The sequence below is a fragment of the Copidosoma floridanum genome, unplaced genomic scaffold (assembly GCF_036245765.1).
Source record: "Copidosoma floridanum isolate Cflo_tuat_1 unplaced genomic scaffold, Cflo_Japanese_pri ptg000007l, whole genome shotgun sequence".
In the NCBI taxonomy this organism is placed as follows: Eukaryota; Metazoa; Arthropoda; class Insecta; order Hymenoptera; family Encyrtidae; genus Copidosoma; species Copidosoma floridanum.
The window spans coordinates 1,450,848-1,573,895 of NW_028321884.1; the positions used below are offsets into that span (position 1 = coordinate 1,450,848).

A 123,048-nucleotide genomic window follows, 5' to 3' on the forward strand; every position below is an offset into this window, starting at 1 on the left:
CGTTTTGCATACGTGCTCCGTCCCACCCTCAATGGCCTGCTGCAGCAACGCGTTATCTTTTTCTTTTTTTTTTTTATCGTCCAACGATTTGGTTTTGTAAAGGAAAAGAAAATCGTTTCTCGTAAATCTCGAGCCGTTGGGGTAATTTTGCGCCGAGCTGAAGCGCGTTCAAAAATAAAACAAAAAAAAAAACAAAAAAGGGAGAGAAACGCTTGACGGAAATAGCAGCGGGACGGAGGATGGGAGGGAAAAAAAAAAGGAGTGTATAAAAGTAAGCAGCCGTGACCACGGCGAGTGAACGGGCGAGTGGAGCCGCACTTTCCCGAAGGGAAATCGGCAGCGCGCGTGCGACGGGTGACACTGCCCACCCCCTCCAGCTGCAATTTATTTTCTCTCTGCTTACAAACACTCGCCCTCCCCCTTTTATACTTTGCGTCCGCGCTTGGGCTCTCTTTTGGCCCAGATGGATGTATATACATCACGGGTGTATATGTAGCGTATATATAGCTGCATAGTAGCGACTCGCGGGGCAATAGTTCTCGCATCAAAGGCGAGTCCTCGGTTTATGGTCCGCGCCGTGATTTATAGGACCTGCACGCGCGGAGCTGGCTCTCGATCTCTGTGCTCTGCCTCGCCACGCCGGGTTGGGGGGAAATTAATTTTCCAAAGGCCCTGCAGCAGAGAGTCGCGTCGGCGTCGTCGCTTCTGCACCAGCTCGCGTGCAGTGCAAGGGGGGAGTAGTGGCCCTTGAAATACGAGCCACCTCCTTCCTTCCGCTCCTTTTTCCTATATTTCTGCGGCAGCGCTGGTCCTCTGCATTATACACCTTGTACGCCCTATATATACGTGCTCGTGGCTCCACACGTATACGCAAGCGTGGCGCTCCTATAGGACAAACTTTTTTAATCTTATCCCTCGGCTCTAGGTATATTTCTTGCAGCACCTCGGCGCCCCTCATCCAAAAGTGTACTGTAGGTATACACATCGGACTGTTTTTTTTTTTTTTTTTCAACTGCATACGTATACCTATAACTTATACCTACCTTGATTTTTCGAGCTAAAATTTATGACTATTGGACGGAGAAAATTAAATTACCATCATGTTTCTTGTATGTCTTATGAACAAAAACAAAGAAAAAAAGAAAATGTAGGTAATGTACCTCCACAAATCGGTTACACGTAATAGGTAATGGTGCAAGTGTCACATGTGTGGCTCTACTTTGCAAGCTCGTCGCGCGTTGGCGTTTTTTCGCATACATATAGTTAGCAGCTCTAAGCAGCAGAACATAAAACATAAACATGTACATACATGTGCGGAGTAAACAAAGACTTGGGTGCCTTTTTTTTATCGATCAAGCTCAACCCGAGCAGTCAATTCTTCGTTGACCCCTGAGTGGCGTGCTGACGTCAAATATACGCGTAGACGTATTGTATTTATATTATTATTTTTTTTTTTTTGTGCTCCGTACTTCCGATGTGACTCTGATGGATGTTTTTTTTTTTTTTTATCTATTCGTGTGCGTGGCGAACAAGACATCACTGCATGCGCTCGTCATTGCACGTGATTGCCACGAATATACCTACACAATAAATAAATTTAAAAAAAACCACAACAGAGACACGTCAAGTAGAAATTTTTTGTTCCTCAGAGTGCAGATAATGGCAGCACTCCAGAAGTGAATGTATATATGTATAACTCATCGATCACGTCACCTGAGTATTGGAAGCATCAAGAGCAGCAAATAATAATAGCATCAGCAGCCGAACAACGGCGACCGTCGCAGGAGCGTCGCGTGTCACATGTATATATACCCTGACGCATCGGCTCGCGGGACCGAGTAATCAAAACGAGTCGGAAGCAAGTGATCAATCAGGACCCCCCACCCCCCACCCCCGAGGACCGATGATAAATAATCATCAAGCGCTAAACGTCCACGCGAGAAGACATTCCCTTATATGCTCGAACCTGCCGCGAGTACATGTATTTTGCACGGACCATCCCCGGTCTTTTTTCATCCCTCATCGTTTCTCCGTACAGTGACCAATACGCAATCACCTCACCTCGGCCCTATACACGGATATATTACATTTATGTACTTGTACATGGTCCTCCAATACTTTGATTTTTACTGCCCCAGTGGCAATAAGTGTCATATCATTGAGCGACCCAATTCTTTGAATCAAAGAAAATTTCTTTACCCTCATTCCGTTAAATATTTTCTCATGAGTAAAAAAATATAATTTAATTGAAAATAATATTTTATTAAATTAAAATTTTCTTTTTTTCATTACGAATTTCTCATTTAGTTGTACGAAATTTGTTTTTTTGGATCGACTAAATTTGTTTCAATTAAAAGAAAATATTTAACGGAATGAGAATAAAGAAATTTTCTTTGATTCAAAGAATTGGGTTGCTCAGCGTATATACACGAATGCGCGCGAGAAGTAGAAAAGAGAGACAGATCTCTATACTTATCCTTTAAACGTCAGATGAGGACAAAGATGTAGTTTAGCTGCTGAGATGAGTCGTGGATTTTATTCGCGGACTCTGGGGTGGGGACATACCATCAGCTGCGCGCGTGTATATATACGTAATAAGCTGTTGGTGGGGCGGGCCAGGGGAGGGAATGAGCCACGGTTGGGAGGGAGGGGGGAAACGTGCACACGCAGCGGGAGCCACAGGGGCGGGCTCGAGAGAACACCGGCCACGCCCACTCGACTGCGATAGCTGCTCCCCCCTCTCTCCGCCATCCACGGCTCGCTCGTGCGATACACTCGCTCTCTCTGGCTGCAGCTTATCGAATGTATTCCGTCGCAGATTATGACGCGGTCTGTGCGATTATGACCGCGAGCGGGATCCTCGGATTTTTCTCTCCTGCGCGGGGATCCCCCTTTCCCCCCCATCCCCCCCACTGCTTTTGCTCTTTTCCTCTCTCTGCGTTGACTCGCGCGGGTGTACGTGCATTTTTTTTCTCGTTGAACCCTCGCGCGTCTCTTCTCGCTCGCGAAGCTCACCCCTCGTTCTCTTCTTATTTTCTCGCCCCTGCCTCGAGTCGTAACCCCCGCGACGCCAGCTATATATACGCTCTACATCGCTTCCGTTTCATCTACTATCCTGGCTCTCTTTGTATACACATACATACGCGCGGGTTTACCGTGAAAAAGGTTTTCCTTCGTCAATTTATAATTTGTACCTACGTGTTTGTTGCTCACGCGCCCAAGGTTGATTGTACTACACGGGGCAATTGTGTCTCGATGTTTTTTTTTTTTTTCTTTCGGACCACATCAGTTGCATGATTTTTTTTTTTATATTTCATAATTGCAATACATCGATTCGTTTTAATAAGTGACACTTGTGATACAAGAGTTTCGATTGTACACGTGAAAAATAAAAATCGCCGTGGAATGAAAAGTACAACATAGTTTTTCGCGCAAGTCTCTTTTATGTAAAGTTGATAGTATTCCGGTTTTGTATAGCGTTTTAAAACAATGTATGTTTTTATAAAATTTACATTTGTTGTTTTAGTTGTAAAAGTGTTATTTACTTTTCAAATTTCAAAGAAACTTACAACTTTTAATAACTCGCCATACATTTTTGAAGAAATGAAAATGATCAACACTAAATTGTTACTGTATAAGCGAGTAATCTACATTTTTTGGCAGTAAAAAATAAGGCGGGGGGAAAAAAAAAGGAGAGATCTCGCCTACAGCTCCAACTTGAGTGCCCTTGGAACGCGCACTTGGGACGGTCGCCTCGACAAAATAGCCTTACTTACGTGTGTGAAATTTCCACCCCCAAAGTCTTCCGCTGAAAAACTTTTGGCCTCCCCCCTCCCCCCGTTGTCACTCTTATTTGTTGTATCCGTGCCTCGGGAATCGTCAACACTGGGGTGAACAGCATCGGCGTATAGGGCCACGGACGCCAGGGTGTCGCGCACTGCAACACACCGATGCTCGAGGGACGACGAGGGTGACGGCTCGGGAAATATGGCTCTGATGGTCGGCGCGTTCGAGGAGCGCAGCAAATGACGAGAGCCGAGGAGGGAGAGGAGCGGGGCGCGCCCCCGAGGACCGTGAAACGCGTGGAGGGGGATAATCGCGGCCCTCCCTGCGCCTCTCCTCCCGCTTTCCCCACCCGAGCGCGCTCGGGGCGTCCTTGTCTCGAGAAAAAATGTACAGCCCGTAGAAGATCGTGCGCTGGTTCTTCTGCGGCTATCGCATGAGTATTATTATTTTGGGCTGCTGTTGCTCGAGTAGCGCGAGGAGCCGAAACTACAGTATACTTAGAAAAGGCAGCGACGGCCGAGAGAACCAGGCGCGGGCTAATTTTACGCCAGCAAAGTTTGGCTACGTGACGTGTATTATGCCGCATCAGTTGAGAAAAAATAATTTTGTTTAGAAGACTTTTTTTTATTGTCTTCTGAGTTGAGCAATGCTTTCTGTACGTGCGCAACTTGAATTTGCAGTGCATTACATGGGAAAATTTTCTGCTTTTTGTCGATTTGCATTGGCATTAAAAACAAAGATATGTTTCAATTTTTTTGAAAGCGTATACATTCTTGACAACAAACTCTTCGATTTTTCAGGACTGTCAACTTTAGTTACTCGCAAAAATAGGAACATATACATTTAAAACTTGATTGTTACTAACATAAATCCATTAATTTTACATGAGTATTAATGGAAATATACATGAAAAAATATTATGTCCTCCTACTCTTTCGATATCTTCAAATCTTACACACACAACAATTTATTGATTCAAAATTGTTAATTCCTTCTCAAATTGAATAGTGTACCAATTTTCTTGAGTTAGTATATATAATTAGTAACAATTACTGAAGACTCCTTCAACTTGTTTACCTAAAAAATTGATGTACAATTATATTTTAAATATAACTTTCAATATCCAACCACATTTTTCGATTCTTATAATAAAAAAATTACACCTGAACTGAGAAATTTATAATTGTGCTGTTAAAAATATTACACTCAAAATACTTACTAATAATAAAAATTACTTTTTTGAAGAGTAAAATTATAGTGCTAACATCATTTCATGTTCAAATTTTTAATCAAATTCCCTATTATAACTCGTCAATTGCCTTTCACACAATAAACATTTTAGTTATCAACGTTATTAGTATAAATTAAATATCTTAAAACACATTAAATTGGATTTTTGTGAATTTTGATTAAATTAATGACGCTACTAAACTCGACACATGGTAACTTTTTTAAAAAATCATAAAATACCAATATGTATGAGAATTTCAGAATTAACTCAATAAAGTAGTTACTATTAAAAAACAAAATTCTTACCATGAGCCATTGTGCATAAATATTTTGCATTTCTTGATTGACGTAAACATTTTTATTCATAAATTTAACAGTCCAAGAGGAAAATAATTCACTAATATGATAAGTACCCGTACGTAATAGCAGCCTAATAGTTCGGGAAACACTCCTGTGTTGCGATACCTTCTCGTTAAACTTTTTTTTTTTTTCTATCTCCTTACTAGCAGCAGCTAAGCTTCTCCTGTACTCACTCTTGACTCTTGACTTTGCTTGTGTATACACTGTGTAGTATACAGCCGCTCCATCCGACAAGAAACCTCGAAAGAAGTTGCTCGAAGGAACCGCGTCAAAAGTTGGCCGGCTCGCGCGCCTTTGGCTTGCATATATCCACATCTCTGAGGCAACTCAGGCAACTCTTCACCCTCCCACCCTCTCAGTCTACTTACCTGAGAAAGTGATTTCGAGAACGAGAGAGAAAATAAAGTGAGGAGGGCAAAAAGTCTCGAGAGCCAAGTAGGTACGTATATAAATATAATGTGTACGTATTGGATATAACACCAGCGGAGAGAAGTAGCAGTGAGCGTCGGAGCGAAGGTGCCAGGGAGGGGCAGAGGGGCGGGAAAGCTAGTGTTAATGGGCGTACTCGCGGTTAAACACCCTCAAAGTCGCTCTCGCTCCCTCTGACCGAGGAGCACCACAATGCCACGATATCCGCGAAGAGCGGGGGCCAGGGGACGTCTTCCGTAACGTCGTCGAGATTTCCTCGGGGGTTCAAACTATCTCACTCCGCGTTGGTCCCCCTGGGGCGTTGGGGAGGGGGAGGGGGGAGGAGAGGGGTCACCGAGTATACACAAGTATGGAGCAGCTGCACGCGTCGACAAAGGCGTCGCAGGCAACGCCGCGCCGATTGGTGTTCAGGCGCCAATCCGCTAGGCGCGCGCTCATTATCGCCCAACTAGAGGTAACTCCCCACCCCCCACCCCACCTATAACTTTGCTCTCCCACCACCGCGGCCGGTCAGCGGGGAAAGGGGGGACCAGGAGGAGCTGCGGGCCGGCCGGCGGCTCAGTCAGTTCGCGTCGCTCGCCTCCGGCATTCACGCCTCCCGTGCGGATTGTTACATCGCGCTGGCATCTGCCCCACGCACACATACGCGCCCTATTACTCGCTTCTGCCAAGCCTGCATCGCCGGTGTTGTTTGTGTGTATGTATATATATATACATCGGCAGTCTTGTCCGTGGTGGGGCGAGCGGAGGGGCAGAGGCGACCGGTTTGACGCGTCCGACTGTGCCACGGAACGCCGCCTAGTGGGGGCAGTGGAGGGGAAGCGACGCCCCCCCCCTACCTCGCTGACAAGCGAGACTCTGTCGGGCGTGCTTGGGCTAGCGGCGTCCTCGTCGGCTATCCGTGTGCTCTCTCTGGGAGCAGAAAGCGAGACAGAGCAGCGCGCGCGCGCGCGAGAAAGAGCGAGAGGTGCGCTTCCCCGGGACTTGGCGCACTAACACCTTCCCTCCGCCACCGGCGGAGGTGTGGGGGTGAGGCCTCGGAGAAGGTGTCAATCCTAGCGCTGCTCAGTGACCATCGCGGCACCACCCAAGTAACACCTTCGATTCTCGCGTCACCGGCGCCGTTGCACCTCGTTTCCGGAGGCGCTTGCAGCAACAAACCAAACGCGCCACCACCGCAGTATCACATTGTATACCTCGGGGTGCGCGTCTGTTATCACTGGCAATTATCGTATACACATTATTATTTACATGCACCAGGCACGCAAGCTCGTCGCTGTTCTTGTGGACATTCTCGTCACTTGGTGCATACGTTTACAATAAAGTAACAAATACGGTGTGTAATTAAAAGTGCGTGGGTGGATGAGTTTAGTTTAACGCACATAACCTCAAAGAGGCCAGCGTCCCAGCCGTGGGGTTGAATTGTGTGGCCCAGGTTGATGCTGTGACAGTGTACACCGTGCATGAGACGCAGAATAGAGTACACAAGCCAGGCCGTTGTACCGTGGTCGTCTGTCGGGAGGTGGTTCGCCGGCCGTCGGAAGCGTCAACCGGCGTTGCCTAGAATATTTTTGTTTCGCGCGCGACGCACACTAAATCTGCAAAGAGAAATAAAAAGGGGGAGGGTTGCATGCACGCACGCTCACCCTAACCGTTTCTCCGGCGAGCCTTGTTAAAAAAATGCGGTGCTCCCACAGTCGTCAACCTTCGTTTCACTCAGGGTGTCCGTCTCCCCGTTGTGATGAACTGTCGGTGTGACAAGTTGAGTTTTCAGTGTCAGTTGCGGTGCGTGCAGCTAATGGAGCAACGCAACGTCAACGAAAATGACGACGACGATGGAACTGGAAATCACCAGGACAAAGTGCTTTTGCTGTCACAGTTTTGTGGGAGGCACCACACGGCTTCGCGATAAGAGCGACCAAGGGGCATCATCTCTGGTCTTCTCTTGAAGAGAATACGCTAAAAATTTGTTTTATTCAACGCTGGACACGAGATACAACATTTGCCGGATATAAATAAAGAGTGAGTGAAAGTGCGTGTGTGTACGTAATTATGTGCGTGATACATATCAATTGACAGTGTTCCTGAGAATTATTCGGAGCACCCGTGTGGCTGCCAAGACAAAGTTAACTGACTCTGACAAATTTGGCTGTCTGGCCAATGTTGGTACAGAGCATAATAAATATAATAAAAAAAAAAAAAAAAAAATTACAATAGACTTTAGATTGGCGTAACAAAAGTATTAAAAAGCGTATCGAGGGTGTTTTTTGTAAGAACAAGTGGAAGAAGAAGAGTAGTTAATCGGAGGGCCCTGGACAGTTGAGTCACTCGAAGAGTTAAATCTCGCGCGACTCGCAGGGCAGCGCTGCACCGATTCTCGATGAGATTCGAACAGGATACAGCGTGCAGGGGTACCCACTGCGCCAGCACTCCGCTCCCACCGGCCGCCTCTCTGCAGCAGCATCAACAGACCCACGATTATCACAATCACCATAATCATCACCACTACCTGTCCCACCAGCTTCACCACCTCCATCAGAACTACAGCAGCCACTTCCAGCAAGTCCTTGCCCAGCAGCACCAGCGCCTCGCCGAGCTGAGCCACCCGCAGCTGCTACCGCGCGCCCGGCAGTCCCGGAGCCCCGCCGGCGACACGGCCGCCGTGGTCGCAGCAGCAGCCACAGCTACCATCATACCTGTCCGCGAAGACAACGACTACGAGGAAAACAACAACAACAACAACAACAACAACGAAGACAGCAGCAGCAGCAGCAAGGACGACGACGACGAGGAAGAGGAGGAGGGGGATAAAAATCGTGACGGACCGTCCCCGGCCAAGAGAAAGCGCCACGAGCAGCATCAGGAACGAAGCAGTCCGGCCGCTGTCGCGCCTGCACCAGCCACGCAGGAGCCAGAAATTCCCGAGGACGCCTCCCCAGCCGGCAAGACGGTGCTCAAAACGGAGCAGGCCGGCCCCGGCATGGCGTACCCAGCCCCGGCCGCCGCGAGCCTCAGCAGCAGCCGGCACTCGCCCTTCGGGGCAGCGGCGGCCGCGGCGACGTCGTCGTCGTCCAGCGGTAGCCTGATGGTCGGCGCCTCGCAGCCCGCGGCCAACGGCAGCCCGAGCAACGGGCGACTCTTGCTGCCGGCCCCGGCTGCCCCCAGGCCCACCGACTTTAGCGTCTCGTCGCTATTGACGGCCGCTACCAGTCATGCCCCGCACTCGGGCGGCGGTGGCGGCTCCTCCTCTCAGGACAGCGCCTCGCCACCACCCGGGGCCGGGGGTCCGAGTAGTCCGGCTGCCGTGCCCGAGAGCCCACCACCGCCCCAGCGCTCGGCGAGCGATCCACTGTCGTCGGCCCACCACCCGACGAGCGCCTCGGTGGCCGCGGCCAACTACTTTGGGGCGGCGGCCCTCGCTGCGGCGGGCTTTTACAGTCCGGGGCCCCACCTACCCCCGGCCCCGGGCTCGCCCACCTCGGTGGCTGCCGTGGCTGCTGCCCACCACCTACAGAGCAAGGCCATGCTCGCGGGCACGCACCACCACCCGGCCTTCAGTCCCCATGGCATTGGGCCCTCAGGTCAGTCTTGCCCCCTCAAGATCCTTATATTATCGTATACTCTTTGCACCCTTGTAACGTCAATACATTTACAATCGTGGCTACGCTCGTCCGTTTTTTCGATTTTCATCTCATTGTTAAAAGCATTCCGTGGGTGGATTTCCAGGCGGTATGGCGTTGTTGAGGAGGGGGGGGGATTCGGGCGCGCAGCCATAAAAATCGCCATTAGGCTGGTAGTGGTTTTATTTTTGTACGGCCCATCTTTGAGTGTAATATTATTCCCTAGGCTTTATTTTTTTCCCCTCCTTTTCGAGGCTGCAAAGTGCCCAGCTCTCTTTCGTAGTCGAGGCACGGACCGATCGGTGGTCCGTGAGGAGCGGCTACCGTTTGTAGCAGCTAACAATGATCGTTAGAAAAGTGGACACTGCTGCTGTACTTTTTCTTTTTTTTTTTTTTTTTTGTTTTAGAAGCGCGTGCTTTAAAATTCCGAGGAGCCAACACCCTTTTTTTTTTTCTCTTTCGATAGGCTCGACGCGCGATTTTCGCGCAAGCTATGCCCGCGGAATGCCCAATCGGCGCTGCTTGGCCCCCTCGTCGTGCTGGTGTGTACACACATTTCGCGGCTTCCAAAATTTATATCCGTGTGAATTGACGCGCGAGAGGAGAACGAGCCTTACTTCGCTCCGTCCCTCTTTCGGGATGGGTACACGTGTCACCTCTCTGCGGTCTGCCTTGGCTGATTTTTGCACGGCAGCTCACCTTCGTATGTCAATCCATTTTGTTTCTCCGACCTTTTTCTTTTATTTTCGTTTCGAGATATCCTTAACGTTATATTAACTCGCAGACGCGGCTGTTTTCATTTGTTTCAGAGCACCGCAATTTCCTTTTTTTTTATTTCTCTTATTTCTTTCTTTTTTATTTTAGCAAACGAGAGAACCTGTTTTTTCAAACATGCTTCCAATATAAATGTCAATCATTGAACTCTTCTTCCATTGGCTCTGAAGCTGGAAAAAAATTCTAGAGCGACAAATTGTTTGTACATCATCACTTTCATAGCCATAGTTTCTAATTTTCTTAAATTCTTGTAATTTTTTTCACCCTTCTATTAGTACAAAATTCCCAAACAAGATTTTTAGAGGAATCCTTCCAAACAATTATCATATTTGATAACCAGTGCGGGCTATGAAAAATTGCAAATGATTGGCGATTGGATAAAATTGAATGAAAGTAAAAGAATAAAGCGTTTCGGTGAAAGCAAGTGAAAAAATGTTGTTTCTCAGTATACGTACAGATGAAAAATAAATCTCAATAACGCCTTCCTCTCCGAGCTAACGCTGCACTTTCTCATAGTCACGAGGCAACGTAAGAAATGTAAAAAAAAAAAAAAAAATCCATGCGGTAGCACGACAGAAGAAAGCAAGAGATGAGGTACGGACGGACGTGTCCACGAAAATTTCGCGAAATTTTTCCAAGAAGCGGCGATAAAAAAGGAGAGATAAAACCCCGGAATGGTGTCTTCGGCGTGCCGCGGGCTCGGCGATTAATCTTACCAAGGGCAGCATCAACAGCACCACGCACGCATGTGCATACGCGCTCTCCCGAGCCTAGAGAAAGAGCGAAAACGCTCCGCGCATTCGGAATGCGCTCCCGTACGCGTAATTCTGCCGGGCTCTCGCTTACTTACGGCCGCTATAAACAAAAGCGAGAGAAAAAAAATCGGCGCGACGAATAAGGCACCGCGCAATTCTCGGGGCTTCGCGTTGCACATTCACAATCGCGCGTCACCATTCGTATTCCCGGATATATCTCTCTCTCTCTCTCTCTCAAACTATGTATGCCCTCCGCTCTCGAGCGATCCCGGCCGATTTCCCCTTTCGCTATTAGCATCGGACAGCTCGAGAGGAATGCACCGAGCCTTCGATTGAAAATTAAAAGTGGAGCTGCCGTCATCCCCATCCACCCGAGCGATCGACGGTAACGACTTTGACAGAGAAGAGGACGCTCCCAGCGCCTAATACGCGATGATTGCCCGTCGGGCTCGAAAGGCGATTTTTACGCCACGAGGCGCTTTCGCGGAATAAGTATTTGCGGTCTCGCTCCGGGGATTCGTTTTCTTTCGCAAAAACGTGAACGTGAAAGCCAAAATGTGCGGTGCGCGAGGAGCCTCGAAGATATACGTACGAATCGCATAGGGGGCGGGGGTAAGGCAATATATACGTGAAATGGCGCAACGCGCGAGACCGTCGAATAATTTCCATCCACATTTTCGTCAAAACAATGGAAATTTTTATGTTTTCGTCGGCAAAGGATCAAAGGCCACGCAACGAGGCTCGGTTACTCCTCGCTATATATATATAATTATATACACACGCGCGCACTTGCAAATATACAGACAGTCGCCGTAGCGAGGGGCATCATCGCGGATTGAGAAATGTGATTCCTCGGACGTGCTTCCCCGTATGTATACGCGTACCATGTGAATCACTCTCTCACGATTTTATTCCGATGCGACGACGACGAGCGTGGCGCAGCGCGAATAAATTTACCAGGGGCATTGTGTGTAGCCTTGCCGCTCGTTCTGTATGGGGATTTTCGATTCATAATGGCAATTATTCATCCGAGCCGGCACTGTCTGGCCGTTACGTGTTTTCTCGGCCGAGCCTCGAATTAATCTTCCGGACACTTTGCCATTATTGCGTCGGACGTGCAGTCGCCGATACTGTAATTTTCCTACCGTGTTATTTTTCCGCGTGGACGATGCTAAACTACACGGATTATCGTCGCGCGGATCCCATTACAAGCGCCGTGTATGGTTAAACGGTAATAGCTGTAGTTTCAGTAGCTGTCAACGAGTTAGGCCCAAAGTAAAAATCAGATTACATTTTAGCTTATTACGTTTACTCGATGCCTCATTATACGTTTGAATCGAAAGCTGCGTACTCGTTTCATAGTTTGACAAATTACGTTGCAGATTTCGTGACTTGACAAAAATTGTAAAATGCCGAGAGGTGCAGAATTTTTACAGGACTTGGTGCACTTAATTTGTAGTACGACTCTGAGAGTTATATTTTTTTAGATTAAAAGTTTGGTTCATCCTTCAAGAATTTTTGTATGTAGAGACAATACCATTAATAATTATCTGGTGTCAGTTTCATCTCTCGCTAAAACTATTTTAAATCTGCAATAAGTAAAATGTTAGCTTCGAAATTCGATTAAACTGAATAACAAACGTTTTAAATTTTTTCATAATTTAAATGTATCTCTTGCTTCTTAAAAACACAGATACGATGAATAAGTAGTTAAACATAGGTATAATATTCCTAAAATTCTTATGTTGACCATCGCCATTATCATAGCGGTCACTTAATTTTTATTAGTCTCGAAAACTTGATAAACTGTAACATTTTACGTGACTTACTTAACTGCAACTGAAATTTTCAAAGAATAAATATATTTCGATGTGGATACAGGCTGACTGTCTATTGCTTTTTAGTTTTCATTTCATGTAGAAACAAAAGTTAAAATAGATATTTTTTGTAATTCAAGGCATTGCTGCGAAAAAAGTACAAAGTTACGTTTGCAAAATATTAATAACAAATTTTAATATTTCTTTCACAAAAGTGGTATGACATAAAAAGAACTGCCCAGAGCTCGAAACTTTGAACTAACTTTTATAGTAACAAGTAGGTATTCAGTGAGAACAACAATGGCTCAAATAAAAAATAGTCACTCGCACCGATACCTGCGTGTATATTATTACGTATGCGCCGTTCGATCGTCGAGGTCACAACTGCGTCGTGAGACCATTGCCGAATATATCGTTCAAGCGTGTCATGTGACACAGCCTTGCTGTGCTTCATCAATTATTTTTCACGACACAATTGTTTTTTTTTTCCCTCGGTATTGCACAATTTTTCAAATTCATTTGCCGATCACAAAATATTCCACCAAGCCATTTAGTCTCTTGGTACTTAGCTGTAGGCTTCTTTTTCTTCCTTTAATAACCAACGTGTTATTTTTAGTTATTTTTTTTTGTTCTAAAATCATTTTTTAATTTTACCGTTTCATATCAAAGTTATGCAGCAGCCAGTAATTATCGCTCGAATCATAGCAATTGTACGTATTCCTAGTTTGAGCTGATTTATTGTACGTTTTTCCCATACACGGATGAGATGAGATCTGTTAAGTATAATATCTGACAACGGTATAGAGCAATTAAAACTACAGTTTAGTTATTTTGAAAAATTTTTTCAACTACAACGCACTTGGACCCATATTCTTAAGTCTCATTGAAAAGCGTTGAAGAATTTTTTTTTGATCTGAAATAAAATGGCCAATCATCGCCCAAACGTCCCTATATGCTCTGCGCTATGGTATCTTAGCGGAAAGATGACCTAAAAAAAATCTGGAAGCGACAGAGAAGGACACTCCGGAATTCCGATGACTTCAAATACACCTATATTAATCTGCATGGTTTTACCACCACGCGTGAGCGTAAAGCTGTCCCGTCGCGCTTTTTTCCTGCTCCCCGATGGCTGAATACACCAAATTATGTAACACGCACAAGTATACGTATAGGGTCGCCGAGTGGCGGGTATATATAGGTATGCGCTTTCGTGCACACGGGCAAGTAAATGAGGGCCGCCTAGCGCGAGGGAGCGAGTCGCGGTAAGTCTTTTCAACGCGATAATTATAAATTATCGGGCAAGCGAATCGTTTCGCTCGACTGGCTTTCGTTTTCTTTTTTTCTCTCTCCTCTACTTTTATGCTCGCTCCTGCGGGGCATGCAATCCTCTGGCTCCTTGGATCCGAGAAAGTGGGGGGGAGGGCTGCTATCCGCGAGCAGCCGAGTGGTTAAGCGCCTCCATTGATCTTAATTAAAACCAACTCTTATAATGTTATGTACATCATTTTTCGTTTCCTCGTTTTTGCCGCGCCAGTTTAGTTGCACTGGCGCCGTGTGTTATCTATACGTGTATACATGTAGTTACCCAATGCTTTGGGCACGTACAATGTATAAAGGGATGCAACGACACAGTTGCAAGGTGTCGACGCGTTTTTTCAATCAATTAAGTACAAACTTGATTTTACTTTCTCCCTTTTTTTTTTTTTTTTTCTTCTACATATGTCTTCCGATACTTGTCACTGTATCGCCGTGATTCTTGCTGCTGCCATATGGTAATCTCGTTCGAATGTATTTTAGTGTTTTTTTTTTTTGTTATAATATATCCTAGTCATTGACCGGAAATCGCCAACGCAAGCCCACGTGAAAATTCCAGTCAACGTTGATCTCGGGCGTTCGTAATGAGAAACGTCGCGTTATTCATCCACCGATCGATCGACGAACAGAAACCAGTGTAACACCGACTAACGAGTTCAACGATGATTTCGAAATCGGCGTATGTCGCCGCGTATCGTTACACGCGAGCTACATACGCCTTAACACGTAAAAAGCGCGTAAATAAATACCTACTTATTCCCGACTCTCGAGCGGCGATGTACTGTGTACACATAGAGCCAAACGTGTTGGCGGCTGTGCGCACTTGGCGATGCAACACACACACACACATGTTGGGATATATACGTACATCCCTCTTGAATCGTCGGGCAAGGCTATATAAATATACATGTTGTTGCTGAGACTCTGAGTGATTGGTGTACATGTTACAATATACCTTTAACGTGCGCTTCTGTTTGCGCCAAAGACAATTGTTACCGATGTCATGCATTGGTCTATCGATCCGCGCGAGTTCGTCAATTCTATTTTTATAAGCTCTAACTCGCACCCCTTTTGGCATATCAACCTTATTCGCTATGTGTATGACCACCTCGAACCTCGCTCTCCATTGGTATGTGTATTGTTCCGATTGCAAGCTCGCGGGTAATTGCCTCCTCCCCAAAAGACGCGCTCTCGTGCTTGTGTTCACCTCGCGTCGTTGGGTATATTATAGAGCGCGCGTGTTGTATGGGCCAAATTGTGCTGTTACAGTTTGCGCATGCGAGTGTGGTGAGTGAACAAATGGGCGGGGAAAAGAGAAAAAACACGAGATAGCTACTCACCTCCTCCTCCTCCTCCTCCTCCGGTTCGCGGTCCGAGGACCCCGGCTGCCGGTCTTGAAACAATAAAAATCTCGGGCCCCGTGTTCCCCTGGGCAGGAGCAAGGGCCCGCTCCCTCATTCAACGCGCGTAAGTATTATTCTTTGGCCGTTCCGTTTGATCCGCTCTATTCGTGCCGCCGCGGCTCAACCCTCGACGCACGTAACCGCATTTACTTTCAGGCTCTTTGAGGCACGTCGCGGTGCGCTCTCGGGCCCATTAGGAGAGAGCCCGAGGGGGGGGGAGAGAGAGAGAGACGTCAGAGACAAAGGAGATTTTTCGGCGACGTTTCATTCATGCGCTCCTCCTCCTTCCTTCCTTCCTCCCTTCGCTTCTGGGCGCGTTATTCTTTTTTTTCGCATCTTCCGAGCCGCAGTCGCGACGAGCGTACGTAGCTTTTCTAGCCACAGATAGGCATCTTGATGGGCTACGTGACGCGAGATCTCTCGGGCCTTTGGCTGAAACGACGCCTTCTTCTTCCTCTCGAGGCGAATTAAAAAGTCGAGGCACGCATGAGACACTTTTGGGCCGGTAAAACACGTGTAGGGGGGTGCACCAGTATAAGAGTTGTATTTCACGATTACGATTATTATTATTATTATTATTTTACGTTTCGCCGGGGCGCCCCATTCATGCGCCGGAACCTGATTGCAGCACCCATCCTCCTCCGCTTGTTTTCATTCACTTTTCACTTGGCCAAGCGGAGCACGATCCGAAAAACGAGTCTCACTCGCCCCGAGAAAGAGATGTAAGGGCCTCCCGAAACCGGACGATGATTTTTGGCCGCTGCTATGAATGGACGCGCAGCTACGCTTCCGGAATTTTTAAGTGGCCCCTCCGAGATGACGAGCGTTTGTTTAACTAGCTACTGTGCCGCCGTTGTTGTTGTTATATTTGATCATACATTTCTTGAGCCTCTTCCTCTCTCGTTGATAGTAGCAGCAACAACAATGGTACTGGTCTGACTTCTTCTTTTTTTCCTCCGCGTCCACACTCGAAGCGTCCGAGGAATTTCAATTTTTCGGGGACTCGGGCGAATCGCCGCTCATCCCGGGCTCGGAACATCTTACTTGCGTCGGGCCCAGCTATACCAGAATGGAAATTTTAAGGTGTATATTTTTTTTTTTTTTTTTTTTTTTTTTTTTTTTTAATAAATTTATTCCGCTCGCGAGTCAAGCAGAGATGCTGCATCGAAACGAGGCGGCTCTGGTTTGAATAAAAAATGTCGGCTGCGCACCTGTAACTCGAACGAATTAATATGCCCACGGGGAAAGATATAGTCTATATTATATAGTACAAGAAACGAAACTCGTTAGTCAAAGAAAGTGTCCGTGTTATTTTACAGGACTGGGCCTCGGGCCTCAGACGACGGAGGAGGCCCACGCGGTGCTGGCGGCCGCTGCGGCTGCGGCCCTTCACCATCACCATCACCAGGGAGCCGGAGCGGCGGGGCCGGGTGGCATGAGGCCCCTGAGGCCACCCCTGCCCCATGGCATGCTACCCTCGCCCCACCCGCTCGCTGGCCACCATCCGCTCGCGGGGCCGCACCCGCACCTGGTACCACCACCGCCGCCCGAGGAGGACGGGGTCGTCGACGATCCCAAGGTCACCCTCGAGGGCAAGGAGCTCTGGGAGAAGTTTCACAAACTCGGCACCGAGATGGTCATCACGAAGAGTGGCCGGTGAGTATAGCTAAATGTTCACACTCTTCCCTTGTACGTATAATCAATCAACCTGTGACCTCAAATATTTTGTACACATATAAATATACATGATGATATGGATGTATATAGCTGCAAGTACCGAGAAGGCGTAATATTACGATCCTAAATGAATGTCGAAGACGGGATCCACACCAATTTATAGGCGTCCACAGTCTGATGGTGGCTATACGCGTGCACGGTGGGCCGTGGAATAATATCTGTTGGCTCGATCTTGCCAAGCGAGCTCTCGACCGCGGGTGACGATTTTCGAAAATAATATCATCCTCCGGGCATCTGTCGCGCCAGGCCTCGGGTTTTTATCGGGTTTCAAAATCACGAGCGTCAACTCTTGCCAACACCCCTCCAATTTACACGCGCGGCGAGGCTGCAGGCGCGACTTTTCTCGAATAATCGCATCTATTTTAGCCGCGCCGGCCTGATCTCTATCTCGTACGCGCGCTCGCGTCAGTTTCGTCTCCCTCGCGCTGCTCGTTCTTGTACTTTATCTCGGGGATTTTTTTCCGTGATTGATGCGCGGGGTATACTTGAATCAAGCGATGCTTTTGGTCTTGAATTGAAAAATAATAATAATAAATGAGTATCGATTCAATTGCACGAGCTCTTGGCAATTGAATTTTTATTTCGCAGGGCTTTCGTGAAAAAACTTTAATTCCATGCACTATCCCAAGTGGATTACACTCTAGTACCTATATACTGAAAAGCACCGGAGCTTTTAAAGTTTTACGCGGATTTAAAACTGTACTGAAATGCCGCGTTATTGGCAGGCGCGTATTAACAACATGTTATATTATCTCCGCGTATACTGCACGTATACACATATAGGTACTGCACGGTTAATCCCGCGATTAACGAAACGTTCGTCCCATCATGGTTATTTCGACATTTATTTTTACACGCTCACCCGCAGCGAGGGGATACATGTATTATACATACGTTTATTTATCACTATTATTTTGTGCTCTTATGAAACAAAAACAAAAAAAAGAAAAAAGAAATCTCTGCCGGGGATTTTCGGACGGAATCGCGATCTGTTGCCGATAATCCGTTTATCCGTCCGACAGAGCTGAGGAGCTCGAGTATACCCACTGACAATAAATTTCTAAAATCAAAATCTCCCTCTCTGGCCCCTCCACCAACGGTATCAGCTACCACACGGTATAAGTAGGTACATAATATACAACAGCTGCACGTGTATGTGGTGTAGGCACGTGTGTACGTGTACAGAGAGAGAGAGATTGGCGCACACACTCTCTTGAGAGGGAGAGAGAGTTGCAGCTTGTACACACGTAGTAGGTACTATGGTATATATATACACGGAGTCAGGCAGGGGTCGATAAGCTCCGCTCTCCCATATCGAAATCGCGCCTTATCCCTCCCTCCCATCGACACATGCAGCGATGAAAAGTTCTCAAGCCCTGGCTAGCGAGCACATAGCAAGCTCTGGAGGGCACTCCCCCGCTGCTTTTGCGCGCGCACATGGGCTCTTTCTCTCTCATCCTTCTTGTTCCTCCAACCGCCAATACACTCAATGCTACCTATATACCCATGTGCATGTATTATATTTTTTTTATATGTATATATATACCCCTTCTCGTATGGCAAAAGAAGAACCTATAGCGCCGATAAGCCTCGAACGCGGCCTTCGTGGATTTTCATCCGCGAGTGTCATCGCGCCCTTACGTGTGTGTGTAGAGGAAGAGTATCGAGGAAGCCCGTGCAGCGCGATTTCTTCTCTCTTTTTTTCTCCTCTCTCTCTCTCTTCTGCTCTTCTCCTTTCCCCTAGTTGTTTTCTCTCCCCCCTCCACCCTTCCGAGTCGCGAAAGTTTATCGCGAAAGCGATCGGGTACTTTTGTACCTGCTCGGGGCGTGCCCGCGAACGCTTAGGTCTTTTTCTTTTGCTTTTAACCCCCTCTGCACGGACGAGAGCACTGAATGACGAAAAAATGATTAACCGCGGTGTGGATCAGCATTCGCTGCTCCTGTATTGTCCAAATTGGAGCGCGAGAGAGCCATTAACGAGACAACGGGCAAGCACGTGCGTTTCCGATGATTACCGTGTACACATTTTGCGCTTGTCCCGCTCGATCGGGGCCCCGCGTCCCGGCGTCGCCTCCGTTGAAACGATATCGCCCGCATGCAGTGTGCAGGCGTTGTTCAAACCGTTGGCGTTGCTCGGCTAAAGCTCAACTTGCTTGGAAAGAAAAACATGGCAACGCTGCCGATCCGCTGCTGAGTAGAGCACGCATGTCAGCGGTTGTTACTGCACCTCGTTAGCTCAATGTATACGTAATTTGGAATGATAACGTGTTTTTTTTGTTTTACCTATTGTAACTTGACTCGCGGAAGTGAGCCTCGATTCGATGCAAAACACCATTGCCAGTCGAGCGGGTCGCGTTGGTGTATTTTAAGAAAAGAGCCCAAAGAGAAGCGAATTTGCACGTGTATTGTATCGATGGCCCGAGTGGATATATAGTTCCTGGCACTGATCCATTTGGTCAGAATCGTTCAGTTGTACCAAATTTCATTACGCCTCGGAGACTTTGTTGTACAGTGCGGGGACACTAGGAGTACTTATTTTGCCCACAGACTGTGGCTTTTCATCAGAAAAATGGCAAACAAGTCATCATTTTATAAATAGCAAACGCTCTTTCGGAAAAACTTTTGTTTACAAGTACACCGCTCGTGTCGTTTATTCAAAAAACTGATAAAAATAACTCCCGGGCGAATCAATAATTTGCTGATCTGCCGACTACATAATGTCGGCATAAACATCAGAAACACCCTGTTATTAAAAACAAAATGTCAAAGAAAAACCTTGTCACGCATCATTTTCGGTTTTCCCCCGGATCGAGGAGGGGAGGACTCGTTAGTTGCTTCAAGTATTCACGATACGTATTGTACCTATACCACTAATGTGGCACCAAAGCTCACCCCCTTTTATATTAAACAGAGAAGAAAAAAAAAGGAAAGGAGGGATGGAGGAAAAGTTCTAGCAGCACAAAAAAAAAAGAAGAAGGGTTGGCGGTGGTGTACATGCACACCCACACACATCTTTCATATTTAATGCGCAACGCGTGCACGTACGCTGTACCTATATGTATATATACTTGATGGTACGGTGTGTATGGTAGGTTGCTGTCGGCAGTGCGTGCCGATCAAACTTTTTCCGAGCCTCTGGCGCTAAAACGCTCTCGCGTGTGCACGCGTGTGTACCTATAGGTGTCGCAGCTCACCTGAACACACAGCTGCCACCCCCTTGACGCCGGGGCTTCGATCACTCTGCTCAAAGCTTCTCGCCATGACTGTCGGCGCCGTAATATATAGTATGGATTTTGCCCGCGCGTGTACGTGCCCCCCCCCCCTCTCTGTGTTTGTTCAAGCTGTTTTTCGGCTTGTTGTTTTTGGTCAAGTTGCATGTTTGTATAATCCGTTGGAACCATAAGTTTCCACCGTCCCATGGATGGCGTTATTTTTTTCACTCCTTTGACCAATATTTAGCTAGCTTTGGTTTTGCTTTTCTGCACATTTGTTAACAATTTTCAACTCCGGCCTATGCTTGGGAATTTTCAATCCCTATAAGTCACGATTGGTATAAACGTAATAAAAAATGTACATTTTCCAAAGTCATCGATTTTTTTTACAGCTGCAGATAATAAAAAATAAAAAAAAAAAAGGGAATAACGACGATACAGTGGAATGAAAAATAAAATTTTATGAAAGCTGCGGATGTCGAAGCATGTGTGCAAGGAAGTATATAGATGCTTATCGTGTATTTTAGCTCGTGCCTCTCTATGTACACAAACCCACGCTCGTACTTGTTTGATGCGGCATTAAAAAAAAAATACTGCGTGTGTTTACTACACGGGATTCTAATGTCGGATTGTATCAGCCCACTACGAATTCGCCGGTGCAGTGTATTTTTCATGCGGATATATGCGTGTATAGCCTAGTTGATGGGGAGGTCGAGAGCTTTGCTCGAAACATGCGCATATTATACATATAGCTCTAAAAGCGAGACACGAGAAATCAGACTCGAGCCAATGATGTGAAAAATAAAATTATAATTTGATTTCGATGTACTTATATATTTTACGAGGATGATATATCAAAAAAAAAAAAATTGTATCCACGTTATGGTGGTGTGCCATCTCTCAAAAGTGGTGGTTTATCTTCTCTTGTTTTCTACCATAACAATTGTCACCTGGATGCCGATCAAAAGCTTCGGAATCCCAAAAAGCTCTCTTTTGCATGAAGCTTTTTTCAAGACTCCATTATTATCGTGATGCCCTTTTTTTCTGATAACGTTTCATTGATAATCACTCAATTCGATGGAAACCTCAAATTAAAGTGCAGTCGTTTCGAGCATAATCACGATTCGCGAGCTCATCCATATCCTTCAGTCGAGAAATTGGGAAAAAAAAATCGTGCGTCGGGGGCTCGAGTTAACCACCCGCGTACTTATGACGGGGAGGAGAGAGTACACAATCACTCGAGAGTAATGAATTTATGTAGCAGCGTCGTCGAGGCGCGCAACCTGCACCAGCTCTCCCGGGAACTTCTCGGGAGGGAGTAAATCAAAACGGGGGCCCGCGTGAAAAATGAAAATTCAAGGGTGCCCCGTATTATTTAATCACCCTCGTATTTCCTCTCCCTCGGCCACGCACGGAGATCGTTCTAAATCAATCCGTAAATCGGGCCCCACTCGGACGGGACGACGGGCGCCAAGGCTGCGCGTTATTACCGAGTTTTATATACGTGTACCCGTAAACAGGAAGAGTCTCGAGCCTCCGCCGCGGGCTGGCCCCTTCCAGGGAAGACCCCGGCACCGGAGAAATCACCCATCTCCCGGCGCACACATAACAACAGTGCTCGATAATTATACACGGCTCGAAATTACGAGCGCACGAGGAGGATGAGCCCCTCTCTCCATCCAGCTTTGCTCTCTCCCTCTTGTACTACATATATGTATATATACATTACATACACGTCCGTCCGCTGGCGTCGTCGTGTGGTCTACGTCTCAATATCGCCTCGCTGCTGCCATATACCTCCCTGCTCCCCACGCTCCACCAACTCGCGTCCACCTTCCTGCTCCTCCTTTTTCACCCCCCTTTTTCTTACAGGTATATATAATATACTCACTCCCCCGGTGCGCCCGGCTCATTCAGCTTCCTCTCTCTGCTGCTGCGCGTACACACACACACACACACACCATGTGACGTTGCGTTTGGTAGTGGTGTTATACATGGTATACATATATACGTTCGAAGCTCCAAGCACATGCACACCCCCCCCACTCATATTTTTCATTCACCGCGAGAGTAGCCATGGTATACGTGCATGCACTCTTGGCACGGAATATATGTACATGCACTCGTGCCCTCTCCCCGGCACATCGCATCCACATTGCTAAAAGGGTTAACCCGGCACAGAGAGGGTAGGTATAGGTCTTTGGCAAGATTATAGGTATTTACTTGGAAATTTGCAACGATGAGTGCGTGTACGTGTACTTGTGCGATCAGAAAAAAAAAAAGCAATACATAGTCTGCAGAAACCTCCAAGCTTATACAATTATTATTATGTAGGTGACGTGGGTGAAGAGGCATGCGTATAATTACCTATCTACACGTGTAAAGTGTGGAAGCAGTAGGGGTTGCTGCAGAGAGCGCACTACGATGATATATACGTGCAGTCACACTTGCGGAAAGGAAAGTATAAATGTAATGCATCTGGAGAGCGTGTGTGTGTATATGCATGTACGTATGGAGGAAGTCGGGAAAAAAAAGTGGCGAGCGGGGGAGAGACGAGGAGGACGTGGTGTATATGCGGGGCTGGTTAAGTATGGGGGCCGAGTTAACGATGTTTGTTTTATACATTGGCAGCCCCTTCGAACCTGTAATCTTTCTAAACGAGATATTACCGGTGAAGAAGAACCGAGAGAGGAAGCGCGCGTTGAGTCGAGAGCAGCCGGCCAAAGTGAGAACACGGGGAGAAAAAAGAATCGGACGCGAAACCCCACACTCGCGCACGCACACTCGCGTTAACTCGTATAAGTATATAGCTGCACGCGGAGATGGGAGAGAGACGACGAGCCCGAGGGCCCGAAATTGCAAGCCCCCCCCACCCCTCATCCTCTTCCTTTCCTTCCTCCTCTGCCCATATGTGCATGCTTGGTTGTTCTCCACCTCGTGTGTGCATGTGTGCCGCCTCAGGTACTTAAATTACCAAAGGGCCCCATGTGCATTCGAGCTGCGGGACTTGGGAATATCGCAAAGTTCGCTTGGACCTCTTTGTACGAGAAGGAGAAGAAGGAGAGCGAACGGTACGAGTCGAGGGAAAGAGAGTCAAGAATGCGTTGGATGGAGGTATTTGGACTTCTGTTTTCGTATATCATTCGCCTATTTTCGGTGGGACTCATCGCGCGATAAATTGTTTGTCTTGTTCATCGGCTCAAAGGTGCACCCCACCCCCCTGCTCTACTTATTGCAAAAAAATCGATTGAATCGCCTACTGAATTATGGCTAAGCTGATAAGTATATTGTGATTGGCAAAAAGACGAGACATAATCGTTTATAAATAATAGTAATATCGACACCCTTGACCTGTACCCACATACGTCTGTATAGGTGTACATAATATTATGTAGAATCCAAACTGGTTGGGCCTGCGGGGGTTATTTGCCGAGAAGCAAACGTATGCCTACATAATTACAAGACACGCGAGAGCACGTGGGAAGATTTTGCACGTCGTTAACAAGAGTAGTGCCTCCGTGTACGTATACAAGTTAGCTCCTTGATTCGTATCCGCTTTGTTTTGTGGAATTCCTCGTAAATATATGTATTTTTTTTTTTTTTATGAGCATAAGTACATATGTATTAAAGAAAGTAGTCAGTGCTACATGTAGGGTCAGAGGATCGGAGCGTCAAAGCTTGACCCTTCCCACAGAGCATTAAAGTACATTTATGAAAACGCGGAGGTTGCCCTTTTGTCCCTTTTGAAGCCCCATCCCTATCTGCTCGGGCATCCTGCAGCGGAGGGTATATCCGTAGCAAGGGTAGAAAGTCACTGTGGCAAGCAAACATTCAGGCAGAGTTTGCCGTGGGGTCGACTCTTTTTTTTTTTTTTTTTTTTTTTCCTCCATCCCCCTCTTCATCCCCTCGTTTCCTTGTTCTTACTCGCTTGCTCGTTCCGCCGTAGCTGCAGTCAGCCTCGATAATTAGCCGCGTGTGTGTATAGAGTAGAGTCGTGACGTAGAGTTGAATGAAAGAGAAGAGCGTGGTGAGCGCTGATGGCTGAAAAGTTGCCCCAGAGAGAGGTGACGTTGAAGCTCGAAGCTCAGCGTGTGCGTGCCCCAACTTTCGTTTTCTCCTTTCCTTCCTTCCTTCTTTCTTTCTTTCTTTCTACCTACATTATACTCACCGCAACCCCCCTTCTGTGCAAACCTACGGAGGAACAAAAATTTTTTATTCTTTTTTTTTTTTTTTTTTCATTCCTCATATAGGTTTTCCCGCATTTACAGCAGATTAGATGACACTGTTTTAGTGGAGCAAAAATTTGATGCCGAAAAATATGTATATAGGCAAGCATCGCCCACGTACGTGTCAAATATGCAAAAGTAGGAATGCGAAACACAGCTAATACGGCATATCGGGAGATTGTACTCCCTCGCCTGTAGTCAGGGCGCCTTCTTTTTTCCCTTTTCCCCTCGAGCAAAGGCTGCATATTTAACTTTTTCTCCCCCGGACGCGTGGGTATCGCGAATTCTTCCTCCTTCAGTTCCCTCTCTTCGGGCTGTACAAACTTTTTTCCTCGGGCCGCCTCAAACATTCCCATCCGTTCTAATATTCCTCTTGAAGGCACTTTTTGTGTGTGTATTTATGTACCTGTCTTGTAGGTGCCGTGTGACGAATTCCCTTTTTTGCTCTCTTTGTGCAAATATACCTTTACACACCTACGCAGACCAGATTTCTTACATATCGCATGAATCCGTCTCTCAAGAATTTGCTCGCGGCTATGATACGAGTACATGTATATACCTTATATCCAACCTTTCGACTTGGCTCTTTTATTTCGGTGGTATAGCGCCTCCCTCCCATTCCCCGCAAGTTTTGCGATATTGTCCTTTTCGTTCTTCGCGACTTTTTGTCATGGTGCACTCACCCTCTGAGTGGCGAATTAATCCTGATAAACGATCAATGGTCAATAGCTGTCACCACCAATCACCGCTCACCTATATATATAAAAAAAAAAAAAAATATTCGCGTATAGGTATTCATGTATAAGCTAATGCAAAAATACGTAAGATGCACGTTAACCGCGTCTTCGTTCTCTGGTATGGCGTGTACCAACTACACGGGGGCGTCTTGATTATTTTTCTTCATCCCTCGCGCGCCACCGCTAAGTAGCTGCACTGCAGTGGCACTTGACGCGTCTTGCTTTACTTCTTTATCTCACCAACCAGACAATATGTACCTACACGAAACTACATATATATATACAGGGGTAGCTGTAGCCATGTACACACACCCTGCAGCCTCGCGTCTCGGCGCGCATTTTGTTCCCCTTTAAATGCGCCCGCGTACCTATACATGCTCGTATACATGGATGTAATATACCTCTACAAGCTTTTCCTGTTCTTTTTTCTCCTCTCGTTTCGCACGCGCGCCCCTCCACGACCTTCCCCCCTACCCCGTTTCTTACGCCAGCCGGGCAGGGAAGAAAAGCTCTCTCGCCGCGACAAGACGCAAGAAGTAAGCTACTCCTGCTCTTTATCATTTTTTTTTTCTTTTTTTTTTTTTCCCTTCATGCGCTAATTAAGCTGCTTAGCGCTAGGCGTGACGCGGCGTCTTCACGGAGGGAGCGCGCTTTGCAGATCTCATCCATTCTTCTTTAATGCTTGCACCTCGCTCTTTAGAAAGAACATCGCTTTGGTTGGATAACCATACACACACACATGTATAGACAATAGGGGGTGTAATTAAAATTGAAAAACATAAATGTTGAACAAAGTGTGGCTAATTAGTCAACAAAAAAAGTTCTCTCTCTCTCTAGTCTCGGTGTGTAACCTATACGGGGTGAAGCATCGGCGTGGCGTTTTTTCGGATTCAAGGTTTTTGTGCGCGAGGGGTTACAAGGGCACGCGAACGGATTTTTATTTTTCTTTCACAAAAAACAGCACCAGTATGGTGTAAGTATCTCACATAATAGCCAAGTATACAGTGACGAATGTTCCACGAAGTGCGAGAAATCTTCGCACTCGAGCTCACAGCAGTGGCAGTAGTAGTAGTAGTAGTAGTACTCGTCGCGAAGCCGGAGCAGCGAAAAATGATTTTGCACAGAATTATTGTGGGGAGTCATTGTTCTCGAGGCGTAAAAAGGGACGCTCACTTCGCACTTATTATTTTTCCTTCTCTCTCTCTCGCTTCTCATTGTCTTTCTCTCGGGCACTTTTCTCTTGTTTCACAGCTGAAACACACCCACCCGCAAGGACGATTCTCACACGCACACGTATGAATCCCCAATTCCTGCCTTTTATTCTAATGGCTTATCAACGTTATTTTTTTTCTTTTTGTCCCTTGGACGGGAACTTTCAAGATTAAAATCTTCCACCGCCAACACCGGCGTATGTGTGCCGGGGTGGAAAATGTTTTGCACAAACACGCAAAGCAAACTCACCTGTTTTTCGATACTTGCAAAAATGCCAACAACCGCGTGTTTCGATAAAAATCACTCGATACTTTCTCAATAAAATGAAATCACTTTTACTTTAATAATTTACATACAGAGTATGAATGAAAACATTTCATTGTTTTTACTTGCAAGTCATTAAAGGAACGAAAAGGCATCACTCCGAATGCGTTATTTCATATAATTATAAAAAAAAAAAAAAGGCGTGGATTAAAGTGTTAATTTATCACTTTGAAAATTAAAGTGAAGTATAGTTGCTCGCTCATTACACGATGATCGCGCGAGTGGCAAGTGGCAAACCTCGTGTTCATGCATAATGCGCCTCGTCTGGCTTGATATTATGACATCCTATATACGTTTACTGCTGCAACTTGCGAGCAATAAGTATTAGCCGCTAATGAGACTTGTCATCGACTCTGCGCGAGAATATAATAAATCATTGCCATATAAACGCGTGCATAAATCAAGCTATCCAGTGTTAACGGGTGAATTAAACGAAGTGGAGAACTGCAGTGAGACTGTACAGCAAAAGGTTAATGTTTCAGCCCGAGTTGCTGACCAAGAGGAAAATGAGCAAATACTTGTCCGATCAAAATCTTGGGGGTTAAAAAAAAAACACTCCCTCGTAATACACTATGTATACATAAATAGGTGCAGGTATACGCGCATGGAGGATGGCGTACCGCTCGGACAGGCATCAATAACGAAGGGTCTCGGCGCGCGTGTGCAGCACATCCCGCGCCCGTGCGTGCAGTCCCGTCGCGATAAGGAAGCGCGAACGCGGGGCGCTATAATTATATCTCGCGAAGCGGCTCACAGCATACCGGGCGTGTAGTGCCAACTGCCCGGCATTACACCTATATATGCTATATATTCAAACCTACCCAAGTACCCACTGTGTGTTGTAAATATATATATACACTTCGCACCGCGTGTGTGCACTCTCGCATTCACGGGTAATTAATCGAAAGGGGCTTTTGCGCGAGTGAAGAATAATACATGTACATACATGTATGTATACGCGCTTCCCTCCGGGGACCCTGCACGAACTTATATGTATAACATACACGTATATTATAAGCATGTATGTTTTTATACATATATGGTGTATAAGTACATGGCATGGCATATGGACACGATGCAACGAGACGATAACGCCAACAAGTGCGCGTCGAGCGGGAAAACGAACGCGGCGCGTGGGCTGTATGTATATATATATTATGTGTGTGTTTTCTTGACGCCTCGGGCGATACGAGGTGGAAAACGTGTCTCACGGCTCTGTGCCTACTTGTACGTGTGTGTGGCTAAGGTAGCTCTTATCGCGGGTATATTATATACATATATATCGTACTGGTTTTTCCCCTGCACACGATAGTTGTAACAGGCAAGTGTTATCACTGCAGCGCTATAGGTATGTATAATTATAATGCCTATACTGTTGAAAGAAGGCCGGTAGCCCCCAGGTCGTTGGCGATTTAGTTGTTAAGTGGCGTGGCGAAGCCGCTCGTCGGCCACCTCCTCGACTCTAATACCTATATACACCCACGCCCTCTCTCTCGCCCTCTCTCTTTAAACGTACCAGTATATATATATATATATATATATATATATATATATATATATATATATATATATATATACCTGCAGGCAGGCGTTTATTATGCCTGTGTACGCGAGATGGGCGATTTTTCGCTCTGCAAATTAAACGCGTCTCTGGACGTGCGTGTCTATGTCTTATTGTATACGCCAACCAAAGGTAATTTGCCACAATCGAGTGCTGGAACGTGTACGCGTGCGTGTGTATGTGCACGACGTAGGATATAAATATGCTGTTAGGTATTTTGCAATTCTGAATAAGCGATGTATTTTTTTTTTTCAGTTTAAAATTGGCTGGGTATGCATTTCAAGCCAATTTTTTTGCCAACTTTACCTCGTTACCGTTGTTACATAGATATATATTATAATCGTTATTTATCAGAGCAGAAATCGTCACGGTCCGACAATATTACGTTGCATCTCTTTTAATGGTGTTTGTCAATCTACGACGTTAATTCCGTACATTTTTTGCATGTACCTTATAGTTGACGCTAAAATAAAATAAAAATCATCAATCCATTAGGCGTATACAAATATATATATACTAGCGAGGGGTTGTTTCGCACCAAGTAATTCTTACTCGTGGAGAAATTTTCTTTATTAATATAAAGCGGAATCTTCACGCTTCGCGGAGTACCATCATCAGATAAGTGATTTTCGCAATTAAGAGCTCAAATGCTGGAAAGTGGTATAATTAATTAATAATAAGTAACAATAGAGTTGTAGGCGATAAGTGCGGAAATCGCTTGTGCTGTTGAAAAATTAATTTACAAGGATTGTTAGTACCAATTTATTGTAAATAGGTTGTTTTTTTTTTTTTTTTTCTTCTAAAGTATGTGTGGGGCATGAAATCCATAGTAACCGTAAACGTATAGTAGGTATTTATATTACTTTATCAAACAAACTTGAGTGGATTGATCGGTGTGCACCTAAACATCTCGTGACTGACGTGACGCTCGACTCGGCCCATATTAATTTCGTTTTTTACAAGCAAAGTAATGCATATACCTAGAGACAAGCGTCAACGTGACCAACAGCTCGTTCGACTCGCGTGTTAAAGTAGTAAAACAGCCAGTTCGACACTTAACCTGAAAATAATACACCTACTTCATCCATCCTGACATTGAAACGTGTTATTAGATAATACGATACTGTCATATTTTTGAGCTTGATAGTGATAGGTTTTTACTGACCGCAAGTATCTATTACATGCTTTTTTTTTTTTTTTTTTTTTTTATTGGTGTACACTTGGGCGATAAGATTCATATATCATTGTTAGTCAAAAGAAAAACTTTTCAACTGAAAAACGTAAGTCATACTTGGGGAGCAAAAACACAAATAAAGACGTGGTCATAAATAAAGGTATTCGTACATGTAATGTGACGTGTTGTAGGTACAACAGAAGAATGAGTAGTGCAAAGCAGGGACCCTCCTTGGTCATTTGTGATATTACGTTGCGAGTGCCCATGCGTTGGCCTCTTTGGGTGTCGCGGGAATTTATTAGCCCCTATAGCCCATCACTGCACCCGCGCGTATACCCGTTCTTGCTCCCTTCTTCTGTCGCGGCTTGCATCCTCTTCTGTATACCAGCAGCGCGACGCCCGCGGCGTCATTTGCCTTGTAAATCTCTAGTCAACACCGCCGCTGCGCCGATCGACGCTCCATTAAACACTTGGCGTGCACGGAACGCGGGCTCCCGATGATTAATGATGATTAATTGGTATGGTGGCGCAGTGCACGAGTAAATAATATGTATGTACACGTACACAGACTTTTGCGAGGTCCGTGATTTTCTAAACTTGTCAAAAAAATGGGTTTTACGGGCAAAGAAATTTACATGCTTAGCAGGCATTTCATAGCTATTGTGGCGCCGGTGCTCGATTGCAAAGTTTTTTTTTTTTTTCGATTACCTTTTGCTCTTTTTTTCAATTACAGTGAAAATTTTCCTGGGCTAAAAGTCAGAAGGTAATTTGATCGGGCCTCACAAAGTCATAAAAATGAATACCCACTCATCCAATGACGAAGAGTCGGGGCGTTGAAAAAAAAATCACTTTCACAAACTCATCCGTCGGAGAGTCACGATGACTGGTCGTAAATAACCCGCTGGTATTGGTGTACACGCATATACTCATTGTATAAGGTATACCATGCAGGGGTTAAGCGCCACGTGGTTATTCGGGCGTGTGTACAGGCAGATAGGTATATATAAGTAGGAAGGAATACATAAAAAGCGATTCGGCTAATAAGCGCGCGAACGCGAGCGGGGATCGTTAAATGAGTGCAAGCGGGAAAAGAGAGTGGTATAGGTATTATACGTGTGGGAGGCATCAGCGTAAAAGTATTATATGGAAGCAAGAACACAAGAAGAAGAAGGAGGATGTGTGGAGAGAGAGAGAAAGAGCCCGGGGAGGCAGCTCTCACACATGACGGAGTGTGCGTGCGCGCGATGAAGACGTGACGTGCCACTATTGAACGCAAACACTCGGGCCCGCTCTCCCTCTCTCGCGTATACGCACGCACACATGCGAGCCCAAAAAGGGTTGGGAGCAACCTCGTGCGGTAGCTGCGGCACCGTGTATACGTTCCACTGGCTCTTTTCTTTTCTGCGGCCTCCGCAGCTTCTTCTTCTTGTGCCCTTGCTCTCTACTTCATTATCACGCGACCAGACCTCTCTCTCATTGTCCTTAAATCCCTTTTTTTTTTTTTTTTTTTCTTTAATACCAGAGTAAGTAGCTCGCGTGAGCCCTATACTACGAGGCCAGGTGTAACTGCATACGTCTAATAATGTATTTAGGATGTCGTGCAACCACAGTCTCACGGTGCGGTAATTTCAGAAAAGGAGGGGAAAAGAAAAACATTTTGTTTTTTAATTTCACAAACACACGTATATATGCCAGCACGGTGTCTATATATGCACTCGGGTATACGTGTGCCGTGGGTAATTATTGCGAGAGCGGGCGCAAATTGCGCGAACGTGTAATCATCACCGGTCCAGCGCTGCCGCGGGGGAAATCGTTTACTTAGGCTGGTTTGTAGCCTCCCTCCGTTTTCTCTCCCGTCACCCCTTCGGCCCTGAGAATCTTGACGCCTGGGTCGAGGTTGCTGTCGTGCGCAAAGTTCCGTCGCGCACACACACACACACAGCTACATATTTTTTATACAATTACACGACTGGCATTGGCGTCAATTGGCGAATCGAGGGATGCCTGTATCGTTTTATAAATATGTCGGGGACAAGTGTCTATTCTCTTTTGCTCACGTCAGCTACTAGTTTTTATAAAATGGCATGTACCTCTCGCCGCATGTTACACGGCACTTGTGTCAATATACCTACACTATAGCAATGAATATAGCTGGTACTTTGCTGTTGACAAGGGATAATTTTTTTTTTTTTTTTTTCGTCCCAAAACTTTCCATCATGCGATCAAAGTGCGGATGCGTGGAATAGTGTACCTATTCGTAAAGCACAGCGCCAGCGGTGCGGGGCTCTCGAGGAGTCTCGGTCGTCTGCGTCTGAGCGGTCGCGCACTCACCGGGGCGTCAATACTTCCGCGCTCTCCGCCACCACGCACCGTCGTCGTCGTCGCTGCCAAAGAAGCGGAAGAAGAAGGAGAAGTAAAAAAAAAAAAAATAACGCTTCGACAATTAGTTATTCTCCAACCTCGAGCGTACCACATTTTTCAAGCTTTACCAATCACCATCGGTTAGAAAAACCATTCCGACGATATGGTAAAAAAAGTTGTAGATGTAGCGATGAATGTTTGATTGAATGTCGATATTCGATCGAGCGTCGATGCGTCGCAGCTAAACGGACGCCAATATTACACCGCAAGCATTTAGGTCGACTCGCACCAGCTGATGTAGGAATACATACATGTGTAGACGAGGTATAATCATAAAGTGGAGACTACTCGGTATATATATACACGACTACACGTATGACACATATTAATTTATTTAATAGTGGACGATGAATAGCAGAGATTGTGTTGTTGGGAACCACAGTGATGATACGGTGCACCACAATACATTTAGTAAACTTGTTTCATGGTATACCTATAATATAGATTTGGTCTCCTCGTAGTCCATTCGATTGACGAAGATATATTTTCACGCACCCATACGTAACTCTTAACCGCGTGGGTACAATGTTTACTTTTATAATTGTTAAAAACGTTATGGTAATCGAAGGAGGAAAATCGTTAAAGTATAAGAACAACACGGCTGCAGCTGGTTGAAACCATGGTATTAAAATCGTTACGACGCAGCGAGAGAACGGTGTGGCTGGGGGCCAATTTCTCCATGCAAATAGAGGAGGAGAAGTCGGTGCAAAAGAGGATGGGATATGGGGGTGGTGGTAGCAGCAGGAGCGAAATCGAGGCTGCCTAAAAGGCCCTGCAGGGGGGTGGTGTGTGTATGCAAATAGAAAGCTGTTACTGCCCTCGCTCACTTCTGCTGCTCACGTCGATTCAATGGGCGCGAGTGGGGGGGGGGGGGGTACCGGATGAAAGATCCACGGCTATTCTAACGCCTCCTCGGCTCTATCTCGCTCTCATTCAGCGGATCGCCCGAGTGGTTTTCACGGCTGCGGACGCTTTTCTCTTTCTTTGCCCAAAGAGATGAGCTTTATTCACCGGCCCTGCTTGCTTATTCGCTTTTCTTCCCTCCTCCTCTTCTTCTTCTTCCGTTATTGCTGCAGTTGCTGGTATATAATATATACATGTGGACCGAGAGAAAAAGCAAAAAACCTCTTTTTTTTCAAGCTGTTTTTCGACCGACACGTCTTTGTCACTCCCAGGCGTGAAGAATAATTCAGAGCGCGTCTTGGGGCTGGTTTTTCTTCCCCCCCCCCGTCCCATCCGCGGAGCGCACCAAGAAAGTCACTGTGCTTGGATTCCTGCGTCAGCTCGAAGGTGCCGTGGGACTCGCCGGTAATTTTACCATCCTCGGATCGACGCAAATATGCAAGAGAAAACAAAAACCCGATGACCAAGCACACGCGCGACTCGTGGATACAGCTGCAACATCGGAGGGGGACAGAGACGGGGCGAGTTGCGACGCCCACTAAATTATCATCTCTGTCCGTCTGTCTTCGGGCGAGAGAGCCATAAACGCCCAAATTACAACGGTGCGGGGTGCTACCACTGCGCCGAGGATGCGCTCTTCCCCCTCGAGCTCTTGTGCCACGTATTTATTCGCATGCACCAACGTTATCACGTATACGTACATATTATCGTGTACATTACGATATGTGTGTATAGTTACATGTATGTACAGTCGATAACTGATTGCGACTTGTCTCTACCATACAGATACGTCTTCGTTTGGGGATTTTGGATCAAAAAAAAAAAAAGTCACCGTGTATCAATCAAGTATACATACATATATCGGATAGGAAAAATGACCAGATGTATACGTATATGCTTATACATAGATATACCACGCACATAACAAGTGGCGCCAGGGAGTAAGTATACGAGGGCCGACGGGCTTTAACTGTTGCTCTCGACGTATATAATACGTAACATTATGCACGCAGCGAAATTGCCCGATGTGAAATAGGTGTATATATATATAAGGTACATTGGGGGATGGGGGAGGGGCCTTTTTATTTCTCTTTTCAATTATGCAAACGCAAATGAGCGACGCGCCACCATCACCTGACCGCAACAATTTTCGTCGAGCAAACACACACACGAGCGATCGGCGATCTTCCTCCTCTTGTTCGCTCGGCCAGGGTGGCAAATTATCGGTTCGGCTTTGGCTCTCGGGATGGGTATTTTCGCTGATTGGGCGAGGCGCCGGAGAATCAGCCTTCGTGCGCAACGACTCGAGAGAAGCGCTCGCTGCTGCTTGGGATGTATAATGGGTATATACATGTGTATAAATATTCTCTCTCTTCCTTGCATGCGCTTCATCCTCCTCCTCCTCGTCATCTTTTTTTTCCGGCTGGCGCAGGGCCCCTGGAATTTATCGCCGAAATGCCGGAAAGTCGGATCCCCCCCCCCCTTTAACCGTACTTACCTCGTCCCGCGATTTACAATGCCATGCAAGTGTGTTGGTGGATAGCTACCACTCATTATCTACGATTTTCTCTTTTTTTTTTCATCGATCGCTATTACTTTCCCGAACGAGGGATCCAACGAGCGGTGACTTGCAGAAATCGTTCCTAAATTCATCGAAATGCGAGAAGTTCAGTATATAATATTTTTATTTATTTCATACTCCGTCCTTTTCGAGTTTGGAGGGGAGTACATCATAATTATATGCTAAAAGTAACATTACTCACCATTTTAAAATTAATGAAAAACTTTGTAGGGTGCCTATTATGTTACGAAAATGGTATCACAGAAGGACTGCTTACCACCGTATTAAAATTTTTTGCAACATCCGTATACTTTAGATGGACGCCCGGTGTGCCAGCGTATATATATCTGGCGCCTCGAATTTTTAGTCTTTTTTTCCTCTTTCTCCGGCCGATGCTCCTGGAACATGTATTACACAAACACATGCTAATCGTCTCTCTCTCTTCTTTTTTCACTTTCGCGTTCCTCGTCCATCTAATCTGCGATCTAATCTCTCCCTCTCCTTGGATTTTATTTCGTCATTTTCTGATTCCCGAGAAAGAGTCGACCTATCGAGCTTCATTTGAATACAATTGACTTTTTCGGCTGGTTTCAAGTGCTTTCATACACGTACGCACGTGGAATCGCTCGCTGGTGAATTAAACGGAGACGCAAGCGCCCTTGAATCAAACACGTAGAGCTGAAATGGTTTTTTTTGTTCGTCGACACACATTGTCAAAAATATGCAAGATGTACATTGGAAAAAGTAAAAATTCCCTCGTACACAGGCGTAGCCTATTCTCGCTGTGAGCTTGTACCCAATCGAAAACTAAAATCCGCGACTAAATAATCGAGCCGCATGATGTGTATGGAAGCTATAGGTGGTATAGAGACCAGAGAGGCGACTTTGATATTCAGCGGCTGGGAGGCTCGCTCGCTGCGGGGGTCCGAGAGGAGGAAAAAGAGAAGAAGCGAGAGAGATAAAGAGCGAGCCGGGGAGACAGAGAGAGGAAGGTTTGGTCGCGCGCTTCGCTTATCGGCTCCCCTCATCTCGGCTTTCGGGACTGCCCGGAGAGGAACGGCAAAAGGGGGCCCAGAGGGGAAGAGAGAGAGGCTTCTAACTGCTTTACGACGATCGTTTGTACCGATTTGTTCAACAGGCAAGGAGAGAGAGAGAGAGGAGCCCCTGCGATCGACCCTCTCCCGCTTGCTTCGCCACTTTTGCCACTATATACACGGCGATACAGTTATACGAATGTAATGTTACCGCTAAAAGTGGACCAAATTTCAACTGTGCTCAGCAGCTCGCGTTTTACAGTATCGCGGCTATCATAAACTTACGGAGCCAAGACGAGAAGCCGCTACCAAGTATACATATTTTGTTGCCCGATATGCATTTTATTTTTTTTGTTTTTGTATACTGCAGGTATACGGTCTATACCGCGCAAAGCAGAAAACAGCTCGCTCGTAAAGCTAAACGAAAGTATCGTACGGATGAGTAGTGCTTTTCTCTCTGCGGGCGCAGCTCAAAGCCGAAACGACTCTTTTATATACGTATGTGTGTATGATATGTACCGATGCTGCCTCGCTCTCTGTTTAAAAGAGCGTATCGCTTCTCTAATCCGACGGCTTATCGCTCAATTTCAATGACGACGATAATTATTACTATCGGTGCTTTTGGTATTTCCGCACGAAAATCCCATAAATCTCGCGGCGTCGACGAAATCGTCCGCCCTTATCTTATCGCTTCCATATATATATATACAAATTTATACGCGGTTGTGAATATATATATATATAAAATTTGTATGTATACCGACTACCGACGTTTACTCCTTCCACCACGAAAATATGACGTTTAAGTTGTCGCAGTTAGGGCTCTCGACTCTGTATGCACCGACTTTCATCTAGCTCCAATTAAATGCAACTCTGTTGTCGCTCGATCGGATTAGGCACTCCGGGACAAAAAGCCATTTTTGATTTATCGGGATGAGGGAATGGAAAAAAAAAAAAAATCAGGCACACCGCTGCCATCGACGTTGTAACTCGAGTCATTAGGCCGATGAAGGAGGCTCGGGCAAAAAGTCTTTAATTAACGCGCGCGAAAAAAAAGCTAACGCCATTATCCTCGTTAAAACCCTAAGCGAGACAGCTGGCGATAAATTATGAATAACGTCATTCATTCGCGAGAGAGAGAGATATATATGGTACGTTATATATTATACCGATGGAAGGGGGGGGGGACAATAAAAAAGTGTAACCCACATAACGCGCGTGCGCTTGCGCCACCGCTTGATATCTCGATCGGGGAATCAAAAGTCTCGGGCAGCGCGTGCACCACTCGCCTAATGACGGAGCGTTCAATTTTCCCTCCACCCGGGGAGTGAGGGAAGAATCGCGCGTCCGAGATATCATATCGGCCGGCGTGATCCGCTTGCAAAAACCAGCTTCTCTGCGAGTGAGCACGAGCTAATAACTCGCACTTGCCGAGCGCATTAGGGACGCCATCGAGAAAACGCTCGCCGCGTGTGAGAGAGGGACCGGCTTTTACGACCTTCTCCCGCTTCATCATTAGAATTAATTGAGCGGGCTCGCGCTTTTGCGTCACGCACGCGCGTTCATAGCAAAAATCATCGGCGTCCGCGTCAGATAAGTCGGCTCGAGAATAGCTACCGTTCTTCCGTACATAACGCTTAAGTACTGTGCGCCGTATGCACTTGGGTACAAATGTTTTAGCTGCAGCTGGTGGATTCGCGTATTTTTATTTTTCGCCATGCCTGCAGGAGAAAAGTAAAATAAAAGAGGATGAACTCCCTTTGGTAAAATTTATTTTTCGATAAAGTCACTCCTCGCGTATCTCTTGTTGGCAAAATCTCTGTAACCCCTCCCCCCCACCCTGGCAATGATTTCCCATCGAGCGGTGGATCTACATCCGCTGTTTGGCCTCCCCCCCACTCCCCTCCATGTACACAGAAGCAATCGGACATGAGCGTGTGCAGGGGCCCTCGGCTACTCCCTCAAGCAGCAGTTTATAGCGTTAATCTCGGCGCGACTCGTTCTCTCGATGTAGCACGCAAGTAAAAGTATAGTGTATGTTGTACACTCGCGAGGGATAAATCGTGCGATGGCCGACCACCGCCCCGCCATTTATTAGCTTCGTTGCTTTTAGTATAGGGACAGGAGATTCGTGGTTCTCTTGTTTCCATTCCTCTCGCTGCACAAACTCTAAACGCTCGAAAGATACATCCAGACGCATTGTTTGCTCATCGAGCATCTCGGCTCCCTGCATAACTATATTGTGTACCTACTCATTGGAAAAACCATGACCGAAAAGTGTCGTTTGGTATATATACGACCGGTAGGGAGCGAACGTCTGCCCCAAATCAACTGAAAAGGCGACCAGAAATGAGCGCAGTTCCATAAAAAAGAAAAAAAAAAAAAAAAAAATAGAGGAGACGAGAAGTGGCTATTATACGGCTCATCCTCCGGAGGCTTTGGTCGTCAATTGAGCTGCGACAAGCTTAACAGCTGCAATAATCGTAAAATAATTATATACCTTGCCTCGGGCCACTTCATCGTGTACACGTATATCATCGTAATGTGGAAGGTCGCGAGTAGATGTATATGCGCCCAATAGAGCTGTATACAGGTAATGGAGACGAGAGCTAGAAGATGAGACATCGGGTCATCGACACCCTCCGCCCAAAGCACTCTATGACGCAGGGATGTGACCAGGGAAGTGTGCATCCGATGCATATACTACAATAGCCTTGTTCGGACTATGCACCAAACGTGTATATACATATATACGTATACACCTACTTGACTATAAAAACAGAACTGGCCCTTGGCGTCGTCGTCGGCTCGATCTTTTCATCTCGGGCACATATATATATAACATCTACATCCTTGGCGACAGAGCGGACAGGTATAAACGCGGAGGGATGCGCCGGGGATCTCTTTCAGCGCATCCGGATGATCCGGCTTACGCGATCGCGGCCCGGACACCTCCGCTTCTTTGACGCGCATCGCGCATGGACTGGGGGCCACATCGATACGCGAAAGGGGAGGGTCGTTATAGTCTTGTTTTTGTTGTTCCTCTATATATGTATATACATGTGCTCCTGAAATCATCCCCCCCTCCGAGCTTTGCGGGATACGTATCGCTCTATCGATGATCGCACGCCTCACTAATAAGCAGATGGGCCTCGCGTGCGCGCGTGTTATACTCATACGGTCTTCATTTTTCACCCATTTCACCCCCCCCCCCACTTTCCATTGACGTCCCGGTGTGTATAGTCCAGAGCCGCTTTGTGTTCTCCGTCCGCTCGGTGAAACGAAAATCGCCCCAGTTTCACGGCTCGTGGTGGCTTTTGCTCCGTGCGCGCTTTTATTCGGCGATTTTACTCTTTGAAGCGCGGATATCGAGCCCCGCGCCTTTCAATTGTCGTCCGCCTTGTTGTTGTGGCTGTTTGGAGAGGAAGCGAGGATTTCCGAGGGAACTGTACGTTTTTTTTTTTTTTTGTTTTTTTTTTCCCCTCTTCTGATGCTCTTTCGAGTGTGGGAGTGCGGGCAAATCGATGGGAAAAATATATCTGGAAGCTCACACCGATACTCGTGGGTTTTAACTTTTATCTCGTGGAAACACGTGTTTATACCCAGCGTTGATATGATTACCTCATCTCGAGCGAGCCAAAGTGGGCAGTTTTGTGTCCGAAAGGAAAAAAAGAAAACATAATCTCGACGCTCCGGGGTGCAGGTATCCAAAAATTTGGCCCAAGAGGAGCAGTGGCGCCGGGGCACCTTCGAAGAGCTGACACGAGCCGAGTATAGACGCGCGGCTGGGAATCGCAAGGTTTTACGGAAAGAGAGAAAGCCGGAGACAACGGGAGGAAGGCTCGGAGCGGCTCGGTTTCACGGTCATTGTCGCCGCCGAGAGCTCCGGGCAGGGAGTAATGCGAAAACAATGGCCAAGAGAGGGTACAGCCGAGGGCTCGCGCTCGGTGGAATTTCAAAAATCCCATTATCGCCGTCAGGGCCCATCTTGTCGAGCCGGCCGGCGTTTCGTGTGTCGCGCGGGGGAGGCGCCCTTTGTCTCCTTTCCTTCCTTATCCCCGGGTGCGTTTACAACGCCTAATTACCGTAATTGGCTGACCAACGTCCTCCTCGCCGGCTCCCAAACGACGACTTCCCTTATTGCCTCCTCCCGATCATTTTCCCATTAGCATACCTCTTGATTACGCGCATCCCGAATCCCCCGATTTCTCTCTCCACCTTGGACTTATTGTTACCCTTTGCTGCTTTCATTGTACTGTACATTCTCACCGAATATAATGACCTTTGCTTACGTATATATTCACTCGAGTCAAAATTGACTGATGTTCATATATGGAGATGAGACACTGCTTCCCACGATGTTTTTTTTTTTTTTTCAGCTTCTCACGTTGTACCTACTTCAACTTTGCTAACTCGTCTGACACGAGGCTTATTAGTCTTAACGAGGAATTACCAGTGTCGGTTTACTAAGAAAAGATTTAAGCTTAGCCAGCCGTCACCAATAACCCACACCCTTCGCTTCCACTTCTTTTTTTCTCTTGTATTTTTCTGGCTTCGTGTCTTTGAACACTTTTTTTCCATCGCGTAACTTTCACTAGAAACTATATCCATATTTTGAAAAATCAGCAGCTTAATCCATACAAGGGGCTGTGGCGTTGCATGTGAAGCACGATGTATAATTATGGAACAGAAAAATATAACTTGAGGTTCAAAATATTAGCAAAAAATAAATAAAATCAAAAATGTTTCCCCATTAATGAAAAAAAAAAAAAAAAAAATGTATCGATACTTTAATACAAACTGTTCCTGTATAGCGATTGTAGTACATTCCTGTAGAAATCGTTTTGAAAAATTTCCTTTTCTCCCCAAGTATTTTCGAGGAAATGGAATAAGTGAATCATCAAGCTTCTACCTTCTCGTGTACATTTTAAAAACATTTTAAAAATACGCATGATAATGAGTCGGTGATTTTTTAATTTTAAATAAGCCACGGTGGCGTTTCTATTTACAGTATTGTAAATCGACACTCGACGCAGTTACCGTTCGACCGCATGTTTCCGTCTATACCACTCCGCGCGGACTAAAAGTCCTACACTTATTGATACAGGTATAATATACGCGGGTTTCTCGGTAAAAGTACAAAAATTGTGTTGCTTGTAATGTAAGTGCTCGTGTAGACAGCCACTATACTACTATACTTACACCGCCGCCGGCCGACCGACAGCATCACTAACTTTGCCTCGCGTAAGATTTTCGTGTTACCTCTTTAAGCCTGAAACAATATTTGCGGAGACTAAACACACGATTGGGCACTCGTTGCCTCCAAGTTTGTTCGAAATTATAGCTTACAAATATTTGTCATGTCATACGCGTGAGAAATGAGCGGAGAACACCATTCTCGAAGTATCCAACAAAAAAATTCCCCCCATCACCTGCGATCGCGTAAATCCATTTAAATTCTCATCGGCAAGTAAGTAGAAAATAATATTGAACACGTGGGTCTTTGTGAAAAAAAAAATACTCGGCTGTGAAAATTAAAAATAACAGCGGAGCGACTGATTCGATGAGAGTATACTATGTGGTGGTTGAAATTTCGGGTGACGGTGAAACTCAATTGACGAGCGCGACTCGGGTTAACAAGCACAGGGAGCGTGATAGGCCGACTCGTTCGAGGAATCGTCGCAGAATGTAACACATGGGACCTCACGCGGCACAGCGGCATCCTCTATACCCTATATAATAATAATACACACACACACACTCCCTCGGTTAGCCGAGTGCACGGGCACTATATTATATGCATCACATTGGCGAGAAGAAGCCTCGCGCTGATTTGGGTCGCGCCCGCTGGGTGGTCCACGCGAACGTATATACACCGCCACGCGGGAATCAATGTCAAGTGAACCTCGTCAGCGATACTCGCGCGCGCCCGAGTGTGTGTGTGCGAATTCTCTAATCAAGTTCTCCCCCCCCGACGGCGGTGGCTTCGAAATTTCGCCGCTGATGCCTCCGTTCTTTCGGTTATTCAATTTGTCCGATACTAACTTGATGGACGGAGGATTTCGGGAATCGCCGCGTTCACGGAACGGAGTATGACTCACGAGGATGAATTCATACTTTCGCGTAGCCGCGGTATTAAAACGGGATTATTGAGAAACGGTTGCTCGGATAAGTTAAAAAATTAATTGAATCGGCGGGAAGAGTTTCGCACGAGTGATTATTACCGTTTTCCATGTCGTCGTTGCAAGAGAAAGTAGGTGCTGCGCGGCTAATGCATTTGTTACGCGCATAGGTATACGTGTACGAAGGAAGCAGAATTCGAGTGCCGGTGTGGTTCTTGGAGTTTATATTAATTTATTGTTGTCGTTTGTGTTATTTATGAAACTTTCCACTCAAGATTTTGCAATGCTCTCCACTCGAGGTTCGGCACCAATGGTTTTTACCAGTAAGTGCGTTGTTGCGCTCTCGATGATGATGATGATGATGTAACTTGATCGTAAATAGAATTCTTATTCTCTTCGCAACGAAGGAGCGTAAACGAATAAGTCTCCTTTTTATCCTTTTATTACCATCGGTCGAGTGTTCGTTGGGCTCCCCAAAAAATTAAGAGTAGGTGTGTACCACTTCTGAAGATTATATTATAATTTTAGTGGGCATAAAAAATACATCGACTTTAAATGTTACACTGCTTTGAAATTAAAATTTTGCAACACCTACGAGGAGTACCTATCGTTCGAATGTTACGTAAATAAATTATTTTTTTGTCAATTTCATTAATTTGTTGCACTTTGTTGTATACGTCTTTGAATAAATTTATCATATTGTCAAGAGACATTTTTTCATGAAAGTATCGTTATAAAAGGTGATTTATATCGATTATATATTACAATTGAGAATTTAATCGAGATTTTCTAAAAACAAGTATGGGCATATTGTACGAGACATATCACCAACAGTGAAAATTTCGTAACTCTTTCAACTTTAGTAAATCAGCCGTAAAAAATTAAATTTTTACTACACCAATTAATATGTGAAAAAGTGTACTACTTTATTTTATTCAGCTAAATTTTATTCACTCTAAAACTTGATTCAACATAAATATTATACGAAATGCGAGACGAAATGTTACTTGAGATTTTAGCTATACAAAAAAGTGGCTATAATCCAAAAAAATTAAATTTTGTGTGCAAGGGACGACTTATCTTATCCTCTGATGATGAAACAACCTAAAACTAAAACGGTTTGCAAATGTTTTGTTTTCGTTTATTTTTAACAAAAAAAAAAAATGAAAAAGAAATTTTTTTTTTTTTCAAATCTACCATTTTTCATGACTTTGTCCATACACATGAGTTTGAATCAATGAAATTTTGTAAACATTTGAAATACTGTTTGCCCAACGAAATTTGAAAAAACTTTTCAAACCTATTCTCTGCAAAACAGTAAGTGTATTAGCTGCGAGAAAAGGATTAAAAGTGTTAGCATGGTTCGGTGGTCGAGAAGGAGAAGAAGGCAGTGGGTGGTGAGGTGATGGTGGCGGAGAAAAAAAAAAGTCGTGAGACGAGGTGGTGTGTCGGGCTGTTCGATAACCACCGCAAGATGGCCGCGTGCGCGGGCCACGAGGCTCGGGCGCTTTTTTACGTGTCGCGTATACAATATGCGCGGTGCACTGCACATATAGGATGCATTAGGCCTTGGTTACGCGGCATCGTTTTCTGCTGCTGCGCGCGCGCACAAATGCAAGCAAAACCACATGATTTTTTGTTCATCGTTCCGTTCTTACACAAGTTTTTTTTTTTTTTTTTTTTTTTTTTTAGCTCATCGAATGAGTGGTTAAAAAGCCAATGCTCTTTTTCATCATTGTACTTACTCGAACATTTGGATAGTGCATCCAGAGGGGCTATTGGAACAATATACGTGTACTTGTAATTTCTTTCAAATCCAAACAGTATTTTAACATCCATCCGTTTTTTCTATCATTAATCGTTATTTAAAAATTGAAAAATAGTTATTTAAAATTATGATGACACTTGTTCTCGATTCAAACTATTTATACTGATTAGGTATTCGTGTGTTCGTTCAATAAAAGTATCGTAATCTACGCGAAAAAGTGAAGAAAAAAAAATCATAATCATGAAAGTGGACGAGGTTGTGTCTATAATGGAGGAGGTAACAATCAGCAATAATAAGATGCGGTCACACGCGAAAACACCGAAAATCATCAGCTCGAGTTTCTCTGTTTTCCTCGGCTCGCTTCTGCGCATGTATACACATAAACCTGCATACCACCTACCCATACCTCGCAATATACACCTGAACAAAAACCACGACGACGGAGATGTTGAGAGCAATTTCGTGATTTACGAGTATTCTCGACTGATTGCTCGCTGCACAAAAGTCATCTTGGCATGCACGGCGCTCGACTTTCCCCTCGCGCTCTTTGGAAAAAACCGTTCTCTCTCTCTCCGGTCCCGCGGGCTTGCATAGCTCGAGAGAAAACAAGGAAAAGTAAGGGAGAAAGGGGTATACAATGGTATTACAGATAATCAGTATTGCGCGAAAATGATCGACATCCCGAGCTCCCCGCAATTTTCACCAACTGTATTTTTTTGCACCCGGCAAGCCACCCCGATCTCTTACGGTGCTGCTGCTGCTGCTACTGTCGTCTTGAGTCTACTATATGTGTATATATACGCTCTTGCCCCGCGCGTGTGCTTATTGATTTTTCCCCCGTTGTTGTTTTCGCGCTTACTCGCGCCTCCGCTCATTCGGTCCTCTTTGCTCTTTCCATTAATCCACAAGTTATAGGACTGAGGTGCGTACAAAGGACCTTTTTTTTTCCTTAAAAAATAATCGCACGATTAATTATTGCGCATATTCCAACACCACCTTAGACTTGAATATCTCATTCAAAAAAAATAATAAACTGGTGTGACATGACCTTCATGCAGTTAAACAATAATCGTCCCATCATATAATGATCGTTAAATGAGCAACTTGTAAAAAAAATAATCGTGTAAAATATTTTTGTATGATTACAGACAAATGTTCCCGCAGATGAAGTTCCGAGTATCGGGGCTCGACGCCAAAGCCAAATACATCCTCCTCCTGGACATTGTAGCCGCGGACGACTACAGATACAAATTTCACAATAGGTAAGCCGAGCGATTCACACGAGTCTGTATCTCAAAGACTGGTGCCCTCGAAAGCACAGTCGTAAGGACGTGTATTTGCATGATCGTGGTCGTGGGGTTGTCTGTAAGTTTGATTGAAAGAAATGAAAATTGCTCTGAAGGGGTTTCCGGGGAGCACCTTTCAATTAAACCGACCTCACTGGGAGGGGATTCAATTTCTCGCTCGTTGAAAATAATTCATCATACCACGCCGATTGGGAATAAAAATTGCACCCCAGGGGTCCTGAACTTGATTTAAAAATTGCTACCACCATTAAAAACTTGACGAGAGGAGCTGTTTATTCTCTATTACCCAAACGTAAATGCCAGTGGTAGCGGTGATGATAATAATGAACATTGAAACATGTACAATATGAATGTATAGTTATTGTATGGGGGAGCAAAGTGCGGGGGGGGGGTGGGCTCTATTAAATGTTATTAACGTCTGGTCGTTTAATCGTTTGTTTGGATTGCCACGCCGAGCAGCAGGTGGATGGTGGCGGGCAAAGCGGATCCGGAAATGCCGAAGAGGATGTACATCCATCCGGATTCGCCGAGCAGCGGTGAGCAGTGGATGCAAAAAGTCGTAAGCTTCCACAAGCTCAAACTCACAAACAATATCAGCGACAAGCACGGCTTTGTAAGTACTGTACGTAACGCCAACAATCATGATTTACTTATTTTATTATTACATCTAATAGCTCCTAAGTTTATAATTGTAGCACTGCATCCTTATATATTAATATTGCATATTTTCATTAATTCTCTCTGGTCCCATTGCTTTTTATTCTTTCTTTTCTTTTGCCCTCTGTTCACTTAAAGCAGCAACACACGTAGATGATAATGTCATACACATTCAAGTTGATAAAATGTCTTGGTCACATTGGTCTGGCGATTGGCGTATAGAAATAAAATTCCATCGGTTGGGAGTGACACGATAAGAACAACAATGGCAGCCGTCCGATGATTTAAGCCCGGGCGTGTAATTGTATCAGTTACACCCTTGACGGGTCGAGAGTGTCGATGATGAAAATCCCGGGCAGAGCCATTAGCGGCAACAGACGGCAGCCGAGATCACCTGGGGGGGGGAGGGGTATAGGTGTACGTTGCATTAAGTAGGTACACACCCAGCCGTCGTCGGACGGGGAGACATGTGCGCGCAGGGGACGCATCCGTGTGAAAGAGGAAGCGTCTGCCGCACATTCAGAGCAGGCAACGGCCCGTGAAACGTTTCAAAGCGAGGAAGACTCCCGACACCAAGTAATCCCAGATTAAGTTATCGCGGTTGGGACTTGGTCGTCAAGTAGCGAGACAAGTAGAAAAAGAGGGACGCTTTCCTCCGCTCTTCCCCCATTTTTAATCCCACTTTTCCTCCCCCCACCCCACCCGTGGTCCCATAATCGATGGAAGCTGCGTGCCCTCCTCTCTATGTACGCACTCGCGTCCCTTTTCCTTTTTTTTCCCGTATGAATCCTTTTTGCGGTGTAACGTCGGCGGCGGCGCCTTTTGAAGGATCCTACATCGCTGGCTCGTGAAATCTAGTCCTCGCTCCTTGCCCGACCTTCGACGTCAATGGCGCTACTAGGTGTGTACCGCCGCCCTACCTCGTATTCATATATATATACCTACAATACAAGTTGTTGATGCCGTTCCGCAACCCATAGGGGATCTCTTACTCTCTTTTTTCGACATATACATAGGTACACGCGAGCTCTGTTCTCTATAGCCATTTTTCTCTCTCTTCAATCGACTCTTTTGTGCTCACTCCTTCAGAATTTTTTTATACTTTTTCCCTTAATTGTTCCCTGTTTTCTTACAAAGTAATTGTTTCTCCAATTTTATGTAAGTGCTTCGATTACTCCACAGTGAACTCGTCCATCCAGCATTTTTTACTTCTTCTGGAATATCGTTCGCTACTCAACCTCCTTTTTTTTCGTAATTTAGAGTAGTAAAATTGACGTCCCACGAGTTTACCTGTCACTAGCTCGGGCAAACTCATACAATAAGTATAGGTACGTGTGAGAGAAAAAACAATACCGCGTGCTCGCCAGAGTTTATTTTTTCTCCGCTGGTGCTCTTGAAAATTAGATGTTGGGCGGTGCGCGTTCATTCGTATGTAATATAAAAGGTATCCCGCATGTCGCCGAATAATAAAAGATAGAGCCTCCTCGGGTGTGCCGTGTGACGTGCGTGAGAGTATATATATAGGTATGGTAACAAAGGGCCGTTTGCGGGCGGCGTCGGCGGCGACAGAAAAACAAACCGGTGTCCGCCCGCGGATCGAAAAATAAAAGACATCCATACATATATATAGAGCCGTACAGAAGAGGAGGAGGAGAAAGATGCGGAGACGAGCGGCCACTTGCAGCGTGCCGCAAAAGGATTTTTTTTTTTGTCTGCCTATAATACAATCGTGTTACATAAGGTAGCCACATCTAGGCGGTAATTTACGCATCCGCGAAGCCTAAGTGGCCCCCTACAAATACATATCCGATCTGTATAGGTATTTGTGTGTATTGCGTGTAACCCACGTCAAGTATACATATATATATATGTGTGTGTACGAAAGCAAACTGCAAGGGGTGAGTAAGGAACACGGGCGCCGAAAGGCCCCCCTTTATCCCTTGGGACGGCTAATAAGCGCGCAAGGCGCGGTTTTCACCTGGCGACGGTGACGACGACGCGAGTGAAAGGGGCAAAGGAGGTGGGGGGGGGAGGAAAAGGGTAACGACACACCGCATATTATGCGAACGAGCACGAAAAGAAAGAGAGAAAGAAAAAGCCCGAGATGGAGCATAGGTGGCGCGCCCGACCAAAGCACACATGCGTGCATGTGCAGTGCCCATATAGATATATTATATCCGTATACGGTCCAGCGGCTGTACATAAGTATATATATATATGTATGTGTGTGTGTGTGTATAAGACCGGCTCCTTTCAAAAAGCTGCAGCATCTACATCAGCAGCAAAGAAACCGCCGCCGCGGCTCCTTACAATGCGTGCGTATATATATGTATAGGCTGCACGCCTCCTTTCTTTCACGTGGCGGGAGTAAGCGCGCAAGAGTTTCATTTATATACTTAGTTACATGCACGGGAGGAAAGGGGAGGCAGCCATACCTATACCAACCTCCTGTAAGCGGAGGTAAATGCGCGCCGAAGAATTCGCGCTCATAGTTATACTTATACTATACCCGTATTTAGATTTTTCACAATAGGTACCTGCGATTAGAAAAAAGAAAGCCCGCCTCTACGTTTGGCGTGTACATGTACACCTATACAGAGCTTTCTCCCTCTTTGTGCTCCTTTGAGGATTCGAGGTCCCGCGCTTTGGCTGATACAAGCAATCCGCCAACGCACCCTCGACAAGTTCACTTGCTGCTTCTGTTCGCGTCTCTGTCCCTCCCCATTGCCTATATATATATATATATACACTGTATGATCCACGGACGGAATTCCCGAGCACTCCCGCGAAAGTTTCGTACCCTCGAGGAAGTTGGCGGTGGCTGTATAGGCATCAGCGACTCGATCAAGATTCGATTAGAGCTTCCGCCTTTACTATGCATTGAGAGAGAAAGTAAGCACCCCTGTCTAGCGAAAAGCCCTCTGTAGCCGCGAGACGTGTATTACGTTTTGTTCCTTGTCCACGTGGGTTATTTTTTATTTTTTTTTTTTCTCTTAAAATTGGGAGGGGAGGAAAAAAGAGGAGAGACGCTTACGTGTATAGGTATTTCGTTCATTTGCGCGCCTCTATACGCATCGGTTCTCAAGTATAAGGAGCATCACGCGTAAGGCCACGTTTGTTTTTGAAGTAAAGTCCTCGGCTCGTCTTGGCCTACAGCTGTAAATTTTACCTGGAAAAATCAGATCTCGGCACGGAGATCTCTTTGCTTTGTAATTCCATGCGAGGTGCGTACACCTTACATATATAGATACACATCAGGTGCACATGTATATTGAAAAGTCGAAGAAATAAAATGGGATACAAAAAGGGACACCGTTCCCCGACACGCCCCCCAAACAGATTACCCGATGGCTTCTTGAGTGGTGCGGGTGCACCGCGGAGATCGCAATAATTAGATGTAGGCGGTGAAAGGGCCGAAAGACAGCCGAAAAGAAAGTTGCACCCCGTGGAGAAAGAGGACCCCGTGTATATGTATATTATATTGTTGTACACTCAGGGGTGACAGAGTGCCTTGACGAACGACCGTGGAACCTCGACCTCTGTGTGACGCAGCAGCTTTTTTTTTTTTTTTTTCTTCTATTACCAGCTATACGTCATACCCACACCTATATATACCTACTTAGTTACTTACCGCTTGCCGAGCCTAATCTCACAAAGATCTTGCGACGATCGGGATACCTATGCCCGAGAAAGGTGTGCGCGTGGCCGTGTGCGAGCGACGAAAGGAGGAGCGGAGAAAAGTGGCGCCTGTCGCTGCGGTGAGCCTCGACTGACTGACTGGCCCTTGTATATATAATACAATACACCCGAAAAATTACGAGGTCACGGCGACAGTGGCAGCTGCTGTCCAGTCTTGCCTCCGTTTATTTGGTGGGTATATATATATATAGCTGCTCGGGGGATGGCTCTATTGGCTCAACGGGATAGTTTTCCTGTAACGGTGAAAATAGCGGTTCCACAACGTAGACGGGACTTTTTTTCCAGCGTTTCGGGACCCAAAGAAAGCGGGAAGCGTTTTTCGAGGGCCTACTTTTCCAAAGTTAATTTATGCGATGATGACCAATTGTCGGAAAATTTTGCTTAGGTATAGCAGCGTTTTAGGGCAAGTTCGCGAAAAGTGCCATTTATTTAAAGCGAGAACCCAAAGAGTAGCTCAATTAATTCTATCGGGGAGCTGAAAAATTTTATTGTGCCAAAGCTTAAATAAAAGCTCGTGTAATAAAAAATACCACGAGTTTCAAACGAAACGGTACGCCAAAGATATCATTTCCCGGGGAAAAAAAAAGTTGTTCATGTTTAATTTATGATTAATTAAAAACTTTTATTCGATGATAAATCACACCCGCCAATCAGCTACATCATATTTTCTAGCTGTCAGAGTAGAAAATGTTTGTATACACATAGGATTAAATACATGGTTGGCGGGGTATCATTTAAAAGTAACCTGCCGTACGTGTGTGCTTAGCGATCGTGACGAGTTTTTTTTTTTTTTTTTTTTTCCCTCGCTTTCTGATACTCTTATCTGATCGATTTACTCGAAAACTTGGCTTCAAGGGTCTTTCCCTGTACAATTATAACAGTACGATCTCGAGGGTTAAACACAAATAAGTTGAAAAGTTTTTTTTTTCACACCAACTTTTTAGTGCTCGCTTTAGTTGGGAAAACCAGTTGGAGCCAAATTTGTCGATCGACCAATTGTATTAAAATTTTTCTTCAATGATTTCAACGTATGAGCGATTTTTTTTTTTTTTTTTTTCTTCCTAAAAAAAAGTAGGAAATATAATCAGAAAGCGCAAAGATAAATAAAACGCACACCCACGTGCGTGTCGAGGGAAGAAGTAACGGATGGAATAAAAAAAAAAAAATAATAATAATAATAATAATAATAAAAGTGAGAGAAATGTTAGCTCCGGAAGCACTGATGCTTTTCCGTGCTTAGATAACGTCATGGGCTCGTAAAAAAAAAGAGGAGCACCACAACACTGCTGTTACACGAGCTCACATCCAAACGCTATGACCATATATGTGAAGCGCCGCTGTTGTCGCTGACGCGATGGAAGCGTAATTTTCGGTTCGTTAGCACGATCGAGTTATACCTATCGCGTTCACTCGCCTGTACACACGTGTGCCCACTATACTGCTGCCGGCACTGTAAATTATGCGACGTACTTTGCTTTGCGTGTATTTTTATACATATACAATTCGGCCTATCGCTTATGTGTGTGGGCGTGCGTGTACAGCACACGTCGCATGTTTACGTAACCATCGTGTCAGCAGAACGAGTAGCTACGCTCTCTTATGTCATATACCTACTTACATGCAGTGCGACAACAATTTCACATAAGCTTTGTTGTTTGATTCGCTTCACATAATAAGGCCGCCATATATTCATGTACCGGTGTCGCTGTGTTTTTGACAATGACAGAGAGACAGAAAATCATTGTAGAAATCATTGCATACCATGTACGGTGCATATAATAAAAATACCCATAGGAGGTGTTATGATGCCTCGAGTGCTATCAAAGTAGAGTTTGCCTGCCCAATGAGATCTCCCGGAGCATAGCAGAGAAACTTCATTTGCCGGTCGTTGTTCTTACCATCATCACCACTGATGAACATCGTAGCAACTAAATGAAAGATGTTCCTCTCAATTTGATGATTGCACCTTTTAACGCGTGGATTATCAATTATTAATACGCTCCTCCGCAACTTTTTCCAGCAAACATGGCATGCATAATGCATTATGGTAGAGGCGTGCGCTTCTTGTACGAAACGAGCGGTGCGTGAAGTTGTACATCGCACCGATACCTGATGTACAGTGCCACGAGTGCCACTTGATGGTTGTACTGGTGGCGGCTCCGTCGGTGGGAAAGCGGCGTGTGCACGAATATATTCGGCTCGTTTCTAAATCCGCGCAATTTGTACTGCTCTCGCCTGCAAATTTCCCCCCCGAGTTTTTTCGCTCGCGGGCGCGATTTCGTTTTAATTGATGCTAATATCATATACTTATCCCACACGCGCATACGATAAACCGAGCCCGAAGCACCATCGCTCCCAGTGGTATAGGCATTAAAACGATCGCGTGTTTATTTTATAACAAAACGAGTCCCGGAATTCACGAGCTACCGGGTAGCTTCGCGAGCATAATGCTCATGGGTATATACATAATATATGTAGCTTTCACCGCGTCTTATCTGTGCTTTTCGATCGCAGAAAATTTTAGCTCGGCTTTTGTCCGCTCGCGGGGTGAATCTAAAACAACTTGCAGCCACATTTGGCCTCCGAACACCTTCAATGGAACTCTAGCGTGAAATCTTGGCTCTGGAAAAAAAAGCTACACACCAACGAATGCTTCGTACTTAATGGAAAAAATACTGCTGCACTGCAGCGATAGAGCATCGAACTCGAGCCCGTATCACACCGACGTTGGGCTGGTGTGGCTACCGTTGACGAGAATCATCTCCTACTTTCGTGACAGTAGTTCTCCACCACAAATCCTAATTGGGGAATCAAAGGTAGATATACTTAGTAAATAACGGTAATTGCATGTATACCATCAGCGACTCGTAGGATATGTATACATAAGTAGGGTAGTCGTAGAGGTAATTGAAGCAACTACGAAATGAAACAATCGAGTCTGACTAATTGCCCTCTAATGGCGGGACAATCCAAGTAAAACATGGGTACGCGATTGATAAAGGCGGCAGGGGCGTTTAGGAAAATATTTTCTCCCATTGTTTGGATGCATATGGTGTACATACGCGTGCATTTCATTTCGAGCCTGGCAGCCGAAACAACGACAATTCCGTTTCTCAAACCGCGCGCACGCCCAGCGGGCCATCCCTGCTAATTGCGGCTCGATTCTCACCGCGCAGTGACGGAGATTCCTCCTCGGTCTCGTGTACTTATGCAGCGAACTTTCGACAAAGGCGCCATTAAAATTCTTCAAAATCCGATCCTCCGCGAGGCTACATCAGCCGAACGTGCTGCACATAGGTACACGGACGAGCGGAAAACGAAGCCGGAAGTGGGCGCTTCGCGAGGTGTACTGCTATACGTGTGTACATTCAACGTGTATATAATATATGTACTCGTCGTGGTAGCTCAAGCATCGCGCACACCTACTTACTTGTATACGTATACGTGTATTTGGTGTGTTAAGTATATATTTACAACCTACGTGTATGAATACGCATTAGTTTGACTGTGAGCGTCTCTCACGTTTTTGCCCAGCCGCGTAAGTATAATATATACTTAATCCTCTCGAGCCCCGCATCAACGGTGCATCGTGTGTTGCACCTATAGAAAGATGCTTGCTTTATAAGTACTCGCAATACACGTATGCCATATACTCTTTCGATGTATAATCAGATATGCTCGACGCTAGCTGATTAGTAACGGATCGAATTAAGATTGAGTGGCTCTTTGAAAAAAGATAGGCATGTAAGAGCATGAGGCTGGATTCCTGCAAAATGAAACTATCTTTTTTTAAACGAGGAACGATTGATGTACATGTTTTACCGGAGAATAACGTGTAATTATAACACTTGTTTCGCGATGGTTGCTCTTTTTTTTTTTTTTTTTTAGTTTAGTTTTAAACTACTGAAATTGATCACAACTTGTTTAAATATATTTTTTTTGATTTTCCAACTGAGTAGTTAACCATATTTTTGTAATTTGAAATTGTGTCAATGATATTTGTGGGCGATAAGAATATATTTTCGCGAGACCTAAAAATTTCTCTCTTCAGTCAAACATGTAAAATCTCAACTTTCAAAGGACAAGAATTTTGTTGTATGAATAATAGTCTTAATCTTGCGCACTGTAAAATGTAATTGCTCTGGTAAACATGTAAAGTGCCCTTTTAGATCAGTCGTGCTAGAAAAAAATAAAATTAAAAAATCAGAATCAACGCCTCGAAAGCCTCAAGAGCCCGAAACACGCTCATCGCCACCTTGATCGCGCACTTACTGCCGATGATATACATCTATTCGTCCACACGTATACCTCCTCACCTCACCGCATCCTTTTACGGGTATATGTATAATCCGTATCCGTAAAAGTTATCATGCACCACACCAAGGTACAGTGTATACACGTGTATATAGGTGCAAGCAAAAAGGTAGGTGTAGGCATGTATAAGTGAAATCTCGCGAGCGAGCGTGCGAATGGCAGGAGGCTCTACATCTGCCTCGGCGCCTCTTCGCCGCGTTGGCGCATTAATTATGACGTTAATGCTTTCCGTCGCATCGTTATCTCCGTAATCCATCTCGCGTGTGTGCAAGAATCGTCTTTGACGCCTCTCCGCGTGAGTTTACTTTTTCTCTCCGCGATTGTACTTACCTAATGCATATATAAATACGACGCGGGGCCGCCGCGCATAACGCACTCTGCTACATATTTTATACTTTTTTTTTTTTTTTTATTGGTATAAGGTACTTGCAATCCACGCTTATTTTTTGCTCGATGAATGCAAATTATCCGGCACTCGCTGGTACAATATGTCCGACCGTCTGACTTTTTTCTTTCGTATACCTTCCGACACGCCACTCATCACTTATTCAATTCTTTCTTGCTTTCGTATATGGCAACTCCTTCCACAGTTCGTGAGTGATTTTTTTTTAAATTTATTCGGCTATACTTTGTTCGCACAACGATGTTTTCTTCAACACCTTCAGCAGGATTTTACCGAGCCACCACGTACGCAATGTAATATAAATAATTAGGTACATCACATGCGTCGTAAACTGCTCAAGTGTGGGTGTACTCGGGTGCCTCTCTATCTTTTGCATAATAATGAGGAGAGCCCGCAAAATGGCTACCGCAGCAACACTTCCAGAGTAAGGGGGGCCACTTTGCGCTCGTGTGCACGAGTAAGCGGGTATAGGTGCATCGGTGTTGGACCGCGGCTCACGCGATTTCGTCATAAGGCTATTAGAGGCGCGTCGCGCGCTCGCATCGACTTGTGCTATACATAATATGCCTCGTACTTGCGTATATATATATATAACAGCGGCCGTCAGCTAGCCAACCACCATCTATACATGTGAGGAATAGCGTGGGTGCACGGCATGGGTGAGGCTTCTGCCTTTGCGCGAATGATTTTTCTTTCCTCTGCCACAACCTTTTTTTTTTTTTTATCCTTTAGTGTGCAGAAAACTAGACACCTCAGTGGAACAACGTACCATCTCGAACGTGACGTATAACTATTCAGATGTTTGAGAAGTAAAAAAAAAAAAAATACTTTTTCTTTTAAATTCATTTATTTCAACTCAATACTAATGAAGCTGATCATTTAACCAGCTATTATACAGTAGAACATATTAACAATGTGATGTCAGAAGAAAAAAATTGAGTAAAAAAATGAGTTTATTAATTTTTTACTTACGTGAAACTATTATGTTTTTTAAAATAAAATTTTCTTACAAAAAATCATAGAACACACTGTGGTCTGGCTAGTAAAATTGTATTCTTTAATTTATCTAACAAGAACACGTACGTCTCGTTACTTTGTACTTCGTTTACCTTAAAATTTTTCATGGATATCCCTGACTCGAGACGAGCAGAAAGATTTTTGGCCAAAAATGAAGAAAATTGTTTGGTTCTCGTTTCACGTGACTCGAAAAAAGTGGACGTCAAAGTGACGTGAAATAATCAGCAGATTGCAGAGCACAGCAAGAGCGAAGCGTGTCAAGCAAGTAATGGAGACACGAGCATCAGCCGCGAGGGAACGAGGTCGAGGAAAAGCGAGGGGGTGAGGAGGAGCAAGCGACAACCAGGGGGGAAGAGGACGAACGAACGGCACATCGGGTTAATAGAATCGAACAGCCCTGGCGCGGCAGTAAAGAGATCCCGAGCGATCCGTCTTGCCTCGCCCTGCCGTCGCCTCCTCCCCACGTCCCCGGACCGCTCCAATTGAGAGACCCTCGCTACACTACACATGTGCGCAGCCCCCAACCACCGTTGGATTCGACATCCCCCCCCCTACCCTGACATATCCATAAACAAGAGTCCCGAGCTCAATCTACCATGGGAGGACGAGCTTTCTCGATCCCCTTTCTACCCCTCCCTTGTCTACTGCAGAGCTATACACACACGCACTGCCAACTTCCTTCCTATACTCTCTTTGCTCAATAAAAACACAAATAGTGCTCTTTCTCCCCCCTGAGCCATCTATTCCATCGGTTCCGTGGCAGTGATGGTGGTGGTGGTGGTCCACCTAATCATCATAAATACTCGACGCACGCGAAAAACTCTTACTTCCATGAACTTTATTTCATTGTAAAAAATCCCGAGTCCTGTGGTCTCCAAAGTTTCGTCCCAAGTACAAAACGTCGCGTAGGTAGTTGCAATAACCTTGGGTAGGTTTTCCTGCGTAAATGTTTCCCATGACCAATTGAACAAGAGGATCGATAGAATTTTTGGGAAGCGAAAGGGAAAAAAAGAAAAAAGAAAAGTAAAATTATCGAGTGCTCGCCCCGTTGCTTTCAGGCCGAGCATAATCAAAGCTATCTGCCTCCCCTCTGGGCGCTCTCTTTTTCCCGCACGCTATCTCGGTTCGGTTATGTTGCTGCACCACTTTCGTCGAGGGGTCGATGATGCCGAGAGAGTAAGTCCTTTCTTTCGGAGATTCCTCTGTACGATAGTTCTTATACGTCGTGCACAATGGAGCGCAACCCCAAGCGGCCGACTGGGCGTGCGTGCGTGCGAGCATTAGACCTAACGCAACTCGGCACCATGTTTTTTCTCCCCCCCCTCCCTTTTTTTTTTTTTTTTTTATTCATCTTGTACATTTGCTCCCGTACTCTCTCATGAAGTATTCAGGAGCTTTCTCGAAAATACGCTCTGCCAAAGTTTTCTCGTTCCACTCGGCCTATTGTGTGTGTGTACAGGGTATTGGTAATTCAACGGTTGCTGCACGCATTTTTATTTTCGCCCTCACCTTTTACGCCCAAGAACATTACCAACGGCCCTAGCTTCCTCTTATTGAGTTTACGGAAAACGGTAGAAAAACAGGGCGTTTGTTTCGTAACTCGTTTTATACTTACCTGGTGTAGAAAAAAATTTTTTTTTAATTCCTTTAAACAAGTTGTACATGGAGATTAATGCGGCAGTTGATGGCAATTATAACGATCTCTGGCACGCTCTGGTAGTGGTTTGTATAAGTACCACAGCAACAGCAGCTCCTACATACCACAGAGAAGGAGGAGATGAAAAGTAGCCCTTTCTTTCGTTCTCTCTCGTTCTTATTTCGCAAAGTACGTACACCCACACCTACTCCCCCGCGCGTTCTCTTTCCAGTACCTACTCGTGCGAGTATATAGGTAATATATAATATATATGTACCCATAGGTGCTTATTAATGCATCTGCACGTGCATTCAAATTTCGGGTACTCGTATGTATATACACGTGTACTTAAAACGAGTTCACAATAACTAAACTATGTGCTAGGATGTGTTGGTGATTCGATCGATAATACACACTTGCAGAAATAAAAGAGTCGTTAAGAACGAGAGAGCATATAAGAAGTACCAAGAAAAAAAAAAAAAAAAAAAAAAACACAAGTTACATTATTTTAATATCGTTCCCCTGGATCGCGGTGAAAAAAAAAAAAAAAAAAAAAAAAAAAAAGACAAATTACACGCTATAATTACTTAAAATTTAATCGTGAATTTGAAAGCAGAAACTTAGCAAACAACCATGGAATGGGGGGTGGATGATCATCCACCAGAGGAACCCGAGGAGTTTAACCCAAGTGTCACCAACAAGATAGCAGCAACGCCAACAGCAGCCCGCGAGCCTGATTTCCCCTCTACTTCACTCCACCAACTCGGCTCGCCCATCTTTGTGCCCGTGATGTATTTTTTGCGCTCTCCTCGTCTCGTCGCCCGATGCAGCAAAATACATACACACGTACACAATACTTATACCTACACCCTGTACGTATACACGCAGGGGAGAGAGCATATATATATATATATATATATATATACATGTATGAGCAAAGCCGTCGTCGCCGCCGCACGAAAGGGCGTTCCTAGAGGCGGTCGTGCCATCCCCACCTTCTCGCCGTCGCCTCCACCGCCACGCTCTGTAGCCGCCGTACCTATATACAGCATGAGAAAATATACGCGGAGCGATACTAACAGCACTCGCACACACAAATAATAAATACACACCCATGGGGAGCGTGCACGTATAAGGCTTCGGCCCCCCAACTTATATAAATACTATTCGGGGTGGGGGAAGATCCGAGGCCGCTGATGGTCTGCTCTGCTGATGACCATCACCGAGTTGAGTTTTATATGTATACCTATACCGCGCTTATTATTACTTGTTCATTGTACATAGGCATATATATATATTTTTTTTTTTTTTTTTTTATATTATAGTGCTCTACGTCCGGCTCCTTTTTAATAAGGGCACTACTATGGGCACTTAGCACTTTGGAGAAGGAAGGGAAGAGGGATGGGAGGCCCCCCATTACTGGGAGGGGGGTAGGGGGAAATTAGGCAATTATGCTACGAGAAGGTCGCCTAAACCCTCCTCGAGGAGCATTGCGTGGTGAAAAAGCACATGTGAAAGACACAGAGGTACTTGCCCGAAAAAGTCGCACTTGGCCGGGAATTGAACCACGGTCTCCCGCGTGCCAATCCCCGACCTAGCCGACCGAGCCACCGCGCGCTCTCATATATATATATATACATGTAAGAGGGGATACTATAATTCGGGAACCTTTTGTACGTGTGGGTTATATTTTTGGCATTAACTGCCCTATTGCAAACACACACGTAACAATATATTTCTGATTTTTAATTGTTCATATTCCAAATAGTAGTTTTTGGGTTGTTCGATCGAGTATCGGCCTATACGGAGCCAATAAAATAGCCACCCCAAAATGTCGAATTTATTTGATTCGGTATGGCACTTTTCATGAAAAATTTTGCCAATTCGAACCCCCTCGTTTGACGCTATAGCCGCGCACATCGCACGGAGATGGCGATAATCCGCAAAATCGAGGAGATAAAAGAGTGGGCAAGTAGCGATTTTCGCGCGAGTACGAAAAGAGCGTCGGGTGAAAAGGCGTGCGCAACCTGTCGGGAACTAGTATGTATATAGGTACATGGTGGGGGTGGGGGTGGGGGAGAACCAACTGTGCATAGTCACTATGACGCGCGTGGGTGCTATGTTGTCAGAGGGTAAATATTAATTAGCGCATGCAGCAGCTCTCTCTCTCTCTCGGTGTTCATTTAGTTCTAGCCTTTATCCTGCACCACCGGCACAAACCCCCAGCTGCATCGCGCACCGCTGCGGGCTTTTGGCAGCGGCGGCCATGCCACGACATTATATACGTGTGGGCGGATGTTTGTATTTAACGCACACGTACCCATATATATACGCACGGGAGGTTTGCTCGGCACCGGCGAGCACGATGAACGAACGGTGTTAACGCGAATAAACACTTTTCGTGGCTGCTCCGACGACGGTGGTGCTTGTTCTCCCTCTGTGCATGCACCGGCCCCGCCAGAGATTCCCGGCCGATTAATTGCGGCGCCGAGCGCAGTTTGTTTTACGCCACACACCCACCGTCCATCTCTCGCTCATCGCCCGTATACATTATATACGTATGTTCGACCGTGTCCCAACAACCTCCCCCTGGCCCCACTATATATACACATAGCCGTGCGTTTGTGTGCACACGGCTGTTAATCGTGTTCCGAGGCAAATCCTCCTCTCGTGATTGCCGAGCGAAGGGCTTGTTTCGAAATTGTGGCCTATGGGGCCGTTGCTGATTTGGGGTTCTCGTCTGGATGCAATATATACATGTACGTCCGCACTTTTGCCCTGATTTGCAACGTCGGGCTCGTCTGTTTTGGATTTGCCAACACGTAGCGCGTACTGCGCGCCCGTGCCTTTGGGAAAACACAATTATAGATACTCTGTAATTTGAAGCGTGTTTGCACCCACCTATACATAGCTACGGTGTGTCTCGTACCTACTCATCCCCTATAAATTAGCCAATACATATGTAGACTATCGTTGGTCTTTAGCCAATGGAGAAATTGTTGCTTCGGTTTTTCTCCCGTGTGTGCTTGGTTATTGTTGCGCGTAGTCCACGGCAAAGTGTCAAGTGAAAGAAAAAAGGGAGAAAGGGACGGATGAAAAAAAAAAAAGAGTTCCTTGTCAGCTAATATCCAAACGTAGTCTCTATACTATGAGAAAAGAAAAGTCCTCGTTAATTGTCTAGTCGGTCGCCTCCGGCAGCGAAGCGTGAGTCCGACATGGCTCTCTTGGGCCGGCGCGACATCTCGAAATCGCGACACGTCCTCTTTCGGCGTCCCCTCCTCTCTTTACTCCACCTACCGCTACTTCATCACCTTTGCCATTACCCACTTTTTTTTTTTTTCCTTTCGGCGTGAAATTTACCGAGGCCTTTGATCCCGAGCAAACTCTCAAACTGGCTCTGACAGTCGGGAATTTCGTTCGTTGTTGTGCTAATGCTCGGATAATCATATGACGCAAGCACGTCACTGATGTCGAGTAAATCCTTTTCTTTCTTTTTTTTTTTCGTCATTTTCGCGTCGTGCTGTCAACAAAGGAAAAATAAAATTATGACAAAAAAAAAAAAAATAAAGAAAAAAAAAAGAGAAGAAAAAGAAAAGTAATGGTCTCAAAGTAACAATAGCCGTTCCCGTTTCACGTGCGATTATCACTCGAGTATATATTGTATACCTACACGTATAGTCGCGAAAGGTAGTTCAACCACCATGTATTACACGGAGCATACAAGTAGTCCTCGCTCTAGCGTCTACTATACCACTACACTATACTAATCATAGGCTAGCAGAGTCGCGAGCGTGCGCTTCTCGTTTTTTTTTTTTTTTTATTCTTCCATTACTCTCTCCGTGTGCACTGATTTTCCCTCGAAATCCTGTAATGTGCCATCCCGAGTGCCCCTTTGCCTTCTCTCTAGCGTATCGCGCAAATCACGGGCTTTCGAATAATACCAGCCAGCGCGCGCGCCTTTTTTTTTCCTTCTTCGTCGACCATACGGTTCCGTTAATGGCACGTCAAAATGGAGTCGAGACATCGGCGTAGGAGGCGGTGGGAGGGCTAAGTACATGGTACAGGTCACCGAGAGCGAAATTCCGGTGAGGGTTTCGCCGTGCGTCGTCGCGATTCTCATTTTCTCGGGCATTAGACTTTCCTCGGTTTGCCGGCCCACTTGTGTGTGTGTGTGACTTGACGCCAAGGACTCTCTCCCTGCGAGTGTACGTTGACTAAGGATAAAGAAACAAGCCGCAGCCGTAAAGAGTTGGTCTCCGAGCTGCGTAAAAAGTGAAGTAAAAATCAAGTGTGCATCTACGAAATCGTTTTTTAAAACAAATTGGAGGTGCCCTCGCTCCGGGAAGGAAAGAAAAAATCTCGGATAGCTCGAAGCTGGGTAATCTTCGAAAGGGAGGAGACGAAGAAAAAAAAAAAGGAATGCTAGTATCGAGACCATCTTGACGCTCGTTAGCACCAAATCACCGCGTTTTCGACACTCCGATGTACGCGGTATAAATACCCTGTGGCAGCTCGAGAATGGAATTAAAAGTCCATTTGTAATGAACTCCTTCGACGCACGGGCCCATATTGATTCTTCTCGAGGGTATGCATGAATAATAATAAAATACCAGAGTCACCCCGTTAAACGTCGAATCAGCTGAACACGAAAATTCAAAGTCGTTAGTACACACCATTGCCGTACAGGTGGTACATCGTTCGGTTGTTTTCCCATATCGGCTTAATTGGATTAGATCATCATCACGGGTGTACATTAGGTACGGGTACCACCCATCTGGCGCCGCCGCAAATAAGAAGCAATTTTCGGGGCAGTAGGTAATAGTACATTACCGTTCTCGGTGATGATGATGATGATGCCTTCGTGGTGGAGGGCCCAAATTCGAGCTAAAGGCCAGTAGGGCCATTATAGGCAGTAGACCGCAGCCTCGTTAGCCGGGCCGGGCCGAACGCTCTCGTTTTCTCGCGCGCCTGGTGGCTCGCGGGAGCCAGTCGCGCACCTCGTACCTACAGCTCATATATAATATGTACCTGTACACACGTAGGAAGGAGGCAGCGCAGCGTATAGTCCTGCTATCCGGGGGCGCACAGGATGAGGCCCATTTGCTCGATGATATATACCATATACCTACTCCTCGGCTCGGCGTCGCGTTGAAAAAGTCGCCGGACGATGACGATTCTCCGAAGCCGGGGAGCCTCGCCTTCTACGGCTGGTTATTACTCCGGACGCCTCGCGGACCATCTCTCGGCTTTTTTCTCCCTTTTCCCTGTCTGCGAGGCTTCTACTACCTTTTTTTTTTTTTTTTTTTTCTAGCGAGCACTTTTCTCTCCTTACCCGCGAGGAGGAGAGTCCGGGTACTCTACAGTTCTAAAGAGAGAATAATCAACGAGGTAGTAATATTACAGGCTCGCGTGATCGCACAGATACACACTTTTACAGATCGGTCGGGTCGCTTTATTTTTGTTTCATGCATAATTTGATAATGTTTAGTCGACCACCACTAAATGGTGTATTTTTTTCTTTTAAATTCATCGTTGGTGTTTTTCCCTATACTTGTCTCGCGCAGTGCCGAGTAAATTGATGACATTGGCGCGGACGAAAATTATCAGCTGCGGGCATTAATCTCACCAGGTATCGAGCACTCGAGGGGGGAAAAAAAATAAAAAAAAAAGAGCAGCGCTTATAATTACCACGTCACAGAGCCAATAGAGTTAACATTAATTTATGTATACAGATTTTAGATAAAAAGAGATCCAAAGCGAAGGGGGAGGAGGGAGCTCGAAAAGCCAAAAAAAAGGACCAAAGATGAGAGGTGGATAAAATGAAAATGAAAAAAAAAAAGATGGATTTTTCCTTGGCTATTGAGAAGGGCGCGTGTAATATAAGGTATAGTAGGTATACAACCTGTATATAGGTGGATGTGTATAGTACGAGGGGAGAGGAGGACTGCTTCCATTCATAATCTCTCTCCCGCGGTCTTGGGACCCCGAGGGCCTTGGAAGAGAGAGCCGGGGCTCCGGAGGTCATTAATTTTATGGGAAATCGTCGGTTATTTGGGCGTTTTGACGTTCATCGCTGAACCCGTTTCTCCCGTGCCCCTCTCTCTCGCTCTACCTGTCCGTCCATTCATGAAAGGGGATTTGCAATTTACGTGGCGCCAGAAGACCGAGGGACCCGCGCCGGTGGTGGGCGCTGCTGCAGGAGATATTACACGGTTTTCACGTTGGGAGAGTTGTAGTTGCCGTTACTCGGATACCATACACACATATATATATATATATAAACACAACGCTGAATTTGCCTAATTTTCCTCGGCTATTGTTACAGAGATCATCAGCTTTCGCTGCTCTTTGGCCCGTGATGCATTTGACGAGCAGATCTGTTTATATAATTGTGAATACTTTTTTTTTTTTTTTTTCCTGCTGGATCGTTCCTTTTTCAACACTTTCTTTCACATATACATACGATACTAAGTATGGACATGAGATTTGCTTCATTTCATGAAAACGATCGAAATACCTGTTCCTATACGTATATCTATTACATAGAAAATAAATTTTAATGGGTTACGTTTACACGGCCATACTTGTACGTACCTACTTCTGATTTCAAACGCGATGGGACCACGACCCCAAGGGAGGGGTTGGTATCGACGGTAGCTGTGGTTCTACATACAGCCCGCCGTGATTTGACCGCCTTATCCAGCTCCCGGATCGAAAAACTGCGAGATGGAAGCTCGCCCTTTCGCTTGTACGTACAATTACATATGGGTACGATTATAGGCATGATAATATATATACCACGCCGTGACGCGCCACGTGCTTCGGCTGTGCTCGATACACCGCCATCGGAGCGTCCCACGCGAGGGAATTACGTAAGGCAAACGAAGCTGCCGATGCTCGACCAAATATCAAAGGAGCGACGAGGAAGCAAGCAAGCATGTGTACAAGAAAGTAGAAACTACAGATTCGGAGATTGCGCGGGGCCTATGCCCATTCGCGGGGTATCGTATCGATTTATCAAAACCGACTCACGATTCTCGGCTGCTGCTCTACTCTTGTGATGTATGGGCATAGAGGAGTTTCAGGAGGGGACAGAGAAACGCGGCCATTCTTACGAGATATTTTATGGCTCGGGGAGAGCCTGGATATATCGCTGCACTTGCTCCGCGCGTAATTCAAGAATAATTGTTTTCCCTTGAAAGAAAATGGGCTTCCATCATTATGTCTTTGATCGGGTAAAACTTACCATCGGTATAGCCGTAGCAGTTTGGATGATGATTTAAAAGTTTCAACCCGAGGTTTGTGACGAAAAATCTCTCCGATCGAAGAAAATTGAGAACACTCGAAGCTAGGAGAGCATGTGCTGCACACATCCTACCGATATAATCGTCATAATAATATTAACACAAACGTAGCTTTACGCAGGTAAAACTGAAATATGCATATATCCTTGGACGCGCGGGGATGAGAGATCCGGGCGCGCGGCGTCACGACTCGAGAGCTCGGAAGCTGCCGCTGCCGTATATATAGGTGTACACATATATATATATAACATACACTCGTTGTCTCATCCCGTCGACGCCGTTGTTTCCCACGAGGTATGGCGCTCTCCCGTGCGCATGAGTCGCCTCCGGAGAGAAAGATAGCGTGCCACCCATCGCGAAATGCTCCTTACACTCCCGATCCCCTCCCGAGTCGCCACCATTACTCTCGCCCTAGCTCTCGTTCCTCCCCTCTCGTTTTCCGTGGCATAGCATCGTCCCGCTCTCCCTCTCTCGCGTAGTATATGCACATATGAACTCGTATCATCCTCGCGGCTCCGGATGAATGCCCCTCGCTTTACCCGATAGCTGTTGGTATACCCTTTTGGCCTATCGCTGTAGGTGTCGTGCTCGTGCTCTTCCGAGCGTCATCGCCCAAATAATTGATGGGCGTCGCGCGACACGCCGAGGTCGTTTCCCTGATTGTGCAGACATACGTACATCTTCAAAAAGTATATTTGTAAGATTAGGGCACGTGGGTGACAAGAGCGAGTGTGTGGCCTCGAGAAGGGGAAAAAAAAAAAAAAGAAAAAAAAAAGTGTCGGCTCCTCTTATCGTCGCGTATGTCGTATGGATTATCCGTACGCGTGTGCGTGTATCCATTACAGCGAGCGTGCATCGGGATATATAGCTGGCGGCGCGATGAAAGCTCTCGGCGCGTTGATATGAAAGAGCCCGCGCGCCGAGGTGTCCGGCAGCTACCGCATGACCCTCTGTGCTGTACATAATTATATCTAGAACGAGGCTTCTCTAAAGGGTTCCCGTGTTCTCGCCGGACCGGTGCTTATGGATCTTGTTTATGCCCGTGCACCGTCAGATGATGCGCCCTCCTCTCTCTGCTGTATAATATATACTATACCCGCGATTAAATCGGTGGATATAGTCGCGGGCTATCTCCCTCCCCCCCTTTGGTCTTCTTCCTCGGATTGAGTTTTACGATTGTTTAGATCTCGTCTCGCGTCCTCCTACTAATAATGACTTGCTCCTGTTGCTGCACCACGCGTCGACGTTTCTTTCGCTTCTCGTTGCGTTTTGGCTCCCCATCTCAAGTATACTGTATATATCATGATAGCAAAATGGTGAAAATTGTCACACGCATGCATCACCCGTCATATCATGTGGAAGCTGACAGTGCCATGGTACCCACCAATATTCGTATATAATAATATCCTGTTGGGTTCAACGTAGTGTAATAATGTGATGCATGGGTGCGTGGTTGTACGTAAAATTGGAGTGCGGGCCCCAATTTGTATGAAAATAAATCAGTACAACTTCCGGCGCCTGCGAGTCGCGCGGGCCCTTCCCCTATATGGACTCCGGCCAACAGGAGCACAGGGCCGATTTTCATACCAGCAGCGGGGAGGGGGGGGGATACATTATATGGCTAATAGTCCACGATCTCGCATGCACGTTGCACCCGCAAGACAAGGCCTCTCCCGGACACAGCGCAGGTAGGAAAGGTAATAGGAGCGTGTCCCTTTTCCCTCGTGTACACGCTCGCCCCTTAAATAGAGACGAAGGAAGGAAGGAAAGAAGGTAGAGCAAAGGAAAGAGGAGGAGGAGGTTGGCCGTCTCGCTCGCTTTTTTAAAACAAAGGCGCTCTGGAGCCAGGGCTGTCCTTCTCTCTCTCTCTCTCCCTCGCGTATTGCTGCTATACACTCGGGCAGGCATGACCAGCCAACATGTCGGCCGCTCCACACACGAACGGATCGGACCTCGAGCTCATCTGAATCACAAATCTCTCGGGTGGTATAGCGAACACTGGGCATCGGTGGTTATAGGTATATGTATATACATACCGCCTCGCATCAACTAACCTAATATCCGTGTACACGGGTGGACTCGAGCCGTGTTATATACCTATAGGGATGATGCTATCATCGTAATTATCTCCATGTATGTACAAGTGTCGGGAACATATTTTCGCCAACCGAGGTGGGGCGGAACGTAAAAAAAAAATCGAGAGCTGGCCCAATTGTATCCATCGTAATAATGGGCGAGCCATGCCATGCAAACACTTTTTTTTAATTGTACGTAATATTTCAAGACTAACAACGTGAAGCTGGTACTTGATTTTTAAATTTTGAGCAACGGTGTCCAGTTGGATGGGGTTGGCCTTACATTTGTAGAAAATTGTGAAAACACTCCTGCGGATACCTATAGACACATAAAAATAAATAAAGATGAAGGAGGAGGAGAAGAAGAAGAAGAAGATGATGATGATTTACCGATGGTCAGAAGGAACGCGGGAAAGGGGAGACGGTGGAAGATTCGCACACAGTGGCTATGTTACGTGTGCGTGTGTGTGTGGAGTGTATATTATATACACATATACATATGTGTAGGTGCACCTGTGTGTGCGTGCGAAGACGAGGCGCAGAAGCGAGGATGGAAGCAGAGAGAGAAGAAATCGGTGGTGCGCCGTGAGCCGTGAGGTAGACCCCCCGCGACATGGCGCCACGGTGCTCCGCCCGCCCCCGCCCCCTCTCTCTTTTTCTCTTCGGCAGAGACTGTTGACGCGAACGGTGGTGGTGGCGGCGGCGGTGGCGACGACGGGCCCGAGACACAAAAAAGCGAGACCCTTTTTTCGTTGGCTGTGCTGCTGATCGTCCTTCTCTCGTCCGCTCAGGGGCTTCGGTGCATGTTGCTGATGCTGCTGGAGCGTGCGCGGAGGGAGAGGGGCCTTCGCCAAAATCGACCGCATGTAATCGCGCCGGATGAATCGGCGGCCAGGGGACTCCTTCCTTCCCTTCAAGTGCCAGCCGAGGCTCGATTTATCGAATGCACGAAGGAGGATTTACCGGCCGGGGGAGAGCCAAGGAAATTGTCCACCTTTTTTGCTCGCTCTCTCTCTCTCTCTGTGCCCCTCTTCTACCTACGCGGAGCAAGTATACATGTATATACCTATACGACGAATAATAATGCAAAGTTCGGGCAATGCACATAATGTATTATACAAGCGTATATGTATAATTTTCATCCCAGGGGCTTGACAAAAAAATTGCCCTTGTCAATTATCATTTTTTCTTCTCCTAGTTACTCATGTATACTTACCTATACAGCCCGAGTTTTTGAGTTCAACGGAGCTTTTTTTCCACTATCACTGTTATTATTAAACAATAGAAAAGTACGACGCTTATAACATTTGGTCGTATATCTATACTGTGGCGCAGTTACAACAAGAGCTCTATATACACGGTAAATTTTAGGTAAATGTCCATTATATATATATAGAGAGTAAATTGCGTCTATAGCTTCACCTCGAACGCGTACACGGAATTGTATATCACGCATCGGAGTTTGGATCGGATATTATTGGCTTTATATGTATATACGCGATGTAAGTTAACTACTAGGAGCGTCGTACATGCACTATGTATAAATATTATATCTTACACACAGTCCCCGTACGTACTTGGATATGACTCGACGTGAATCATTAATGATGAATAATAGCTCGTTTCAGGATATTATAATTCATTTTTTCCCCCCGCTTTGAATGAACTGATTTCTAACGCATAAACTAATCGACACTTAATCGTACAAATAATAATGGCTAATGGTGACATTACCGAGCTCATCACTGATTAATAATGGTATACGAGCTGTGGACCTACATACAAAGTGAACGACCGCCCCATCACGGCGCACAAGCATTGGACGTGTATATAATTATACAAACAACCTCAGCTCGCGTACAACCTATATGCCTTGTACAGAAGAACGTGTCAAGTAAGCAAGCTGCAGTATCCATCTCTCTCTGACCACGCAACGAGTTCTCCCTCCCTTAGCCAATATGCAGGCGGCAAAGCACAACCCTTCTTTGCTGCCGTTTATATTAAAACACACGATATTTACGTGGTATAGGTATATCATACCCACGAGAGACCTCTGTTAGGTCGCATGTATGCACGTATGTGTACGTGATTTTGTACTTACATATATAGTAGATACGTATAGGTATGCCCATACCCCGGGGAGGTGGGGGTTGACATTGTCCTGATGCACTCGCCTTTATACCTCAACATACTTGTGTTGGCGCTGCGATTACGGCACTTATACACGGTGCTATAACATATTATACTGCAGGTATACAATATGAACAAGGAAGCTATATACATACATACATACATACATGTTGTGTATAGGGGAGAAGGTATGAGAACGCCATGCGTCCAGCCGGTCAGTTCTAAGCACGATGGGAGCTTAAAGCGCGTAAAATCTGCGGCCCATTAATACGTACCCGGCCATTCTCCTGCTTTGCCCTCCCCTCTCCCCCAAGCTCATCCATCACCTCTGGGGTGTAAAACACACGTGTATGTCCCTTTTCTTCTCTTCCCTTCTCTATATATATAGTACAACAGCGCGTGTATATAGGAACCCGTAAAATGAAGTGGACGCGTACACCCATTTGCGTGCCAGTGGGCAGTTGCTACTCTTGAGGCCAATAATGGAGATGGACAAAAAAAGGGGGGGGGAGGGGAAGATGTGTCACCAAGGTATAATGATGTTCCCTCTTTTTTTTTTTTTTTTTTTTTTTTTTTTTTTGTAATGTCATTAATTAACTAAAAGCTTTGGTCTCGTCTCAAAAAATACACCTACACCTAATATATATACCATATGCAATTGAAAATCGCCGTCTGTTTGTAAAATGTGACAATGCACCCACACGGCGAGAGTGTTTGTCTTTCTGCTGGGCAAAATGAATGAGCGCGTGGAACCGAGGGCATATTATACACCTGGAATGAGGAGGTGCATGCGGAGTATAAGTCGTGATGATGCATATGCAACATATACACATAGTTACACGCGAGAACGAAGCAGACGATCGGCCGAGCGAAGAAGCAAGAGAAAAGGGAATCGGTAGTTTCGAGAGAAAGGTGAAAAAAAGAAGAAGAAGATGAAGAAGAAGAGGAAAGAAAAATTCACAAATCCGGGCGCGCTCGCGGGCAAGGAGGGTGGTCGTCGTGAGCGAGAGAGACCGAGGATGAGCTAAACGAGCTGGAGGTAAGAAGCGAGAGAGAGAGAGACGCAGCGAAATATCTCGCGCACAGATGAGGGGTTCCGGAGGTTAAACAAACATGTGATTACCGCTGGTGCCTACAGCTGGCTACATTATATTATCTCCTACCAAGGTAACCATCTCTCTCCCTCTTCCCATCCTCCCTGGCTCGTCCCTCTTCCGTTCTCTCTCTCTCTCTCTCTGCAATGCTGATGCTGCTGCCTTTTCTCAACTTATTATTCTCTCCTCCTTCCTCCACCCCCCCCTTTTTTCGTCTCTCTTGCTCGTTTGCGCGCTTCCTTCCTCCTCTCTCGCGAAGGTAAAGGATATGATGGCAGGCCATAACGCGACGACGCGCCTCGAGCCACACGCCCGGCTGCAAACTGCTCTCGGCTGGTGCTGCAGCCCAACCTCCTCGGACTTTAGCAGCTACAGAAATGAGATTGCCTCGGGCCCGCTGTTTTGAACCTTTTTTTTTTAATTGCACCAGAAATAATCAACCACCCGCTCGACGAGATGTTTCTCTTACTCTTTTTTTTTTTTTTTTTCAAACATTCATTCACGAAATGCATTGATTGTACTGCAGCGTGCTTTATTAGTCACGATTTGTATTTTTGCCAGTCGTGCCATGCGTATCAGCCGCAATGACGAAATCAGCGCGAAGAGAAAATGAGATCAGGCTGAAAACGGGAAGCGAGGAAGTAATGGGAGGAGGATAGAGAGATAATAAGGAGCAGCGGTAGCGCCGGAGGAGGAGGTGTTCGCGGGCCCTCGAGGGAGGGGGGGGAGGTAAGTTTGCTTCTTTCCGAGGCGCCTGTTAATGCCAGTCCCTTGCCCGGACGCCCGTCTGCCACACACACACACGTATATATGTGTATATACAGTCGTGAGAGAACGAAAGAAGATTGGCGGGCGGGGGAGGAGGGGGGAGGAGAGAGAAAGTACAAAAAGAGCAGAGGAAGGTAAAAAGCTGTTCGCGCGCACTAGCCGTACACTTTTCCCGGACCACCCTCGCGACGACGGCTGCGGTTGGTGCACTTCGTGGTCTCGTTACCTTCTCAAGAAAGGAAAGAAAACAAGAGAGACTTTTGCGAGCTCATAAGTCCCCCCCCCCCGTGCACGCGTTTTACCCGCTTCGCCAGTGTTTTTTCGCCCCCGCTCTTCCATACCTTACTTCCTCTACTACACCTATACACTTTTTCCTCGTTCTTATTCGGTTGGAAGTACACGCGCCGGTAGTCAAGTTAAGGTCAAGACTCTCTTTTCTTCTTCTTCTTCCTTTCAATGCTCTTTATACCCCAACGTGATAATGACATGAGGGTTTGGGTATGGCAATTAATACAGGGGGACACGAGCCATACCGTGTATACATGTATAAAACTTGGGTGAGCTGCGCTATTGTTTTTTTAGGGAAAATTCTCCCGGACATGGGCGACGTGTACACCCATAAAAGGAGTTATTCGCGCGACTGGGCTCCTTAATTATAATTTTTTTTCCATCCATTGTCCGTACAGCTTCACCCGCAAAAATTTTACCCCCCCGTTTCGAGGAGTCTTTTGTCATCTCGAGGGCAAATGAAAAAAATAACGCAAGCCATTTATACCTACGTACCTCGTCATGCATTATAATGTACCTGTACCTACTTGGAGCTGGCGTGTTGATAAGACGCATAAGCCTAGTTCTCATTGTCAAGAAGGAAGAAAAAGAAAAAACGGAAGATTGAGGGTTATTAACGGAAGTAAGCAGGCACCCTTTTCCCTCGACTCTGGCATCGTATAATACAAGTACAACCTATACTATAATACAATATTGTGTCGAAGGCACGGGTAGGTATAGCATACTTGTACTCTCCATATATACATATATATCCAGTGCCGCGGCTGCTGTAAACTACTCACGGGTGGGTGCGCAAACATCACTCGCGCGAGCCCGTTACTTATCATCACCCGTCAGCACAAAGGCCGATGGTCATGAAAAAATGACGAAAAGCCACCGCAGCCTCGCAAGGGAAAACTGACCGCATGTATAGATTTATATACCTACACGCGCACACAAGCTTGTAATACCTAATACCCGCCTCCGGCTATATACAAGGGAGACCTAGAGGAACGGGGCATGTATAATGTAGACGGAGCGAGTCCGACACGCACGAAGGGAGAGCCATCGGGATCGTGCGTATATGCACGCATCACGTCTCCGATGAGGCGCGCGGGGGACTGATATATACGTAAGCGTGTACTTGTATGTGTATAACCTGTACAGGACAGCGCAACATCAAAGCTCGAGGCTGCGCCGCGCACGTCTCCTCCTATAATCTTTGCCCGGCCAGCCGGTGTGGAGAAAAGAACGCGAGAAGGACAAAGTGGTGACGAAAGCCACTAGAGGGTAATGAAGCGGCGACATTATGTACACTCTCTCTCTCTCCCCTGGGTGTATACATCGCGGGCGAGTATAATACTTTGCCCTGCGGCGCAATTTAAAAGCGTTTCCTTGCATGGATCAATGTTTTAAGCACCAAAAGTATCACATTTTCTTGTTTTGTTTTATTTTTTTTTCTACATTGAAATACGTGACGAAAGGAAGCATAGAGCCATTGATCCATAAAGTCACTATAGCCACAGCATCATTTAGGAGTAATTCGATGAGTAAGCAGCAAAAATTAATTTAATATCAGCTAAGGTCGCTCCTCTGCTCTGCTAAAGACAGAGGAACAAGCGGGGGGTGGAAGGGAAAGATGGAGGAGAAGAAGAACCGATCAATTTTAACGAAGCTTCATTACGCGGAGCGACTCTCTCACGCCCTACAAAGCAGAGCCCATTGTATGTATCGTGTATAGGTATAGATAAATCGAACGAGCCGTCTTTAGCGGACTGAGTTGCAGAAAGAGCGAACGTGCGTGCATATATATAAATATATACATATATATATATAAGCAAACTAGCCGGATTGGATCTCGCGATGAATAATAATTCAGCCTCGTTGCTTAACTTTGTATGGCTTATATATACCTACATCCCACTCGACAGTGCACAAATTAACTTTTATCGGCGCGTCGCTTATATACGCCGTAAAACGATGGAGTGGGCGGGGACGAGCGCCCCCCCAAAAGAGGAAGCATATTGCCCGTCGCCGACCACCCCACGAGCATATATATATATAATATTATTCCCAGCATATCCTCCCTCCACGCGCATGGTCTTGCTCTCGATTATAATTCATGCAGAGCATCGTATGGCCCTCCCCCGCCGTGCTTGCTTGTCCCTCGTACTTATTGATAAACAACTTGCGAATGAGAGAAGGCCTTCATCAGCGGTGACAAACGACGGAGAGGCGGCAACGAGAGGTGGAGGAGACTCTCTATAATGGGCCTGCTTCGGCGGGACAGCTTCCTGCTTAACTTGACGCCAAGCGTGCCGACCATTATTGCTGCCCATCCCGCTGTATCTGATGTGTATATATTATACCTACGCAGCTACGTCCGTCCATCATCAGATGCACCTATATGTTTTATATGCGTTGTATAATAACGTCGGGTTTTAGGCATTTCTCCAAATAGTATAAATATGTACTGTCAAAACGCGAGAGGGATGGTTGGATTATAAACCCGCGTAAAAATTTTTACGTTTGGCCAAACTTTCGCCAAAGTTCATGTGGTCAACGTTTGGCCAAACTGTGGCCAAGCTTGGGCAATGAGAAAATCCCAAATTTGGATTTTCGTTGGAATATTTTACTCAAGTTTAGCAAATGTTCTTCCAAACGTCTAAAAAATTAATTTGTTGCGTCAGGATATTAGTTGGTCTGCATTATATGACTTACGAAAAATATTGAATAAAATATTCCATCTATAAAATCCAAGTTTGGGATTTTCTCATTGCCCAAGCTTGGCCAAAGTTTGGCTGAACGTAAAAATTTTTACGCGGGAAGTGAAAAAAAAAAATGGTCATGATGCCGGCCTTTTTCGCGGACTAGCCAATTTGGAATATGGCACACAGTCATACAGAGAGACCGATTGGTATACATCGGGTGCTCCAGTTGTTTGAATTATTTCTACGAATGTTAATTCGCGAGTTATTAATACGATTGGAGCGAGCAGAACTAGAACATGTGGCAATTGGCACCATACACACGGATGCTGCAACCTATATACCGAGATCATCTGGAAAAAAAAAACAATAATAATAATAAATAAAATAATATATAGTATACGTACAACTAATGCCGATGCTATTATTTAGCATTCGAGGTGTACTGTGCGGCAGCTGAAAGAGCCACACGAAATATACATGTCTCGGCCGGGCAAACGCGTTTAAATTGCATAATAAGAGGGTCGAGGGTGGGGATTGCCCGTCGACAATTGATGCGTGTGCATATACACATACTTATACAAGTACCAATACGTGTACAGGAGCTCACATGTGCGATTAAAATTCAGGGGAGAAGAAGCAGAGGTTCAATTTAGAGCCCTCGGGTAGAGCACCGCTCCAATCATAATTTCCATCAGAGCCACCTCGGGGTGACGATGGGGACAGTCGGCCGAGGAAGAGCGACGATTGGAGGATGGCCGGACGCCCCATTGTGCTTATAGCCCGCAAGTACTTGTACAGCGGCAGTCACGGCCACAGCCGGCTCTCGGGGCTTTTTCCATTGTCATCCTCGCACGGAGAGCTGTCACTGCGGCGCAAAATATGCATAATCAGGTTCGATGCGCTTCCTTTTAGATGCGACTGTCGATTGAAATCGGTGGCGACTGCGGTAAACGTCATCTCTGCGCCGTTTTAATATCGTCGAGATGTGTTTGCCCGCGAGAGGAAGAAAATTTCAAAAGAGCCCGGCCCTTGCACGTGACGGCAATGCAAAATAAAAAGGCGGCGGGGGAGGGGTGCGGGGCAAGGAGACGGTTGTTCCGAAAATTTTCGCGCAAGCGCTGGTTCGGCTCCGCGAAAGCATCGACGCCGGCGCTTGAGCGGATGAGGGTATACACGCAAGACGACCAAGACGCCGGAAGAGAACTGCAGGACTGTACACGCTGTACAACAGCGAGGGGCCGAGGAGGGATGGAGCGGTGCCTTTGAAAGCCCCCCCCCCCCCCGGCGAAATTGAAAACACGCCCGTGCTACCCGCGATCCGGCTAATTACCTAAACATAATGAGGCTCCTCTCCTCGGATTTCCGGGTATTACGTTTACCCGTACCACTGTGGTAGTGTGTATATCACAATCCCAACTCTCAAAAGCTGCCCGGCGCAAGCTCCGCGCGCTCTCTACGAACCTGCTCTCGTTTATTATTATTATTTTTTTATTTATTTTTTTTTTTTTCGGGGCACGCATGACGCACGTGAGCGCAACTGGCGCCGGTCGAGATGTACTCGAAATACGCGGAATTCCCCCGTGGCGGTGTCTATATGCGCACAAGTTGCGCTCCTGTTTTTTTTTTTTTTTTTTTTTTTTCTCCACCCAATAAAACTATAAAAATCCTCCTTGTCGCCCGTCGTCTCGTAGTCTTCCATTTGCCATTGAGTACGCATATGTATACATGATTTCTCGACTCTCTGCGCTTCCGAGCACCCGTATAACTTTTGCTGCTACATCGAAAGGGCTCTTGTATTTATATTTTTTTTTCTTGCGTTATAAGTACATCAAACTCAGTATCTTGATGAGGTAAGAACTACGATCATCGGGTGACTGATGAAAAGGTAAATAGTTGGTGTGTATGAGAGCATTAGTATATGGGTTTATGTGAACTATAAAATCAAACATATAGAGATTTGTAACGCGAACGGTCGTTCCTCGGTTCACGCCCCACACCGTATATAGTAGCTGTGCAGGGACATTAGATACATTGGTAGTATTGGTACACATCTCCAAAGCGAACCAAGAAGTTTTCGAGCGCAATTACCGCGTTCCTTGTATACCTAATACGGCACGTATAAGACAAGTACACGGGTGTATATTTTCGTTTTTCTTCTCTTCTTGTGCTCGTCTCCTTCGAGTGGCCGTCGCGAGTGCAAACACACAGGACAGCCGGATCGAGAGCAGGAAAATGTCAATACTCTCCGGCGTGTCGTGTCCTCGTCGGCGGTATAATAGGTTTGGTTTGTCGAGTCAATCTCACCGGGCGAGCACGGAGGTACACAACCATGGAATGTATCATATTATGTTGTTATTGTATTTCTAGACGGGATCGCGCGATACTCGTGTCTCCCATCGGGCTGAAGGGTGACTTTTGCCTTTGTAACATTTAAAATTTTCCAACGCGTTTTATACTTGAAACAGTGCGCGACGGGCAGGGCAGCTGCCGGAGGAGCGCGAAAAGCGTATGTGGAAACGGAGGCCTGGGAATCAAACACGGAGAGCCCGTGGACAATCTACGCGTGTTTTTCCGCAGCGAGGAGGGGGGGGAGGGAGAAAAAATTGTGGAGGAGGACGAAAAATCGCGCGGCTGCCCCGTAGGTATATATATACTGTTTGCCTAAGAGAGCCCGATGCGCGACTCGGACTTCAGAGGCGCCGCCGTGCAAACTTTGCTAATGGACGCTAGACTCCCCGTGTGGTGCGCGCCGTGTGTAAGTATACGGCGGGCATCAGCCGTCGCTTCTGATGCCGATGCTGCCGACGAGGAGGAGGAGCAGCTCGACCGAACTTGACTGCCGCGGCGCATAATATAAGCATGTTTGTCCTCTGAATGTTTCAGGATGGCTGTTTAACCAACTCACTTACTGCCGCCGTGTGTTTGCACGGCGCCTCGACTCCCGTCCTTTGGTTTTTCTTTTATTGTTTTTTTTTTTTTTTTTTTTTTTCCTCTTCGTCTCTCTCTCTCTCCTCCTTTCAAGGGTCCGAGTGTATCCGAGACACCTTGCGAACTTGTCCGTCGCTTCGGTCAAACAGGCGCGATTTACTTTCCACCTCCCCCCCCTCCCCCTTGATAGTCTTGATCCCTCCCAGCGTCTCCTCCACCGAGACTTTGAAAATTCATCAAATAATCGTATACGTCTATACTGTACATAGAGGAGGAAAAATGGAGAAAATCCAAGTACCCCTGAACTTGTACGCGTTTGTAAATATTTGCCTGGGACGAGTAATTTTTGCTTGTTTTCAGTCATCGACAATATATACGCATGTAAACCCATGCAGAGTTTTAATTTTTTTTTTTTTTTTTTATTTCTTTGGAGGAAAATAGGTGTTTTTTTTTTTTTTATAAGGCCAGGCTGATGAAATAACGAGTCTTGTTGTGTGCAAATCTCTGCAGGGGTGATCTCACCCGGGGTTTTTCCCTTTCGAGCGCTGGACGTGCGATTACTTCAATCTACCGAAAAAACAAACACTCGTGCTGTACGTAATAGCTCTTCTGCGAGACCCGGGCAAAATAATATGTCAACACGTCAATTGCCCGAGGAAAATAAAACATCCAGAAACTGTCGCCTCGAGCGATAAGGTGCACGCGCCCCCGAAACCTCGTGTATTTATCATCCGCAGCCTGTCTCTCTTTTTTTTTTTTTTTTTTCCTTTCCACTTCTTGGGAGTCGCTGTGCATTGACAAGCGCAAAAAGTCACACGTGTCGCTGGTGCGCATATTACGCTCCAACAGAGAGCAAAGCTCGCGTTATTGCGGATAATGCGGCCAACTATAATACAGTAGTCGCGCTGCACGCGCTTGGCCTCCAGACGCTCGTTAACGATAAAACGAGTATACGTAATTATAATTATATACATGCGCCAAACACCGAGTCGACGGGGCCCCTGAGATAACCTTCTCCGAAGCCCTGCGTGCCTAGTAACAATAAATAATAATTATAATTTTAATAATAATAATAATAATAAAACGACAATAGTTGATAAAGTTGGAGGAAAGAGCAGTCTTTTCCCCGAGAGAAGAAGAAAGGATGAGTAAATTGATTAGGAGTTGGCTTTTGAGCGTCATATTGGGGTATATCCCTCCCGATAATGCCGGTGCGATATGAGCCCGATGATGGATAAATTTCATGCGCTAACGCGCCTCGCCGTCCGATTTTTTTTTCGTCGACGCTTATCTGGCGCGCTTGTCACCCTGGCCTTGTTCCCACTCTGATTCCCTATGTATAATCGTGATGGACTGACGCGCTAAGAAAGTCGCTTTCGTAATCGGTCATCCCGGTGCTCTTTTTTTCCCCTATCCACTTTTTGACGCCGATTTTTTTCTTTTTTTTTTTTTTTTTCTTCTCCAAGTCGGTGATATAACTTTGGGCGCTACGCGCGCGAGCGGAGATTTTTGTTTTGAAGTAGAACAGGCAAGAGACGGAGGAAAACAAGAAAGAAGGAAAAAATCCGCTGAGTCAGATGATCGTTTAGCTCGGGACGAGGAGTCGTACGCAGCGGCGACAAACGCCGGGTTTTTTACTTTTCCCGGGGCGAAGCACGGGTGGTCGAGCGGCCGCAAATTACAGGGTCAGAGTACGTCGCCCGGAAGGCAGAGCAGTCGGCCCGCACGCGCATCCGTAATCGGCTACCGGATAAATCGACGACGATCGGCGATTCGCAATCAGCCCCGCTATTGTCGCCCTCTTGTTTTATTACTTGCTATTCCACGGGCGTCATGCCCCCCCCCCTCCCTTTTTTTCCTCGTTTTTTGCGCGCTCGGCCGATCCGAGGAAAAATGTGCGGCACGTGCGTGCGGCAAATGCGTTCTCAATCAATTTTCTCCGGCAAATTCCACATCTGAATGCTGAGCTCTCGAGCACACGTGGGTTATATATATACCTATGCCGTTGTATTCGCGGGCACGTCACTACGCAAACCAAGTGGAATGGCAGGGCTCTCGAGCAATTTCCCGATATCGATTTCTCACTTGAGCGCGACATTTCCCCGGCACGAATTTTCCTTCCAAAAGTTCAAAGGACCCGTCCCTCGTCCTTGCTCCGCTCCCTCGTGGGGCGCGAAAAAAAAGTCCCTTTTTCACAGCTTATTTATGCATCAAACGGCATCTAGGCGCCGTGGATTCTGAATTTTTTAAATGCTACCCCCCGAGCGAGTCCGTTGGTACAGTAGGTACTTATTTCTGCGAAAGTAATCGCTTTTCGGCCTCCCTTTCTTCGGCTCTCCCGCTCTTCTCTTATTCTCGGGGATTTCGTCACTGCAAAAGTAAATGTGTTTATGTATTTCATAACGGGAGATAAGTAAGTGGTGCTTTGGAATCTAAAAAAATACGATTACGAGCTAAATTTAGCCAGCTATGAGTAGCGTGTTCAAATATCGTTTCAACCTTTCTCTTTCACCCAGTCTTCGTTGTCGTTTAATTTCCGCAAGCGGTGTCATTATTTTTTCGGTGAAAAGTTACAATACAAGTCCACGTGAAATCAAATGGAAAATCCATTTTTTTTCTTCCAATAATTTTGTACTATTTAGCGTTGTTATGTGCAAGAAGATTCGTAAAGGTAAAAAATGTAGTTTTTTTTTTTTTCATTTTACACTCAAACATACACGTAAGTTTTATTCTTATCAGAGTTACATTGCCTTTTTAAACCTCAAACTCGAGACAAGTATTGTGACTTTTTTCACCAAAGCGTCCAAATGAAAAACAATTCCCTTTAAGTGTATTGTATACCCAAAACGATACACGGTAGACTGTGCGTTGTAAAAAGAGCGTCGCACATCTGTCGGGTCTTCTGTATTTGCTCCGGGGATACTTAAATATTTGTCAAGTGCTCGGTTATAAGTTTTGAGGTGCAGGATGTCCCCAATGGGAAAATCAAAGTCGAGCTTCCACGCACGATGCCCACGATGCTTCTCACAATGTTTTTTCTCTGCCTCCCTGCTTTTTTTTTTTTTTTTTTTTTTTTTTTTTTTTTTTTTTTTTTTTTTTTTTTTTTTTTTTTTTTTTTTTTTTCGTACAGGCACACAAGAGCAGACGGAGCTGCGGTACACGCACGGCAAGGAACAAGACGACGTCGTCCGGGCGGCGGCGGTCGATAGTGGGATGAATCGAATGGTTGGCTGCTCCCACCTCCTATCCCGAGCTCTCCTCGCTTTTTTCTTTTTTTTTTTTTTTTTTTTTTTTTTCATTCCATGGCCACGCGTGGAGAGAGAGAAAAAGTCACCCCTGTACGCGCCATACTACCACTCTCGCGAGCGAGCAAAGACGACCCCACGGCCCTATACCTATATGCTCGCCTTTATGTACATATAGGCACTGCGTGTGCGTGTTTGCGAGTTTCTTCGCTCTGCCGCTTTCTGCCAAAGTGGCGCCACATTTGGAGCAAACTCCCACGATCGAGCGAGACTTTATGGAAGTGAAGGCGAGGTGAGCCACCCCTGGGCACGCATATGTATAGTATATATATATTTGGCTCGCTCCTTCCTCGCCACCTCGAGCTGATACGCGTGCAACCCCTTCTGTCCCTCTTGCCCCCGTCGAGACTCTTTGCGCGCGCGCGAAAATTTCCTCCGTGCTCCGTGGGCTCCGCATAGGTGTGCCCAGCTATTTTTTTACCGAGCACCACCAGCTCTGCACACGCCACCTCGCACGCAGCTCTGATACAGCCGCAGCAGCCACCCCTTTGCGAGCTTATTTTTTTTTATTTTTTTTTTCCCCCTCGCTATGTTTATTTGCACAAGCCGGGCAGGCACGATTTTGCGCTAGAGTGACCCCGCCTTCTCCTTCTTCGCCACTTTTCTTTTGCTATGCCATTGCTGCCAGCCGGGCGAGATTACGGCCTCGTGTAAGTATACGTATATACACGAGCTCGTTTTTTTCTCGTCAGCCCGAAGCGCTAGTGTGAGTCGGTTATTTGTCTAGCCACTTTTTTAAATTAATACGTGCACGTGACGTTGTGCTTCTTTCATAAAAATAAAAAAACATTTTGACCTTTTTTTTTTTTTTTTTTTTTTAATGAGCATCTTGATCTTTTTTTTTCTCTCCCTCTGAAAAAAAAATTTTAAAAAAAAATGCCCGAGTTTTGGTGCTTACGAAAAAATATACATTAATAGCTTATATGGAACGAGTGTAGGTGTACATGCCGGCCACCAAGGCGCTTATTTCGTATTCCCTCGGGAGCCTTATCGATGGCTTTTGTCTCGGCGTTCTTTCGCCTCCCCTATGGCCCCGCTCGCCTACTCCTTTTCTTTTTTGTCTTCTCGGAGCCGCTGCTTCCGTTGGCTGGTCGACGATGGAAGCCGCGATACTAAATTAGAACCGAGAATACTTGCTTTGATCGGACGAAAGAGTAAAAAAAAAAACACCAGCAGGTCCTGGAAAAATCAAAGGTCCATCTCGACTTTTGTTCATACGCCCGATCAAACGCGAGCCAAATGTTTTTTCAATCCCTTTGAATTAAAACCAATCGATCGTCCTGAGTGGGTATCGGGAAAAAAGCCCGGTAATTGAAGTGGGTTTTCATTTATTACCAAAAAAAAAAATGTACAATGTACTTTTGTACGTCTTCACCTTTTTGACGACTGTAAAATGAAATAATTGGCACCGCTCAACGATTCATAGAGTGAAATTGATGAAAATAGTAAAGCTGTGCATGGGTATGGAGCTGGATGATGATGAATGTACATAGGGTAAGCCAACACGGCTATATGTGTGGTTTGGCATCGCCCGCGCGCGACTTGAATGTTACCGATGTCGTCCTCGATAATATGCATTCAATAGGTCCGTGCGTTATATGCAGGTATAGGGGGTATACGTGGCGAAGGACGAGAAAGGGGGTGGGAAAACAAACAAATTGCCATAGCGAGCTGGAGAGGGAAAGAGAATAGGACGCGCGGAGGAGGGCCGGGGGGGGGGGAGAGCTCGCAAGGCGCCGACGCGCTGTGCCGGACTGAAGCTCGTTAAAACGAGGCGAGTCGCGCCCTTTATCAGGCTCGGGCGTGTCCGGCGGCCCTTTACTCGGCCTGCGAAGGAGAGGAAGAGGGCGATATACACACACACACACAGGACACGTATATAAGATGGACGCCGGCGCCTTGTATACCTACCTCTTTCTCTACCCCTTTGAGAAGGAGAGCTGCATGTATGTATATATATATAGGTAGGTATGGCTAGCAGGAGAGAGAGAAGGTAGACCCGGAGAATCGCTCGATCGGTCGTAAAGCACCTCGGGCCTGCTCTTTCTCGTGATTCCAAGTAGGTGGGCTCCAGGTAGCTCGGAGATAGCCCGGACAGAGTCATTAGCCGCGTCGGCTCCTGTGTGCCTCCCCCCCCCCCGCCCCTCGATCTCTTCTTTTTCCATCGCCACTAACAGCAGTAGCTAACTCTTCGACTCACTTATCTCGCCCCGCGCGGTCAATTCTTCATCGCGGTGTACGTGTGTGTGAGCCCACACTCCAAATTAGTAGGTATACACCTATACGCCCGTTGTTACGGACAAATATACCTATGCTACTCAGGTATGCACTATCAAGCGCTATGTTATTTCTTTTTTTTTTTTTTTTTTTTTTTTTTTCTACTCTCATAGACAGCGCGTGCACGGGAGTTGATTTTACTGCTATACTCTTGCAAATGCTTCAAGATTGCCATAGGCCGGTTTTAAAACAGTTTTATCGCCAAAAATAATCGCACATTTGATTTATGTAGGTGTATACGCAGCGCGTACGGTGGTATTCCTCTAATTGAACTCACAGGTGATGAGCATCGAAGAACGGTATATATTTACTGTATAGCCTATAGATCCGATGGCTGAGTGAATCCTGATGGAAATTCTTTTATGCTGCAGAGCCCTAATGAGCAGAGCTCGGGCCGGGGGTTGCACGAGTGAGATATCTCGCGGTTAAACGAATCGTGGAAATGAGCATCGGCCGAGGTGGATGTAGTATATACCTACGAATTAATCATCCTCGTGAAAATCGTAAAATATTGCACGTGCAAAAAATATGTTACTTATACATACATAAATAATAATGCGCGTATCTTCGAAATTGGCTCTAAATTTGTCGTAATTTTGATGATTACCGCGAGGTCTCTGCTCCGTGTAACGCACCTACTTGATAATTGAAAGTGGAAAAAAAAGTTGTTTTTCCAGCTCGACACCAAAAGTCTTTTTCAAAATTTTTTCGAGACTTAGAAATATTGTCCAGTATACATTGAAAGGTAGGAATGTAATTTTTATAATTCGATCAAGTAGAACCCAATGAAAAATCAAAACTTTTTTTTTCAATACATATAATATAAAGTGATAATTCCAAAGTTTTGAAAAAATTTCGATCACATACCCTGAGTAGATGCAGTAAAAAATGTAGCATCAAATATACGTTTCATTGGCTTCGAAACACTTAAGTTTGCCCAACTTTTAAAAATTTTACAGGCTTATATGAGCTACGCTACTTTTTAGGGGTGAATCAACATCTGCCCGCCATTAAAATTTTTGCCCAACCGATTCATTTTAATCGGGTAGGCGCAGAGCGAGAGAGAGAGAGAAACGTCTCAAATAGCGCATAAAGTAGCGTGTGAGTGCGAGCGTATGCACATTATACGTGCACATCGGTGGAGGTATTTGATAGGCTAATGCCAAACGGCTAGATTAGCGTTATCTCGGCGAGCGCTAATTATTCGCCTTTGTGGTGGAGACGGCGCGCCGCCACGGTCTTATACCGCCAATGCCACTCCGATCGGTGCCCCTTGGCTGCATATATACATATATTTTATTTATTGCTCCAGCAGCCTCAGAGTGCACGAGACAGTCGGGTCGGCTGTTCCTCTTCCTTCTCCTTCTTCTGCTTCGATAGTCGCCGACGCCGGTCCGCGCGTTTACTTGGGTACTCCGATGCATCACTTTATCTTTGCGCTCTGCACTCGCGATAATCGTTATTACATTGTGAAACCATCGGAAATTTTCGACTCCATACCTCTTACTGGCTTTTCCACCGATTTCAGGGGCGAGAGTGTCGCGTTCCCTCTTTGGGTGAAAAATGTTTTCCTTCCTCGTGGCTCGTCCATGATACACCTACACTAGACTACTACCATCACCGGTAAATATAATAAATATAAGTACTCGAGCATATAGCGGCGATGATTTAAACTGGCGTATGCAATATATAAATAACACTCGAGGAAAATCCTATACAGAACACACACACGAGTGCCAACCTTGGCCAGCCGATCATTGTAACTATCTTCTACTGGTCTGTACGTCCACGCACATATTATATACCCTATACATGTGTATCACTCCAAGTTTTGCGTTATAAAAATAAGCTCCGCTGGTCGATCGAATTACACCGGATGAAAAATTCATGCGCCTACTGCTGTAGCCATACCAGGCCGTCAAGGCTTCTATATGTTTTTTTTTTTTTTTTTTTTTTTTTCTCCTAGCTACTTGTAATGCGTAGGTATTACACGTATAGGCACATATAAACAGTTTTGCATATTATACACTGTGCGTGCTGTAGTATATTAATACACGTGTAGTATTAATACAAGTTGTATTATCGACAAAAGCTGCTGTCGGGTGGGCTTTCGTGCGTCGTTTCCGTCGCTGCTATAAGCAATTCGTTGAGGAAAAAAAAAAAAAAAAAAAAAAAAAAAAAAAATTAGGTACAGACTTCCTTTTGTATTCGCTTTATCCTCGCCCGCGTATATATATATATATATTTGCCGCACACAATTAAACATCGTGGCGTCTGTTCAGTGTTTTCTTTGTCCATCGGCATCGTAGCCCATAAACGCTCTCCCCAATCATATGCGCGTAAATAACGCGTTTAGCGGCATAGTACTCGCGTTTCAAATGTAAAAATTTCGCGTGATAAAAGAGCACGCGCAATTAGGTATTTATTTCCCTCGCGGCCAGGGAACATATTTATTTTAATATCGTTTAAAAACGCTTCTGCGCATGCGTAGAGGCGTTGTTTCACTATATTTCGAGCGTAAAAGCCAAATAACGCTCGCGTTAAAAACGCTGAATAAGGCCCCTGAGTGCCCGTTTTTATGCCCGGCCCAACTGCTTAACGGCTTCTTGAGAGCGCGGTACTACGTATAGGTACCCGCGCGATATGGCTCGAAAAATCCACAAAGAAATAATGAAAAAAAAATAAATAAAAGGGCAGGGAGAGTGGCGGTCATCGTGGCTGTTTAAAGATTTTTAACGTTCGGCGCATAGTTGCAGAAACGACGACTCGAAGGTAATAATTTATCGGCTCGTTTTTAAAACGAATCTTGGCTCTCTCTCCGTTCCCGCTAAACGTGCCTCCGCATCCGCGAAAAGCCCAGGCCATCACCGCCAAAGTCGTAAACGCGCCTATACATGATGTTTCTCACTGCGGCTTTACGAGGGGACGCTCGAGCTGCCCCGCGGCAAATTTTATTGAGCGCAACTCTGTTGCTCAACTTAAGCGCCAAACGATAAGTACTTTATAACAATAATAATAATAACATGACCGGCGCGACTACTGTGTAGGATATGGGGCATGTATTGTAGCTATGATGTATGAAAAAAAAAAAAAAAAAGAAAAAAGTTATCGAAAGGCTTATCGCGTTATTCAAAGCTAAAGTCCGGATCTTTCGAGCAAGAGGCCAGAGATGGATGGACGGAGAGGGTTTCGGAGGCCGTGTATAGCGTCTAGATCGATCACGGCATCACCAGGTCTGGTCTGATGGTCGTTGAATAAATTGTACGGAGGTGGAGGAGGTAGTGCCGGTCAACCTTCGGAGCCAGCGCCACGGGGGGCCTGCTCGGCCGGAAATTACTCCGATTCGCGCCTTCCTATGCACACGTTGTACATATATATAGGTATACCTACCTATACCAACATCTGCACTTTTGATTCATGCCTCTGCCGACCCATTATGTATATCTACGTCCACTGTATACAGATACGCGCAGACCACTTATTTTATTCGCCAATGCAAAGACGTTGCCTTCTGCCAATGTGAGTAGAGGATAAACCGGGACTTGATGTGGCTCGATGTGATATTTATTGTTGCAACCTCTACGTGCTCTATATGCCTCTTTATCTCTATACTCATCCGTGTGTGGATAATTAATTTATTTGATGTATGAAGGAAAGCAAAAAATAAACATCGATAATGGGAGAGATAGCGTATACGAGTGGCATAAAACAGTCTGTCCCAATGTAAGCTCTGCTTTTTGTTGCAGACGATACTGAACTCGATGCACAAGTATCAGCCGAGGTTTCACCTCGTCCGAGCCAACGACATCTTGAAGCTGCCCTACTCCACCTTCAGGAGTTACGTGTTCAAAGAGACGGAATTCATCGCAGTCACGGCGTACCAAAACGAAAAGGTAAGCTTTGGTTCATTTCTTTGAAATAAATAAATTTAAAAAAAAAAGCGAGGGGGTCTATCGATTGCCGGCGTCGACGAAGAAATGATAAATTTCATTCTTCGTATCGCGTCCCGTTGCGTCACTCCGCAATCCAAACCAAAAAACCACACGAGAGTCCAAATTATCTAATCTGAATATTCGTACGTATAAGCACTTTGAATGTTTCGTCAAAGTTTTGGCTCGGAAGATGCGCTAAGCCAATAGCAACCCAAAGCAGCCGTACCTATACTCGATCGCGAGAAATCGAGAAAGAAAAAAATCGGACGGCCGAGCTAATGAGCGATACAACGCGAGATGGTCATGTACACGTATAATAATAATGTATGAACTTTGAGTTGATGCAGTACACAGTCCAGCGTCGCCTGCGCGCAGTGGGGGTAGTATGGGTATCGGCGCGCGTGTATATAGGTGCAGCTTTCCTGGAAAGCCCCGGTTCTCGGTACGCGTTACATTCGTGGGGTGCGCTGCACACCCGCGTGCGCCATATTTATCGCTCCCGGGCGATCGTAAAGGCTTGGCTTTGTTCGATTTTTCAGAAGGTTCGCATTAAAGATTCCTTCCTATCCTCGCCGCATCTCTCCCCTTCTCCCAGTACACACGTGCGCGCTCTCCTATCCGTCGCGCTTCTCCCGCTCGTCTCTTTCTTTCCCCCTTTACTTCGTCCTTTTCCACTTTTTGTTTTTTGCCCTCTCTTTCCTCCCTCCTCCGTGGCGTCGCTCGCTCGATCAACGTCCATCTCTCGTCGTTTAGAGCGCGAGGGTTGTAGCGCATCGCCAACGCGATGGAGCCGCGCTTTTCATTGAGATACGTCCCGAATTCCACCGAACTCTCCTACTCCGCGCTGCAGATGAACCTAAAATTCGGTCGCCCAACGAGTCGTCTCTTATCGGTAATATAATGTACAGCGACGAGCGATCCCGAGCCGTAGCCGCGGACACTCGAAAGTGACGCTCTCGATCATCGCTTCGTTTAGATAAGCGTGCGACTGCTCGCACGAAAACAGAGCGATCGGTCTGTACGCGGGTGGTGTTTTGCTCCGAGTATATACTCACCAAGAGAGAGAAACCGAAAACCCTTAACTGAATGGAGCTCTGTGTGTGTATGTACATACCGATGCCGCCAAGTGCGGGGAAAGATATATAGTATCGTAGCTTTTATCGTTATCGTCTGACATTTATGTGTTTATTTTCTTTTATTTTCAGATAACGCAGCTGAAGATCGACAACAATCCGTTCGCGAAAGGATTTAGGGACACAGGTGCGGGCAAGCGGGAAAAAAAGTAAGTCGAAGCCAATACCCACATTTATATATAAAATTTCCTTGAAATGACGAGAAAAAAAACGCAAATCAGCAATCACCCCGTGAATTTTATGTAAGTATACTTATATACACGTCAGTTATTACGAGTGTGGATCTACGTTACAAACGTCGTCGGCAATAAAACACTTGTAATGTGACGATTCGCTCAGACTCTGGCGCAAACGGTCCTAAATGTCTCGCGCTCCGCAAAACACGCACGACCATGGAGCCGAACACGCGGGACGTATGGCGAGTCGTAAATCGTACCTACACTCGCCTACCCAATTGATTCCCGCGCGCCAGCTAACTCTCTCTCTCTCTCTCGTTTTTTTTTCCTTTTTTATTTCCTTTTTTTTTTTTTTTTTAATCTTCTACCCTACGGCACTGGGGCTGGTTATACGGGATATCTCCCCCGACTCCCGGAACATAAAATCCGAGTCGGCGAGGGGGCGCCTCTCCAGTTATCTCCGTTTCGACATCCACACCCACACCCACGTATGTACGTGTATGCATACGTGCGTTTGTGTGTATATCCGCTCGGCAGCAGTGGTGGAAGGGCTCATTTGCACCCCCAGGGGGAGCCCGCTCGGAAGCTCGGGGACGAGAGGCGGATACCCGCGCCGGCTCATTTGTATTCAATATTGCGAGTTTACGAGCTTATGCGCGCCACCACCACCACCACCGCAAAGAGATAGCGCCAATGGGTCCAGGAGGGGGTGAGAGCCCATCGTTTCAATTTCATCGGCTGCGTATACTCGCCTCTGTCTTCCATCCGTGATGCTGTGCAGCGTGTGTACGCAGATAGACCGCGTATATATATACTCTGTTGTACGCATACGGGGGACGGGGCTTCTCGCGAGTGAACTCGAGTGGATTTTGATGACGTTACGTTGCGTTACGTATGCATGGAATATAACGTATAGGTACACGTACAAACGGGCTCTTCCACCCAGCTGATGTACAACTAAATGAAAGCGAGAGAGGCGTTTGATGGGCAGTACAACCATCATCCACATCTGTGTAACGCTATGTACATACCTACCTACTGTACTATACGTTTTCTTTGAATAATGAAAAATAAGTTAAAGTTGAGAGTGGTATCGAGTTGGGGGGTATACAACTGTATAATTTTGCCAATGCGCGCGAGGCCATTATATAATATATAGAGTTGAAAATGCAGCGGCGCGCGCTTGGTCCTCCTGTCGCGCCAATCTCGTCCTCAGCCTCGCAAAAAAAGCGCACCAACGAGATCCAATATGGCGCGTGCATTATAATACCCGCGCGGTATTTCACGCATGGCTTGACCGGGCGGCAGACCTTTCGTTCCGTTTGATGGGCCCAGCTATATGTGTTTCGGGCCATCCTCTCCTCCTCTATTCCTGTATATACTCGTATATGGGTACAAGATCTCCGTTTTATTTGTTTCTTCCTTTTGGCCAAAGTCTTGGTCAACGAACCCATCACAATCATGACCACGACGATGATGATAATTCGACTCGTCGTTTGACTTTCGAGGGCTCGGGCGCTCGCGTGTTGCGTTTCGGCTAATTGAGCTCTCTTCTGTGTTTTCTGCGCTTTTGTTTCTTTTACTCTCCGGGCTACAAAAGACAAGAGGGACGAAAAAAGGCCAAAGTATAGCGCTTGCCTCGATCAATCAATAAAAGAAAAGATCGGATCGCAGCGGGGCGTGCTCTGTGTGTATATATATATGTATATTCGGAATTAGAGAGCGCGGCCAAAGGGAGCCGGCACCCCTCGGCTGGAGGAGTCTTAAAGACGGGGCCGTGCGAAAGGAAATTTGCGATTCCGGGGCTGTCACCCGGAGGTTTCGTGTCGCCACAATATAACGGCAGCCGGGGGAAGGCGAGATATAAAGTACAGGGAACTTCGAAAGCGCTGGCTTGTGATTTTAATTTTACCGACCCCACCCTACCCCTTGGGAGATTAGACACTGTGAGCCGAGCACTCGACGCTATCATTTTTCGTATACGCAGGACGCGTTTCGCTCTTAATTTTTACAAACGCCTTTTTACAGCGAAATTTTAATCACATCACGGGTACAAGTGAACCGCGCCCTGGCTCCGTTTCTCCAGTTTTAAATACAAATGTCCAATCTCGTTAAACGTAATGGTGCATCAGGGGCGAGGCTAATGTACCGATGTGCGGGCTACACCGTATATATACCGGCAGTACCGGAATTCGTGCGTGTAAATATATAATATAATCCCGTGAAAATATGCAGCAACAACAGCAACATATTATACACCCGTAGGTATATAGGTATAGGTAGGTACGTAGCATACTGCGGGCGTACAAAGGCTGAAAAGTACAGGAGTCTCGAGCGAGTTAATCGAGAAAATATGCAAAGCAGGGACGCATCGCCGTGTTGCGGCTCCTAATTAGAATAAGGGTTAGTTTTGGCTTATGCTTTCGGTTAAGGGTGGTGGCGGTGGTGGATGGCGCAAATAGGAGCAGCTCGCACGCAACGCGTATACACTTTGAACCAACAGCGGCGGCTACACGGGGGCTTGGAACACAGCCAATCATCGGATTAGCATAGCGATGCTCCTCGGGGGCGGCGCTATCGTTAACGTGGCCACTTGCGCGCCGCTGGATGGGGGGGCATTGAATTTTATATCAAGCCACAAAGAGAGAGAGAAAGAACACGACGAGGTTGCATAATAATAAAGCCCGGCGCGTCAGCTTATTCCACCCTCTGCGAGTACTATATATACGGTTTTTATGTATATATATATATACCTACTGCGCCACTGCCGCGTGTTTCGCAGCTCATTCGTGCCACCTACTCCGTGTGTGGGTGTATTGTATACGCTCGCTTCAATTACCTCGAAAGAAAAGAAAAAGAGGGAAAAAAAAGTAAAACACACCGATACGGTGTACGCCGCGATCGGCTTATTTATAATTCATTCGCGCCCCATTTTTCGTCTCTTCGCTCGTTATGAGCCCTTGCAGCTGTATCATCAAGGACAACAAACAGTCCTTGATTGCAAAATACGCGTATGATTTTCAGACTGCAGATATGTCTATATATTTTTGTAAATAATTTTCCGTCAGCGTTGGACCGGTGAAAAATCGAAGCAACGAGAGCTCGACAAAGTATACGCCGAACCCCTTACGCATTACCCATATACGTGGAGAATCCCGTGGAGTTCTAGTGCACTATCGATTAGCTGCATGCACTCGTAAACTCTTGTATACTTACTTAGTTTCACACCAGCTGCTGCTGTTTTCGTCGCATTTTTCAACTAAACACACCTATACGCGCAAAGGCCCGTCCAATTGCGTCACTGCCTAATGAGTATATATAGGTAAACGTTAATACGTTGGTCGACACGTGTGGGTACAATCGGTGCTTGCAAGCTCGTTGGACGCGCGGCCTACACGTGTCATACGTGTATAAGGGTTGTAGGCGACGTGCTGGTGAAATAATCGCATTACACGGCATTAGGGGAGCTGCTGATAGTACACAGCTCTCGTGGCGTCTCGTGAACACGCGAGCGCGGAATAAGTAACGCGATAATCCTCCCGTAATACCACCCGATATGATGTTTTTTTACGGGTCGACCAAGAATATTGTCGTTGTAAATACATTGCTTCTAGTTTCGCGGTGAAAGTAGCCCTTTTTTGCCGATGATAACAGAAACAGTGTTTTTTGGCTTCACCGATGCTGGTTAAAAAAAAAAAAAAAAAAGAAAATTTTCTTTTTCTTTTCACCAAGTACATTCGCTTGATCAATCGTGTTATACAAAATGTACTTTATCGAATTATACCTTCGTCGTGTGTACGTGTGCGCTGTCACAGGCAAGCTTACGAAAGGCGCGAATCGCAATGTTAGACACGAAGTAATCCTCGGGGCAAAGCTTGCACATTGACGCATCAGTGTTAGGTACGTACAATAGAGTGGCTATACGATGAGTTGAAATGTAGTTTGCTGTTGTCGCTGTAGCTTTCACGATTGTTGTTATTACTGCTGGTAGTCTTGAGAGGATTCACACAGTAATTGGATTTCAACTACACGTATACTGTCAATTGGTTAACGCAGAGTATACGTACGTATACACCTGCATCTCGTGCTTTACATATTATCTTGTATGGTTGCCGGAGTCAGGCTTCGGTGCTATATCCCCGATACTTCGGCTCGGTCGTTGCATATTCATGCTCATACTTTTTTCGAGCACCGATGAAATAGTCGTCAATTTTATTGACTCGAGATAAATTTCGTTTATATTGTATTGGAAAGCCATTGATTTTTAAGCTAAGCCATTTAGCGTGTGCTCCGTCAATATTAAGAAATGATGGCCCGAATGTTCAATATTTGAAAAAATTTCAATCATTGATATGTTTGGGTTAAAAATTTTTCCTTTTTTTCTACTTTATGCTTTATTTAAATGTACAATTTGTTCGATCGAGAGAGTTTTCCCAGCTCTTAAAGTCAATGCGTATACATGTTTGTTTTGACTGTCTAGTTTGTATCGAAAAAAAATTCAAAGCTACTCAAATGAACATCCATGTACATGCCCATCGATGTATCTACGCATGTAAATGTATACATTAGTAGCTTTGCCAACCTCAACTCTAGTTACATCGTACCTATATACACATCGAATAATTTATGAAGATCGAATTTCAACGACTTGCCGAGTAGGTATTATTAAAAGTCACGTCTGCCCGGAATAGTGTTACACGGCGCAGGTATACCGTTTGAAAGCCTGCCACACACATGAAAAGTTCATTTGGCGAAGGATAAGTTATAAAACTACTTTGCTAAAACTTTTACCGCGAGTGTAGTATATAGGTGAGCACGTATACGTGTGTATATAGTACGTACACATGCGTGCAGACACATATCGCGCTACTCGAGCCGCTATCGTATAAGCATACAATAATATATATATATACTTAGCAAAAAAAAGACGGCTAGCTGAAAAGGTGCCAAAGGCGCAATTAAGATAATTCGCTCTAGTACCTCGTACTTGTGCAGTGCAAGCACATATATTGTATACTATATTGTAGGTGAAAATGCCGCAAATACGCTAGCGCTCATCACGTGGCAGTTGGCTCTTTGTACGCGTTACAATGATATTAAGTAGGTACACTAACATAATAAATGCATATATATGTATGCACAAAACGCACCGGTAAAGGTATACGTAAACTGGAGACCGACAGAGAGCGCTCCCGTCCAACATATTATCGACGTCGACGGCTGGTTTGCGTTTTTTCTCTATACTTGAATTTTGCAAACTGCTTTAATTTATGATATTATGTAATAATGTGTAAGTACGTCAGTGGCACCGTAATGACCCTCGCACTCGGCGTGTCTTCTTTTTGTTCCAGCAGGCAGGCACTGCTGTCGGTGTCGGGCAGCGGCTCCCGGCTGTCGGGCAGCCTCGGGGGGCCCGGCTCGCCGGACAAGCGGCGCTCCTCGACCAACTCGGGCAACGACTACCTGGACGACGAGGACAAGCTGCTGGACGTCGTGGGCCCGGACACGCCCCACCCGCGCGACCGAGACCTCAGCGACCGGGGCGACGGCTCCGAGTCCTCGGGCTCCGAGAGCGGCGGTTTCTCGGGACCGGGTGCCGCCGGACACCACGTCGGGGCGGCCGATGGCCCACGGCCGGACGTCTCGGTGGGCCCGCCCCTGCACCCGCCCCTCATACCTTACCTGTACCCACCGGTGCCGGGACTGTACCCAGGACCGGGACACCTGCTACCCCCGGGACACCTGGCTGGGCTTCACGGGGGTGTGACGCCCGGTATGCTGTTCAACGCCCAGTTGGCCCTGGCGGCCTCGCAGCACCCGGCGCTCTTCGGCCACTACCCGCATCCCCTGGCGAGCCCGTTACACCAGCTCAAGGGCCATAGGTTCGCCCCGTACAGCTTGCCGCCGTCGCACGCGCCCTCGCACGGCTCGGCCTTCGAGACGGTCACGCCGGGCAGTAGGGGCACGACCCTCAGCCCGCGCTCGCCCCCGCCCCGACCGGCCACGGGCTCGCCCAGTCCCGCAGGGGGTGGCGCCGGGGCTGGCTCCTCGGCGACGGCGGAGCTCAAGTCGATCGAGAACATGGTCAACGGGTTGCAGGAGAAGCGGCCGCGGACGAGTCCCGCGGAAGCGGCAGCCGGGAGCCCGTGACAGGACTGCTCTCAGGAGGGGACGCCCCGCTCGCTGGACGAGGACAGGAGGCTGGGGGCGCAGCCCGACTCGACGTCCGAGCTGCCGTCGTAGCCGAGGCCCCGCTCCGGGCTCCCTGGCCAGGGCCTTTACCCCCAAATCCATACCTAGATTCACCCCATACTATAATTATATAGTATATATATATATTTACAAAGTGCAATTGGACGGAGGCGGTAGGTGCTCGTGCGCGGCGTTCTGATCATATTGTGTGGCGATGTACATATTATATACCGGCGACTGTGGCGATATTATAACGATGAGTCCCCCTCTCTGCGGCTAGAGCACAATTCTAAATCGAGTATTATATTATATTATTACAATTTATTATTAATATTTTAGCATTATTCTAATTATTATTGGCGCGTGATTGTGAGTGCGCGCGGGCGGGCGTGTGTGTAATTTTAACTGTGCGTTTGTGGACGAAAGTGTATACGTACATATTTATATATATATATATTTTGTTAAAAAGTGCATCATCGCGCGTACGGAGAAACCGACGATTGTTCCCTTTATCTTTTTTTTTTTTTTTTTTTTTTTTTTTTTTTTTCGTTTTGTTTTGAGGATATTTTATGTCGTTGTTGTTATCGTGACCCACTGCCACCTCTCTTCTCCCTCTCCCGCCTCTCTTGTCCAATCAAACTTTATGTCTTACAATTTTCGATGCTTCAATGAAGACAAGCAGTTTTTTGTAAAATCTACAAAGACACACACGGGCCGTCGCGGGCGTTTTACTGTGAAATTGTGCGATAATTTTTTTTTTTTCCTCCATCAATCGAAAGAGTACAAACATCCGAGTTTCTCCGTACGAGTTTGTGCTACCGGTAAAATTGATCAAAAATAGACAAAAAGAGTGGGTGTGACAAAGGCTATTGGCGAAAGCGTGAACTGTGAGGTTGGTTATGAGGTGTCTATATGTTCTGAGAGCATCTTCCGCGGTTAACTCGTGAAATCGCAATAATCCACGGGTATACTCGAGGACGCGCGATGTGTACATTATATACGTAACTTGTTCGAATGAATTGACCATTTTTCACGCACCGGTCCCACCAAATTTCAAGTGCGTGACAACAATCGGACACAGATGTTGCTGTGGGTTTTAACGTGGGATTTTGTTGGAACGAGTTACGAGCATGTGACTTTCACCCTCGACCACGACAAAGTGTATAAGAAAATTTTATTATTATTATTATAATCATTATCATTCTTATAATTATTATTAAATGATAATTGCAATATAAACGCATCTCTACTACTTTCAAGTCCCTGTACATATGTACCCTAGTGATATTATATTATATCTGAATATAAAGAAATAAATTAATTAATTAATAAACAATGAAAAAGAAAAAAAAAACAATTTTAAACATTTAAAAAACAAAGTTAATAAATTTATTAAGCTACTGTCTAGTATCGAATAACTATTAATATCGTAAATTGAAAAGTTTACGAATCTTCGATGAATCTCGATTGCGCGCGAAATCGTCAATAAAGCGTAAGCGTCTTTTTTCTTTCTTTCTTTTTTTTTTTTTTTAATCTCTCATTCGCTTTTTTCTTCGCATAACGCAATAAAATGGCCTCAGTCACTGAGGTTGTATTGATACAATTGAAGAAAAACCGAGCAGGGTGGTGATTATGCAAAATTTCGCGCTGTAGACGCATGTAGCGAGAAATTTTTATCAATAGAATAAAAAAAAAAAAAAATTATAGAGTAAAAATTTCGGGGTGAGGGGGGTGATTTTTGTGATTCGATTATCCAATAGTAGTTAGGAAAAAATATCTACAGAGCGAAAAAAACGCGTGACTCTATAAGTGACTTGAAGAAAAATAAATCATGTATAAAGCGTAGAAGTTTCATGTAGATAATTTGATGAGCGAGTACATTGAGTGTGAGTGAGCTAGTGTGGAACGGCAGAAAAAAAAAAAAAAAAATAGACAAGCGCACATGGTTGCGCTTTACCGAATGCGAGCGAATAAACTATGTTCAATTATTTGCGAGGAATCATAAGAGTATAGTATTGTCATCGCAGTCGGATTTTGCTAGAGTGATTGAGTATTTTTTTTCAGTCAACATCGTGACACTGTTCATTAAAAAAAAATCATCTGTCGAGTTTCTAACGCTGGTCACACAACAAAACAAAATACAGTTTCGCAATAAGACGTCCAAAATGAGGCTGTCTTGCAAAACAGAACTATGTACCTTCGTCGTATGTATCACTGCGCCGTTCGATTACAATCATATTGTTCAATTTGTTAAAGAAATTCATGGAGATCTTCTCTTTTGCAAAAACGAGTCGCGTGTCTGAGCAAAGAAATCGATAAAGAATAAAGTAAAAGTACACATGCCTGTAAGCCAAGTGAAAAGGAAAATTAAGTCTTTGTAGTGAAATAGGCTAGTCTGATAGTTGCACCTGTATGATACGCGTGTACGATATTATATAAATTATAAAAATAAAATGGAATAAATTGCCCAGAGAAGAATAAAAAAGTTATGAACCCTTGAATGCTCGTTTAAGATTTCTTCCTTTCATTTATCCGATATTCCTCTTACAATTCAGTTTCGTACAAATTTACTTGTTACAAATAGCATTTTATTGGTAAGTCTGATTTTTTTCGCCGAATCTTGAAACTGCTTTTTTTTTTATTTGAGGCTTGGACATTCTTCGATTTTCTTGCCACTTACAAAGTTTGTTTTACTTTGGAAAAAAAAGTACAATTTGTGATACTATTGAAAGATAACTGGAGTTGCAACTGTAAAAATTGAAATGTGTAAAGTTGAAGTATTGTATAGGTGCAGTCTATCGTATGGCTTTGATTATTTTAATTAAATTTGTAAACTTGTGACTTGTATCATAAAAATATTCGAGTCCACGGCAGTTTATTGATTGTTCAAGCGGATGCCTAGACATCGCAACCGGCAATAAAGCAACTGCGGTCAACAAATACAAAAACCATGTGAATACGTCGAGACTGACGAGTATCTCACAGAGAGGAATCGCAAACAATCGATTGATTCCTTCAACTTACTCGCTCGTCGTTGTGAAACCAAAATGCGAAATTCAATGATGATTATCTTGCGATGAATATTGTTTGTACGGTGTGTACTAAGGCAAAACAAAAATAAGCAATAATAATCGCTCGCACGTTGTCACCCTCACTTGTACCCCCGAAAATAAATTCATGACCCCTTGAAAAAAAAAAAAAAAGAAGAAAAAAATCGTATTCCTATCGCTTGTAATGTATATTGTACACTCTTAGTCTCCGACCCTCCGAAAGATACACACGATTAAAAATTATATATTAATTTAAAAATAAGCACCATTGTCTTGTCATTTACTACATCCAAATTCCCCGAATCAAAGTAACCATCCTTCCAGTCAACCAATTCCCGAGATTCGCCTCGTATTTTTTTTGTTTTCATTTCACTTTTTTCTCAGTCTTTAATCTCGATCCCCGAGCAAATGGAAAAATGGGTGTCTAACAAGGTGAAATGAAAAATAAGCAAAAGATGAAGCCACCGGGGGCAAGGGATCCCCGAGCACACGCGAAGCGCAACGTTTCAATCGAGCGGAATCACTCGGCTCGGGGCCGAATAAATTGAATAAATTTCTCACCAAGAAAAATGACTCGCCGGCCCTCATCCATATTTACAAAAGTAATCGCCAGCCGTACACGCACACACGCCAAGCAGGTAAGTATACGCGCGTGCCGATCGTGAAAAACTATCCGCGTTTTTCCCTCCTACATGGGAAGAGGTGCGCATATATTACCTATACCCAGAGCTGGCCGAACGAGTTGCTTCCCCGTGCGTGCCGACGCTTTCTATTATCCTAAACCTGCACGAGAAATATTTTAATTGCCCGGCCCGTACGGATTCTCCGCTCGAGCGCGGGTGAGAACGAGGCGGCTAATTTGATTGTAAGCGGCGGCCAAGAGGGGGAGCCGCAGGAAGGGCCAGAAAAGAGGGGGAGGGAAAGTATAGTAAAAGGGGCGCAGCGTAGGGTGAGATGGGCCATTGTCTACGCGCAATAAATAATTCGCGCTCTGGGATGTAATAAGTATATGATGTGTACGTATATATATACGCTTTGCTCCAACTTTTATATTCGTCCGTGTGTGTGTATGCAAATCCAGTGGGGCTGGCTGTTCTGAAACACAAACCGATTAGCGATAATCGATGATTATTGTTTCATGTGTGAGGTACCTACATACGCTTGCAACTAAACACATATAATCATCTGGTATATTGTGCCTCGGCACGTGTACGTGTGGTTTCTAATGAAACGACCCGTCGAAAGATACTTTTGTACTGACAATATACTAATTGAAAATTTTGTGATTTTTCATGCAGATACATAACAAGTTCGAAGAGCGTTTTTAACTATATCTACATTTTGCATCGCATTATTCAAATTCAGTTAAGATTGAGTTTTAAATACGTTTGATCGATTCCGAGGGAATCAAGAGGATGAGTATAATAATCGACTGTATTATGATGCAAAAATATGGCAAATCGGCACGATGATTTTTTTTTATGGATGTATCGATGTTATTGAAACAAACATCCCAATATGTGATGATGGAAGCATTTGACAAAAATCCATTAAATTGATCATGGCTGCTGGTCGAAAAATGTATTCACCTGTAAAATCACTCAGAGCTTTCTAAAACTATGCCGCATATGTTGGATTAAATCTTATAATGTAACCGGTGCTTCTGCATTTGCGGTTTATAAAATTAGAAATGCTTCAAAAATCGAGAACCACTGTGCATAAATGAATTAATCGATCTTCAAAATAAACAAAACGGTTTTTAAAATGACAGCGCGGTGTATCAAAATAGCCGCCAAGGCAAAAATAAACGTATACTAAATTAAGTGAAGACCAACATGTCACATATATTTTCAAGTTGCTCAATAATTCATTAAAATCAAAATGAATCTTCAACGAGTAAACATCGATACCATTAAATACGAAAAACGCGTCTTTTATCACGTAAACACTCAGCAAATTATACCAGGTCGAAAAAGGTTTTTCAAATATTCTCAATTTATTCATTTGATCCGTAGGGTATTCATTAAAACGTGACGTATGACTTTATTTTCAAAGTGTTAACACTCTCGATACGTATACTTTTGATTTAAAATTATGAAACGCTACTTCGAGCTGCTTATCTAAAAAGCAAAAAAACTCTGGGAATCTTTGAAAGTAAAGTAACATTTCTATTTCGTATTGGAACATAAAGCCCGAAAAGAAACATTTTGAGTTTGTAAGAGGCATACAAGCTTGGTGCCTGCACTGCATGTAAGATTTACCACAATATGGAGCTGGGACGTACAAAAAAAACATTGCTTGTATCTGCCTCTTATTCATTGCATCAATCGTGCCATGCCTACTCCTTCTTTTTTTCTGATATGTACGTGAAAATCTTACCTTCTGCATTTAACTGGGCATTCTTAAATTGCCAAGCTTTTGAGTTTTCATCGCTTGAAAATTACCAAAAGCTACCTTTAGTTGACAACTGGGAGTTTTCATCGTAAAGGATTACATATTTGACTCGAGAATAATGTACATAATTATATTTATACTACATGTCTATGTCGGCCAAGTTATATGTTATTCATTAAACAGATGTATTTGTACCTAATCTTTCAAATTTCTATATTCATGTTTAGTAAGTAAGTTGTAAATTCCCAAAAAAGCTGTAAAAGCTGATAATCGGTCATTTCAAGTGAAAAAATCTCATCAATTTTTTGGATGAACAAACCGAACGAAAAGCACCGAAAACATTTTATACGGAACGAAAAAAGAAAAATAGTATGAGATCACTACTCTTACGATTATTTTATGCAACGATAAATACAAGAGTCGATCCGAGTGATTTCTCGCCGTACCGTAATATAAAATCGAGTGGATAGAGCTAGCCGCTGTACGAGCACTTATGACATCGACAATTTTCGAGGCGGCAGTTGCGCGGGACGCCGTAAATTCATCCCAAGCTCGGCCCAACAAAGATATGTATATGTGTATGTAGGTATACCTATATACGTAAGTGTAGCTGTATAAAATTCAAATCAGCCGATTTCATTTTAATTTTCACACTAAGAAGAAAGGCGGCGCGTTTGAGGGCAAGAGGCCGATTATTAAAAACGGCGGCGACGGCGATGACGGTCCGCGGCCTGTGTCGGTTATTATCCCGTAAAAAGATAATCAGTTTCCCTTCGGCTTCGAGCCTTTATGTGCCCATCGGCAGTTTCGGTGTATGTGTACACGTATATGCGAACGAAACTGCGGCCAACAGGTGGGGAAACGGCGTATTATCGGACGAGGCGACTACGAGCTGTAAATTAGCATTGTGCCTCGGCTAAAGCTCGTATTTATCGTACGAGATTTCCAGCATTTCTCCTCTCCTTTTCTTCATACTTATTAGTTATAAGACCTGTAGCACGTATACAAGACTACCGCACACGTCGAGAACATCGGAATAAGAACGCGCCCGCTTTGTTATTATGATTCTTGGTTTTTTTTTTTTCTCTCTCTCTATACATGGGATTAATTTGCAATATCCATTATGGTAATTGATGTATTAATCATAAATGTTTTCTCGAGCGTTTGCGAGCAGCATCGGAGAGGAATCCAAAAATAATCTTAAAATTTCCCGCGATGACTCTCAAAATGAAAAATAACATCATTTGTACAAAACTAAGGATGAAACAAAACAAGTATAGCTGTATTTTGGTTAAGTCATAATTATACGTTCATAAGGTATCATTGGAGCACACGTGATGTTAAACATTCTTCATTAGCTCAGATTTTTATTAATTTGTTCGATTTGCAGTATATATTTTTGAAATTTCAAGGACTGTATAGAATTTGATACAAAAGTTATCCTTCAAAATGAGATGATCTATGAATTTCTTTCAGAATACGTGACGTGATCACCCACACACATACATTACATGTGAAATAAAATACCCGTATACCACTTTAATATTTCGATAAAAATGTTTTTCCACAGACCAAATAGTAGTTATTTCACGAGCGGTCACGCTTACACAGCTCAAACAAAAATTAAAGGTCACTGTTGTGGAGCAATCGTCGCGTAAACCGTATTAGCAGAGGGGGGAGGGTATACAGCAGATGGGAAAAAAGCGCGTTTGCAACACAGGACACAATACTTAAATAATAGTAGCGGAGAGGTAGGTATGAAGAAGTAAAAGGATTTGGGGGCGCGCTCATCGGCTTCCTGTCGGGTTTGCGGGACGGAAGGTGGTAATGATAGGCAAGCGAATGAGACGCGGAGGTGGTCCGCGCGCACGTACACAATAATCATAAGGCGGACAAGCAGGCGGGCGGGTTGCACCGGTGTTGCGCCGCGCGCGACGTTTTTTTACTCGAGCGACACGACGCGCTGTTACATTACATGCGTGTACATATATATATATATATATGTATAATTCTGCGTTACGCTGATCGCTCACGCTTTTTTTCCAAACTATAATTTTTTCGTATCCGCGCACGCCCCCTCCCACATGTGCGTTTTTACATTTAGACATTACCTGATGTGCTCCTCCTCCCCCCCCCTTTGCAACTCGCTTTTACTCGCCCTTTACTTTGATTTTCCAAGTGATCGTCTTTCCGCGACTTTTTCCCAGACGCGACTGTCATTCTCACTTTTGCGGGAAGGGATAAAGGCATCGCAGTAAAAATCACCACTTTTTTCAATAAAGCGGACTCAACAAAACTCTGATGAAACACTTTTGTTCGTAAATGATTTAGAGAGGATATATCATGGAAATGCCACTTTGAAAATTCAAACTGGAGATTGATGGTTTTTTTATACATTCTGTAGGGTATGCATGTTCCAACATTTATCGAAAAATCGTCAGTACGTCGGAATCAAAGGAACGAAATCAGTAGCGGCCTCCGATCTCTCCGCGGCACTCACCCCAAGCTCCGTCGCTGTACTTGCTGCAGTAGGGATCTGCACCTTCCCCGACTATCGGCCGATTCGCCATCCTTGTACGAAAACTATACTCGCGTAAGTAAACCGATCGATCGGCAAAATGACGCAAAATTTGATAAATCGGTCGTACGAGTATAGCGCCCGTTTGCATGGCTCTCGGAGGGGGGTGGGGCGGTCATCAATAACCCACCCGTTGAATAATATCGCGTCGTCCCCGTCAATTACAGCGCGAACGTGGAATCGGTGGTACTCGAGAAATTCGGGGCCTCCTCGAGATTGGCCCTCGTTTGTCGTCGTCCCCCCGCGGTGCTCCTCTCTCTCGAAGCGGCGCCGTGAATCTTTGGTCCCCGACTCACCTGTTCCTCCCTTTGTCCGTCGTGTACGCTGTTCTTTGGATTCCCCTTCCCTTCCTCCCACGTTCCGCTGCGAAAAAATAGCCGGCCCAAAGCCGTATAATTGGGGATCTCGATGAAAATTCCGAATCCGTTGGAAATAAGAGTGAATATTGTTTCCATATAGCCTTGACCGAGCTTTTTTTTTTCACCCGCGCTACAGCTCGGCTTATATTTTTATTCCGGTGTCCAAAAAGAGGACGGCAGCGCAGCAGAACGGGTGCCTTTAGGTGCGGGGAGGGGGAGAGAAAAGGCGGCGAGAAAAAAGCCGGCGCTGGCTCGTACAGGAGGGATAAAAAATGGGGAAAAATGCGAACTCCTCGCAGGAGCCGAGAGCGGTCGCGGTAAATCTTGGGTAGCCGAAGCAGTCCTTCAGTGCCACGTATATATACACGGGCCTCGCGTGCGAGGGAGAGACGGTGGAGGTGCTTGTCGCGCGCGAACGAACGCGGCTCTCTCATTTACACTCGGCGTACTATACATGCACGGGCTTCGGGAGCCAGGATTTACTGGCCTCGGAATACAATGCAGCCCCGTGTCCGAGGCAGCTCTCTATCGGCGAATGCGCGGTATGCGCAAGTGCGGTGGCTGATGCTCGCTTTATTGGCTGCTCCTTCGGAGCCGCTCGGTGTGCGATGCCGATGCGTTATATAGGTATACGCTACTGAAAAATCTCTCTCTTTTTTTTTTTCTTTTCTCATCTCCACTTTGAGAGCAAAAAATCAAGATGATCCAATCGATAAGGCATCGAAGCGATTATACCGTTGTCTTTGAAAATCAATCATCATACCTATATAGTTGACTATTGATATTATTGCGATGCAGAGCGTATAAGGCGCAGGTACATACATGTACAGGTAACACACTGGCGTTGATGCGCGAGGCATAAAGTGAGATCAAAGAGTCTCGTTATTGCGGTGGGCCGTAAAACCTCACAAGCAGCGCACCGGTATACCGTGTGGGGTGGAGGAAAATATCATCGAGGAGCATCGATTAGTCGATCGGCAGTGCTTGGGAGGCCAATGAAGAAAAACGAGACGGCGGAGATAAGAGTAAGAAGATGATAGTACTCGGACGCGCACACGTGGATAAAATGAAACGCATCTGGTATATACGAGAGGGCTGGGGTATACGGATGAGCAGCGTCAGGGGGTGGGGGGAGATATGTGCATATGGGGCAGCCCATCGGGCCATTAAAAGGCGCGAGCCTCGTATTTCGCGCCGGCGCTATATTCGCGGCCTCTTAATCGCGCTCGGCCGAGCGAGTATGGTACGGGCCATATTAATGCTCCCCGAGAGAGCGGCTGCACAAACGAGCCGACAACCGACGGAAGGGCGCGTATATATAACCAAAGCACGGCGCCGCCTTCATCTCTCTCTCTGTCTATGTGTATGCGTGTATGGCCTCCAATCTTTCTCTCTCTCTCTCATCTTCCGTCTCGGTTTATTTCCTCTTTGGTGCAGCTTGCGCGTAAAGTAGGTATATGTATAGGTATGCGGCGACGCGAGGCGTTAAGGACGTTCGGAAGGGATAGCGGGGGGAACCACTTGCGGGGCAAGGGGAAGGTAGCGATGAGTGAAGACTTGGCATCGCCGCACGGGTCTCCAATGTGTGAGTGTTCATGTACACACATATATACACTGTCTGCTACGTTGGTTACGGCAGCGTATGCATTTGTGCTAAAAATGTAAGTATTTGATTTTTATTCGTTATAACAATGTAATAAAAATGAGTTAATAATTTAAAAGATTTGTGACAGATATATGTACATACAATTATATTCGTAGCTAATGTAAATAAAATTCTTGAATTTTTATGTCATTTGAAGAGTCTCATTGAAAGTGATATGTTAAATAATTAGGACAGACTCTAGTCTCTGCAATTACACAAGCGTATGATTTTGTTATCTTGTGTGAAAAAATTGTATTGTATAAAAATTACAAATTAAAAATTTTATTAAGAAAAATAAATATGTGTTATTATAATACATTGTTTCGTCATGAGTACGGGTGGAACCTATGACATACACTGACACACATATATAAACTTATGTTTTATACAGAAATACCTAAATATCTACCATAATATTCAAATATTTACTGATTTACGTCCTGGAACATTTTGAATTTCCCGCTTCTTGCAACGTTGCCGTTGCGTTTTTGTCGAACTATTATTTAATTTTTTTATTTATAAACTAATCAGATGATCATCGCGAAACTTTGTGTACATATAGTTAATAACATTATCTGTGACACATAAAAAAATTGGAGACATTCATCACGCCAATTTTTTTAAAACTGAGTTTTTATAGGTTTCCCCATAAGCGACCGTGTTAAAATGACTGAACTTTGAAATTCAATATCTCGGAAACGAAACAAACGAACCTCTTGAAATTTTAACAGCTTCATTGTAACAACAATAAAAACGTCTGATTAAAATTTCAAAAAGATTCATCACAGGGTTCTATCTCTACCGAACGTCCTTAAAAGCTTATGCTCATCCAACGTGAGTACCCATACGTATATCCTAAATACATGTATACTCGAGAGAGCACCCGATTCCGCGGTGACGCATCGAGAGGAGTTTTTCAATAACTTTTTCTTTTTCTTTTTTTTTTTTCCCCTCAGATACGTTCCGATAAAACGCGCGCAACGTGCCAACGTGGAGGTAGTATTTACACGTGTCCTCGCTCCAGAAAGGCGTCCCCTCGTTTTTTTTTTTTTTTTTTTTTTTTTTTTTTCATTGCAGCTTGGCACGTGGGAGGGACGCGTCGGAATCTCTGATTTGCGATATCGGTTAGCTCCTCCGATTTACAATCCGCCTCGAGCGTCTCGCGCTACTCTCCGATCCGTCCATATACTTCCTCCCGACCGTCAAATAAACTGCAATCGTCCCTCTCGCTGTCGTTCCATCGATCTTTCTCCCTGTATACAGCGCATCTCCGGTGCGATATGCGACAGCGATATGACCTTCCTTTTTTCTGTTGTGATATTTTGATTTTTGCTGTGGGAATAGAATTTACTACCATGAAAGCTTCCAGCTGGACAAAAAAGAGAAGGGGTTCACTGCTATCTCGAGTCGGGTTGAGAGAGAGAGAGAGAGATGGAAAAATAATAAAAAAAAAGGGAATCCCTCTGCAGCGGCGCCAGGTATATAGGCAGGCCCTCGGTGAGATGATGCAGGTAGCCCCGCGAGAGATATGGGATAATATGGCTGGTTATTTGTCGGGCGGTACCGCTGTTGGTTTTTCGGGGCCCCAGCAGTGCGCGGGCACATGTGTGCCCGTGGACCCCCTGTGGCGCTTGGCTCGCCTCAAACGAACCACCGCCGTTGCGGACCCCCAAGGCCCTTCACCCCGACCCGCGCATGTTTTTTTTTTTTTTTTTTTTTTTTTTTGCTTTTCTCTGTCCTGCTTTTAATTTTCGATCTCTCGCTTTCGCTATACGCATACTACGGACCGTTGGTTTAGCAGCGTAGTAGTATATATAGGCGCTGTTTTACTTTTTAATTGTAAGCCAACTCTGCAGGTATAATGGGTGTACCCGAGTAACGATTCGAACTTTCTCTTTTCCTCGCAACGTATGGGCATCATAAATGTTTATCGATAAAGTCCTTAACAAACTGACAAAATGTAAGGTACAACGCTACCGGTACGGCATTAACGTGTATGTACGGATATTTTTCGCTTCGTCTAATTAAATCGAGTTTTTCGAGACATCTTCTTCAAAGCAGCCGAGTTTAAGCCAGGGGGACGCGCACCGAAGAGTCCGTGTTTATTTTTACCATTTAGGGAGTCGAGACGAGTAACGTGAATGTATTTGCCGTCGTATTTCATTTTATCGATGAAAACATCCTAGGTAGGAAAAAAAAAAAAAAAAAAAATGCGCATATGTTTACGGCTTCATTTGAATGCGCCATTAGACGATCGATTACGCCGAACTTTTCACGTTATTAAAATCGAAAACAAAAAATTACCACCCACCCGGATGGAATAATAGATGCGCCGTTGAAAAGATCCGGGTGCCGGGATTATTTACGGAGATATCGCGTTAGTCACTCGTAATTGGAGAGGCCCGCGCGTTCCTGATGGGATCTTTTTTCTTTTATCCTTCCCCCCTCCCCCCGACGCGGGAATCCGGTGTGGTTTTAGCACCGCGACTCGTAGATTATTTCTTGTCTTTTCGCCTTTTCCATTTTTTTTTTTTTTTTTTTTTTCTTATCCCCCCCATTTTTGGGCAAAATTAATACCCAGGCAAATGAGTCGGGTCACTCGATGGCTATCGATCCGTAAATCGCGGCTCATCCCCTCTCGAGCCGAGGTGTGAACGTATTTTAAAGGATTCATCCCAAAGAAGAGTACGGGGTTCGTTCGTCGAATTCTGAATAATTTATGCCGATATTTTTCTACTTTTGCGGAACGAGTTTTTTTTTTTTTTTTTATTACTATTGCTCTTGGCAGTCGCGATGACAGGGCCGACGATTGCGTGCCACTGCCACGTCGCACGCTCTCCTGTACTTACCTATTAATTTATGCTCGACGCGTTTGTCAGGCTTGTGGCGTGGTAGTGTGGGAATAATCGTCGGGGAAAAACCTCTCGGTCCAGTGAAACTTGGTCGATTATTTTATTGACGTTTTTGGGTCGGGAGAAAAACAAAATATCATCTGCTGGAACTCCAAAACAGAGTTGAGAAAAAGGTTTTTCTCATCCACCGAGGGAAAGAGAACCAACGCGATGATTATTTTTTTTTTTCTTCTCTTTTTGCTGTTTCTTATGGTAATACGTGTATTGAGATGTGAAAAAAAAACTCATTTTTTCGGGGGAAAAAAAAAAGAAAAGAGAATACACATTATAAGTGAAACGCATGTACAGTGGGCAGGTATCGAGCGCTATCAATATATTACAAACACGCGCGTCGCGCAACTGTAACAAGGCTATTGAGCGTTAAAATATTATTAAAAGAAAGGAGGCGGTACAGTCGGCGTGTGTAGCGGTACGAAAAAAAAAAAAAAAAAAAAAAAAAAAAAAAGAGGTGGAGAGAGAGAGAGACCCGAGGCGTCGGTAATCACGAGAAGAGCCGCTCTTTCCCCGTCTCGCTTGGACTTTCAGAAAATTAAGTAAATCAATAAATAACGAGGATACGGGGATACCGAAAGCCGAGCGGCACCTGCTGCGGCCGCGCTATGAGAACGTCTCTGCTGGCGCCGAGTTACAGATGTCCATCAGCTCGCCCTCCCCTCGCTCACCTATACTCTCTGCATATATATATATATATACGAAATTGCTCTCTCTCCCTCTTTGTGTATATAGGTATATATTATAGGTCATGGGTACGAGTCATATTAGCCCATCCTTCGTTAAACTCTTTTTCTTTTTTTTTTGCCTCGTTAACTTTTGACCGTCACTCATACTACACCTCTATACGGATGTACTGTATTTTGGCTCTATACGCGCTTTAAATTGAATTTTAAGAAGAGACATTTGTATTCGTGTTATGATGACCTTTTTAGTCTTCGATACAGTATATTAAACGATTTGGATGGAATAAGTGACTGCAGCGTAACGTATAATATTACGTATAGGTACTCCACAGCCAGAACCTGAAAATCAATTACACCGGGGCATAAGGTACGGAGTAATAGATTTTCCAAAGGAAAAAAAAAAAACCTACCTTTGATTTTAGTACCCAGAGAGCAGTTATTTATTATTATTGTTATTGTTGTCGTTACTTTTTTTCGAATCCCTCGGTTTGGAATTTCTCCATCTAAATTCAAATATCGGCGTGATAAATCATCGGGGCTATTGCTGTGAAATTTCGAGTTAACCATCCACAAAGGGGCGATAATTCATAGTAACAGGTGATTAATATTCAAAAGTTTGCCTGGTCTGATGGACCGCGCGTACACGCGCATAAACGACCGTCCAAATTTATGGAATTTTCCATCTCATTACGAAAGCCACATGCGTATACGCGTATACCTATTTTATAACACGGGATCCACGGAAGATTGTAAAAATCGTAAAAAAAAGAAAAATCCCCCCCCCCCGCTCCGAGTGGACGCGCAACATATATAGGTATATGTATGCAGTATAATCGAGAAACAAAAAAGGGGCACTTAAGAATGTTATTGTCGCCCGTATCTGTCAGGGCATCTTTCCCCAATAAATACACGGAGGCAAGAGTGCCGAAAGGCCCAACACGCTGCACCGGAGGAGAGAAAGAGGCGATTATCGTTTAAGAGAGGAGGCTCGGTCACGGAGATTAGAGAGCCGGTCTTTCGAGGGGGAGAGCCCAGGAGAAAACGAAAAATCAACTCCAATACGGAAGACTCTGTAAACACACACACACACACACACCCGTAAAGTAGTAAAAAAAAAAAAAAAAAAAAAAAACAACAAGCCGAGCTGCTACCGGGAGATCCAGTGGCAGAAGCACGGGTCGTTTCAACTTGGAGAGCCTCTCATTTTCGGGCGATAAGAAAACGGACACCATCGCCGGGTATACGCTCGAACCGTGCATTTCACTCTCGTTTTATTTCTTCATTTCTATATAATACCTACAATGCTCGGGATGAAAAAAAAAAAAAAAAAAAAAAAAAAAAAAAAGTACCCTTTTGATTTTTTTCAAGGGGACGAAGAGACACCGTCTTGGCGAGCGAAACAGAGCTGATCTCCGGCATAGGTGATGATTGCCGTTACTCGACACGGGCACGCGCAACTCTCAGCCCATAGACACTCGCAGGTGCAGAGTTTTCCCGGGCGACGTGTTTCACGTCTCAATCGAGCGCTGCGAGCTACTGTTGTCCCACCTATATATGTATATACAACATACACCCGTAACGATCCCAAGTCTGCCCCGAAGCGACGCTCCGCGATGCGCGAGGACGACGCAGTCGGCTCTTTCCCTCGGAGAACGTATACCTACGTTTTTTTTGTTTTTTTTCTCCTCCACCGCAGCACTGGGCTTTTTTTGCCCCGGCACTCACCTCGCCGCGAGCGAGTTTCTCGCCGATTTTTCATTCTCGCCTGACACCGCTCTGCCAGCTATATTTCCGCGGGACGTGAGCCGAGGCTTTTTTTGCCCCACTTCAACCCCCCCTTCCCCTTGTTCCGTGTAATTGTTTTGCAGGAACATGGAAACCATCCCGACACTGTTATTGCTATATAGACTGCTTGTAACATTATGTTCTCAGGAAAGCGCACCGACAACGTGTATAATATAACGGATACACATGTATGGATCGTTTGTACTTACGCGTGATGAATCTTCCCCAATAAATTTATTAAATTGTTTTTTGCCGAGTCTTTTCCGCCTCTAATGCCCACTCGGCCGCGGATGTATTATTTACTCCGTCCACTCCACTTTACAACTTTTCTTTTCTTTTTTCTACCACCGCGTTGGGTCTCTTTACGAATGGCCGTAATATTTCAATAGAGCAAAAAAAAAAGTTCACATATCTTACACGTTTATAAGTACACGCGTGGCACAAACAAATGGCTTATAACTGTTAGAACCGAAATACTTAATCATATATATATATACGTGTATGCGCGCACGGCATGATGGAGTTGGCGCGATCTCGATTACGCCAGACCTCGTTGCCATATGGGTACAAGCTCATCGAGCCCCGTGAATTATTTATGAGGAGTGCGCGCAAGACAATACCTACCTTCCCCCGTGTATATATACATATACATACACACATAGGATTTCCAACTTTATTCTCGCGGCGCAGCCATTTAAATAATGCCAGCGCATCAAGACCGAGCTCGTAACTCTCTGTAGACATCAGCTTATTTTTTCTTCTTCTTCTTTTTTTTTTTTTTTTTTTTGTTTTTTTTTTTCATACTGTCGCGGTGTAGCAACGGCGGAGAGAGATTTCAAGTTGACGGTCTCGCGGGAGCTCGGTGCTAATTAAACGCGAAATCGGACAAAAACGCAGCCAGCTGAGATTCCCGATGACAATCGCTCGGAAAATCTTCAGTCCAGCCTTACCTCGAGGAAGAGGGGGGGGGGAAAAAGAAAAAAAATACGGAGATGCCCGGCTGTGATCGGATCGCGTACACAGAGACTCTCTACGCGCAGCTCATCGTGCGAAAAAGCAGCGCAATAAAAGTCGTCCACTTTTATACGCTCCCTCCGCGTACAACATATGTATATGTACATATAAAGGTATGAGTGTGTCTCAATCTTCTAATGCGTTGCTACTGGTGCTGTTGCTTTTCTCGTGCCCGTGGGTTATATACGTACCTAAATGACATCGTAAATTCGAGCTGGAAGCTGCTCTGCACCTGCGCGACCGGCATCACCTTTTTTTCTTTCCTTTTTTTTTTGTTTTTTTTTGTTTTTTGTTTTCATTCCTCCGATGTCGAGAAACGCGAAAAATATAGCGCTACTTTTGCATTAACAATGTATACCTCGTACTCTACTTACGTGTACTTGTACGGCAGCTCGGCTGTCTGTTCTCCGTTTCTCATTGCCATCGCAGCTATATTTCAATCGAAGGCGTTGCTGCTGCTTTTTTTTTTTTTCTTCTTTTTCCTTTTAGAAAAAAAAAAGGCAATTTCGTCGCAGAGGCAGGAAAAAAACCGATGCTACAACAACAAGATCATCCATAAACATTCGACGATCGCTATCCAGGTCGCAGTAGCTATTTCTCGCGCGCATATAATTGTCGCGGCGAACCTTCGGATGGGATTTTTGTCCCGATCGACTCGGCGGGTAGGGGGGGGGGGGGCTATAAATTGTCGCGCTCGACGATGTTTTCTCGGCTATTCAAACATACGTATACACATACATCAGGCACTCGTAGCAAGAAGATTGACGGGCTGGACGCGCGAGTGTGTGTGGGGATCGCGCGGCCAGGACTCTAATCGTTCCGGGAATCAGGGCTCTCCCGGCTATGCGATGTAGAATTACACTTTTTGAGCCTCGGTCTACATGTATATACATACAACACTATGTGTGTGTGTGTGTGTGTGTGCGTCTCCGACATCCGTCCTCTGATGATTTTTAAAACTGCACCATTTGCCGGTGATTTTCTCGTGAAGGGCCGCAGGTGCATTAAACGCCCATTTATCCCTACGTCACGCCGTAATCGACGGTTTTTACAGAAAAAGACACGTTTAAAGCTGTCGATGAGAAAAAAAAAAAAAAAAAAAAAAAAAAAAATTACCTACAAATACCTTATGCGTGTTGGAGATGGAAGCAACTCGTGCGTCGATATCAATCTGATTTTTCCAAACGAGTTACAGGAGAGTAATTACAGTACAGTGTGTGGCCTCTATCTGTAAACATAATAAAAAGCGGACCATTCACTTTTCGCGCAAAATGTTGATTCATTTCCCATTGAAACTAACGTATCCAATATCTTTGGTAAAAATTTTGTGCTCCAACGATAGGTGCATTATTCAAATGTCGAGGTCTCGAAACTGTAATTACACGTATGGGAGCACCGAAAAAATATAATTAGCTGCGGGTAAATGCTGGACGAGGCACACAACGTAGAGTGGAAAAAAGAAAAAGAAAAACTATATATGAACCGTTTTTCTTGTTGGCGAGTGGCAGGTGTGAATATGTCACCCGTGTATACGTATACATGTATCCCGAATATAAGGAGCATGAAGCGCTAGAGAGAAACGCGTGACAACTGTCGCCTAGCAATTTAGGCAACCTAATAAAAATAAGGGGACACGCAGGCAAGGAAACGGAAAAAAAAAGTAAGTGAGTATTCCAGACGCACGCAATAAACCAAGCACGCACGCACGCACTTATGCCTACAAAAATAGTATATGTTATGCGGGTAACGAGATGGTATAGGTGTATATGTAGGTGTGCCTATTCGATATGCCGATGGCATTAGGTATATCGTGTGTGAAACAGGTGTAGCGTGTGTCGTGGCTCCCTTGCGGGCACAGCATGTCCTTCGAAAAATCGGAAGGAGCCAATGACGTTACGGGCAAAAGGTGCTAGTGTATAATTAACCGTATGCGTCTCGGGAGCACAAGCTATACACAGCTTTTGCATCGACGGGGAAGGAAATACTTGAGCACGTTTGCCTTCGATGCAATGGAGAACGCAATATATTATATTTGCATGGACAATGGTGGGTATTATTCTTCTTTGTAACGTATAGTTATTGATCGGAGGTGTTAAAATTTGGCATTTTTTTTTTTAAAGTCCACAAAGGGGGAATCGCGTGTGTCAAATACAGCCCCCGGGAGGCCCCTTTCCGCCTCGAGCTCGCGTGCGCGTAATTTCGCCAACACAAAAAAAATGGAAAAAAAAAAAGTAAGAGAAAACAAAAAGGTGAAAAATATAATGTGACGTATAGCTTCTCCGGCTGGGGAAGTCTTTTCGAAGAGAGGAGAAAACGAGAGACGGACACTGATCGCAGCTGTCTTCGACCTGCCTGTATACGTTTCTTTCATTGCAGGCTTCTCTTAATTGGCCTTTCTTAGTATACATATACACCTATGCATCCACGTATCCCTAAACAGCATACAAACTTTTTCGTTGCCGTCTCTTATTGGCGGCTCTGCCTTGATTGCACCTGAAATCGGCCTCCGCGATAACAATACAACCGCGTGATGGCAAAGGACTCGATAAAGACGGCGACGACGAATTACTAGACATGTACATCATGGATGGACGGGGCACATGGAAAAAAGGTACAGGTGGAGGTGTAAAAACTATATACGTTTGTACGAGCGAAAAATACACACACACACACGTATATAAGTATCGGACGCAAAAAGTGCAGCGAGTAAAATCGCTTAGGGGAGAGTAAGGGTATATATGTATATATGGAAGAGGTTGCTGTAACAATCACGTTTCCTGCGATCGAGTATACGGAAAGCCAACGACGACGACGACGACGAATTCCTTTGGCGAAATCATCGCGCGTATCGTACGTTCCTGCACACCTGCGAGTCGCGCGCGCTCGCCCGTGTCATTCCACTCTCGACAATATTGTTGTCGTCGTAGGTAGGTACTCCTTCCTCCTCCTCGGGGTCTCCGTTGTCACTCTGCAGTCCACCATCGGCAGCAGCGCATGGCTTCGTTAGAGGCGTCGATGCTCGAGCGCACGTAACTACGCTACATTCCAGTTTTTCGAGTCTCCCTTCCTCTGGAGGGGGCAGCGAGTATAAGTAACATATAAGCACCTAGTGCCCGTTGTATATACATATATGGCCGATGCATCGGCTTTTTTTTTTGCCCCGCTTCGAGAATAAGAGAAGGAGAATGGAGGAACAAGCAGCGGGATGATGACCCTTTTACACTTCCAGCTTACACCCTTCGCTGAACGCGGCTCTTATACGTCTATATATATATATACATCTACCTGCTAATTGCTTTTTCCTTCCTCCGAGAAGAAGAATCGCCGGTGGAATGTTAAAATCCGCGAGGTGTACATGTGTGTATGTACGCGCCGCGCGTTTCGCTTCGACTCGGGCAATTATTTGTTCTTTCGATCCGATGCTTATCAATCCCGGGTTGCCACGGTTCCCCCGGGGACGGATACGAGATATACGCATAAGGTGTACATACGTCCCGAAAATCGTTCGGCGATATTCGTAAATGTGTTTGGGCTAATTGTTTCCGCCGGATGAAAAAACAAAAAAAAAAAAAAAAACACGGTGCCCCGGCGCCTGGAAATTTCCACCTATATATATATATATACGAGCAACGTGTGTAACAACCATATAGTGCGCTCTAGCTCCTCTCCGAGCGGCTGAGTGAAACATCGCACGCGCGCGCGGACAGCCGAGGAGACTCGCTCGCGGGCAAAAACGCGAGGAATCGTTAGCTCCGCAACCTCGAGCGTTGCTCTTACTCCCGGCGTCCTCCTCTCCTTTTTTTTTTTTTTTTTTTTTCATACCAAACGGTAGCTCTCTCCAGCTGATGTCCATACATATATATATGGCCCCACGACACTTTTATTACAATGAAACTGAGACTCTGGCAATGATGTACCTACCCCGCGTAGCAAAGATTTTAGGTACATATATTATATAGAGCCAAACACAAAAAACAACGAGAACGAGTGATGGTAGGACAAAGTGAACGATGCCGTGAAAAGTCTTGGCGCGTCAGCTCACTCGGTGGGTGGCGAGGGTGTGGGGGTGGAGATGGATGGATCATCCGATTTCGGGGGCCAACGGAGCGCGGTTCTCTCAATTAAACTATCGCACTTTTTTGATGACACATCGGCTCAGTCGCAGATTGGATTTGCTCGACTTTTACGCCCGGGCGGCGCGGGGAGCCCCAACAACCACACTCTTTCTCTCCCTCTCTTTCATCTATATATATATATTTATACACCGCGTGGGAGGAAGCGCATTTTGTCCCTATACTGTACTCCAGCTGTGGTGTCCGTGTCGGTGGCGTTTTCCTCTCGAACACGCTGGAATTGAGACGGGGGGGTGCATGCCCACTCGCGCCACTGAACTACGCTACTACTGGTACGAGCGATAGCCCAAACTAGATGACAAAACCAGCACTAATTTCACAAACGAATAAACGCGCCGAGGCCCCCACCCCCCAGTCAGCGCCACACCGTCTCTCTGTACCGTTGCTTCCCCCTCGAGCAAGGCCAGCGGTGGCGTGCACTGCACGGGGCAGAGGGGACGCGCACCGTATATACAACGTTGGTCCGAATCGGACAAGCCAAGCGACACAAATGCGCATCGACCATCGTGTATATTATATACACGGTACACGGAAGCAACGCCATCGGGGGGTGGTGCACGTCGCAAAGACGCTGTACGTATATATGTACATATAGATGTGGAGATGGATACGATAGATTGGTGCGTATATAGTATCGCGGCGGTATATGTACACATATGGGGCGATACCGATACACATGTACATATGTATATGGCTGTATAATATACGAGTAGAGAGAGAGAGAGAGAGAGCCGAGACGTATCGCTCCGATGCGTATCGCGCGCGCACACGCCTGACCAATCAGCCTATACCTCCTCGATTAATCGCTATCCATATACATATATATATATTATTATTATTATTATAATGGATAATGTATATATATGTACGGATGAGTCACATCAGCCGCAGAAGCTAAAACTTACAGCTACTTACATCCCTGTCTGCACGTGTCCTCGAAAAATCTCAACTTTCCATCTCATCTCGTGTATAAGTAGTATATACATGTACGTACAGTTACATATACGCATTCATCACTCCAGCGTGTATATATATTTATGTTTTCGTACAAATTGGTCGGATCAATGTCCACACACCATCGCGTCACGCAATCTATCCCATCGTGATATACATATGCATGTATAAGATATTTGAATACACATGTATATTATATCTTTGTATATACCGTTGACATATCAATTAAAACACATATAATGTAAGCATGATGATTTCGTTGTGCTTGCGTTATACATTCGATATAGCCGTAGGGTTTTCTTTAGTTGGATGGCAAACAAATCGGGTCGCGCAAATGAGGAATCATCGAGGTGGACTTGGGTTTCAATATCAGCTTGGGAGCACAATATTTATGGATGTATGTATCATCGGGAGGATAGTACCCAAAGTGAGTATATATATATATTATCCACCAGAACGAATACACCTAATGCACAAGCGCGCATACCTCCAGAGCTTGGAATCTCGGTCGTCTCTAATGTTCACCTATATGTATATATAGCGTTTGGAACGAGTGTAAGTGGCGGATGGCCGGCGACTCCTTTTCTCATGCATGCACATACATGTGTGTGTAGGTATACCTACATTCCTGTGTACCATATGTATATTGGGCCGGGTGTTGAAACACTTGGACCAATTATCGAGAAACTGGAATTCGCTGACCACCCAGAGACACACGCGCCGACGCTTATGGACTGCCGGCACCTCTTTTTCCCTCTCTCTCCTACTCAACTCTCCACATAACCGACTTGACACGCAAACGAGCTTCGTGACTCTCGAGAGTTAATTAAGCCTGATCATCCAAGTTTCATCTCTACGTGTATATATATATATCCTCTCCTTCCCCCTCGTCCTTCGCCTCCTCATTTCAAGCCGCGAGTATATGCATAGAACTTGCTGTTAACCAGCATATTTGTAACGTCAAGTGTTATTGGTACTCCACGGGTACCTTGAACTTCTGTACTTGCCTATGTACTTACATTGCCATCATTTTGCTTCTTTCTCTTCTCACGACCCTCTTTTTTTTCATCCGATGTCAATCTTATCTCAGGAAAACAAAATGAATCGGCTATGGTCAATATTACATTGGTATAGGTACGTTTTACGATTTTTCGAAAATTTCACCTCTTATCCTATACAAGTAGCCATATGCATTCCATGCGTGTGTATCTTTATCGCGTTGCTCCATTTTCTTTCCCCAAGACAGCTTTTTTTTTTTTTTCATCCAAAAAAGTGTACGTTTGTACCCCACAAATATACCCATCTACTTATAGATTGGAAATCGTTTTTAAATGCCCGCTCTCAACTTGAGCGTATAGTATAATATATAATACGTTACATTATCTGGCCACGCCGATGTATTTCCCCTCGGTCGTTTCCTTTTTTTTTTTTTTTTTTTTTTTCCTCTCCCCTCGCCCCTTCGCTTGTTTTTTTTTTTCTCTTTTTTGTTCGGCCAGCAGTTTCGTTATAGATGATCGCGTTTTTAAATTAGGGAAGCCGAATTGACTCTCTCTCTCTCTCTGCGCTACACGCTCCGTGTGTGGGCGTCAGCGGCTCTTTAGCCGATTTCTACCTCGGGACTCCCTTTCTCTTATTTTCTTTTATTTTATGGAGAATTAAAACACTCAATTTTAAGCCGCTTGAATCGGCATATTTCACCGAATTTTTGTCTCTTCCTTCCCTTCTTGGTTACTCGAATTTTTGTTTTTGGCTGACGGCATAAGGAAAAGAAAGAAAACGAAAGATCCCTCGTTGCTGAATCACTTGGGATGCGAGAAAAATACCCACAGATCTGGAAAGCACAAAGAGCGCGAGGTAATAAAAAAAAAAAGAGGCTCGCCGCGAACGTGTCGGAACTACCAAAAGTTATTCTTACCTCGGAGATTACATCGGGACCGTGAACTCGAGTTCAAGTGTTCGGATTAATGCATACGCACCTACCCATGATAATAAGAACATATACCTAGAGTCAACGACCGGCACGTCTCTCTTTTCCGTTGTTTATCATCGTTGCATATTTTTTTCTCCCGCCTCGAAGCTAGTAATTATTATTATTATTATTTTTATTCTTGCAGGACCGAAAATTATTTTTTTACCTGCACGTACGTATGAATAAATAAATAAACGCTTGAGAGCAAACAACAGAGTTATCGATGCGACACGCCACGAGCTGAGCAACTTGCACTTTTGTTCCACTTCCTCGTGGGTTTTTGTCCACATTGCCGGAATGCCTCGTGAAATATTGTCCGACAGTATATAGTAGCGGCGCAAAAACCACAAACCATTTTTTCGAATACAATAAAGCGTGAAAGCCCCCCCCCATCTCCCACAGCAGCATATTATAACGCGTAACAGCTATACGCAACCACTTACTCGCTCGCAGCGTTTTGTATGATGTGTATATACGCAGGTGTACATATACGTGTAGATAATTACATGGGTATATCACGTGGAGTTGCGCGCGTGTCACCCGCGCTTGGACCCACGTGCTTATTATCGCATGTGTGTGCATGTAGGCTCGCACAGTAGTGTAGTACGTGGTAACACGACGAGAGACAATGATGTGCGAGCGCGAGGCCCCGTTTCCGCGAAAAAAGCCGCTTTCCACGCTGTTTTCCGATTTGTTTGTGATGCAAGTGCAAGGTATGTGCGGCTTGTGGGATACGTACCTGTGGTGAACAACCCAAGCACGTATGAATAATTATTTAGGTACCATAAATATAACAATATGGTCGTACCGCACGATTCTCGGGCCGTGCGAAGGAGCAGTGAGTTTAGAAATCCTTAAATGTGACGTGCGTGTGGGGTAATATATATATATATATATATGCATGCATGTACATTTTATTGTATTCGAGCGTGCCTTCTTTTATCGCAGTCTCGCGTCTGTGACACGTAAGTAGTACGGGAGTCGCGACACCTTCGTGACTTTTTTTTTCTTTTTTCTTTTTTTTTATGGCTTTTTTTCACGCCACACCACCGAACTTTCAAAGACAAAGGATTTTTCTTTTATGCCCGCGTGTGACGGAATTCAAGTTGCTCGTACGATTTTACTACTTTATATACTTGTACCTCTTTGCCGAGGGAAATTTAGATTTTACCGTGTGCCGTGATTTCCCGTGTGTTTTTCTTATTGTCAGACTTGTGTGTCGTTAAACGTCTGGATGGAAAAAAAAAAAAAAAAGAGAGAAAAAAAAAAAAAGAGAAAAAAGAAATGGTACCTTCGAAATAAAAATTACAAAGATATCAAAGAATTTGACGTGGTTAAACTTTCTTTAGTCTTTTTTCCCACATTGTATATCTGTTTCGACACCTACGCGAGGGGACGTGACAAAAAGAAAAAATTCTTTAATTCAATCTCATGGTTCAGCTTGCGCGGTTCGTTTGTCAATTTAATCTCGTAAACGTGCTTTATAAAGTGGAAAAAAAAAAAAAAAGGAACAAATTGCGTGGTAGGTGCAACGAAGTTATACATGTGGTACCTACATGCAGGCATTACAAGTGCCCAGTGCAGCTGTTGACCCGCGCCTCTCTACTTAATATGCTTGTGTACCTATCGTACCAACGTCCTCCCGAGCAGCCAACATTACCAACATGATATGGCGACTAGCTGGAAAATACAACTAATCGACATCTATGTTATTTGCTGAAACTCCTCTTAATTTCCTTACGAATGTCAATAACGCATTGAGCCAACCGAAAAAAATATGCCACCACTGACCTAGAAACCATAAAATGGCCCTTTGCGCGAGATATAAAAAATCCAAGCTAGTTTGCCACGACCGGGAGAGAAAGGGAGACGGGGGTGAGAAAGAGGGTGATTTTTCGGAGACCAGCGTGCCGCGGGGTTGTAATCGGTCTAATTGCAGCGCGCACTCGAGAGCCGACGTGAAAAGAAAAAAAAAAAAAAAAGGTGTCCCGCGAAAATTGGCGTTTCCGCCGTAGGTGAAAAGTCTCTCGGCTATAACCGTACTCTTGCTCTCGACGCCCACGCGCGACAAAAGCTCAAATTGCCGACACTTGCAGGGTGTATACACGCACGCTCTTTGAGCTCGCTCGCGCTCTTTCATCTCGAGCTCCGCGGAGTGAGGCGGTCCAAAGGGGGGGAAACACCGTGTGTGCAAAGAAGGTGTGACTTTGACGAAGTAATTCGTGCACTGTACCTACACTCACTCGTAAGCTCAACCGAGGCGAAGCGTGGAAAATATAGTGAAATAGGCCCTTTTAACCAATTTATCCGGGGCAGGGGGGAGAGGGCCTTATAGACGTGCCCCGGAATGTGCAACCTACGGTGGTGGTGCGCGCATGCAACGGGCAAGTGTCGGTGGCGGCTTCGATGGAGCTCTCGCTGCACCGGCAAATAAAAAAAAAGCCACGCCGCATGGACCGCTCGGGCGGGAGGATCAGGCCTCATCGGTGTGAACCTCATGTTTTATTCAGAGGCGCGGCAGTGGAGGGAGTCGGGGGGGGTAAAAGGAGGACAGCTGCATGCAGAGAGAGAGAGAGGGGCAACAAGTGTGTGTACGGCGGGGCCCGTCGGCCGGCGCGTGTTGTGCCCAACCGGGCAAAAGGATCGGGCGCGCGACGAGGAGCACATCAGAGGACGCCGCGCGCCACTTAGGGTGTGAAGCGCGATCGAGCGAGAGGCTCTGTCTCGAGGATCGATCGATCTCGCGGCGAGCTGGCCCGGCACTTGTAACTCTCTATACCTACGTGGGCCCGAGGGAATTCCTCCCTCGATATCTCACCTCGTTGTCTCTCGCCCTCTTTCTCACACACACACACACCCTTTTCTTCTTTCTCGCCATCTCTGCCATCATCAGCTCCGCTCTACTCTGCTATACACCACACACGGCAGCAGAGGTAGGTAGGTATACTTATTTTGTCGTTTTCTCTTTTTCGCGCCACGGTTTTGCGTCGCGTCGTCGAGGCAATCGTAAATCGTGATATCTCCACTCTCTCGCGCAAAAGCTTTTATCACGTATGTACGAGTAGAACGCGAGGGGACCAATATAATTTTATATAATTTCAATTTAAATGAACCAACAATAATAGTGAACTTACCTCATTATATTTGTGGATTAACTGTGTGTAAGAAATTCAACTTATACTCCCGGTGTAGTTCGCAGACTGCGCCGAGCGCCGTGCGTGCAGTATGAAAACTATTTTAAAGCGCAAAAGCAGTCGAAAATACACCTATAGTTACTAAACTCTAACCTATAAAGAGTTACGACTACGCGGTCTACGTAGTGCGTATAGTATAGACTGACCGTGTAGGCATTAGTTTTTACGTACATAAATACAAGTATACATGCACCCTGAGCTCTGAAGTAGCTGATACTATTTCTTTGCCTTACTTGTACCTACCGTTTGATCTTAAAAGCTCGGAAGTGCACCCTTGAGGCAGTGCAGGGTCAAGAAAACTTCTACCGAGATACCGACACATGTGGGCCTTTCTCGTAGTTTCTGCAGGTTCGTGTCCGTCTCTGAAAGTATCCCATGCAGTGACAGTTTCTTCATCAATATAGCAGCTGCTTACCCACCGTGCCTAAGCAGACCCCGGAGAAGATTAGGTCAGTGCATCCACTTCCTCTTGATTGAGTCGACTCAAGAGAATACTTTTTGTTTACACTGTTCACAATCGTTTCGTTCATTTCAGATGCTAATCCAATCTTTTCATCCAACGTTTCAAGTGCTTCGAAGACAGCCACTGCTTAATTAAACAGAACATCCTCTGAAAAGTGAGTTTTTCATTTGATTTTATTTTTGTACAGTAAGTACTCATTTGTCAATATTGTAAGGCGTTGTACTAGAGCAGAGTCAAAACCTCATAGCTGTAATGTCCTAGAGATCCAATTAGTACAACTGTACTTTAAAACCCAAAGAAAGGTTATTCATTATTAAGGCTCAAGTTTGTATAAGACTCTTTATATGTTTTTATCTTCTACGTTAGTTAACCATTTAACCAACTTGCTTATATCTTTGGTACTGAAATCTCGGATTAGTCCTTTCATCCATTATGTTTATAAACATAAAACTTAAAACTTTACACTAGAACCAGAAAACTGATAATTTTATGAACTTCAATAAGAGAGAAACTTTACTAGCTCTTAGGCTGTGTAATATTAATAAATTTTTTGCATATATCGGTACTTTCTATTTATATTTGTACTTTCATTTTTCTTTCTATTATATAAAGCTTACCCAAGATTTTTTTTCATAAAATAAACAAGTGCATCTGTACTGTAATATGAAAATAAATCATAACGTTTTACACAAATAAGACTCAATTTCTCGTCGCTTCGTAGTTTTTTGTTCAAAAAATCATTATTGTATACTATCATGCAAAAGTTATTCTCAAGCAATTGAAACAAAGACAAGTCCTACGTAGGAAAAAAATAAATCTAGAGGATAATATACAAAAGTCAAAAAACCATCTGGTCACGGTTGATCGCGACTGAGTTCGGCAACAAACAAAAACACGGAATGGGAAAAAGAGAATCGCGTGTGTCCTGAAAAAAAAGGAAAGAATGCACCTCCCCTTCCCAAAAGAAAAAAACAAAAAAAAAAAAAAAAAAAAAAAAGGGCGCGAGAGAATATATAGGAGAAAATTAGGCGTGCCTCTTTCGTGTACGTGCCATGTACCTATGTGCTGTACATCAGTAGAAGCAACGAGAACAGCGTTCCTCGTTATAAGTACCTAAACGCGGGCATTGGTAACGTTAAGTTTAGCAACAAACGAGCGAGACAGGCGAGACAGAATAAGCAGGAGATTCATTTCCATATTGTAATGTCCCGTATCCTGTTGGCCCGCCGATAGGTCGTGTATCCACCTATTATGCGGCCGACAAACCACGCAGGTGTTAAATTGCCTGTGACGCTGGCGCGCACAGCGCTTCCTCTTTTTTTTCTTTTTCCGTTGCCAAGTGAGAAAAAAAAATCGACGTGCCTTTCGATTACTGTTTTTCATTGTTCCAGTGTACGTAGTACTTTGCCCATGAGGGCTCACACGACTGTGTCCCCGAAAACTACCCAACGGCAGTATATACTCTTAACGCGTGCACGCAATCACCATCGACTACCGTGTAAAACGCCAAACGGGGTCATTGTGTAGGTATGCACTCGTTCACATTTCAAACGGATGACTGCTCGCACCTATCACGGCAATATCACCCACAAGTGGACAAATATCGTGAAAATTACAGCACGTGGGTATTGTACGTTAACTACGGGAAACCGCGAAGCTGTAGGTGGGGATTCAGCTGCTGACGCTGTCCATCGGATAACGACCATGTACCGAGTACCTATAGGTATTTCAATTCCGATGCGTCGCAAGTTGTACTCTGTATAAGAGCGACGCCCGTCGTTTTTAATATACTGTAATGGCTCGTTCGTCGCGCCGGGAGCGTCACCTGGAATTACAGAAGCAAGAGCAGAAACGAGCCGTCGACGTCAACCAGCATCGTTTCGCTCAATGGGTGTGCATGTACCTATACTGTCAGGGCCCGGGGCTGTATTGTACCCGTACACGAGAAATAATAACTCTCTTCTGCGAGAGGAGTTGCACTGGCTCTTGCACGGCCTATATATATATATTCCTATGTGTATGATGGATACTGTACTGCAGGCATACCAGCTCGTGGCCGTCTGTAATATGCGGCGTTAGATCATTTGTCCATGTTTACTGCATCACGCGTAAGTATAATAGGTACACCCGGTGGCTACCAACTACGCTTTCATTGTAAAACTGATGGAGTCGCGCTGCAAAGTGCGTTTGAGCATTGCAGGATAAGTACATGAACAAGTACATGGTATAAGTGATAAACGTCGCAAGTTTTACGTTGTTGTTGGTAGTTAATCGTTTGCGCCCCTCGTGAGCAGCGCACCTACTTTGTTGTAATGAAGGATCGTCGTTTACCCTACAGTTATCAAAGCTACGCTTTTATTTCCTCATTTTATTCATTTGTTCATTCGTTTGATACAGTATTATTTCAAATACTTTTCCAATTCGACTGAGACACATTCGAATCATTTGGACAATATTCTTTTCTTTTAGCACTACGCGTTGAATGCATTTAAGCTTTAATGTGAAAAAAAAAAAAAAAACAGAATTTAGTTGCAAAACAAGTGAAAAACAGTACGTAAGCTCAGCTGTTGCGAAAGAAGGGGAGGCAAAACACCATCAGAAGGAAGTCGGACTAATAAATCTTGTTGTAATCGAGGGTGTGGTCAAACGCAGCTCGACTTTTCGTCTCGACCTGCCACCGCGTGACTCCTCCACAAAAATACTCTACAGGACTTCTCTTTCTCTTTTCCTCCGTATAGCTAACTGTGCACGGACACGCGCGCGTTATACCCGTCACCTACACATACATTACAGTTGTTCGGTGCACACCCGATGGCTGACCCCGGACGACAAACGAGCCGGCCACTGGTCACACGATTAGGCTGCTTTCGTCCTTTTGCAGCTTGTATGTGTCATATGTCCGCGTCAGAGACATCGTCGATGCTTTTCGCTCCCGTTCCGGGGAAACGCGCTCAAAGGGAGGAAGAGAAAGAAAACTGCGGTGGGTTTGTAAAAAACCGAATGATTAATAAATGTCGGGATTTTTTACTCCGTACTTTACGATACCATTTTTTTCGTACAATTGTTGCTCAACTTTTAAAAAGCGTTTGCCCTTAACAACTTTAGGTGTTGGTAAA

General features: G+C 45.2%; 1 protein-coding gene across 1 annotated transcript; it reads left to right on the plus strand.

Annotated features, from left to right (window-relative positions):
- The first annotated feature begins 8,185 nt into the window (after window positions 1–8,185).
- On the plus strand, window positions 8,186–93,305 carry bi (T-box transcription factor bifid). The gene is made up of 7 exons (XM_089588840.1): window positions 8,186–9,386; window positions 16,808–17,144; window positions 44,629–44,742; window positions 45,247–45,409; window positions 85,119–85,265; window positions 86,510–86,586; window positions 91,965–93,305. Exons 1-7 carry the CDS (start codon window positions 8,186–8,188, stop codon window positions 92,761–92,763), a joined length of 2,838 nt encoding a protein of 945 aa, XP_089444966.1. The 3' UTR covers window positions 92,764–93,305.
- The last annotated feature ends 29,743 nt before the right edge of the window (window positions 93,306–123,048 follow it).

Excerpts from the sequence above, each read along its gene's own strand:
- bi (XM_089588840.1), top strand. The coding sequence starts at position 8,186 with ATGAGATTCGAACAGGATACAGCGTGCAGGGGTACCCACTGCGCCAGC. Across the intron at positions 44,743-45,246 it reads AGATACAAATTTCACAATAG|CAGGTGGATGGTGGCGGGCA; the intron begins GTAAGCCGAGCG and ends CACGCCGAGCAG. Across the intron at positions 85,266-86,509 it reads CGGCGTACCAAAACGAAAAG|ATAACGCAGCTGAAGATCGA; the intron begins GTAAGCTTTGGT and ends TTTTATTTTCAG.